The following is a 129356-nucleotide window of genomic DNA, read 5'->3' as shown; positions in this document are numbered from 1 at the left end:
TTTTATTTTCCTTCTTGATTCTGCTGCAAATTAGGTCCTCGAGGATTTTTTTTTTTCCTTTTTTATTTTTAAAATGTCGGTGCGTGTTTTTAATGCATTCGTATCGTTGTGTTTACAAAGCCTTATCTCAGAACTGGGCATCTCCTGGTTCTCCCCTCTCCTTTCTGAGCCTCTATTCGAGTTACTGACCCCCACTGATGTCACTGCCCCCCTTGGTACTTCAGGTGCTCCTAGGATGCATCGTTCCAGCCAATACTTTCCACTTAGCTGCAATAGGAGGTTGCAATGCAGGTTCATAAGCTATGATCTTCACCTCAGTATAGTAGGTCTTGAGCTGGTGCAGACAACAGGGCTGGACACCAGCCACAGATCTGGGCAGGGCCTCTTGAGGAGCTCTTAGCAGTTGGTTTGTCTTATTTCCCGCAGGTGGCAGTCAGTAAGCAGAGGGCCATAGGCAATGCTTTGCCTGAAAGATTTCTCTAGCAGCCACATCCCCTTTCCTGGCCATCAGTGAGTGGTTATTTAAAACTTGGAGAGCTTATCTTTAGCTCTCGTTGGAAGGCTGATCTGTTGGGTGTGTGCCTGAGCATCCGTGGCAATTCCAGTTCATGTCCAGATGCCCAGCTGTTGTAACTGGGAGCCTCCGAGCAGCTCGATGGGTCAGCAGCAGCTGAGAATCTCTCATACATGTGCAGATTTCACGGTCATTCATTCCTTCAGGGATCTGCCTTTGTGCAAATATTCTTGAGAAGGCCCTGCCCCTGCTCGGGTATCTGCCTCAGGTTTGAGAAACCAGAGGATGACAGTGGTCCTTGGGTGAACTCAGGATCTGGGCATTTAAACCCAGATCAGGAAGGTCTTTCAGCCCTAGAATTGGAGGCTCATGTTTTCAGGTTTTCAGGACATGGAGAATAAATCTGCACCATTAGAGTCCCACTTAGGCTTCGCTGGAGGGCTCAGTGATCCCGAGGGACCACCTCTTAGCACAGAGAGCTTTTCTACCCACAGTTAACACAGCATTACCTCCACTGTCTGTATGCCTGGCTCTTGGCTGTATCTTCTGCTTTCTCTTCTGTTTGTCCTTCACTGCTGACACCGACCTCGTTTTTCTGTGAGCGTTTTCTTAACTGCTGTTTACAGGTTCTTTCAATGAGAAACGATATATATGAAGGCTTTTAAGAAGCAGCTACCAAATCTGTTGTTACTCGGTATCAACGCTGGGATTGTCGGAGGATCCGGGAGCCATGTAGGCACCCAAACCCTCCCAGCACAATTCCCATAGGCCCCTTTGAACATCAAAGTTAACACATGGCCATACTCATCCATGCCTTTCGTATCTAGGTTTAACTCCTGGTGGATTAGTTTTGCATAAGAGTTTGCACTTTGTTTGTTAAGTAATCTGTGAGCGTTATTGCAGCTATTTTTCACTTGTATGTTAAAACCAATTTGAACGAGTTGGGGGAGAAAAAGAAAGAAATTCAGACCCGTTCCAATTCTCAGAAACACTCGTGGCTCTTCAGTATTCACTTAAGTCTTCCTTTTTCCTTCGCTGACTCATGATGACTTTTGGAGTTTTAATTTGTCCTTTGAAAGGGTAAAAGAAACAAAAAAAAATCAAAAAAAAAAAAGTTTTTTGCAGGCTGTGTAAGCATGTTTTATTCCTGTGAGAGCTCGTCCGCTTTGTGTCTGTTTACTGAATGTCATATGTAAATGCTTAAAGAAAAAAAAAAGAAAAAAAAAAGACGACTTAATTGATTAATTAACCGCAGTGACTTGAAGCTCTAAAAATAAAATAAATAATAATAATAATAATAATAATTAAAAAAAAAAGGTAGGATTTAATACTAGCTGGATTTAACCCTTGGATTTGTGATTGTGAACCATGAGTGGAGGAGCTGTAAGTGCTAAAGCTGAACATGTGTGTAGGCAAAAAGAAGTGCTGATATTTGACCATTGTCTCAATGGCAAAAAAAAAAAAAAGAACAAAAAAAACCACCCAACCCCAAGTCTTGTGTTTTATTCCTGAAGAACTCTGTGTTATATTACCATGGGAACTCGTAATAAAGACAAAATGTTGTTGTTTCACTAGGTGCATCTGTGTCTCGAGACAGTATGTGTTTGTGTAACTGCACACCTCGGCTGGTGCCTCTGACAGATAAGAAGTGCCTGGGCTCTCAGATCACTGTAATGTAGGCTGGTTGCAGTCCTGAGCAGGAGGGAGATACGGACTGCAGCAGAAGATAGGGTTCCTTGGAAGGTGATAGTAAAGAGGCCAGCAGTGTGATTTCCTGAGCTATTGCCACAGTCCTCAGCCCTCCAATGTGTTTCCATTTGAACCCTCATCATGATGGTGGATGAGAGAGAGCCTTCGGTGGAAGCCACACGCAGATGGCTGAATGGGGAGCGATGGGGCTGGCTGGAACAACACCAGGGAAGCTTCCACTGGTAGTGGTTGGGTTGTGGCCAAGAGATGCGATGGAGGTGGCACTCGTGGTGAAGGTCACCCATCCTCTGGTGTGGATCAGCTTTCAGGTTAGTGTTTCACAAGAACCACTAAGCAGCAGTTGCCTGCTAACGAATCACTTTGGTGTGGGGTTCATGGCTCTTACAGATGGGATGTGCTTATAGGGCTTAGATACATCAGCATGCATGCACTGAAATGGCACAGGTCAGGTTTGGTGTGTAGCTGTATGAGATACTACCTTACTGCAGGGAGAGATTCAGCCCAAATCACTGATGGTTGGTTAAGACACATCTGAGGAACTTCCATTTCTTTTTCTCCTATCGTTATTTCTTCCTGGAGACTCTGAATTGGAAGGAGGAGAAATGTCTCCTTCAGGAAATCAGTTCCAGGGACTCAGTGAACCCATGGGGGAAAAAAATCAACAGAAGCATATAGAGCCTGAGGTCGGGAAGAAGCAATCAACAGCCTGACCTTAAGGCACTGAGGATGTTCAGGTTGGTGGGGCTATGCTGCTGCAGAAGAGCACAGGAATAGCTGTGTTGTCAGCCCACTAATCCAGGTAATGCCTTACGTTGGAGCTGAGATCCAGCTCACAGCTCATTAGACATGCACTAATTTGGTTCCCTCCAAGCCTGCTGCTGACTGCTCTGTGGCCGTGCATAGAAAGCCAAACATAGGTCTAATCTGAGCTTAGAACTGATGCAGTGGCTAAAAGCAGAAGAAAGGAAGTAGAGGCAGCACAGGATTTTCAAAACCAAAGCTGTTGTGACCCAGTGCTATTTCATGTCTACGTCCCGAGTAGGTGTGTAGAAGAGTCTGTGTGATGTGCTCTGACCCAGCAAGTTTCACAGCAGGGAGGGTTAATTTGCACTGTTTTGCATTTTATGATGGATAAAAGCAGTGTTCCTGCAGTTTAAGACGTCCTGTAGGGTGTCATAGGGTGCACTGTGCAGGCCCTAGGGGCAGACTGGGAAGGTCCTACAGTACATTGAGCTCTGCGAGTACTCTTGGGCATCTAATAGCACACCAAAGTGCACTGTGAGGCCTCTGGGTCACCCTGGAGCACACATTTGAGCCCTGTGGGTACCCTTGGGCACCCAAGAGTACAGACTGGAGTCCAGGGAGGCTTCTGGGGTGCCCTGGAGCACAGCAGTGAGTCCTTTGAGTGCTCTAGGGCACCCAGGAATAGAATTGTGGACCCTAGGTGGCCTCGAGGGCACACAGGAGTGCCAGTATAGATTCCTCAGTGTGCTGCGGGGTGCCTGGAGATGCTTCCATGTGTGTCTGAATGGGGGGCCACTGGGAAAGCCCTAGGCTGTGATTGATGGCTTGTAGACAGGACTGGGGAGTATTGGGGATCTAGAAAGCCCTGATGGGGGATCTAGATCACGGTGGGAGATATTGGCTTTGTATTACAAGGTTCTAGATGGCCTTCAAGGATATCGGGAGGCATTGAGATGCTGTAGGTATTACTGGGGTTGCACTGGAAGTGTACTAGGATGTTCCAGATAGAGTTAGGGGACAGTGCAAGGGCAGTGAGGAGCTACTGACCACTGGGGGGTACTGGGATTGCACTGGGGCGCTCTAAGCAGTACTGGGAGCACTGGGGTTGTAGTAAGAGGTCCTAGACAGAACTGGGATGTTATTAAAGGGCTGTAGACAGCACTAGGGGGCAATGGAGAGCTTTGGACAGCATTCAGGACTCCGGGAGGGTTCCGCTGTGCTGGAAGACACAAGGAGGGGTGTCTAGGTAGCACTGCGGGACAGATTATTGAGGGGCTGCAAACGGCACTGGGTGGGGGGGTACTCCAAGCAATGCTCGGGGATAGTGTTTTTCTGCTGTGAGGTTCTGGGCAGTGCTGGGAAGCTCTGGGAGGTTATTGAGGGACCGCAGACAGCACCAGGGGGCACTGGAGAGCTTTGGACTGCGCTTTGGGGGGGGGGGGGGTTTGACAGCACGAGGGGGCACTGGTAAAGATTTGGGGGCTCTGTGAAGTTGTTGAGGGGCTGCAGACAGCGCTGAGGGGCTGTGGGCAGTATTGGGGGACACGGGATTGTACTGTGGGGTTGTAGACTGCCGTGGGGAGGGAGGGTAATTGAAGGGCTCTGGGCAGTACTGGGGGGCTCATGGGTGACTCAGGGATGGGAAATGATTTTTTTTTTTTTAAACAGGAAATCATTATGGTTACAGGAAAGTGTTGGTGGTGGGCTTCTGCCCTCTGTTCCTGGGCCATAGGCTCCAGCCCCAAACCCTCAGAGCCAAGGCACTGCAGGGCTGATACCTGGAGCAGGTTACCCACGGTGACCCTCGGTAGGCACGTGCTGGTGTCCATCCGGACCCCCATGCCCATCTCTGGGGCAGTATAATGCAACAAACGCATTGGTGTCCTGGAGGCTGCCACTGCCAGCCCCATGCCTTCCCCTCCAAAAACCACCTCACCCCCCAAAAATCCTTTGTTAAGGTGCAGAATTTTGGGATGGAAAATTAGGATGTGTTTAGGCAGTGGGTAGTCCCTGGGATAGGAAATCACTGTGATGGGATTATTATTATTTCTTTTTTTCTTATTTATTCTCATTTTTTTTCTGTACAGCTTCGTTTATTGGGGTTTAACACAGCCCACTCCTGCTTCCCATGCCTGTCCTGTGGAATAGGGGTGGGGATGGTCACCATGGGTGGGAGCAGATGGATGGAGGGGGAATCTGCTCCTGTCCTGCTGTGGGCACCCATGGGAGATGCAGGGAGCTCTGGGAGGAGCCGTTCCCACGGCTCAGGGAAGCGGGGGTGGCCAGGGCTGCTTTGCAGTCATATAGACATATATAGATGCCTTGCATGTAATTGCTCTCCCGACTCCATGCTTTTCTGGTCCTGGGAGTTTTGTCCCAGGAGAGGATTCAGCCAAGCCTGTAGGTCCAGGGCAGGATTTTCCAGTCTGGTGCATCTCATTCCCAGGAGGGTTATAAAGGGGGTCTGTAAGAAAGAATTTAGCAGTTGTCATAGGAGAAGGGGAAATGGTTTCTAATTCAAAGAGGAGAGATTTAAGCTGGATATAAGGAAGAAATTCTTTGCAATAAAGTTGGTGAGGACCTGAAACATGTTGCCCAGAGGGACGGTGGATGTCCCATCCCTGGGGACATCCAAGGTCTGACTGGATGGGGCTCTGAGCACCTGATTGAGCTGTGGGTGTCACTGTTCATTGCAGGGAGTTAGGCCAGATGGCCTTTAAGAGTCCTTTCCAACTCAAACCACTCAATGATTTTATGTGGAGCAGTGCTCTATACCATCTGCTCCAGAAAGTTGCTGTGACCATTCTCTACTGAGGGAAATGTACTTTTTTTTTTTTTTTGCAGGGGGGTCCACACTGCTTTGCACTCTGCCCCAAGGGGAAGCTCCCTTCCTTCCTGCCATCCTTGTCACTAGTGCTCAGCTCCTCTTATGGAGCAAGATGTGGCCGTGGGACAGCTGGGGACAAGCCCCATCCAAGCCCAGCCAAGGGGATGCTCTTTGCAGGGTGAGGAGGGATCTCTGCTGCCTGCAGGGCTGAGCATGGCGAGGGACAGGGACGCAGTGCTTGCAAAACAGCCTTGGGATGGCTTGGGAAGGTTTGGGCGGCTCATCACCCCGCCTTGCACAGCCCGGCCAAGCCCAGATGCCCCAGGGAGCCCGGGGGAGCAGCCACGCAGCGTCTGGGCTCGGCGGCAGCCAACCTGTCAGGCAGGTTTCCTTGGAGCAGCCAACGAAGCCACCGGGCCGGGCATGCCCCTCCGTGTGCTCGCAGGCTGACGGGGCCGCCCGGCTCTTTCCTCACCGCCGAAGCCATGCGGGCAGCCGGGCTGCTCCTCGCTTGGCTGCTGCTGCGTCCTGCTGGCTCCCAGCAGTGTCACCCCAGCAGCCCCACCGGTGTGCTCCGCTTCACCGATACCCACGCTGAAATCCGGGTGCCGGCGTTGCACCGCGTGCCCAGCTCGCTTGACCCCCTCTACGGCGTGGTCCGAAATTACCTGGATCTGATCCAGCAGAACCCCCTTCCCACAGGTGAGTCCCTGGATGGAACGGTGACATTACCACCACTAGTGTTGCCACACCTTTGGAGACCTCTGCAATACCTGGGAGCGGTTGGTGGGGTTGAAGCTGCTTTGTCCCATCACGGCTGGGGGGGGGGGAGGGTGGGGGGTGGGGAGAAAGCTGCCCACAGAGAGATAGGGGTGCACCAGGTGGGATGTGGGAGCTGCCCTTGAGGCGTTCACCATCGCCACGGTTTGTTTGCAGAGCTTCTCAGGGCAGCCCTGAACGACCCCAGCTCAGTGCGGACATCACAGGTGAGCAGAGACGTGGGCATACGGAAGCCACAGCGGTGGCACCCGACCAAGAATTAAGGAAACGTGAAAGCAAACAGATGGAGCACCCCCCCAAACCACTCCCTGCCGTCACACAGGTGGTGCAGTACGAGCTGGGCTATGTCATTTGTGCCGTGGTGGCTCTGCTCTTCACCGTGGCTGTGCCAGTGGCAGGGCTGTGCTTCTGTTACTGCCGGAGCCGGCGGCGGTGCGGGGGTCGCCTGCGTGCCCACCGGCGCTCCCTGGCCTGCCGACGCCGCTGCCTCCTCACCTGCCTCTCCATCACTTCCATCATCATTCTGTGAGTGTCCTAAAGTGCCTCACCCCGAGAGGAGCCATAGGGTTGAGGATGGAGGTGGGGTTGGGGATGCTCTGTGGGATTTTCCCATCTCCTCCTGCTTGTCCCTGACAGGACCAGTGCCATCTGTGCCTTGGTTACCAACCAGCGAGTGAAGGAGCAGATGGAGCCAGGGCTCGGTGCTGTGCCGGCCACGCTGCGAACACTGCGGCAGCACATTGCCAACGTCCCCCAGGTGGGTGCTGGAGTGACTCTGCTGTGCCAGGGCAAAGCAATTTGGGAAGCAAGGGAGATGGATGCGTTTTTAATACAACACAGGGCTTCCTCTGCTCCCTGAGGATGCCCCTGCACACCAGCCCCTCTCTCTTTGCAGGGCGTGCAAATGGTGGTGGACCAGTTTGAAGTGCCCCGACAGCAGATAATCTCTGACCTGGGGGGTAAGCACTGCTCAGGCCCCCCAGTGCACCCCATTCTGGGATGGAACGAGGGGCTGACGGTCTCACGGTGCCTTGCAGGGGTGAGCCGCAGCGTGGGGCTCTCTATCCACACACAGCTGAAGGCAATGACCTACGCAGCACTGGCAGACCTGCAGGACAGGGCAGGAGGTAATGCCGAGCACGGTTAACCCGGGGCTGCTCCCAAAGCCTTGCTTGCAGTCAGGTATCCGAGTGGAGCAGCGAGAACTAGCCCTGGGCTTTCTCTTTAAGACCTACAGACCTCGCTGCACCATTTACAGATTCTCAACAAGACGGTCCGAGTGCTGACAGCGGCGCGGGCCGAGATGGAGCCAGCGCTGCGGGAGCGACGGCAGCGTGTGGTCGCGCTCCTGGACGATCCACGCTGCACCTCCTGTGCCAGCGTGCTGGGCAGGGCGCAGAGCCTGCAGCTGGGAGCTGACTACAGCAAGGTGGGATGGGGTGCTGGGTCCCCCCAGCCCTCCGACAGTCCCAAGGCTCACGGGATCCTCTCCCCACCCTCAAGGTGCCCTCGGTGGAGAAGGTTTTGAAGACGTTGGCTGGTCTGCCCCGAAGTGACTTTGCGGAGATGATTCGGCAGGTGGGTGGAGCGAGGTGGCTCAGTGCCCGTTGTAAGCCCCAACTGTGCCACTCAAAGTGCCTCTTCTCCTCACAGGGCAATGGTACTTTCAATTCTATCCCGGAGCTGGCTGTGGAGAGGATGGCGCGAGTGATTCAGGGTGAGCAGAACCCCCACAAGGAGGAGAGATGCCCTCCGTGGGGCAAATCCTGATTCAGAGGTGGGGTGGGACACAGGGACCCCCTCCAATATAATCTTAGACTCATAGAATCATTAAGGTTGGAAAAGACCTCCAGGATCATCTTGTCCAACCTCAACCTACCCCACCATGCCCACTGATCATGTCCCTCGTGACCACACGTCTTCAACATCTCCTGAGACAGTGACTCCACCACCTCCCTGGGCAGCCTGTGCCAGTGTCCAGTCACTCTTTTTGAAATTAGATTCTTCTTAATATTCAACCTGAAAGTCTTTTAGTGCAAGCTGAGGCAATCATCTCTCATCCTATCACTGTTACCTGGGAGCAGAGACCAATCCCACCTCTCTACAACCTCCTTTCAGGGAGTTGTTGGGAGATGTAAAGTTTCCCCTAAGCCTCCTCTTCTGCAGACTGAACAGTCCCAGTTCTCTCAGCTGCTCCCCAAAAGATTTGTGCTTCAGACCCTTTGCAGCACTGTTGCCCTTTTCTGGACATGCTTCTGGGCCTCAGTATGTCTGTTCATCTTGCAGAGCTGCGGGAGGAGATGGCCCGAGTGTCAGAGAAGGTGCAAACCATAGCTGATGGCTTCCCCCTCCCTGACTACACCCGGCACGTCAACGAGGCCCTCCTGAAGGCAGAGGACAGGAGTCAGCCTTTCCTCCGGGAGGTGGAGCGCTTCGAGTGGTACAGGTGATCCAAATGGGCACAGAGGGTACAAAGGAGGTGGGGGTACTGATGCTCTCTGAGCCCCATCTGGGACCTCACCGAGGTTGGAACAGGCCACTAAGATCATCCAGTTCAACTGTCAACCTATCCGCACCACACCCATAAAATCACAGAACCATTAAGGGTTGGAAAAGGTCGCTAGGATCATCTAGTCCAACCATCAACCCGTTGCTTCCCCCAGGTGGGTTGCAGGCGCAGTGCTGTGCTCCATCGTCCTCCTCATCGTCGCCTGCAACGTGGCAGGGATGGCTCTGGGGGCATATGGACTCTCCAAGAGGGAGGACCCAAGCGACTATGAGTGCCGAGGAGAAGCCGGCGCCAAGTTTCTAATGACGTAAGCATTAATGCTCAGGGGATCCCAGGGGCCTGCGGCCATCTCATGCCACCCCCTAAAAAATAAAAATAAAAGCCCAACAAAACAGAGGGGCAAAAGCAAAGGAAACAGGAGCTAGCTGAACTGAAAGGCTTTTGTAGATACCACCTGCGCCGGAGGGTTTGGGAGAAGCTGCTCCTCCCTGGGAGCCAGCAGCTCCCGCGCCCAGCTGGCGTGCCCAGGCGCAGGAGGGAGCCGCGGGGCCAGGCAGGTCACCGCAAGCCCGCTCAGGTCTGCAAATCTGCCTTTGGCACCTCCTCTCCCTCTTTCAGTGGCGTGGGCCTGGGTTTCCTGTTCTCCTGGCTCCTCATCCTCATGGTTTTCACCACCTTCTTGGTCGGGGGCAATGTCCAGACGTTGGTTTGCAGGAATTGGGTCAACCAGGAGATTTACAAGGTGGGTGGACGTCTGTCTGTTGCTTCATACATCTCTGCGTGCATTCACCAAGATGCCTACGAATGCTCTGCCTCCTCCCTCTGAACCCTGCTCAGAATCATAGAATCATGATATCATTAAGGTTGGAGTAGATCATCTACTCCAACTGTCCACCAACCACCAATGTTGCCCACTAAACCATGTCCAGAGCTCTACCATTCTGGAACACCTCCAGGGACGGTGACTCCACCATCTGTCTCCCTGGGCAGCCTGTGCCAGTGCCTGACCACTCTTTTGGAGAAGTTTTTCCTGATATCCAACCTGGAAGCCCCATCCTACACCAGATTACAACTGGTTTGCTGGGTTTGCAGTGGGAAATTGGCTTTGCACTGGTTCGCTTTCTTCGTGTGATGATGTTCCCACCTGTACCCCTGTCCTCTGCATATTTGGGAGTGCTGGGGTAGCTCTGAAGTGCTCGTGATTGGCAATGTAATACATGCAAGATTGGCTCCAGATGGGATGGGGTACCCCAGAACACACCAGTGAGGGACAGATCACCCTCAAAATCACACCTGGGAATGTGTGTCTGACCCTGCCCCTCTCTTTCTGACTTGCTCAGTTTATTGACACCCCTGGGAACCTGCCTCCGTCCATGAACCTCACCCAACAGCTCAACCTCAGGAGGGACTCCAACCTCACTGCTACATACCGGTGAGTGCCCCGAATCGGTGGGAGGAGTGCTCACTGGGGGTGATACTGACTGCCCCTTCACCTTGCAGGGACTGCAAGAGCGGCGCGGGGCTGTGGGAGGTGCTGCAGCTGGAGAAGTCCTACGACCTGGATGAGCACCTCAGAAGCCCCAAGGTGAGGACGGCCTTCAAGCAGAGCTGGATACAGCACAGGAATGCAAGAGCTTTACTGGGATCACTGGGACGGAGGTTCCAGGTCCTGAGTTTGCAGCATCCCTATCTCATCCCTGCAGTACATGGCCAACTTCCAAAAACGACTGGGTGACTTCACGACACAGCTTGGGGATGTGCGGTTGCTCCGCAGCGAGGGCAGGAACGACCTGGAGACCTTTGCCCGCAGTGGTGTGGATGAGGTGGACTATGGGCGCTTCCAGGAGGAGGTGAGGGGATGCTGGCAGAGATCTGGTTTTTCCATGACAGTGGACTTTCCAGAGCTGGATTTCAAGCTGACGGTGACTGTTTTCCCCTAGATGAAGAACCCTGTGGTGCAGACCAGCCTCCCTGCTCTGGCTCGGAACCTGGAGGGGCTGCAGAAGATGCAGGTGAGTGGCATGTAAGACAGCAGCAGCTGCCTGGGTATCCACAGGACTGTCCTCACCCTGCTGTCCCCCTGCAGAGGAATGGCACGGTGGCAGGACGGCTGGCTGCCGAGGCCAAGGCTCTGTGGCAGATGCAGAACTCCACGGTGCAAACTCAGGAGGCTCTGGTGGTGAGTTCACATCTGTAAGGCAGCTCATGACCCTGGAGAGGAGAACGGGGATTTTACAGCTTTCTCACCTCCCTGTCCTGTAGGCGAAGCTGGGGGAAAGTGTCCGGTTCCTTTCACACTTGGCACCACACCTGCAGGTACTTCCTTCAGCTCCAAAAAACGTACACGGGGCCCTATGTGTACAGCATCCCTAAATGAGTTATAGGGTGATGGAGACCCAGGAATGATGCCAGCCCAAGAGCATCAGTCCCATTCCTGACAGAGGTGCTCCATTGTGTTTAATCAAGCCTGCACCCTACCAGGAGGTTTCTCCTTGCCCCATAGCAATCAAACCCTATTAGAGGCTTCACCCTGGGATGCCCACCCCACCAGGCCCAGTGTTGCTCAGAGCCATGAGGGTTCTCTGTCCTCCTTGCACCTCTTTAGGAGCGAGTGAAGACCACACTGGCCACCATTGCATCAGTGGAAGCCCGACTGCCCGTGCAAGCCCAGCAGATCCTCCGGCAGGTGAGCCAGGGGGGGAATAATACCCCACAGCCAGAGAAAAAAAGCAGTAAAACAGATCTGGAATCGAGGAAGGGGCAGCTGGAGCCTCAAACCCTCTTTCTAAGCCCAGCCTTCATGCCACCTTCCTTCTGCCCAGGAGATTGGCTGCTTCATGAGGAAGGAGCTGCGCTACTTTGCACAGTACCTGCACTGGGTCAGACAAACGGTGGGTGCTCACCTTTGTCAGAGTCAGGACAGCAAGCTACGTCCTCCCAGGCTGGGTGTGATCCTTCCAATCTGGGTGTGATTTTAAGCCTGGCCTCCCTCACCTCTTGTTCCAGTTGAAAGAAGATGTGGCTTCGTGTCAGCCTCTCGCCACAGCCCTTGACAATGGGAGGGTGATCCTCTGTGACCGCATTGCTGACCCCTGGGTGAGGACCCCACTTCTGCCCACCACACCGGGACCAGCAACCACAAGACTCCCCAAGCCCCTCTGGACCCTCAGTTCTGCCTCTCGCTGTGCAGCCCAGCAGGGACCCATGTGTTCTCTCCTTGCAGAACGCCTTCTGGTTCAGCCTGGGGTGCTGCACCTTCTTCCTCATCCCCAACATTATCTTTGCCATCAGGCTCACCAAGCATTTCCGCCCCATCCGCAACCGGCTCATGTAAGAAGCAAGCATGGGGCGGGCAAGTTCAGTGCAGAGTGGGTAGATCTGTGCTCCTCCTTGTCTATCTCGTGTTTTCTCCTTCTCTCTCCACAGCTCTACAGGGTCAGAGGAGACCTGTCCCTTCCACATCCCTCGTGTCACAGCACTGAAGCTCTAGGCCAGGCTCTGCAGGTATGGTGGAGGCTGAGACCTGGGCTGCTTGCTGCATGCCCTATGTTCCTGCCTATCAAACATATGTCCTTCCTCCTCCTCAGCATCCTTCCTGTGTGTGAGGCACATCCAAGTGCTGTAAGACTCCAAGTCCCTCCAGCAGTCCAACGTCCATGAGATCTACCTATCTTTCTTGACCACAGGGACACCCGTGTCCATACACTGAAGGGCTCCAGGTCCTTGCAGCATCTCTTCCTCAGTGTCTGAGCCCCATCAAGGACCTTCCTGGAGCCTGGCTGACTGGGGGCCTCAGGCAGCTCCCACTGACCGCTGGCTCACCCGCTGCACACGCAGACCCCGCTGCGACACATGCCTGGCTCCTTCTCGCTCACCACAGCCCTCCTGCAGCAGCACCCTGCAATGCTTCTCCACTCCCAGGATGGAGCACATTAAACCTTCCTGAGCCAAACCCAGCACTGCCTGTTTATTTTTGTGATTTTGCCAGGAAATGTTCAGGCCTGGGGGGCTTCAGCCCCTCGTGGGACCATATCCAGCTCTCAGTCCCCTCTGCTCCTGAGCCACGTTGGAGAAGGCCTCAAAGTCACAAGGATAAGGGCTGGGGGGGGCGGCAGGGCCTTTCTCATGCATTGAGGGCGAGACCACAGATATTGAGACCCTTAACACCTTGGGTCTTGGGATTCTGAACACCTTGGGCCTTAGTACTCTCAACACAGTGGGTGGGTCTTGGCATCTTGGACACCTTGGGTCTTGGGACCCTGAAAACTTTGGACCTTCGGACCTTCAACACCTTGAGTCTTGGGACCCTCCGGCCTGGGCCTTCAACACACTGGGAGTATTCATCATTTATGCCTATTAATTATTATTTCCTGGCCCTGGCTGGTGCTTCTGGCACTCGCCAAGGAGGCTGGTGAAAAAAAAAATGCCAGCAGGCTGAGGACCAGGAAACTCCCTTGCTCAAGGCTTGAAAAATGGGACCTAAGCAACCCCACCTCTTAAACGTAATTAGAAGTCAGTCCAGGAGGAAAAAAATGCAGGCTACATCTTTTTTTTTTTTTTAAAGGAAAGCAACTCTTTCCTAAGAGGAAATATTGTGTGCTTCAGGCTTGGTTCAGAAGATGCGTATCTGTAAAGCAATGCAGCTGGGGACTCCCATGTCCAGTTCATGGCACTGATGGCTTTGTGGTAGGAAGTGTCTGCATCGCTGCAGTACCTTTTATCATCTTCAAAGAACTTTATCCATAGCAGCGAGTTATTTTTTACAAAATCTATAAAGCAGTTGACAGATCTGTGCTTTCCAAATGGGGTTTCCCTGTGTTTCCCCTACTGAGATACTCTCTGTTTGGTAACCAACAGAGAAATGCCTCATTTTATGCATTATTAAAGGGCAATTGCTATCCAAAGCCAGCAACAGCACATAAAATGCCCACGTTATGCATTATTTAGGTTATTTCTGCCCAAAGGCAGCTGGTTCTATGCACCATTTACCTGCAGAGGTCAGCACTGGAAAGGGTTTTTTTGCAAAGAGCTTTGGTAACTGCAAGGTAACCACTGAGAAAATATTTGTTTAACTGACCAGTTGATTAAAAAATGATGCAGATGTGCCAACGAAGGAGCCTAATTCAATTAGCTCTTCTTCCCAAAGTTGTTTCTTAAAGCCTAATCACAATGCATGTAGTGGTGCACTCATGAGTAATGAATAAAAAAGAGTATAGTGCTGTAAATACGTGTGGTCAGTGCTACCATAGCTCTGCTCCCTGCCTGGGAGGTAGGTGGATTGAAAATGTGAGTGGATGCATCACTGGGTTAATAGTAAATTACCAGTGAATATTCCAGAAATTGCCCTAAACCAAGTGGGTTAGAGTTTTTCTTTATTTTTATGGGGGAAAAAAGGAAATGAGGACAAACTCGGTTAACAATTCCTCAGCTGAAGCAATGCCTTGGTTTATGAATAACCTCCAGCCCCTTCCTAAATGCCCCCTTGTGATGGTTTAACTATTAGTGTTCATCTAAGCACCAGCACTGCCTTTCAGAAGGAGAGGAAAAGAAGTTACAATGACAAGACAAAAAAATACTCGTGAATTAAGAATAATTTAATGGAGGAAAAAAAAAAAGAGAAAAGAAAGCAAAAGCTGTGCAGAAGCAGAAGGGGAAAACATTCTCTTCTTTCCATGACCAAGCAATACTTGGCCAATTCTTGGCAAGAAGAGCCTCAATACACATAGCAGTTCTTTGGAGGAGGGAAGATTTTATTACAAGAGATTCCCATCCTTGGGAGAAAGCGGCTTCCCCCACTTCTTCAGCTTTTATTGGGGATATCATAGAGTACGGAATGTCCATTTTGATTGGTTTAGGTCAGCTATCCCAGCAATAACCCCCACAAGCTCTTGCCAGTTCCCAGTCTATTGGAACCAAAGCTCTGGTGCCATGTCAAGGCTGGCTCGCCTCCTCTCCACTCAGTTATTTTGATTGATAACATAAAGACTGCAAATAGCACATTCCTGCTTCTGAATGCAGAGTTTTTTAATTAAAGTGAGTATCTCCTTCATCAGAGTTTTTGGGTTGCTTTTTTTTTTTTCCCTCCCGTCTGATTTTGTCTTGGCTCAGTGCTCTGCGCATTTACAGGACTTGAACCAAACCAGTGTTGATTGAACTGCTTGCCTTCTCACATCTTCTCTCTGGAAATTCAACTCCTGCGGTACCTCACCTAGCATACATACCTCCCTCATGCTCTAACAGTGACCTCAAGAAGTGTCTATAATTACTATAATCAATAATTCAATGGCCGGAGGGCAGCAGGAGCTCTGGCGCCAGCCCAGGTGTAGTCCCCTACCAGCAGCTATTTCCAGACACCAATTCCTCTTCTCTGCTCCCAGAACTAAGGAAAAAAATACAGGAAAAGTATTTGTACCCCCCTTCTAACACAATCAGCCTATTTCTGGAATTAAAATACCATGAGGGTATTTACTATTGTTGTTTCATTTCCCTTTGTTTCTCTCTTTTTCTCAGAAGACCAACCTGTTGTTCTCCAGAAAATGGCCCCATGACCTTTCCCATCTGCTTCCCTCATCATCCCTGAAAATAGCTCCAAAAGCTGAGACACAAAATTGCAGCACCCCCCTGCTGCCACAAAGAGCTCCAATCTCTGTTTTCATCCCAGACCCTAAAATGTTCATTTTTAAGATATTTGGTCAGAATAGTTACTGTGGTTAATGAGGGAACAATAAGACCCCAATGTGTAGTTTTATTTCATTTAATCCCAGCTGAGAGGTTGATGTAACTGCACTGAACTGAGCATCTTTCATTTATTTTGTGTAGTGGGTGACCCAAGGACTCCTTAGCAGAGTAACCCCAGCTCCCAAACATGCTGAGAACTCATGTCCCAGAGGCTTTGCTACAGCATAATTCATTTTTTACGTGACAAGATCCTTGCACCAGCATTACCACAAGGATATTTTGAACAGTGCAGATGTTTCTGGGCAGAATACAGCCACAAAAATGCTCTGGGAATTAGAAATCGTGTTGTATTGTTAGTACTGGCTATTGTTTGCTACTTCACAGCTGTGTGTGAGGCTTTCCCTGCAAGAAGCCTCACTGTGCTAAGTTTGACATGCACAAGTTACCTGGTTCTTGGCCAGGTTTATGTTCCTCCATCCTCCCTAGACAGCAGCCCCATGACAAGGTTACATGGTTCTTGTAATCCAGTCCATCACGGCTCTGCAGATTTAACATCAATTTTATTATCCCATTGGCATTAGCACTACGTCCAGGAGCTGGTATGAGTTTATTGAATCACATAATGAATAACACAGGCATTTTGTGTGCTGTTGCTGGCTTTGCGTAGCAATCATCCATCTAGAAGCAAGAATTGTATCCCTTATTTTTTAATCACAGATTGGCTACTAGGAACAATTTCTTCTCAGAAAGAGTGGTGAGTCACTGGCACAGGCTGCCTAGTGGGTGGTGGGGTCACCATCCCTCAAGATGTTCGAGAACCATGGAGATATGGCACTGAGGGACATGGTCAGTGGGCATGGTGGGGCAGGATTGGACTTGGTGGCTTAGTGGTCTTTCCAACCTTCATGATCCTGTGACTCTATGGCTCTTTGATGACACTGGATAAAGATGGTTAAAAAACTCTGAGCCTCGTCTGCACCCAGTGCACCCGCTGCAGAAAATTTGCATGAGAGGAGACTAAAAATCTCAGTTTTTCACTTGGGGAAAAAAAAAATAATAATAATAATTCCAGATCTCAGATGCCTTCAAACTCTGGCTGAAAAACAGCCACCGTCCCTAAGGACAAAGCTTTTGGATGATCCCAAGTGCTCCCAGATGGGAGGGGGCACGCAGCCTTTGAGCTATCTGTGCTTTCTGCATCACTTGCATCCCCACTGCTCAGTGCTGAGGTAGCCATGGAGATACCTATGGGGAGCACTGTGCCCATGACAACTCTGCGTGAGCATCTGGAGCATCTTCAGAGCAGCATTTCTCTCCCCAGTCCCTTCCCTGCATCAAAGCGTGGTTATTATCTCTGAGTCCCACCCAGGAGTGGTAGAGCTTTCCTCCAGCAGCAATCCCCCTGCCAAAATAAAAGGGCAGAGTATGAAATGTATGGAGCAGATTTGGCATCTAACATCTCTGAGTATTTGGTATGTAATATCCCTTTGGTATAGAGTGTCTCTCTGATACGTAGTGTCAGCACAAGCCTCACAAAGAGCCTTTCATTTTGTTGCTTTGGGGAAAAAGGAAAGCTTTGTAATAAATCTCAGGTCACCCTCCCAGCTGGAAGATGTGCCAAAATGTGCACATCACATGGGAAACTCAATGCATTAAGAACCCTAAGGCTGAAAACCTACAAAGTTTCCCATCCGAACGTGTGCATTGCCCAAGCTCTGCTTGTCTTTGCTTTATCTTATTGACACTCAACCGTGGGAAAGGTAGAAAGCAAGGTGATAGCCCTGGAAGGGTTTATCTGCAGGGAGAGGGGGGAAATGGGGTTAAGGGGATTTGCACACTAATTTGTGAGCGAAGTGAGTTTAATCATCTCATCCTCCCTGAGCTCTTGAATTAGAAACCACATCACAGGAAGCGAGAGCTGGATTCTGTCCCCAGTGAGTAAACAGAGCAAAGAGCTGGACCAAAGTTATGCGTGGAAAAGGAAGAAAATAACTAAAAGGAAGAGAGTAACTAAAAAAATACAGAAAATAAAATACAGATAATGAAAGTTTACACTTCTTTTTAACGTTTCTCCATCTCTGACATTTTGTCACATCCTGCCCCATTTCAGAGACAGCCCTGAGGAATGAGTTGGGGGGTTTAGAAGTCAGAACTAAGTGATCTTGAAGATCCCCTCCAACCTAAGCCATCCTTCTAATGAGCCTCTCTTTGCCCTTCCCACCATGGGATGCGACGCTGCCATACGTCAGCTTTGGGCAGGCTCCTGCAAGCACTCAGCACGCAGCTGACTCACATCTGGATAGGAACTGGAATGGTATCTGGATGACTGATGGGAACACGATGGCAATGAGAGCACCTTCGCCTGCTCGGGGTGTGCCCTGGATTATTTTTGAGGAGGTGACCTCAGTGCCACGCTACGTCAGCTGCTCGTGCTCCCATTGCTGAGTGCCTTCCAAGGGGATTGCAAGTTAAAAATAAATGGGAGAGGTGAAGGAAAGCCTCCTGGTGAGTCAGATACAACCAGTCCTGAATGAAAAGGAGAGACATTCAGTTTTTCCTGCAGGGGAGCCAGCGGGGCAGCCTCGCTCTGCTTGGGGAAGGGCTATGAATAAGGTTATGGGAAGTTGGATTAAAGCATTGCTGGCCAAGTGTTTGTTCCTGCAGCTTTACAGAGCTTTGAAAGAGCCCGAATGCTGGCTGCCCTCGTGTTTTTCAACAAACAAGCGTGTTATTGAGGAAAAAAGAAGGACATAATGTGCCCTTTCTGCTAAGATTTATGGCCCTTCCACTCCCTCATGCTTTGGGCACAGCAATGAATTGTTCACCCCAAAGACACTGATCCCACGTATCCATGGCAGCTATCCAGTGGATGCATTACTTTTAAACTGAAGCACAGAATCAAATGGCAAAATCCTGGAAGTAACACGACTTGCTCATCCCTGTAGACCAATTTCTCCATAAATTCACACATCTATTACATTCAGCAGTGCACCACTGCCGTCAGGGGTGGTCCCATCTGTAAGGAGCTTACACATGTCCCTGCTTGAAATAGTAGTGATACACTGAGCTTGTTACACCCCTAATCAGATTGGGTCAAGTCAATGAGCATTTATAGCTCTTTTAAGATGTCTAATAGTAAATAGAGGGTGAGTGTGTTCTCCATGTTTCACTCATTCAACGAACCCACTTACTGAAGGAAGGAGCTGCAGCTTGGAAACACAATAAGAACAATATCTGACTCATTTGCTGCAAAAGGCAGGAACGTTTTTCAGTGCTATGCCTCCAGCAGGAGCCTCTTGCCCACAGCATCACAATAAAACCTGAGTATCATGGAGAAATTTGCAAGGAGGCATTGCAGGGACCTGTAAAGCAAAGGAGATACAAACATGGGGACTGTGGCTCCTGGTATTGCCATCTCCTTGGGCAAGCAGTGATTGATTTTCTTTTTCCAGGCCTTGGCTTTATCTGTTTAAATAAAGAAGTCCTGGAAACAGCAAAAGAGGCTGCTTGAGAAGTTTGCTTTGCTTGCTTTTCCCTTATGTTTTTTTCCTCTCCTGATGTGTTGCTGGGTTGCTTGCATCATTACATTATGCCAGGTTTAGGCTCAAGGGATGCAAACCCCAGCACAGCTTTATCCAACATGAGCAACCAAGGCCTGTGCAACATCCCCAAACTGGTCTTAAACTACTTTTCATACCAGAGTGACATTGAAAATGAAGGCCAACCGAGTGGAATCTGTTTTACTGTGGTGCAGATGCCCTGGTGCTTTCCTTCTCTGTGCTAATGTTGCCCTGCTTATTCCCAAATTGCTTTTTCTCTGCTCTCATCAAGGCAGAAACCAGCCATCACTGAGATGTCTGTTTCACCAGAAAATCCCAGGGGAGAGCATTTTTAAAGGAAGAGACTGTTCAGCAGCACTACCAGAAAATAAACCAATTTGCAAATGCAAAAACACATTTCATTACTACTCCATGCACATTAAGGGTTTAATGTTTGCACACATTATTGCCGTTGGAGAGTTCAGAGTGTATCCTGGTGAGGAAATGCTTTCTTAGTCATTTCTTGACAAAGTGATTGGTGCCCCAAGCCTGTCAGCATTCAAGAGGCATTTGGATAATGCCCTCAATTATATGCTTTAATTTTTGGTTAGCCCTGAAGTGATCAGTTGGACTTGATGATCCTTGAAGGCCCACCTCAAATTAACTCTTCTCTTCTCTTCTCTTCTCTTCTCTTCTCTTCTCTTCTCTTCTCTTCTCTTCTCTTCTCTTCTCTTCTCTTCTCTTCTCTTCTCTTCTCTTCTCCTCTCTTCTCTTCTCTTCTCCTCTCTTCTCCTCTCTTCTCCTCTCTTCTCCTCTCTTCTCCTCTCCTCTTCCTCCTTCCCTTCTCTTCTCTTCTCCTTCCTTCCCCCTTCCCCCTTCCCTTTTATTCTCAGCTGATGAGTTAAGTTCCCAGCTCCAGCATGTGCCTGTAGGATGGTGATGGGCTGTGGGACTCAGTGCTCTTATCCAACATACCATATTGCCCTCAAAAACAAACCTAGTAAACCTCAACCATACCATTTTAGTGCCTTCCCGTGCATTCATGGCTTTCCCCAAAAGCAAGCCAAAATCGCCTGAGTGCATTATGTGAACTGTTGTGCATGAATTAAAGTGAAAAGAAAAAAATCAATGAGAAGCGATGAAGCAGGATTAGATGGACCCTGGGTCCTCTCCCAGCTGCTCTCATTATTAAAACAAAGGCAGTGCTATGCATCTGTTACAAGAAAAACAACCCATTAATGCTTTCTAACCTGGCACCGATTCCCCCCTCACTTAACATTGTTGCATCCACCTGAGCTGTGGCTGAGGCTGAAGACGAAGGGCAAAACTCCAGCAGGGATCGATACAGCTCTCAGGTTGCTGACAGGAGAAATTTCACCCTGAGGCACTTAAAACAAAGAGCACTGCAGAAATAGTCGGTGTGGTTCTGCTGGAGAGATGCTACAGGCACAGCACCTTAAAACAAACGCCATAGGCTGCTCCTGCTCCATTTGCAGCTGGGATCCCCTACAGGAATGACAAAGCAACAGAGCCACACTCCCGAGGTGACCTATTTTTCTCACAAACGGAACTTATTTTGATTGTGATTTTTTTATATTAACGTAATCTGGCCAGATGGATGGAGGAGAACTTAAAGCACAGAGCTGGGAATCCTCTTTATGGCCAGATGTGGCTGCGTAATCCAGTGGTGGGAGCACTGCTGGGGCAACTGTGCCGAGTCCAATCTGGGTGCAATTAGTTCCAAGCTGCAGTCACATCTCCTGGCCATCACGACACCATCCTCTGAGTGCTTCAGACTCAACCCTTTTACTGCAGCCTAACCTAAAGGATGAGCATGGTGGCTAAGGCAGGGTTTCTCTTGTCCTTTAGTGCACTACAGTCACGTATCCTCCCACAGTGGGGGCTGTAAAACCCTGCCCTGAGCATCACACATCATTTTTAATCCGTTTTTGTGATGCTTCTTGCCACTCACCACAAAATGTGCACCTGCCCAAACCACTCTGCCCAAGAGTTTCACTCATCCAGAGCACAACAAACTTTGCAGACAGATTTCTTGGGCACGGTGGGGGTGGGCTCTTGCTTGGGCTTGGTGAGCTTAGAGGTGTTTTCCAACCTTCATGGTGCTACGACTGTACGACTGAATAGGCTTTGTGAGGTGGGTTGGTGGTTGGAATTAATGATCTTAGGAGATCTTCTCCAATCTTAGAGATTCTAGGATCATTTGCACTGTCAGCCTGAGCTTATTTTATCCTCTGCCCATCAACCTACACTGCATCTCTCTCTGTATATTTCACAGGAGAGTGGATTCTTCTGGCAACCGCTCCCTTCCCTCCTCAAATATCTCTTGGATATCAATGAAGGCAAACTTCTCTTGAATAAACCAGTCTATCTTTCATGGTTTGGGGGAAGATGGGAAGAACCCGAACGCTGTGCTCTCAGTAGGAAGATTGCTGGCTGTGCTGTGTGGGGTTGGGCTGCTCAGCAGCCAGCTCCTCCCTCTTGCTATTTATTCCTTCCCCCCCCCTTACGCTGGATCTGGATCATCTCGAGCCGAGCGGTGGCGGTGAGTGCTGGGGAAGGGGCTCTGGTTGGGGGGGCACAAAGCCACTGGGGGCAGTGGGAGGCGATGGGGCACAGAGGAGTGATTTCTAACAGCGGGCACTGTACGGTGTTTGTGGCTGAATCGCTTCCAGGGCTGGGGGGCTGCCCTCCTTTCTGTGCCTAAAAATAGAGATTTCAGCTGCCTGCCTTAAGGCAGCTCTGCTCCTCGCCTCTGCTTGTCTGCTCTAGGCTGATTTCGAGCTGATCTCAGTGGGAAATTTTCCCCACCCCCACCCCTATGTCACCCCCGGGTTTTATTAACTCGGCATCGTGGGTCCCAGTGGCTCAGAATGGTGTGGTCCCTGTGCAGAAATGGGTGCAGAAAAAGGGGGGGATTTCTGAAAGCTGGGGGTTATCAGGGAGCGTCTGTGTGCCTTTGTGCATCTCCCTGGCCTTGATTTTGCAACCCAGAGCCTGAATTTCCCAGCACTGCTGGGCGAGATCGGCATCAAATTGAAACAGAGCATCTTCCTCTCACCCAGCACTTCTCCACCTCCCCCTTCCCCTTCCACTTCTCCTCTCTTTCCTCCTTTCTTTCCCAAATCTGCACTTCAGGCCCCAGCACGCCTTGATTTTGGCAGTGGTGCTGGATTTCCTCCGCAGAGCCAAAGCCCCACGCACATAATTGCTGCTCAGGATTCTTCATACATCCTCCATTTTCCTCTTCCCCTCTGCCACGCCGTCACTATGACACAGACATAAAACCCTCCTTACAGTGCCTGATGCCACGAACCTCCTGAATCAATCTATCATCTCCATTCAAGGCTTTTTGGATCTCTCATACATTAATATCTTTGAGTCAGAGGAAGCAACCGCCGACCCCAAGACCTCACCCCCAGGTAAGAACATCCCCATTCCCCATCGCTTGTAGGGCTTTAATTGCATCTATTAGGCCTCAGTAATTAGCAGTGCCAACACAACCCAACCCCAGCTGTGTTTATCAGTGCTTTAACACCATTGCATAAACAGGTCAGTGCTGCCAGGCAGGAACATCCCCAGGGCTTTGCCAAAACTTGTTTCCATCCGCGCTGCGTCTTGGGGTTATTTTTCCATCCCTTGCTACTGGAAATCATAAAGCGAGCTGCCAACTTTCTGCTTTATTTCTTACCTCTATTTCCTGAGTCCTTCTTTGGGATCACATGGCACCATTTGCCCATCTAAATTTTGATCATGTTTTCTAGTTAATTTTTAAAGTCATTGATCTTTTATCCTCAGGTGGGCACTGCAGGATGGGGAAAGCAGTAAAGAAGCAGCCAAGGCTGTGTCCCCTCTTCACACGGAGAGGGCAATGTGTCCCCCATGCTCTGATTCTTCTGAGTTGGAAAAAGGATGTCATTATCTGAATGAGGAGAGGGGTTGGTTTGTTTGCTCGTGGAGCGTGAAGCCATAGTTAAAACACAACTGGAAAAGGTTGTGTCTTAAAGAAGGAATTGTTGTGTTAGAGGCAGTGTCTCGTGAGGGGTGGTGAGTGCATCTCATAAAAGAGTCATCTGTTATCTGTATTTAAATCACCTTTGGGATGAATGGTGATCATTGATCCTGGGGTGGAGGGGAAAAAATGGAAAAAAAAAAGGAAATTGGGGAAAAAAATGAAGAAAGAAAGAAAGGGAGGAAAAGAGGGGAAAAAAGGAAAAGAAAGAAAAAGAAAAGAGAGCATACTCAAGGCTCAAACCATGGGCAGTAAGATTTCTCTGTGAGATGAGGCAGGTAGCACACCCAGCCCATTGCTCCGATGGACTCGAGAAACGTGGTGACCTTCACGTGGAAGAGTTTTCAGCTGAGAGATGTTTTTCAGAGCTGGTGTCCCTTACAGCTGTTCCATTTCCTGGGCAGATAACAGCTCATTACGGTGGCATTTTGCCCTCCCACCAGTCCCAGTGTCAGGGTAAGCCTGGCATGCCCCTTCAATGCCAGCAGCAGAGTGCTGAGTAAGAAGAGAGCTGCAAATGTGTTAACCAGAGTGGTGCTCTGCTAAGGGCAAGGGACTTGGGGGAAAGCATGCTGAGTTCCATCCTTTGGCAGGAAACCTCATGCTGAAGATGGCAGTTAGCAGTGGAGATGGAGTTTGAGATTTGTGGGAAGGCGTACAGCAGATTGCAAGCATGGGGAGGAGGGAGACACAAAGGGTTTTTTTTAGGGGGGGGAGTAAACATTTAAGCCCAAAGCTGTTCATTCCACAGCTGGGCTAAAGGGGGATGATGTGTGAGATGACGTCATATGGAAGATTCTGTGATGCTCACAATGGGGGTGAGATGACGTCCTATGGAAGATTCTGTGATGCTCACAAAGGGGGTGGGGTCTGTGCCCAGTGCCCTAACAGTGCGTGTCCTTGTGCCCGCAGCCATGGCCAGGCTCCTCACCACCTGCTGCCTGCTGGCCCTGCTGCTCGCTGCCTGCACCGACATCGCCCTCTCCAAGAAGGGCAAAGGCAAACCCAGCGGGGGCGGCTGGAGCGCCGGGAGCCATCGCCAGCCCAGCTACCCCCGCCAACCCGGCTACCCCCACAACCCGGGGTACCCCCACAACCCAGGGTACCCCCACAACCCTGGCTATCCCCATAACCCCGGCTACCCCCAGAACCCTGGCTACCCCCATAACCCAGGTTACCCAGGCTGGGGACAAGGCTACAACCCCAGTGGAGGAAGCTACCACAACCAGAAGCCATGGAAACCCCCCAAGACCAACTTCAAGCACGTGGCAGGGGCAGCGGCGGCCGGTGCTGTGGTGGGGGGCTTGGGGGGTTACGCCATGGGGCGCGTTATGTCAGGGATGAGCTACCGCTTCGATAGCCCCGATGAGTATCGGTGGTGGAATGAGAACGCGGCACGTTATCCCAACCGGGTTTACTACCGGGATTACAGCAGCCCCGTGTCACAGGATGTCTTTGTCGCCGATTGCTTTAACATCACGGTGACTGAGCACAGCATTGGCCCCGCTGCCAAGAAGAACACCTCTGAGGCTGTCCCGGGAGCAAACCAAACGGAGGTGGAGATGGAGACCAAAGTGGTGACGAAGGTGATCCGTGAGATGTGCGTGCAGCAGTACCGCGAGTACCTCCTGACCTCGGGCATCCAGCTGCACCCTGCTGACACCTGGCTTGCCGTCCTCCTCCTCCTCGCCACCCTCTTCGCCATGCACTGATGGGTTACTGCACCCCGGCCCCGTGGTGGTAAGATGACATCGTGTCCCCGTGCCCACCCATGGGGTGTCCCTTGTCCTCGCTTTTGTCCATCTTTGGTGAAGATGTACCCCCGCTGCCTCCCTGCAGATTCCCATTTGGGCAACTGGGAGGGAATTTTGTCCTGTCCTGGTCATGGCAGGACGGCTGCCAGTGGTGGAGTGGGATGCCCAAAAAAAGGCCTTCACCACTTCCTCCTCCACTTCCTTTCTGGGGCAGCGATATGGGCTCATCCAGCCCTCATTGTCCCTGCAAGAGCATATCTGAAAATCCTCTTTGCTAACAAGCAGGGTTTTACCTAATCTACTTAGCCCCAGTGACAGCAGAGCACCTTTCCCCAGGGCACACCAACACCCCAACCCCAGGTGCTTGGCACCCACAGGTCCCATGGAGGCTGATGGGTTTGGGGGCATCCCAAGCAACACCCTGGGCTACCGAGGTGCAAGTGTAGCTCTTTAATCTGCCAATCCCAATCGTACCATGTACATAGGAACCTGTCTGCTCTGCATTTTGCATGCTGCAAACACCTCCTGCAGCTGCACCCCAGACATAGAGTGATTTGGGAATAGTGAGGCTGAAGCCACAGCAGCTTGGGGCTGGGCTCAGCGTATCAGTCCACGCTGCTTTGCTTCCAGCTGAGCCTCGCTGCCCTTTGTAGCCTGCCCAGAGGAAGGGAGCACTGCTGAATGCCCCCAAAAGTAACACCGAGCAAAAGCTGCTGTCAACGTGTGATAGAAAATGAGAGTTCATCTCGCACAGATCAACCGTGGGAGCATCGTTTGCCATCAGCCCCATAACCCAAAGGATGTTAAAATGCAGCCAAAGGGGAATCAAGCACGCAGGGAGGGACTTAAATCAGCTCAACTGGACTGAAATGTCAAAAAGCATGAGTGGAACGAACGCCAAGGGGATGCTGGAGATCCACCTTCCGTGAGCAAATTGTTCGATGCAGCCAATGGAACTGTTGCTTCTTGTGCTTTGGTTGCTGCTGACGTGTATATAAGCTGTAGCATATGTAAAGTTACACGTGTCAAGCTGCTTGCCCCACGTAGAGCTAATATATATCATGTATGTGGGCACTGAATGCCACTGTTGGCGATATCCAACCGTCCTAAATGATTTTCACGTCACTGTAACTTAAGTGGAGATATACTTTCAGGATATTCAGCAAAAGAAAAAAAACCATAGAAAACATCAGGACTTTGGGGTAATGTGTGCTTTGTGAGACACGACTGTTTTGTACATTTGTAACGGCGCATGCACTACGTTTTATTTTCTGATATTTTTCTAAATGTTTGACGTCTGGTGCAAATTAAAACGGGTGAAGCGAAGGTGAGGGAGCCTCCTTCATGCACTTCTGGCTCGGGCCACCTTATGAGCATATGTCCCAGCCCTGGGTTTTGGTGACATCCTGGTCTTGTTCCTTTATTCCTGAATTTCTTCCCCTTCTCCCTCTTCTTGCCCTTCTATACCAAGCACTCCACAGGGATATGCTGCAGACAGCGGCTGCATTTTTTTGCCCTTTAGAATCGTGGAGTCATTAAGACTGGAAAAGACATCCAAGATGCCCAAGCCCAACCCACCCCACCGACCGTGTCCCTCAGTGCCACATCTCCACAGTCCTTGAACAGTGATGCTGACCCCATCACCTCACTGGGCTGCCTGTGCCAATGCCTCTCCATCTTTCTGAGAACAAGTTGTTCATAATATCCATCCTGAAACCTCTCTGACCCTTCCTCCCATCCCTTGGGCACATCAGTCCCCTTTAACATTGAATTTAGCCAAAAATCAAGATCTGATTAACCTCTCCCCAGCTCTTGCACGGATGGTTTCAGTGCCATCCAACAGCCATTTTCTACTAAAGCCAATACAGCAGTTGAGGATTTGAACTTCTCCCCGTTTAAACCTCGTGTTCTTCTCCCATAATGCAAAACCCAGCATGGATTACCTGGAATATTGCAAAACTTACAATGAAAGAGTGAAGAGTTTGGGACTTCGGCCAAATGGTGCTTTTGTTTGAAGTGATTTGGTTTGAGCAAGCTGGGAGTTGGACCCAATGATCCTTACAGGTCCCACTCCAAGGTGGGCAATTCTAGGAATCTGTGATTCTATCCTATTAATTGTGCTGCAGTAATCTTCTTCCTCAAGGACACTATAAGTGTTGGTCTAACAAGTGGTGTGTCAGAAAACCCCCAAAGTGACTCCTTTTTGTATTTTTGCCAGGAAAAATTAAAAAAAAAAAAAGAACAATTAGGCCCTAAACAGATAATTACTCCTGAGTGCAAACAGCTTGGAAACCACAAGAAGTCCATCGTGGGGATCTGGAGTTCCCATAGGTGTTTGGGAATAGGAAAATAAAAGCTTTTCTTCTTGAAGGCAGCTAATTAGAAATGGGCATCATCACATTATCTCTGATTATCGGTAAGAGGAGCAGTGGGTGGGGTGAATGTTCAGATGGCAGTCAGGAACTGAGCAGGGTTTGTTCTTTGAAGCTGGTTTCAAAAGTAAGGGGAAGAAAAGATCAAACCACGATCTCACACACTGCATCCTTCTTGTGCCAGAGCAGTGCAAAAAGCGGTGGTGAAGAGGTGGATTTGGGGTACAGAAACCCCTATGGATTTGTTGGCTCTGCCATTGGTGCTGACAATGTGAGCATGGCAATAGGGTGCACACCCATGCTCCTGTAGGGAAGGACTGAGCTCACAAAGTGCTCATTTCCACCCCAAAAAAACCCAAAATTCCTTCCTGTGCTTCACTCAAAGAACACAATGGCGTTTCAGCCCCACTGAGATAGATGGAAACAATGAGCAATGCTCGGAGGAGGCTCATAAAAAGCATACCCACCCTCCATGCCCACACAGAGCTCAGTTCATTGGTGAAATACTGCAAATTCTGCAGTGTGCATGGGGCTGTGCTGCCAGGCAAGCTGGAAACGTTCAGATCTACTGCCTGTTAGGAGGGAAATAAGGCCCGAAGTTCATAGAAGTTAAGGGCTGGGGTTATCTTCTGCTCTGAGCAATACCTCTTCATTAAGCTGAGTCCTTCATTTTGACAAATAAGCATGCAGGAAAGCACACAGCACGTTTTTCTGCCTTAAAAAACAAACATATCCTGCAAAAAGAGTATTTGGGGTGTGAGTTTCCACAGAGCTGGGCAGGGATGTGCTGGGGATGTGCCCTACCGAGTGGCCAACAGCTCCATCTCCTGTCTGAGCTGTGCCCCAGCTCCGAGCAGCAGCTCTGGAGATAGCTGTGCAATGCATGTGTTCCCAAATTGTCACCAAACACCCCAGGCAGCTTTCAAGTCTCACGTGTTGAAATTTCAGAGCAAAACTCATGCAAATGCCCTGACCTCTCGTGCAATTGCTTGTATTGAGTTGCAGGAGGTTTGAAGCATGTCCTCGTGTACTGCATGCTCCTGCAAAGGGAGGAAGCAAAGAAAAAAGGTGGGACTGGAGCTGCAGCATCTCTGAGTTCAGGCTGCAAATCAGAGAGGTGAGTGGAGGACGCTTTGCAGCGTGGTCTGTCTGCTCAACCATAGCATGGATGCAAAATATGAGCAGGAAGATGCAAAACTGGAGCTCATTGCTTATTTTATATAGGAACAATGGGGAAATAAAAACCAACACCTGCAGGAAAGTGACAATGGGGCAGCCCCCATGTTTTGCTCACTTCTGCTTTGCTATCAACTGCTGTGGCTCGACTGGGATTTTGGGGAAGTTTGACCATCCAAGAGAAGGAACAGAGAAAATGTAGGGCCCAGAGGTGAAAGACTCCCTCTTTCCTCTGTACATCTGAGAGGATTTGCAACAGTTTCCCTTCTGGGAAGAACTGAATGGAAAGAAAACCTGAAACATCTGCAGAGGGCAAACCTTGGAGTCCCAGAGCCCAGGGACATAGTGACAAACAGGTGCCTGTGTTTTGGGCAGCTGAAGGCTGGGACAGATTGGGTCCTACTTTGTCACTGCTGGAGTCACTCTCCCTGCAACATCACTTAGAACTGCAGGGCTACTCCCAGTGCTAAATACAATTGATATAGTGTAAAACCCCCCATAACGGGAAAATTTGCAGCCCAATACAAGATGCCCCTATACTTCAAACTGGAGCAAGAGGCTGTCTTCAAAGCAAACTTTATTGCAAGTTGGAGGGGTCCATTTTGGAGCCCTGTGTCCACAGCTGAGTCCCAGTGCTCTTCTTTGGGGAAAGAAACGCCTTTTCACAACATCTTTCCTGGTTTTGCCATGCCATGCAAAACCAGAACAAGCACCGAGGCCGGTGGGGTCGATCCAGCTGTGTCAGCCCCAAGTGTGGGTAGAAATACTGAAATTTCCTTGTGGGCTTGATTTCTTCATGTGCTTGATGGGTTTGCAGGATCCCAAGGTTGCCATAAGCATGGGGTTGGCTGCTGGCGGAGGGTCCCAAGGAATTGAGATGGCAGCAGAGCATCTCCCCCCTCCCCAATCCCCCTTCCACCTCCCAGCACAGCCACACACCACCAAACGCCCATGGTTTCATCTTGGAGGGTGCTGTGCCCCCTCCTCGTGTCAACTCTCAGTGTCACATCCCATAGTTGATCCAGCAGACGGCGTTTGCCAGCAGTAGAGCGGGGACAATGCCTTTGCATGGTCCCCTGGGGGCCCTGCTGGGGGGTCCCCGCTTGGCCCCCAGCTCTGGCCAAGCTGCAGCATGAAACCCCCCAGCTGGTGGGGGCTGTCGTTGGGCTGGGGGGCCATGACCAAGACGGGAGGGCCGTGGGCGCCCCAGGAGCCCCATGCCATACCCTGCAGCAGCACCGGCTGCGATGGCACTCGCCATCTTGGAGCCTCGCCCTGAGGTGCTGCCTCCACGGGATATGGACCGAAAGCCCCCACGTAGCCCTCCTCCTCCTCCACCAGTTCCTCCTCCTCCTCCTCCTCCTCGTCCCCCAGCTCTTCCTCCAGCTCCACGTCGGCCTCCAGCAGTGCTGCTGAACAGGGCGAGCAGCAGCATGGCCACCCAACACCAGGCATCACGGGGCCGCATCCTGTGTAACCTGCAAGGAAGGGTTATGGTGGCTTGAGAATGGGTGGAAAGAGTTCTTAAAGAACATCCCACTCCCTACCATGGCCTATCTGCCTCCCACCACCTCAGGCTGCCAAGGTCCCCATCCATGCCTTCAAGCATCTCCAGGGATGGGGCATCCACAGCTCCTCCAGGCAGCAGTGCCAGGGCACCACCCTCATGGTGAATTTTTCTTCCTAACATCCAACTAAATCATCTCCTCTTTTGGTTTAAAACCATTTCCCTTTGTCTTGTCTCAATCAGAACGTATATAAAGTTGGTTTCCATCTTGTTTATAAGCTTTCTTTAAGAACCTGAAGACTGCAGTGAGGTGTCCCCCAGAGACTTCTCTTACCCTGAATCACCCATGCCCCCTCACCCTATCTTCAGAGGAGAGACGCTATGTTTTATATACATTTAATGTTAATTGGCTCAACTGATGAGGTGCTGGAGCAGGTTGCCCAGAAAGGTTGTGGATGTCACATCCCTGGAGGTATTCATGACCAGGCAGGATGGGGCAGTGGGCAGCCTGATCTGGTGGTTGTTGGCAACCCTGACATAGCAAAGGGGCTGGAAATAGATGATCTTGGAGGTCCCTTCCAACCCAAGCCATTCTATGATTTCATGTATTTGATCCATTTAATATATCCAAAGATATCATAAACTGTTTTATGTTGGAATGGATCCTTAAAGATCATCTAGTCCAACTGCCCTGCCATGAACAAGAACATCCAATATATTTCTTTGAATCATAGAATGGCTTAAAGTCAAAAGGAACATGTAAGATCATTGAGTTCCAACCCCTCCTGCCATGGGCAGGGTTACCAGCCACTAAATCAGGCTGATCAGGACCCCATCCAACCTGGCCTTGGATGCCTCTATATGTTTGATACATTGAACCTATTCTTTACCTTGCTATTGAATCCACTTACCACATTCAATGTATTTGATGCACATAAGATCAGCGTTGGCATTGTGTTGCAAACTCCCATGGTGCTGACTTGTGATGCGAACGCTCCCAAGTGTCCCAGTGAGGTTGCAACTTGGTTTTTGCAGCCCAGTGAAAAGCAGCAGTGATGACTCCCCTCCCCCCTGGCCCCGTATCACTCCATCAGCCCTTGTGGCTGAGCAAATAGATTGATTGTGCCAAAGCTGCTGAGCCATCGCTGAGCTGTGTTGACAAAAGCCATTTGAAAAGGCAGAGGCCCATGGCCCTGATTGAGTGAAAGCCAATGGAGCATCCCTGCATCAGCATTTCCCCTGATAGAAGGTGCCAGAAATGACTCCCCCCGCCAAGGCTGACACATGAGAGGCAGTGCAAACACAGAGCTTTCAAAACAAAAAGGACTTAATTAATTAAATTATCCACCTTCGGCACTGTTAAGAGTTCCTCCAAATAGTGTAGCGTCAACTCTTCTTTTTGCTTTAAAGAAAGTTAGGTACAAGCTCCCATTCCAGATGTTTGCAGATATGGAAACAAAAAGAAAAAAGAGAAAACAGACAAGTGAAAGCTTCCTTTTTCCTTCTTTTTTTTTCCATCCTATTACTATTATCATCCCTGCAGCATCCACACTTACTTATCACATTGCAGGTAATACTGGGTTGCTCTTCCCACCCCAATCCCCAGTTCTGGTGCATGCTGCAAACCTGCAGATCCCCCAGCTCCATCCCCAAGATTTCTCACCCCTCTCTGCTGTGCCATCCAGCGATGCACTGCCCTTACCATGCAGCCACAGCCTCCTCCTGTCTGCACACACGGAGCTCAGCTCACACTGGGATTTTCCCAGCTGATAAAGCATTGCTGGTCAGAGCCAACGTCACACGATTCCCCTCCTGTACAGGGAGGGATAAATTGTTTTCAATGGGATGGGCAACACGGTGACGGTGGCTTTCAGAGAGCTCAGCCTCTGGGAGGCGAAAAAACAAGGTTGAAAATGTCAGTGGGTTGAAACAAGTCTGAGCAGGACATGAGCCTCGCTTCAGAGGTGAATTGTACATTCTGGAAGAGAATCAGAGAACCATTAAGGTTGGAAAAAGACATCTAAGATGGAAAAAGACCACCAAGACCATCAAGTCCAACCATAGACCCATCCCCACCATGCCCATAGAATCATTGAATATTAAGGTAAAGGTTGGGAAAGACCTCCAGGGTCACGATTGTCCAGCCATTGACCCATACCTACCATTCTTACAGAATCATCAAGGTTGGAAACGGCCTCCAAGGTCACCAGTTCCAACTGTTGACCCATCCCCACCATGCCCAATAAACCACATCCACAAAGTGCTTTGTTCTGAACAAAACTGGCTCTAACTTGTGTGTTTTCCTACTGTATTAAGTTGCTACACGTTTTGGTTTTCTTGTTAATAAACAAAGCAACGCCACAGTCGTCCTCCAAATACATAAAACACTTTTGACACCGGACAATAATTCCTGTAACGTGTGTTAAAAGTGTAAAAGGTACCATGAACATCATCAACAACAAAAAATGTTAACAAAGATACATTACAAAATGCTCAGGAGTGGGAGGAAGTCAGAGTTTTAGTTCACATCGAGGTATAAAATAGATATTGCTGGTTTAGCATGGACGGAGAGAGGATTAAGCCTGGCATAATAAACCTTTTTCTGTCTCAACCCCCTCCCACCATCCTCACACACAAGGAGGAACATGACCCAGACCCAGTTTCAATGCACAAACACGCTAAAATCCCCCTGAAAAAAATGAGATGAGTTCAGAGAGTCCCTGTGCTGCTCCAGTTTCCTTACAGCAGTCTCTCAGGGGCAGCTCAGCACCGCCGTTGCTCCGGTGAGCGCGATTTGGCACGGTACAGCTACCAGAGAGCTTTGACATCATGTGTGTGGTGGTTTCTTTTTTGAATCCCACAGTATAATTAGTGCAAATTAGAAACGGGGAGGAGGGTTAAACAACCAGATTGCAGGCTTAAGGGAGAAACGTGCTGGAAAACTCTTTCACTGTAAGTCCAACATTCAATCTCGTTTTGCTTTCCATGGCAAAAGTGGAAGAAAGCAGTTCTCAGAGGTCCTTTGGGGTTGTACAAAAGCTTCCCATCACCTGTGGATTATTGGAAGACAAATGTGCTTTTTTAAAATACATATATATTTTTTTCTTTCTCTAAGAGGAATCATTTGTGCTGTTTGGCTTCCTCCAGGCACTGCATGGGGGAACTGCAGCCAACTGAGCCTGGGTTATTGCTGCTGAGCACTTGCAGCCCCTCTCACGCCCTCGTGCAACAGCTTCGCCCTGCTCCCCAATCTTCTCTTTTTCTCTGTTTTTGCAAGGATCTGAGTTTTGTGCCACTGGGAGAGCCCTGCACATGGCTCTCTGCATCCAGCAAGGAGCAGAACAAGCATCTGCAGAAGAAGAGCCCTCCAAGGATGCTGCAAGGAAGCTGCCAAGTCCTGTGCATGGGACGGGGCTACCCTGAGTGTGCCGGCACTGCACGGGCTGGAAATTTTTGGGGTGACATCTGGGCATGGCATGGCAGCAGCTACATCCTGCCCGACTTAGAAGGATGGGACAGCTCCTGGTTGATGCTCCCCAAGTGGTGGGAATGTAGGGTTTGGTGCAGGATGGCCTTCATGCAGTCTTCTTGCAAAGAGAGCTGCGCTCACAGCCTCGCTGGGCCTTCAGAGATCTCCTCCAGCCTCTGCTCAATCATCAGCCGAAGGATGGAATACCTGGAAAGGAGAAGGGAAAAGCAAAGAGAGCTGAGCTGAGAAAGAGTGGCTTTGGGAAATCAGTGCTTGCTGCTTTATGGACAGTCACAGCATTATGTAGGACTGGCTTCCCAAAACAACCCATTTTTCTCAGTATAATGTCAAAAGTTCAGTTTCCCACCGGTAATATAGAACACTGATTTGTTTTTGAGCCTTATCCTTTTTAAACTGGAACAATAAAATCGCTTTTTAATTGTTTTTATATACAGAAAAACCCACGAATGTCAGGGTTTTGGAGCGATTGGCGTGCCTCCTTTCCTTTCTGAGTGCTCTTCAAAGCAAATGGAGCTGAGACTCCCAGTGCTTCCAAGCTCCCCACTGCATCTGCTCAAGCAGAGGTCAGAGATGCTGGGACTGGGATCATTTCATCGCTGCAAAGAAGCCCAGACCTCCTGATGGGACGTGCACAGACTGCAGCCAAGCTCTGCCCCGGGGGAGCACGCTGTGCTGGGAGCTGACACTGCACCAAAGCCCGGGGTTATTGCAGGGATTGGCTCCAGAGCAGCATTTTTGCAGCAGCAGCAAGCTGCTCTTTTCATCCAAACTGCTAAGAAAGCTCTGGATAATGCAAAAAGCAACAGCTTGTGCACGCATAAGGGATGCTTCCTGCCTTGCAAATGAGTTTTTGGCCCCCAGCTAAGCCCCTCAGCTGTGGCCTTTAAGCTCAGCACCTCTGTGCAGGGCACAGTGTGCATACTTGCGCATCAGCTTCTTCACTTCACGGTCCTCCTCCTCCTCCAGCTTCTGGATGAAGCTCCTGAGGACGGGCATTTCGAATTTGATGTACTGTGCCACCTGTGGAGCAGAGACACGCAGGGAAATCTCCACATCACTTCGTCATTCCGAACCCGGTTTCTTCACATCAAGGGAGAGACACACGCACTTCCCAACAGTGCTATTTCTACCCAAACGCCCAAAGTGCCTCATCTGCGCTCTGACATAGGAGCAAAGCCACACCAGGGGTGCGAGCGAGCCAGCAGATGGCACAGCAGAGCTGATTCCCACGAGCAGTGCTTTCCCCAGCTGGGAAAAAAGAAATCATTTGCACCAGAGGATGTGGAGCTGAGAGATCTGGGAGATGGGAGGCAGATGGAGCACAGCAGATGCAAAAAGAGGGGAGCTCTGTATCCCCCTGCATACAGGAACTGCCTTTCCCTGCTTGGCTTTTGTTTTCCTATCTCCTCTGCCCAGTAGGCTGCTCTCCATCCTTCTGCAAAGTCAAATGAAGGCAAGAAAAAGGAATTCTGCATGGCCACAAGTGCTACTTCTCCCACTGGCCTTAAGAAACCTCCACCATCACAGCAGGGTCCCTTTGCTCTCAGCTGCTCCTCAAGCAGAGAATGAGCTTTTAGAAAACTCTGAAAGTGGCACCAAACATTGCAAGATGGTGGGAGGATGTGGGAGGGCTCTCTCCTTCCTCCTGGAAATGAACAGGTCCATGCCAGCAGGAGGTTTTGCAAAGCTGAGAGTCTGCAGAAAGCAGCTCCTTGGTCACCTGCCATGCTTTGAAGCCTAGGAACGTGCACGTGGGAAGAAAAGCATTGTAAAACCCTTTGAGTTGGACAGGACCCTTAAAGGCCATCTGGTCCAGCTCCCCTGCAATGAACAGGGACACCCACAGCTCTATCAGGTGCTCAGAACCTGGCCCAGCCTGGATGCATGCCCAGGGACTGCAATTGCTGCAAAGTCCCTTTTCGGAGGTGCATTTTCAAGCCCATGCAACCCGTGGAGACACTCAAAGGCAAAAAAATTCCCCCAAGGCAAAACTCACATCATAGGTGACCTCCTCCACCTGATCCTTCTCCATGAGGAAGACCTTGGAGACCTGCTCACAAGGGCCCTGCAGGACGCGGGCGATGAGTGGGTAATCGGTGGCCCTCAGCTTCTGCTTTTCTGCAATACCAAAAGCACTGATTTTATGGCAGCAAGGCCACCAGTGGGCTCAGCTGCCCCAGAGCTGGGGCCCACCTGGAGCCTCACCTCCGCTGGTGTGCACGATGTAGAGCGCGAACTCCTCCGCCGAGTTCTCAATCTGAGCACAGACATCAAGTTGCAGTTGGATTCGGGATTTTTCAAACAAACAAACAGAAAATCCCATTGTTTTGCTCTCTCATGGGACTCAAACTCCCCACAATACCCAGCGCAGGGATCTCCCCCACTTGCCTTGAACTTGTTGAGCAGCAGCTTGAGCACCTGCGGGGTTGTCATTGTGCTGTTTATCCGCACATTGGTGATGGAGCCATACGCCGGCGTGAACACAGATGTCTGTAGGGCACAAGATGTGTGTCACCCCTATGAGTGAAAACCAAAATGCCATCCTCGGTGCCAGTGGATGGATCACTGGGTCTCACCTTGTGGTTGTAGAAGTGCCCGTTGATGGAGAAGCGGTGGCGACGGATGCGGCGTTGCTCGCTGGGGGTACGGGAGCTGCCCCGACGTCGCACACCCACGTCACTCCGTGTGCGCAGCAGCTGTGGTGGATCTTCTGGCTGTAGCCTTGTGGTGCCTGGAAAAGCCAGGATGGGGCTGAGGACAGACAGGCAGGCAGGCAGACAGAGAGACAATTCCCTGTACAAGTTGGGCAGAAATCACTTCTTTGCTCTGCTTTGGGTCAACCAATAACCAACAGGGTCAACTAATAATCAGTGGGGTCAACCAGTAATAATAAATGGGGTTAATCAACAACCAACAGGGTCAACTCACAACCAACAAGGTCAACCAATAACCAACAGGGTCAACTCACAACCAACAAGGTCAACCAATAACCAACAGGGTCAACTCACAACCAACAAGGTCAACCAATAACCGACAGGGTCAACTCACAACCAACAAGGTCAACCGACAACCAGTGGAGTCAACCAATAGCTGATAGGATCAACCAATAATCAAGTGATAAGCAGCGGGGACCCTGATGGAATTGTCATGATGCGAGTTGCGAGGCAAAACAGCCCCAAAAGATAGACAAATCTCCCAAAGGATTTACTCTCCCCCATCTCCATAAGGAAGCTGTTAATTCACAGTCACTGCATCCATCCACGCCACCACCTGGATAATGCCTCGCCTCCTGGGGACTCGAGCACCTTACTCACTTCTCCATCATTCAATTTTTTTTTTTTTTATTTTCCCTTGACGAGAGCAAGAAAACGAGGCCGAAGCCTCAGATCTCAGCATGAAGACTGGCCCGCATCCAGATTATTATAAACTCACCCTTCATCCATTTTTAATGAACCCCTCCAGCTCAAGCTGGTGTTTTAATTCAAAGCATGTCTGCGCCGAGACAATCTCCTGTGTGCGCCGTTTCGGATGCACACCAGTGACTAAGCACTCACGAGGAGCTGTGCATGCACATTAGGCACTGATTTTGCAGGATTTTGGAGATAAAGACAATGAAGGCTTCTTTCTGTGAGTCACATCTTATGCTGAAAGTAGCAGCAGGGTTATTTCTACAAGGCAATGCATTGCGGATATCAGCCAGCAATCTTTAACAGGTCTCCAGGGCAATAAAAAACAAAAGAGTTGTTCACAGGCAGAGCAAAATGAGGAAGGGGAAGCAGGACGAGGACTTTTGCAGATCTCAAAGCATTGCAAGGGCTCAGCTCCTCCCCGGCTCGGAAGCGGATGAGCAGCGAAGCCCAAAGCTGAAAGGATTATCTGACTCTTTTCTGTCTCTAGGGTATATTTCCATATCAGCTCAACAAAAAAAAATCCAGCAAGGAACACGTGCAAAATGCCTGGAGTGAATGGGAAAATTCATAAGGAGAGTTTTTCTGGTGTCCCATTTGTTGCTGTCCATTTCAAAACCAGAGAGCGAAGTTAGAGAGCGGATGGTAGGTCTCAGTCCTGGGGGGGGGGGGGGGGGGGATGAAGGGGAAGCAGGACGAGGACTTTTGCAGATCTCAAAGCATTGCAAGGGCTCAGCTCCTCCCCGGCTCGGAAGCGGATGAGCAGCGAAGCCCAAAGCTGAAAGGATTATCTGACTCTTTTCTGTCTCTAGGGTATATTTCCATATCAGCTCAACAAAAAAAAATCCAGCAAGGAACACGTGCAAAATGCCTGGAGTGAATGGGAAAATTCATAAGGAGATTTTTTCTGGTGTCCCATTTGTTGCTGTCCATTTCAAAACCAGAGAGCGAAGTTAGAGAGCGGATGGTAGGTCTCAGTCCTGGGGGGGGATTAAGGAAGCCCCAGGGCAGGGAGCACTCTGCAGGGAGGAAAAGCCCTCAAGTCTGACCTCAGTCCACGCAGCAACGCCGTGGGGAGGAAAAAAACTTTCCAGAAATGTTGACTTCCCCATGGTAACGGCACTTCACAACGGCGCTTATTATTCCTCCGTCAAAGAGGAGCTGCTGGGAAGGGGAAGCAGCAACATCCTTTGCCCTGTGCTCCCACGAGGCCTCGTGCTCCATCCCCCTATTGCTTTCCATCCTCCTCTCCCATACATCCACCAGTGGTATTTCCCCGAGGAAACTCTTTGGAAGGGTTTTGGGTCACTGCGATTCAATGGGAGCACTTTGGAAATGGTTTGAGAGAGGGGGGACGCTGGTTTATACCAAAAACAAAACGCCAGTTTTTGAGTTTTGCAAATAAAACTGGGTGATAAGGGAGGCAGCACAGACAAACCCAACTCATCCTCACCCGTGTTGCTGCTGGTACTCTCTGTGTTCACTGTGGCATCCACATCTGTCACCTGGATGTCTGGCAAGGTGCTGGGCTTCAGCACGGACCTTGTAAAATGAAGAATTGGAAATAACATAGTTTTGCCTCTGAGCCTCACATTGTGGTTTTGGGAAACAAAGGTATCCCACCCACTACTGGAGAGCAGCACTTCCCCCGTGGCTTGTGGTTTTTCAACCTGTCCATCTCACAGCTCTGCACCCCAACTTGCCCAAAGCTGAGTGCACCCAATTGCACGAGGCTGATGCTCTGAGCAGTACAACCACCCCCTTCACACGGATCCACACATGGCAAAGCACTCGGTAACCTCCTGTGTGGTCTCTGCACAGAGCATTAAGAACCCCCAGATCGTGCATTTGTTTTTTCTATTTGCAGATGTCTATGAGATGAGCAAAAAGCACAGCAGAGCGACCCATGGCAACGTTGCTCTTGGTCACTTCATAGGGTCCCACGGGTGCTCAAAAACCTGGAGAAAACTCTGAAACTGTCCTGGAGAAACTGCCTGCACTCAGATTAAAATTCAGTGTAAAATACGGTGTGCTTTCAAGTGGAAACTGAGACTTTTTGGAGGAGCGCCTTGGGGTCTTTGCAGAGTAAAACCATGGGACTCCACTTTGCAACAGCCCCTCTGCATATTGCATGCTGGGGGAAAAAACAAGATTTCCTGCACAAAGCAATGAGTGAATGCACCGTGGAATCACCGTTGAGTGCAGTCATTGTGTGCTGTGGAGGTGAAAAGCAAATATTTACTGCCCTGGGGCCTCACCTTCATTAGGAGAAACCATCTATTACAGTCGTTACTGCATGAGCAAACCTTGATGCAAATGATTTCATTGGGATTGCACCCAGGCAGTGGCTGCATGCTGTGGCTTGGGGCATCTCTATACTCACCCGTGAGCCCCCAGGTTGCACCCAGAGTGCCAGGAGGAGGAGGAGGGCGGCGGGCGGATGCGCTGGTTGTCATCTTGCATCTGCAGGCGGATGGGACGCCGCAGGCCCCACGAGATGTTCAGCAGCCCCTCAACAATCAGCTCACCTTCCTCCTGCAAAGAGCAGAGGGATGGGCATGGCCCACCCGAGTCCCAGGAAAACCCCAACTGTGGAGGAACAGCAGGAAAGTGGGTGGAAGGAGGGCTGGGAACTAGAGGGGTGAGGGGTGGTGGTTATGGTGTGAAGGATAGTGGTAGTCTGGATGCTAGCGGTGTATCCCAGGGGTCAATCATAGAATCATAACATCATTAAGGTTGGAAAAGACCTCCAAGATCATCAAGTTCAACCATCCACCCAGCTCCACCATGCCCACGTGGAGAATCAATAAGGTTGGAGAAGACCACTAACATCCCCAAGCCCAACCCATCCCACTTTGCCCACAGACCACGTCCCCAAGTGTCACATCTCTACAGTTCTGAAACACCCCCAGGGACAGTGACTCCACCACGTCCCTGGACATCCTGTGCCAGTGCATCACTACTCTTTCAGAGAACAGATGTTTCCTAACATCCAACCTGAACGTCCTCTGGTGCAACTTAAGGCCATCATCTCTCATCCTATTGCTGTTACTTGGGAACAAAGGCCAACCCCACCTCACCACAGCTTCCTGTGAGGGTGTTGTAGAGTGCAATAAGGCCTCCCCTGACCCTCCTTCTTCTCCAGACTGAACAATCCTGTAAAATTTGTACTTCAGACCCTTCACAACTCCACTGCCCTTCTCTGGACATGCTCCAGGGCCACAGAACTGAATGCAGTATTTCAGTATTTGAGGTGCAGCCTGACTAGTGCTGAGTACAGAGGGATGATCGATCACCTCCAGCTCCTGCTGACCCCACTAGTGGGTCCAGACCTTTAACAGCCTCGATAAGGATCTAGATGATGGGGCAGAACATACCCAGAGCAAAGCTGTTGAGAGCCCCAAGGTGAGAGCCCAGCAAAAGGCCATAAAGATGATCAAGGAACAGAAGCATCTCTGCTATTTAGAGGCTGCTATGAGAGAGCTGGGGAGGGGGATCCCACACACATAAATCCCTGCAGGGATGTGCAGAGATGACAGAGCTCCTTTCACTGCTTCCCAGAGCCAGGATCGGAGGCACTGGGCACAGACTGGAGCACAGGAGATTCCCCTGACCAACAGGAGCACTGCTGTGCTGTACAGTGCCAGAGGTTGAGGTGTCTCCTCCTTGGAGATCTCCAAACCCACTTGGATGCGGTCCTGGGCACCAGTTCTGGTGATCCTGTTGGATCAGGGTGGGACCAGAGGGACTCAGAGGTACCTTCCAATCTCAGCCATGCTACTGTGGGAGAGTTATGGGGTTTGTGGGTTTAGTTGTTTGGATGTACCCATATTCAATCGGCAAATATTGATGTACTTTGCCAACAGGCATTCTTAGGACCTTGTGAACCTGAATCAAATCAGATGTCATCGTTTCTCCACTGAGTCTCTCCTGCCAGAGAGGAGTCTGTCTGGTGCCCACCCTGGTTCCTCACCTCCCGGTGCCGCAGCTGCAAATTCTGCCCTTCGTAGTAGATATTGTATGTCTTCAAGTGCAGCAGCAGCTCATTTCTGCAAGAGAACAGAAGAGGAGTTGAGAAGAGGAGAGGAAAAGCAAGTATGAAGGCTTCATTTGGAAAAATGTGGGTCTTCTGTTGCCTCTCTCCATTATTTAGGGGCATTTGCTGTGGGTTCTACCAGGTGCCCCGCTGTCCATTGTTAACTGTGGTTTTGGGGGCAACAGTGCCCTTCTCCAGCCTTGCAAAAAGAAGTTAAGAAGACCCGTGGGCCCTTGGTGGAGTCAGTCACAAGGCTGAAAAAGAAAAATTTAGGAGCATTGAAGCCCTTGGGTCATGCTGGAGTCACAAGTTATCACAAGTTCATCCTTTTGGCTCATGGCTCCAGATCCTGACTTCATGTTCAAATTAAAAGTCTGAGCCCCACTCTGGCTGCAAATGTATAACAATGACAGTGAGCAATGATGATTTGAGCAATGATGGTTTGTTAAGAGGAAGTCGCCATTTTTTGCCCCAGAAGAGCAAAGAAATGGAGTTTCCAAAAGAAATTTCAAAGACATGGAGTTTTCAAATCGGTTGGTGAAGCCAACTCAAAGGAAACAACCCACCCAACTTGGGTTGCTCTCCCTCAAAGTCCAAAACCCCATTTTGCAAATAACAACAGTGCGCATCTTTGGGCGTTACAGCTCCGCTGTCACTCTTACTTGGAGATGAATTTGTCTTTCCCACAGGGGACCAGGTCCTCACAGCTGCTGTACTCCATCCTCACACTTCTCTTTCATGAGAACTGAATGGCAAAGAGACAAAAGGCGTTATCACCCCCACGTTATCACATCCCCAGTACGCGATGATGGCCAATGGGAAACAAAAACTGGGTTGGATTTAGGAGAGCCCTTGGGAAAAGGCTCTGGGGCAGCAGCTGCGGATGTGGGGAAAATTAAATGCTGCTCCTCCAGCTGAAGCAATGGGCGGGGGAAGCAGGAGGGGAAATCAGATAAGGGGAGAACTGTTGTAAACCCACTGAAAATTTAATACCGGCGGAGATACGCTTACTCCAACATTTGCATTTAGAGCAGCCTCCATCCATGGAGTGCACAGATGATCAGGTGGAAATAAGTGGGATTTGCTCCTTTTTTTTTTTTCCCATTTATTGTAAAGCTTTGTTAGGAAGCTCTGCTGCATCAGTTTCTTGCCTTTTTTTCCTCTTTTTTTTTTTTTTAATTAATACAACATCCATTGAATTACTGCATTCCCTCCAGTGCCAAAGTATCCCATCACTCTCATGCAAACCCTCAGGAACTGTGCCTGCAGCCCAACCTTTGAAGTGGTTTGGCCTTTAAAACACGAGGATGTTTTTCAGAAGCTTCAGACCGGAATCAAATGAGTTTTGGGGTGAAACCTCTGGGGTCACCCATTCACTCGGGGCACTCTGCAAAAACAGAACTTGAGAGAAGCTCAAGTGCAGCTTCAGGGCAGTTTTAGGCTATGAGAGGTGACTTTTCAGGTCTTGCTTTTTCCCATGTATCTGCACAAATCCTTTTTCTGAGGTCCTCTCCCCTTCCTCACACAGAAAGAGAAAATCATAGAATCGTAGGGGTTGGAAGGGGCCTCAAGAGATCATCGAGTCCAACCCCCTGCCAAAGCAGGTTCCCTACACCAGGCCAGCAAAAGCACTCGATGCATGAATTGCCATTTTCTCCACTTCCCCCATTGCCCAGAGCTTCACAATCCCTTCACACTCCCAAAGCCCCAAGAAAAAAAACTTCTACTGCAAAAACAAAACCCCGAACCCACAGCGATGCGCAGAGGGATGAGTGATTCAACCAAGGCCATAGGACAAAACTTGTGTCAGAGGAAACCAAAAACCTGAGCACAGCAGCACTCCCCGCTCCTCATCCTGAGCTTACAGCAAACAAACCATGCGACAGAAAACATTTGTGCTTCGATGCAGGGAAACGTTTGCAAAAGCAAAGCAGAAAGCAGAAGAGAAACCCGCCCTTGAGGAGTTTGCATCTTGCAGTGGAAAAGCTGACGAAGCTGAGCGCTTCCGGAAGAGCTGCGTTGCAGCCCCACATCAGTGCAAGGCCTTCACCCCATCCACGTGGTTCATCACAGTGGGAAAAAGGGGGAAAAAACATTAACAGTCCTCTGTGTGCGTGGAGAATTACATAGGGAAGGGGAACGCTGGTGGCACCAGAATTTGGGATGAGCCAAAGCATCGGCAGCTGCGGTGCGTGGAGCGGAGTCGGTCCTTTGCTCATCCATTCCAGATGACAGAAGTAACATTAAAGGGGGGTAACATCGCTTGGGTCCCACAAAAACATCACCAAAAATACCAAAGTGGACAAAGAAAAACCCCCAATGAGTGTAGAGCGATACAGAGGGCCAAAGCCCGACCCCTCGCTTCCTTGAATGGGGGAAAATCTGGGCTAAATAAATAAGTAAAACCCACCCATTTTGAGGTGGAAGGGGTGCCCCCAAAAGCAGTTTTGGGTTTTTTTTCCCCCCCGAACACTTGCAGGGTGGAGCTGGGTTTCCTGTTTACCGCCCCGCAGCGCTGCCACCTTTGCTTCCGTCATCACATCCCCTTCCGAGCTGCCAGGAACGGGGCACTTTCTTCCTTTTTTGGGTCTCGAGGGCATCGGGCTGAGGGCAGAGGAGTGGGCAGCTGACAGAGATCCCCCCAAAAACGTTCAGCCTATGGATTTTCTGCTACAGCTTTGGCAAACCTGAAGCGCTGCGAAGGAGCCAAACAGAGCGGCTGGAAACGCACACGTTGCCCAATCCTTTGCCCAAACCTCTGCAGTTGGCGTGGATGGATTTTCCAGACATCCCCGTGCTTCAGTTTCCCCATTTTTGATGTGTTTCCTTCACCTCTGCCACGGACTGAGAACTCAGGGCAGCCCGAGGGCTGTACTGATGCTCTGTATTAATCAAACCAGCGCCCCTGCACCAGCGTTGTCTGCCTACAATTAAAACCCATCAGCCACTGCCACCATTCCTTCTGACCCCCTCCTACATATCCCCTTCCTGACCCTCAGAGCCCCTTCTACTCCCCCATGGAGGGCAACCGAGCTGCTGCTTCTGCAGAGCTGCTGGGGAGCTCATTAAAAGAAAAAAAAGAGGGAAAAAACAGCAAAATATCCCAATACGATATTTTCAGCAGGAGAGAAGCAGTGCAGCCCTGCTCCTGCAAAGAGAAGTGAGTTTTAGGGGACGTTTTCTCGCTGATTTCAGGGCTGAGCGTTTTCCCGTCTCACAGTGAGGGATTGTGGGAATATCCCAACCCCGTGCTGCTCCTCCTGCCCTGACCCTGCCCGGGGCAGCGCAGCATCAGAGCATCCATCGATCCCGATGCAGAAGCAGAGCAACATCCGCAGGCGACAATTATCCCCTTTTAGGCACTGGGAGAGGCACCGCACGGCGATGGGCTCCGGCTGCACATCCTCACCCACTCCAGGCAGATCCCAGCAGCGCTCCGATGATGGTTCCCACCAGCTCCGACCCAAATGTTGGTTTCAAGCCGGGATTTCTCCCGAGCTAAGCGTGACGGTGCGGCGGTCCCATTGTTTTCCAGCTCTGCTATTGTTCAGCTCCGTCCTGCCAAGGGGAGAGGGGGGAGCGGGTGGTGATGGTTGGGCTGATGGCATAGGGATGAGAGAGCGGACCCTTTGCTTGGGCTCATTCCCCCCCTGTGCAGAGCCATTGGTCGGCAGCAGCTCCACTGGGGCTGCAGGGAAATGGGCTGGGGGGCAGGGGGGCTTCAGCCATGGGGACAGGGGAACCAGCGGGGAATTGTTAGGGTTAGGGATCGCGTGCAGGGCTGGGACCACGCAGATGGGTGCTCGCTGCTAATGCAGCCAGCTCCACGAGTGAGAGAGCGAAGGCAGCGATGTGGAGATGACACCGACGGAAGGGTGGGGGATGTAGAGCCACCCTCCTCCTCGGGGATGAGGATGAGGACAGGGATGGGGAAAGGCAGAGGGATGGGGATAAGAACGCGGCCGCCCCGTTCCTCCAGCACTCACCGGCCCCGCACCGCGCTGCTCCGCGCTGCTCCGCGCCCGCTGTCCGCGTGGGGCCGCCCCCAGTGGGGCGGAGAGGGGCGGAACGGGGCGGGGAGCGCGGCCGGGGCTGCGGGGAGGGGGGGTGGGAGGGAGCCCGAGCATTATCATGCCTAATGTCCCCGCTTGGCGAGCCCACAGCTTCCCTCGTTTAAGGGTGCGCACTGTGATGCCCGGCTCCGGGAGATGGGCGGTGCGCAGGAGGGGGAACTCAGAGGATGCCCCATCTGTGGGAGTATGGACGCAAATGAAGTGTGGCTTGGGCACCTGGGAGCAGCCTGGGACTGCATTCCCAAAGGAGCCCCATCACAAGCACCCACCAGGGCTGCAATCCCAAGTTACCCCATCCCACGTATCAAGACTGGGTTTCCAATCCCGGGTACCTGGATGGCAATCCCAGAGAATGCCCCATCCCCAGCACCAGGACTGAGTTTTCCATCCAGGGCTGAACTCCCAAAACACACCCTAAGCCAAGGACTGCGATTCCAAAGGATATCCCATCCCAGGTACCAGCACTACATTCCCCAGACAAGTCCTATCCCACGTCCCACGAGTGACTCTCAAAGGGATACCCCATCCCAGCTCCCAGGAGCAGTTCCCAAAGGATGCCCCATTATTGCAGGTGCCAGGACTGGGTGTCCCCTCCTGCACGCTCTACCCCAACCACCAGACCTCTAATCCCAAAGGATGCCCCATCCCAGGCATCCGGGTTGGAAACGCTCTCACATTCAGCTCCAGCTTTGTGCACAACACTCCCGGGGAGGGGGATAGGGGGGGGGGCTTCGTGAGCACTTTCTGCCTTCAAATGCCCCAAACCCTGTGATATTCAGGGATATGGTCATGGGGGGAGGGCTGAGGGGGGGGCACGGAGGCACTCGGTATTCTGTGGGAGCAGCCTGGCCTTTGTCTGCTCCTGACCTTTCCCACTGCTTTGTGGCTTTCCCTGGGCTTTTCTTCCCCCCTCCTTTCCCCTCTTCTTTTTAAGGAATTTTGAGTAGAAACAGCCCACACCGGGGTAAAAAAGGGAGAAACAAAGAAATCATCTAAACAGCTGGTTTTAGCAAAACAAGCAGCTCTTCACAACCACAGATTGTAATCAGCCTTTTTTTTTGTGTGTGTGTTATGTGTGTATAAAATATGAGAAGTTCAGGAGGAGCCATCTGGCGTGGGGAAACACTGACATGGCAAAAGCAGCCAGGAAGGGGGGGGGCATGGGGGGATTATTGGTATTCCAGCAGCATCTCTGGGGCTGACAGAGCTGAGAGGCCCTTTGTGGCTGTGTTGCAGAGGTGCCTGAAATAGGGGTTTATTCCTGAAGCAAGCAGAGCAAAATATAGATGGAATAAAATACAATCAGTGAGCGACCCTGCAGCAGTGAGAGTTAACACGATGGGAACCGAACTCGTGTGGGAAAAATATTAAGGCCCCAAATTCTGCCCCCACTGTGCTGAAGTTTCCCCTGTGCTGCACTGAGTGCTCTATCAGCTTTTCTGTGCTGAACACTGTGCAGTGAATGTGGTTGGAGCCCTCTGCACCTTTGGGTTTGGGGGATTTGTTTGTGCATTCAAACCAGAGTACGAATTCCCCTATTTCCTCCCAGGCCCAGCCCGCGTCCAAACTCACTTTCACACCCTGGCTGCTCTCCAGTGTTTTCTGCTTGAAGACCCCCGAGCTAATTGTCTGTAAATACCAAACGTTGACCCAGGAGCATCTGCTGGCTGTCCCACAGCCTCCAGGAACCATCTGGAAGGGGATGTTCTTGTTTCAAGGTTCCTGCTCACGGCCAACGGGGATTTCTTTGCGCTGTGGTTGCTGCCCCCATTTCAGGATGGGCCCGATGTCTCCCTCTGAAAACACTCCTGAGAGCTGGCCCAGCATAAATCTGCCCATTCTGAATGGACTGATGCTGAATGTGTTTGCACTCAGGCAGTGCACGTGGAGGAAACCCAATGATTTCCAGAGCTCTGACCCAGTCAGATGAAGGATTAATTGGGATTAAGAGTGGTTTTCATTGCTGCTTGTGGGCACAAACCCACCCAGCTCCTGTGGCTGATTCAGGTGGCTTTTTGCCACTGCTCTTCCCATCTGTCACTCGCTGCCTGTGATGCTCTCAGGTTGGTCTAAAGCCTAAAATTAACTCAAAATCAACAGCAGCTCAGGCACCCGAGCACTGTGAGCACCCCTGCAGATCATTCCAGTCAACAGCAGCCCTCACGTGGGGCACAAGGCCACAGAGGGCAATTCAGGCTAACACCCAACCCTAAAGGCTTCACAGCCTGGACACTGCCCAGGAAAACATCAGTGCTGAGCACACAAATGCCTTTACACAGTTTTGCTGCCCAAATGGTTAAGACATACATCCAACAAACCAAGATCCTGACCGCTTTGCAATCAAGTCTTCGTGGTAAGAGCTCTGGGTCAGGAGGGCAGCTGCAGCTGTACTTGCTCTGATGAGACAGAGGACTTGGCATCCCCTGGATTCCCCACTGAGTCTCCTCTGGGGACATGTCAGAAGCAATGAACACCATGCTGCCAAGCTGCATCTATGCCCGTGTTTATTTATACCGAACAGCTTTAAAAATACAGAATAAAATAGCTTTATCTACTATTATTCACAACATCTGGTCCAAATATTACAATTTTTTAAATATTTAATTGTTGAACAAAGCGATGTTAGGAAAAATAATAAAAAAAACAGCTCCATAAAAGAATTACACATCTCAGAACAACAAAGGAGAAAAAAAAAAAGGAAATAAAAGGAAATAAAAAACCCCTCTCGCTGTTAAACAATGTTTTACAGCCAAAGTCAGTCACAAAAAGTCATGAAAAAGAAAGAAATATTTATCCCCACTGCCTAAGAACAGTCAATAGTTTGTTACGCCCAAGGTTGTTATAAGGAGATGAAGTACAATAATTTGGACTGGCAGCAAGAATGATTGACCTGGAAAGATGTAATAAACGCCAGAGAGTACACAAGGCAATTCTAAATACCTCTCTCATATTGATGGGTATGGATGACAACGCACAGTCACAGCTGAATTAGAACAAGACAGGAATAGTTGGGATGTTTCTAAACACAGATCCCCCATACTTAAAAGCAGCCCAGCACTCAGCTGTGTGTACTCGTGGGCAGAAGCAAAACACCTGCAAACTTGTGGCCTCCTCCAACACTGGAATGACCTATTGTAGTGACAGAAACGTGAGAGCATTGGGTGTCTGCCATCCCATGCCCCAAAAGGCTGTCAGCCTCGGCAAGGAAGAGTAAGACCCATGCACCAAGTGGGGCATTTGGGGGGAAAAAAAGGGAACGTGACCCACTCACTCTCCCCCATAATGATTAAAAAAGCAGATTTTGGTTTCAGAAGGCCACATAAAAGAAACACTGTAGGTTGTGCTGGTCTGTCACATGCGTTTTCTACACAAATCACGTTAAGCACAGGTTGTATTAGATCGTGTGAACATCCAATGGCCAACCCCAACCATTAGAAGCTGGCTGTTATAAACCACATGGGCCTGCAGTGCTGCTGATACCACAAAGCAATGCCTCTGACCACTGACTGTGGTCCCGTGGTATAAACAGCACTGAGGATTTCAGTTTGTGAGAGCCAACTCTGCACTGGGAGTACAGAGATCTCAGTAGGGAGATGAACAACAAAGAAACCCTTTAGTTTAGTTTTTTCTTTTTTTTTTGGTAGGAACATAAACATGGGTAAATAAAGTATACACAACTACTATAGATTCGTCAATGAAGAAATTCTACCATCACATGACATTGTCATGACAATCATACCACTCCCTCCCAGGAAAACTGCAGTCATTATCCTGAGTGGAAATGTTATTCTTAATATATGGAAATAAAATACTGCAATATTCATGTACAAACCAAGTTGTCATATTTAAAGTCAGTATTAAAAGGCGTAAAGCAAAATTCTGGGTTTAAGGTTGAACTTTCTGAGTGAGGTAACTGATCGTGTTCCTCCACCAACACATTCTAATATGACAACATTAATCAATCATAGCTGAGCTCGCTATGAAACCCAAATTTCTGTAGGTATCACTTGCACACATCTGCTTTAGAAAGCGTGTTTCAACATGTTAGCAACAGTTCTTAATTTAACCTAAAAAAAAATAAAATAATCAAACAACAGAATATCAGTTACAACAGTCCAACGTTGTGTCCTTTTGCACACATTTTAAACCATCTTCGATATGACAAAATGATATTTCTACCATGAATATTTGCCCTCCCACCTCCAAGTTTGGTCAAAACATCTCGTTGCCTCTTCACTCATCCATCAGGAGTCGGCTGCTGTAAGGCAGCTCTGCTCAGCATCGCTGTTTGAGAGGCAGGCAATCACACCCACGGGACGAATACAACACTGCGTTTACAGCCCCATGGGTAAGCCATGCCCAGCTGCCCTCACACACCGAAGCCCAGATGGGAACAGCTGACACAAAGGATTTAAGTGCTTTTCAAACCAGCAGCAACCGCTGCACCGCAGCTCATCCCACAACCCGTGCTCCTCCGGGAAAGGGCATTTCACACCAACCACGCTAAGACTCAAATGTAGAAAGAAGTGGATGTGGGAGTAATATCTAGGGTCCACGGCTGCCTGCCACTTGTACAAAAATGGGGGCAATTTCAGTGCTTTCCTTCACAAAGGAAAGTAAGCATTGCATTGCATTGCGCCGTCTCTGAGTGGTAGCTCTGGGACTGTTCCAGATGCATCAGAAAGAGAAAGGGGAGCTTCTCTTTCCAAGGCAAACTGCCTCTCAGCTCTGTTCTCTGCCTCAAAGCTCTAGAGAGATGCATGCTTCAGGATGAATACTTCAGGGTGCAGCAGCTGCGTCCCCTGCACCTTCAGGGGACCATCACCAACTTCATTACAACCCTCTGCTATACTTCTGCTACACATTACACGTGCTTCAGATCTCCACTGCAAAACTGAGGCTCATCTCTGATCATTCATGTTTGTAGTAGGACTGACAGTGTCTTTACACGAGATACAAATCTGGTTACAAAAATGACTGCTAACTACAACTACTTAGCTTAGTGTTACTGAGTTAAGTGGCTAGAAAAGCAAAGCATGCCAGCTAAATGCTACTGCACTTCTCAGCCAGTCCACAGAATCAGTATGGTAGAACCAAAAGCTGAGAAAGGATCCAAAATCCAAGTCTGACAGTCATCTAGTTTCACCTATTTGGACAAGTCTGCCCCATGACACTGCAGAGGGGTGGTGCTCTGCTCCAGGAAGAGGGAAAAAACCCTTGGATTCGCAGCCCTAATTTAACCCAAGAGCCACAAATCATCTTGGCAGCTCTTTCTGACGTGCTCAAGCAAAGACAGTGCAGAACACTGAAAGCTTCACTCCATCCAAAGTGACAGAAAGATCACTATTTGTTTCTCATTGCCTTGTCTCTTCAATGTGTAAGCGTTCATATGTGGGGGGAAAGGTCAGAAAAGCCCCAGGACACAGCTACCACTGCTGTGCTCAGCTCCCAGGAGCACTGCTGGAAGTGATACACTTCAGCATTTAAGAGGTGGCACTGCTCTAAAGTACCAAAACTTTGCCTCTCTCAACATTTGTATGACAATCAACTTTGGCATTTTACATGATGATAACCACCACACATGGGTGGACTTTCTTTTTTTTCCTCGCCCATTTAACTCCCCCACCTCTCTCACATGTCTTTGGTTGCACATAAAGTTGGGAGATTTGGAAGCTTTATGCCACTAATTAGAAGTCTCCATGCTCAAACCTATTTGTAAGTGGATGTGAAAAATCTAACACCCCGCTACCTGTAGAGAAGAATTTCATGACTCAGTTTTAAAGGCAAACCAACCTTGTCTATGACACAGTTAACTCTTCTGACCAGCTTTTAAGATAGTCCAACTGACACGAAGACTGCAAACTACTGAAAGTTCCCTGAAGCAGGAACAAACACAAGCTTTGTTATGGAAAAAAAAACACAACAGTATTATTTTATGTTTCTGGAAACAGCCATGACATGCTGAAAAAGGATATCAATGGAATCATTCCAATCCTACACTACTCAGTATTGATCCATAAAGCTTCTTCCTTGCCCTCCCCACCCCAACCCATCCATGCTTCAATAACCAATAACAAATTCACATGGAAGTAGACTCAGAAAACAGAGTTCCTGTGCTCCCATCCAGTAGTCAAACCTTGATAAATATATTAGTGAGTTACAGGATCTACTGTTATGTTTCTCCAGGAATACAAAACGCAAGCACCGTAGAGCATACTGGCCTTGAAATTACATTACACTACATTTCCCTGATGATCTCCACAGCTTAAAAATGCTTTTGGGGCCACACCGAAGTCTAAAACTAACTTGCAATAGTTAAGAACATTAAACATGAATGAAACTTTTAATTATGAATGCATGATGAGCATGAACACTCACATAACAGCAGAGCTGAGACTATTCCAGGAGAAAAAAAAATATCTGAATGGTGCCCTGATTGGACCCAATACCCGTTAAACCATCCAGTGGATGAGGACATCAAATGTAGTGTCTCTGCCTTTCAAGATCAGCTCTGTCGAAGTAGAGAGCTTTAACAGTAATCCCATGAAGAGGGGAAAAAATAAAGAGGCAATGCAACAGAAGCCATTCACAGGCAGCACTGGATCTCAACATCCAAACAAGAAAATTTTGCACGGATCTACATCAGTGAATGCTGGTTGCATTCTGATCTTGTGTGTAGAGGTGTTAATCCCTCAGAACCACTTTTTTGGAGCTCTTGATCAGGAAACATCTAGATGCATACATTCATTTCACTGTCAGAATGGTTATCAGGTCTCACCTGGAAGTTAAGTCTCTCATCTCTATAAAACTCAAGCCACGTACGTCCCTCTAAAGAAAACCAACACCTGGACAGTAGTTATGGGGTTAAAAGCCAAGCAGAAAAAAGTTTAAAAATGCATAATTGATATGACATGAGTGACTCTTTCTGAAGCAAGAAGCCAACAGAAGTCATTTAGAGTTTTCACAGGCAAAGAGCTTATGGAAACTTCTGTCTTGACACTGGACATCTGACTGAACTATCAAATGATCTGAAAATTACTCTCAGGATTTGCCAGTATAAACTAAGTCTGGTTTCCAGGGACCTGAAACTATGGAATGTGCAAAATCAGTGGTCAGAAACAGTATATAATATGCAATTAGGCATAATTAGAACTGTTATTTTTTCCTTTTCACAGGATTCAAATCTTCTGGCATGACCAACATTGCCAGCAACGAGTGAGCCAAAAATGCCAGCATCAATGACTTAAATAAAATCACCATAAAAAGGAACATTCTCAGCAGCACCTGCAAACTTCAGGAACCTAAGTCCCATTTAAAGTAAGCAGACTTGAGCATGCAGGTATCTATTTTGACAAAAAAAAAAAAAGAAATCCAACAGAGACACTAAATCTGGCTACCACCACCCACAACAGGAAAGCTTTTTTTTTTTTCCTCTTTTTTTTTGTTTGTTTGTTTTAAATCTGTCTCAGCTCTGGTTCCAGAATTTAACTGCAGATATACAAAACATATATTTTAATGCTTCTTAATCAGCAAGAAACTGCAAATACATCTTTTACTACAACTAGATAATATAGTTTCAACTAAGGCTATACTGTAGCTTCTGAGTCTTCATCTGAACTCCTGCAGTTACTGCTTTTCCTGAAGCCTTTCCACGTGTAACCCATGAACGTAGGGCTGATGGGCAGGAAGCTGAAACACCTGTATTTTTTGATGAAGTTCATGCCAAAAGGCAAATCATATGTTTCCATGCCTTCCAGTGACTTGCTTCCTTTACCAACCCCTTTCTTCCATTTCCGTATTCCCCTTTCTTCAGGGCTTCCTAGAAGTACAAACATTAAAATAAATAGGTACACACACATACTAGGAGTAAGAACAGAGAGAAAGCTAGCCTTAAGTCTCAAGCACCACGTTCAGTAAAGCACTGAAAGAATCTTCTAGGAACAAGAAATAGAAACACTGGAAAACAAAATTATGCTGCTGGAATTTGAGGCAAATTTTTGCTCTCAAAGTGAAATATTTTGAATCTCCAAATATTTTTACTTTATCTTCTTAAAGAAGCCTAAACCAGGCTCTGTGGACATCCCTGCTTCATTGCAGGGGAGTTGGACCAGACGACCTTTAAAGGTCCCCTTCCAACTCTAAGGATTCTATGATTTGTAGTGTCTTCTGGCTTGATTCTTTCTTGTCTATTTTCTATTTCTAAAGAAAACAGAGACCTTATCTTGAAAAATGTTCAAAGCATTATCAAAAAATCTGAGGCATACAGGAATGAAGTAGCCTGCTATAGAAAAAACAACAAAAGCAGCAGCATTCACTTCCTCATCTCCTGTCTCTCTCCTTGAAGTGCTGTGCTATCATCATTCAGATTGCAATAAAATGGCAAGTTCACACTGACCTGGAATGGTATTATCCAAAATAAATGCAACACAGCCACCAACAAACATGGCTGTAGTGAGAAGAACATTTAATACTTGATCGATGCCTGCTATTCCTAGAACAGAAAAGAAAAATAATTTATATTGTGCTTGAACTTTAATCACACATACACACATTCTATTGATTTACAAGGGAAAACTGCTATTAAATTCAGTGAGGAATTTGCTCAATCAAGATTTTTCCACTGGAAAGCACTGTATTAATATCATAATCTAACTCTTTGCTTGAATGACCTACTTTTCTATACATGCTAAAGAAGGTTAGCTATGCTCTTACATCTAATTCTGAACTGACAGCTATAAAAAAAAGAGGTTTTCTTTTCAAAATCAATTACAGTGCCCCTCCACAGCATCTTCCTTTGATGATGTACACTGTCATAAGCAACAGTCAGAAACTGAGTTTTTTAAAATTCAGATTCAACACGTGTCCAGAGTGACAAGAAAAGCTGAAAAATGAAAACAAACTCCTAGTTTTCAAGTCCACCTCAATACTTCCACTTATTCTTTCAACACTGTTTACAACTCAGGTTCACCTTTGCAGTCACTCTTCCAGTCCAGCTGGCAACTGTGCCCTGGTGTTGCTCTTACCCAGAAAAACAGGACAACTTGAGATGTACCCCACTGAAACGCTCAACCCCAATCTCAACATCCAAATTAATTTTTCTCTGAATGCACCTGTCTTCTTACCTATAGTTTTTAATGCCCCCAAAACAAGTTGGATTTCTTCTTATTTACCTGATATTGGCTTCATGTATATGAACAAGAACACATACCTGTCACCAATGGGTTCTGTTTGAGATAACTTGGAAGGACAAGTCCAAAGAAAATAGAAAATCCAAGTACAAACAGGTTGCGAGAAGAATTTAAATCTATGAACTGGAGGTTAGAGAGACCCACAGCTGTAATCATCCCTAAATAAAAACAGAACAAGTGTCAGTTTTCAATCTTTTTGTCTTAAAATGATAAAAATATAGTAACACATAAATGCAGCACTGGAGTAAAAAAGGTATTGCCACAGAATACGCAGAGGAACAGAAAACATACGTTACCAAAGAGAGTGCAGAAGAGGGCACCAAGCACGGGGTCAGGCAGTGATGCAAACAGAGCACTGAACTTGCCAACCATCCCAAGCAAGAGCATGAAGGCTGCTCCATACTGAATAACCCTGCGGCTTCCAACCTGTGGGAGAACAAAAAGGAAAGCACGCTGGAAGAAAAAAGTCTGCACTTCATCCACTTTTGTGCCTTCCATTTTGTTATTCTTTTTCACATTCCAACTTCCACATTTATTTTTTGCAGGCTACAGAGCCTTTACAAGCACACTGGACTGTAACATGGCTGTAGTCCAGTGCTAACTTAATTTTGTTTTTATGAATGTTAACAAATCCATCCATAACTGCTGCAGTCACTACAACCACGTGGCATGGTCCCATCCACAATACAGAAAATAAACAGACCCTAACTAGGAGAGATTAGAAACAGACCAGCTGTAATGCAAAAAGAAAGAAGTCATGTACTGCCAACCCTTTTACACAGCAATACATATATTAATAATCTTTCATGCGTTTCACTTGAAAGAGATGCAGCCTTTCTAGACAGATTATCAAGAGATTTTATAACATCTTTTTGAGATCAAAACTGAATGCATTTCACATGCAAATCATGGCTGTGCTAATGCTGAAACCAAATGTCTGCACTTCCTTCCCTTTTCTATTTTAAGCATCCAGACATCAGGGCAGTTGCTCTCTGGTGTTATGTTGTAATTGCAATTGATAAACCTGAATGTTCAACATCTCAATAGTGTTAAACTGCTTAAGAGGCCCACTAGGAACAAAAAATAAAAATAAAAAAGCTACACTGGTACAGTAGTTTCCAGCAAAGCTCTCTGCAGGCCTTCTATTAGAGTACTATGTCTCTAAGTGAACTCAAAATTTATTTGTTAATCACGTGAATGAACTAAATGAGTTAAATCAATAACAGTTACCCTGCAACTTTCCCTATTTATGTGCAAATAAAGATATTCCTTTCCTTAAGAGCACCAATGCTTTAGTCTTGTACCGTGCTGTATGAAATAGCCAGATGCTTTAAAGAAAGAAAAATCCCCATGATAGTGATGCTGATCAGCCTCTACAAGCCAAATAAATTAAGCTTCAACGGGGATTTGAAAGCTACTTGGTCAGCACCTAGCTTAAACTATGTAATTACTCCAAGGCACTTGTACACATACTAAAAGATTACATTGGAAAGTATGAGTAAGGATATGGGACCTTAAAGATGTACTCGTATCATAGAATCACAGAATTGTTTCAGTTGGAAGGGACCTTCAAAGGTCAGCCAGACCAACTTCTCAGTGATGAATGGGGCTGACATTACAGCATAAGCTGTCTATAATTTTGGCCTAACAAACGAGTTTTAGTCAATCACCTCTCATCTAGTATACCTCAAACACTTTGCAGTATTTCCATCCAGTTGAAGCCTCAAATTTAAAATTCTAAATGCAACCAATACTAATCCCAAGGCAGGTATATACCTTTTCAAGGGTTGCAGTGGTATAATGGGCTCACTAGAATTATTTAGTCTTTGCTCATGAGCACTGCCTTTTCCAAGTAACAGCAGAATATCTGAGTAGTACAAATCAATTCTAATATAAATTGAAGTTGCAAAGCTGTTAAGATTTTCTTAGGGACAAATATTCAGAGAGCAAAACAGGACAAAACACTGGAGCACAGCCATCCAGCTGTGCCACTCTGGATAAGGCACATTCAACTCTTCCATCACGCTCTCTGAACAAATCCAACTGTGCTTAACTCTGTTCTCTGTTTCAAGACAAAATACATGCTCATTCCTGCAGACTCTTCATAAAAAACATACTTGTTAATTCATGGTACTATGAAGCGAACAAATGAACGAGCAGAACAGAATAAACCTTTCTTTCAGGATTTTTCTAGCAAATTTCTTCTAGGAAATTTCCACCAACTGAAAGGAGCACTTATACAGACAGCAGATGGTGCTATTAGTATGTATATTCCACTGCAGAAGCAAACAGAGCCATCCTTTGTGTAGAAGAAAAAAATATGGCTGAAGATAAATTCATCATCTATATTGGATTAAGTCAGGGGGATGAGTTATTTCAAAAGGAGCACATACATTCCATATCTTGCTTGCATGAAGTAGATTTATAGCTCCCAAGCCAAGTACACAACAGGATGTACGCAGTTACAACGTAAACTGCTCTTACTGATTTTGCTGATATTTCTTAACAAGGTTAAATTAACAACATCAAGCAAATCCATCTGCAGCCCAAGGTCTCCCAGTTCAGCAGAGCACTCAACCAATCATCCAGTTCAGTACATAAACAAAGGAATTCCTCAATCACTTACACAGTGACACTGAGTGACACTCCCCAAAAACGTAATCCCTTAACTGTGCACAGTGGTTTATAAACCTATCACAATGGAGGCATTTAGGGTACAGTTAACAGTTTCCATTAGACAACAGCTGACACTTAAATTTAGAATACTGTATCAAGTTTGTCTGCACAAAGTGTAGATACAAAATGTGAAAATGGCATCAAAGCAAAGAACATACCTTTGTGATTCCCAAGACACCAATGTTAGGGCTGGAAGAAGTGGATCCGTTCCCTGTCCCAAATACTCCATCCAAAACACAGGAGAGACCCTCAATAAAAATTCCTCTGTAATTCACAAACAGAAAATTGTCAAACTTGCATTACTGTAGACTCACTCAGATAGTGTGTTATGTCTGCAGTGCCTGTTAAGGCATTTGTCCCACACAAATTACTGTAATTAATGTGTCAAGTCCCAATACAACTGGAAAATCAACATGTTCTGATTTTCTGTGTCTCAGATAACTACGTTCCTAAAATGAGTAAATTCAAATCATAGAATCATCCCAGCAATGAATGGGGACACCCACAGCTTGATCACAGCCCAGAGCCCTGTCCAGCCTGACTCTGAACAAATCCTTCCAGGGATGGGACATCCATCACCTCTCTGGGCAACTCATGCCAGTGACTTAATAATAAGAAAAAAAACCTTTTCCCCTATATCCAATCCAAATACCTCCACTTCTAGTTTGAAACCATTTCCCCTTTTCCTATCACAACAGACCCTGCTAAACAGCCTGTCCTCTTCCTTCTTATAGCCTCCCTTTAGATACTGAAATGCTGCTCGTTCTGAGGCCTCTCCACAGCCTTCTCTCAAAGTTCAACTTAGCTCTTCCACCTTTCATTTCACATCCCTGGCCCTCGTGTAACACTTACAACACAACACTGTCTTGTCCCAATGAAAAAAAAGGGATATATATAAAACAGAACTAGATATTCTTTTCTATCCTTTTTCTTTTTTTGACATACCTGTTTATCGCATGAATAGGAGGAGGAGGAGCACAAGACAACCTGGCACAGGCATAGTAATCTCCTATTGATTCAATAATGCTAGCAACAACGGCACTAAGCATTCCTATAACTCCAGCAGCTGAAATTGTTGGCAGTCCCCACTGAACTGTGAAGGAAAGAAAACTGAAATCTCTCATGCCACATAAAACAATTTACATACCAAAATGTACAGCAATTTATTATTCTTTAATGGAATCAACAAATTCCCTTCACAGTCACACAGCGTGGCAAGTTCAATTAGAATAAAGGAGTACCACCTAACCAACTGCTTTGATAATTTCTGGGGGTTTTCCTCCTGCTCAGAAAGAAAGAATCTGAACCACTGCTAGGAGAAAAAAAAAACAATTCACATCAGTGAGGCAAATGCCTCTTTATTATTATTATTATTCCCCTGAAAAATCATTCTTTGGTTACAAGTTCAAGTGAAGACAACGTCCAACAGCCAGCTATGATCACTGCACAAAACTTCCAATTCTAACTTCTTGTAAAAGGGAAAGTAAGATTAATTTAAGCCTGCAGAAAAGCTTGGCAGCTTTTCCCCAGCAATTGTCTTGATGCTTTTATCTCATTGAAATAGAAGAGTCTCTCGCAACAAAAGGAACTTTAAGTTACAAAAACATGAAAGAACAAGGCTTCACAAATAAGGAAGGTCTAATCAGGGTGGAAAATTTTTCTGCCTCCTCTTTCCCCAAAATCTTCTATTATACATCTTGCAAGTAATGCTTTAGATCAGTTTTTTCCCTACAAATTAGGTTAGAAACAAAGCACACAGAAAAGTGAAGACACTTCATTCCAATTTAGTGGCATTTGTTAACAATCTCTATTACTCTATTCTGGAAGAATATTTTTCTGTTATGATTATTGATGTCTGAGCAGCACAAGCCAGTTGTACAATTCTATCTCACATCATAGGGAAAAGCCTTTAACAGTGTTAGAGATTGCTGGCAAAAGAATAAGAACACCCAAGATGCCATGTAAATAATTTTATGTTGTCTTCTATGTGCTCATCTGCACTTTGATAAGCATTGACTGGCATCCACCAGTTTGCCCATAAGCCCAATTCTGTAAGTCAGAACATCTGAACAGCTGTCTAACAGTTCTGCTAATTCAACAACAGTTGCCTTCAGGGGCAGGGAAGTACAGTAAGATGGAAAAACTCCATGCACTAGTTATTCCTTTGACAATGAGAATGAATAACTCCTGTAGAGTGCTACTGAAGTCATAACAATCTATCCTTGCATCAACTGCAGCTGGTCACAGTACTGACAAGTAGAGATAAATCAACCATTTACTTGAAGCCCCACGTTAAATATACAATCACATCCACGTTATTAGGAGTCAAGAGTTACCTATATAAAATCTAGCTAAAATGATATTGACAGGCTATTGAAACAGCCCTTACAACCAAACATACTTACAGGGATAAGGAACCTTGAACCATGGAGCTACCAAGAGCACTCCTCGTCGGGCATCCGTGCGAGCATAGAAGCCATACTTTGAACTGTCAGGGGGAAAGACATCTGTCACGGTGAAGATGAAGCAAAGCAACCACGACACCAAAATAGCTAAAATGATCTGCGAAAGAAGATAAAGAAGCTGTTGAAAAATCAACTATCATCGGCAATATTCATCACCAGTTTCTGCACAGAGCATTTACTGCACACACATCTGAGTGCAATCTTCAGTGTATTTTAAATCTGAAGAAGCAGTAAATCCTGCAATAGATCTGTTGAGGATCTTTTTTCTCTAATGAAAGTGCTGTTACAGAAGCTTTAGAATAAGACTGCTCTCTCTGCTAACAAATGGAAAAGTCTCCAAATGGGCACTTACATGAGCTGGCGAATTAGTCTCTACGTTAACAGAAATAAAGGAAGCCTTTCACGTGGGGAAACAGAGCACTGCTTTCATAAAACCAAAAGATAATGATCTTGTCATCCCTTTTTTTTTTTTTGAAGGGCTCAGTTTAGGCTTTCACTACATGCATAAACATACGTCTTTCTCTACCCCTTCCCTCCATCACCTTCATTGCTCCAGCAGCTCCGAGGACATGGATGCCAGGATGGGATCTGGCAAGACTACAATGAGACTATTTCCTATGGTAAATGAGCCATTTACTTAAGCTTCTCATAAGCACATTCAAGATTTTATCTCAGCTTTGCAATCTACTGCACTACTATGAAAAAACAAAATCAAGCAAGAAAGCCCCCAAACATAAAATCAGGTTCACTTCTGCCCAATGAAGAATAAATTCAGCTACTTACAGGGAACATCTTAAAAAGCTGCAGCCTATATGCTGTCCATCCTTTTTTGGATTTGTAAATGGGTAAAGGAAATTTGACATTTCTGGCATACTGAGAAAACAACAATACGAGGAAAATGGTCCTGAGAAGGAAAAAAGAAAAGGAGGAGGGTGGGACAAAAAAGACATGTCATTAGCACCAGTACATTAAAAATCCTTCTCAGCACAAACCTGGCAACCTTTCAGATTAATTTAAGTGCACGTTTTAAATTAGACAAAACAAAGAGAGAGAATTTTAAGTAATTACTGCATAATCCAAAACAACATCATTCGTATTCTGAAGTTAACAGCAGCCAGCAGCAAACAGGTAAATGAAAACAAGAAAAAAATAGATCAGATAGGTTACAGTAAGATTTGCAGAGGTAAGAAAACCATTAGCAAAGAGATATGCTGCACTGCAATTTTCTTTTTGACTCAAACTCTATCTGTCAGTGGGTCCAGCTCTGCGTTGCACCTGCAGCACAAAGCTTACTGCTGGCAAATAGGAAGGACAAGGAAATCTGGAGGCCATTCTCAGGCTAAAGAAAGTACATAGTATTTTTTGCATCTTAAAATTGGCATAGAACTACTGTTCCAGGGAAGAATCTGCCCTCAATTCTTAAGAGCCCCAACATCTACTGGATATGACTTTTACTAGAGTAGCTGTACTAACAGAACAGGGCCCAAAAAACAAGATCCTGGACAACTGCAGGTCAGCAGTAACCCAGCTCATTAATATTTTTACATGTTAAGTATTATGCATTTCCTCCATGTCAAACCTGCTAAGCTTCCCCATATGTTAGAAATAATTTAAGACTATGGCTAAATTAAGTACTCAATTGCAATATAAAATAAAAAGCCAAGATGAGTTGTTCAATTCTGAAGTAACCAAGAAGCACTTTGCTGTAAAAAGGCTACAGAAAGAGTCAAGCTGTCTGAAGGAGCAAAGCTTTTCTGCAATATGAGCTTATGTTCTCACCAGATTTATTAAGGAGAAAAAGATGGAATTTAAGCATCCCTCCCTTTCCTATCCAAGCTCAGTTTCAGCTCAAATGAAACAGAACAGAGCTTCATTCTCCCTCCACCTCCATGAACAAAGAGCTCTGCACCAGAAGGGCGTCACTTACAGCCTTTAGCCTTGACTAAAGTCCAATGATAAAGACACCTTTTCCCTTACGTTCAGGAAATGCTTTGGCATCTCTCCAGAAATCCATTACAGAAAGATGATGGACTCCACTCCCTAAAGAGCACGCCAGCCCTCAGGACAGACACTTACCAGGAATTCTTCTTTTCTTTTAAAAGAAGGGCTGCATTATTTAAGACAGCGAGGAGGATACATGCATAGCATGAATGAAACTGAACTTCTCTTCACCAGACACACAATTATCTGATAAATCAGACAAATTCAAGAATGCTTTTCCTTTTTAGAGACTGGTTGTGTTTTATTGTTTAATTGTTTCAGACTGTCACCTACAGAACAAGCAAGGTCAGAAAGTCGTTCTGGAGGCTGAAAATCTTGTCAAGTAACATCTGCAGCTAAGAAATGCAAACAGCCCTTACACAAATATTACCCCATTGTGCTAGATAGCGATGCGGTCATTTTATCCCTCTGCAATAGGCAAGACCATTTCAAGCACCGTATCTTGTAGAAATCAAGTTACTTTTGAGTGGCACTAGATGACTATGGAGTTATTTCCAGCTCCCTAGCACACGTTTTGAATGGCTGAAGCCAGAAACACTTATTGACTGAGCAGTATTTAGACTTGTTCCTACATTGATCTGTATTTTTCCATCTGCAAAATGTCAACTGTCATTACAGGTTTCCACGTCCAACTCAAAGGTCCACATGATTGATAAAGCATCAGTCCCAACTTGCACAGAATTTGCTTTGCACAAAAATAAATGTTTCTTTGGGTCAGCTGCTTAACATAATAGAACTGCAAAAAATATCCACAATGCTAACATGTGACATAATGATTTTAACAGCCCCTTTAATCACAAGCTGCACTTACAGAATACTTTACATGGTCAAAGTACTGTGCTAACAGATGTGTCAGCTCAGAGCTCTGATCACATCAAGTCATTCCTTCCACTTCCATAGCCAGTACAAAGTTGGTTGCTATACATCGGATATTTCAAACGCTTCAGCCAATTTCACGCTCCCTAAAGTGTGGTTTCCATCCCAATTTGGCTGGTTATCAACAGCATCTCACAGGAAATTTTTGTCTTTGCTTCATCTCATTTTTCTCAGCTATTCCCTTTTGTACTTCTAATCACATTTTGTTTGTTTCCTTGGCATCTATACCTCCAGAAATATGCACAGCATGGCCTGAAACTCACTCTCCAAGTATTTTTGCCTGCTGAACAGCAATCAGTCTACTTATGCTTCAGTTACTGAAAGAATTCTTATAATTTAGAAAGGAATAATACAAGACACGCTCAAGCTACCACAGCTGCCCTCCAATACTGTCACATCCCTGTTTAATTTTAGCTCTGAAATGCATAAGTTCCAAATTCACCGTGAGATTGGAACAGCACTCACAGAATCAACTTCAGAGTTTCCACGGAATGAAAATGAAGATGGAAAAGTAGAGGTAGGATATAATAGCAAGAGAAAAAAGAACAGCTGTAGAGAAAAAGAAATCACATGCATCCTAAAAGTCCAATCTGTTTCCTCAGCAACTGGCGTTGTATAATCATATAATTTTTTTAGGGGGGCATACAGAAATAAAATAGCAAAAATCAGAAGTGGACAACTACTATCAAAGCTATTTGCTTGTTCTTGCCAAATAAGACACGTGCAAAAGCGTCATTAAAAAAGAACTACAAGTTGTCCACCAGTGTCTCTGGTTTTTTTGCAGAGCTGCTTTTAATTTTGCACTGAATTAACAGACTCCATCCATAGCTCCCAGATAAACTACCATTTCATAACATTCTCTGTTCTTTACTCCTCACTGTCAGATAGTCCTCCTTCCTCTTCTCCCTGAGTCACTGTGGTTTTCATTCTCTAATTGATCCAACCCAGACTCCTGCATGTTCTACTTCTCCAAGCTGGGAGCACTGCAGTGCTACCTTTGGCAGCCAAGCAGACTCAGGCTTTTCACTGCACTCCAGAACATCTCCGTGATAACTTACCAACTGGGACTCAATGGTCTACAAGAACACTCTGAGTACTTACAACATAGCAATACCCCAGTGTTTGCCTGCTCTTTCTCCAGCTGCTTGAAATCCAGAGAGGCCAATGAGAGCAACAGTTGGAGTGATGGTCAGAGGTCCAATGTATCGCAGCAGGGCACCAGGAAGGCCAAGCAAACCAATCACCACTTCTATCAGAGAGGACATGATAATAGCACCTTGGATCTGAACACACAAGAATGGGAAAGAGACAGTTCAGTTGCATCCTAAAGCAAAACCAAAACATTTCTTTTTCTGCTCTGGATTACAAACTGCAGTTCAAAGAATTCAGTGACACAGAAGAACTCAGCAATTTTTTTTTTTTTTGGTCATAAAACAGCTCATTAGGTTTAAGTGACTTATTGCTTAAGCATAACACTTATGGTTTTTCTCCACAAAACTATTACACAACAGACCAGTGGGCCAGTCTGGTAGCTGTGTGGATAGCACATCACACTGTCAGACAGGAGACCTGGGTTCCAGGCTAACCTTTAAGCTCTCAGATCGAGCCGGCAAGGGTTGGTGGCGCCACGGAGGTGATGCTCCTAGCTCCTAGGGGCAGTGTATGCTGCATTGTTCACAAGTGCTCCTTAGAAGCTGGTATAGAGCAGCGTTGTGGTCTCAGGAGACTGTCAGCCCTCTTGGCTGCAGGGCTCTTGGCAGGATGTAGCTATGGTTTGAACATGGGGAAGAGAGAGGGGTTGTTTTTAATTAAGAAAAAGTTTGCAGCCCAAAGCAACGGGATGGGAGATAAATTCCATGACACACGCCTTGATTTGGACTACGCTATCTATCACTCTAGTGGGATGCCTGGGCACAACCCTCACTGTGGGCTCTGCAGAAAATGATGCAGTTCAGATTGCAATGCTGCAAGTGGAGAAGGAGTCTGATATATTTCAGCAAGCCTTTTGGGAGGATCAAGGTCTTATCAGAAGTCTCCAACTTCAAACACCTGGGGATGAACACATTTGCAAACTGCATTTTACCTTCCATGGTACTGCCTACTGACCAGAGTGACAGCAGGCAAGTGGTCTGCTAGCAGCTGATGGTATGTTGAGCTGCTGATGGTGAGCACAAATTGCAAGTGTTACAAGAACAGTATTCATCTCATTTGTGCATTTTACTGCATATCTTTTGGAACGTGGCAACTAACTCATTGTATTTGCTGTTCAGCAGTGAATAAGTTGAAAAAAAATAATTAAGACTTCCATAGAATGAGTAAAGGGATATATTCAAATGAAACTGCAGTGAAAGAAGAGATCAGCAACTTAAAAGATGAGAACACACAGATGGTTAAATGAGAAACTTAACTGAAATCAGACAGATAAACAGCAAAAGGTTACTCCTACATTACCTCTCGTATTCTGGGATACCAGATGTGCTCAGTATGAAGCAGTTCTGTTGTTCCATTTGTAACTGTTATATCTTACCAAAAGAAGGAAAGAAAACACAGGTATTACTCCTCAGTCAGTCTGCCATCGTTTAATAAAAAAACTTCTCCTTAGACACAGCTTAACAAAAGGACTTTGATTTACATAGAAAAACCTTCTGCAGTGCTACAAATCTTGTTAACATTTCCCAAGAGCTAACCCACTAATTTTACCCAGTGTACTGAAGTAGAAAAAAAACTGTGACTTTCAGAAGTAAAGGCCTTTTAAAGATCTTTTCCCACTCAAACAAATGAATGGACAATTACTCAGTTGCACACTGGGAATCAAGGAAGCGCTCCAATGTTTGTTGTTTGCCAATTTAAGACACTAGATGAATGAACTGACCCGTGGTAACAGCCCCATCTGACAATATCTGGAGGCTAAAAGGTTCAAGAGCAAGATGCAGCAAAGGTCCTTTCTGAAAAGCTCAAGTAGTGGAAAAATTGCTTTTGCAATCAAATGTTATCAGACAGTATTTTCTTTCAGCAAGGTATATATCAGGATAGTGGCACATTTTGACATATGAAAGTATCTGACACAGCTGTGAGAAGTGAAGTATACTATAGTATGCCTTTACATGGTGGGCACTGAAGTCCATGTGCTCTTTTCCAGTAGCTTAATCTTCTCAGTATTGAAGGATTTAAATACTTCTCAAAGCAGAAGTTATAACTGGATGTTAACCCTAACAAACACACGTTTACAAGGCCTTCAGTTTCCCCCCTAATGGCTCTCTTACATTTTGCATCTTCTATTTAACTCACCTATAAAACAAGTAGATCAGACATGGACATAAAGGAATGAAAACTAAAAATCCACGGGGGAACTTTTAGTAATCTTTCAAAGTGAGGTTTTAACCTTGTAAAAGGAGTTCATTCTCTATATTCCCTGCTCATTACTTGCAGTTTCCGTATCAAAAGGTTCAGCAGTTGCTCTATATGACATCTGGGTCGTTTGTCACATAAATGGGAACAAGCATAAATGACAGTTACCTGTATTATTACATTTCCACTTCTCCAGGGAGAGTATTGCTCTAGCAGGTGCTAAGAATGCAAAAGCACTCGCCTGGAACAGGGGTAACCTGGTGGAAAGTGAAAGAAGAGACACTGATGTTATTCCACATCATGGCACTTTGTCAAGCTATCAGTTGCAGTTAGGTGCTTACTCATCCTGAAAACCATCCTTCATCAGACCCTTACTACAAACGTGAAACGTAAGAACTTCTTGAAAAGAACAAACATAGAAATACTAAGATATCACAAAACAAAGATCTATCAGAAGATGCTATGTGTGTGAAGCCAACGTGATGCCTGTAACAGATAATCACTGGATGCCAGCCACAGGTACCAGACACTGCTTTAAGCTTTTGACTCAGTATCAAAACAAGGCTAAGGATGCAAGCTCTGATTTAAGCAGCAGTCAGGGTGCTGAACACGCAGCTCTCACAGTCTCACAACATTAAAAAGCCTCCTGATGGAGGTAAGCAGCCTGCACACACAGTACCATCCCACTGCATGACTTGAAATGCAGTCATTTACAGATTCATCTTTAAGTGTATGTGTAAACACCAATTAGGTTGCTAAGTGTTGATTAGATGTACCTGGTGGCTAACTGACAACAAATACAAATGTTGCAAGAATTTCAAGACTACATTCTTAGTCGTCGTGTTTACACTTCCCAAAAGGTTTAATATCTGAAGAGCATCCACCAGCACCAACTATGTGTTTACTGAATGTACTGTAGCATGCACAGCATTACAAATATCCAGACATTACTTCACTACAAAGAAGATGCACTTTGAACTATCCTATAAATACCAATGGATTGTAACTCTTTAATAGCAGATCTCAAATATAACACGTGAAACAGTTGCTCATGCAGCTCTAGTTACCGAACTGCATTTATGGCTGTTTTACAGACAGTCAAGTTAATCCAGTACAAGTATTGGTAAAGGAACAAAAACTGACTGCAGCAGATTCAGATTAAGATCAAAAAGGTACAAGGGAAAATAACCCAACAACATGCTTAACAGTGGAAAGATCGAAACAGAAGCATGCTACTAACAGCAACCGTAGAAGTTCACAGGCAGGAAGTCAGACCAGATGAACTATTTATTACAGACTGCTCATGGCTCAAACTCCTTTCTAACAAGTCGACCTATCTGCTGCAAACTTTGAGAGCTGCATTAGAAAGTCAATCATGATGAAATACATGAGCCACTGGAGGACAACTGACCTTCACACAATTTCATTTTACGTTACCCTAGCAAAAATCAAAGCTTTGGGGGAAGAAACAGTGGTAGCTATGAGTGAATGATTCACCTCATTTTTCAAGGTTCACTGGGCAAACTGAGCAAGCTGGTGCCCATGGCCTAACATGTAATACCTCTTAACAAGCTGTTACTGCTCTGTCCCACCTACACAGTGCTCTGTCCCTGCATAATGATTTTGTAAACGCACATTGCAAGAACATTCTCCAGTGATGAAGTCAGTCACACTGAGACAAGTCTGGATTGTGAGTTTTCTATGACATAAAATACCCTTCGGAAACCTTGCACAACCTTCACCACTGGCATACTTAGCACACACAAATTGCTGTGGGCATTCAGACTCAAAATTATCCTTTTAAAGATAATGAAACCACACAATAATAAAATAATTTAGGTTGCAACAGACCTTCAAGATCATCAAGTCCAATCCTCAACTTGACCTAATGAGCCCCACCACTAAATCACGCTTCTTAATGCCACGTCCACACGTCTCCAATACCCACAGGGATGGCAACTCCACCACTTCCCTCAGCAGTCTGCTCTGATGCCTTAACCACTCTTTTTGTTAAGAAATTCTTCCTGATATCCAGTCTAAACCTCTTCTGACACAAACTGAGTCAATTTCTTTGTGTCCTACGACTCGTCACCTGAGAAATTAGACCAACACCCATCCTTCTACAGCCTTCTTTTCCAGATAGCTGTAGAGAGCCTGGCCCCATCCTCTTGCTATCCCCACTCTAATATTTGTAGATGTTGACAGGATTCCCTCTCAGTCTTGTTCAAGATACACGGTCCCAGGTCTCTCAGTCTTTCCTTGTAACAGAAGTGCTCCATGCCCTTAATTACCTTTAGAGCCCTCTGCTGGATTCTTGCAGTAGTTTCCTGTCTCTCTCAAACAGGGGAGCCCAGAACTGGGCTTCACTGAATGTCATACAACTGGACACAGCCCAGCGACCCGGCCCATTGGGAACCCTCTGCAGATTCTTCCTGTTTTAAAGCAGATCAAAAGTCTCACCCTGCTTGCTATGGTCCACAGACTTAAGAGAGGATGGTCTTGATGATCCCTTAATCCAGATCACAGATTAAAAACATTAATTAGACTAAACCCCAGAAACAAGCCATGGGGAACATCACAGGTGACCAAACTCCAACTGGACTGAACTCCATTATGACTCTGAGCCTGGCCAGCCAGCCCATTCTTCACCCAGATATTCATGCTGTGGAGTTTCTTCCCTCATCTTTTGCCAGACTATTCATAACTTCAGCTGTTTTGTCAAAACTGGGGCCGTTTGCTGCTTTTCAAAACATGTTGGTATTTTTACTCTACCCAATTAATCTCTGTAGACCTAGACTATTCACCTGGATAACGTTACATATTGCATAATACAGTCTTAGCACATCTTGCTTTGCTATCTGCTAAATCATCATATGAGATGGTTAATTCAAAATATGTACCAGAAGGACTAGTGAGCTCAAAATGCTGTGCTTTTTTCTAAGCAGAAAATAACAGTCTCTATATTCCTCTACCATTTTTTAAAACATTACCCCAAATCAACCAACCACAATTAGCATCTTCTAGAGAGACAGTGGTAGTTTGGAACGTGTTTTATGGAAGTTTTCCCACTGCTAATCCAGGCATTCATTAATAGCTAAGTACCACCAGACTGGTATTGGAATATCATGGTTATATGGTTAAGTAGCTCAGCTCTGGCACCAGCCCTTGTGAAGATGGAGCTATTTATGAAGTCATTTGGGAGCTTCTTCATTAAATCAACATTTCACACAGATGTAGGAATGTTTAGACAATGTAGTGATGGGCACAGCAATAACCCTAGAATGCTTAGGTATATTAAAGCTGTATGTGACTGTCTCAGTCATATTAGCTGCTCTGAATCCTTGCCAAATCTTTTGACGTATTAGGAAATCTAATAAATAGCTAGAATTCCTAAAAATTAGTATGGGTACCCGACTGACCACAACTCTTACTCATAATGGAGCCAAATGAACCTTCAAACCATGGAATTTGTCCTTCTGAAACCATGCTAGCTTTATTTGCTGAAATACTTTACAATTGTCAGGCTTGCCAATAAATACTTGAAAATCTCATTTAGTGAACGTTGCTGCTTTATCTCAGCCCCACCCTTCTATAAAACCAGAATCACATGTTAAATCATTACAAAACATTCAGCCACTGGAATTTTCTTCTTAAAGAGAAGACCCAAGCACAATTACCTCTTCTGTTTATAAATATGTCTTTTGCAGGGCAAGTGAAAAGGGCACTGAAAAGGAAAACCACAGAGGGAAAACTACATTATAAGGGAGAAACAGAGCATTTCGAACTGATGGGACCACACCTGTTTTTGAAAGAGCCACAAATCACTCTACAGCAAGTAATAAGGACAGGAAGCCCAAGATTAGTTAGGGGAAAAAAAGAAAGATGACAAGCTTGAGATCTGTGAAGACATACCAGTCTCAGGATATATAAAAAAGTAAGCTTCTTCTGATAAATCTGAGGCAGAAGAAGAAAGCAGCTCGGTGCACAGGAAAACCAAGATCCCTTTTGCATTAATATCCATTCATAACTCTGCACTTGTCTAGAAAATATGGAGATTTTCAACTTCAATAAACCCAGGCAGCGGACACTCAAAGATGAAAAACAAAAGACCTTACATTCTAATTAGGTCAACAATCTCTGCATTTCCTACACAAAGCACAAATCGGAGTGGGGAAAATAAAATCCCTAACATAAGTGAGGTCAATCAGGTTCAGAATACCAAAAGGCACAGAACACTGCTCCTCTGCTTCCTTTCATACGTGGTACTTGAGAATATGATTACAGCTAAAGTGAGCTAACTTATAAGCACAAAGAGCCAACCAGGAAGAAAATATGATTAGTCTTGACCAAAAAATTAAAAAAAAATACACTGGGGAAAGAAATTGTTCTCTTTCAACAGTTTCAATTATTCTGCTTTGTCATCAGAATGAGCTTTCCATTAAAAAAATACAAAATGATTTTCTGCATTTAACAAAATGTAATAAAAATAAAGCAACGATTCCTTTTCAAAGACAAAGGACAAGAAAGTATGCAAGCAATGTATCTTTTCTAACTAAAACCTCAACTAAAGATTACATTGGAAAAGCTGAAATACTTGAGAAAGCGTTGGACAGAAACTGATCTAAATATACAACGGGCTTTATTTCTACACCCTACTGAGGTGACTTTTCCACCCAAAGATTCTGTTTCTTAGATAAATCTTTTCAAACGTGAGAAGCTTTGTCCATCCTCTATGGAATGTAGGATTTCAACTTTGCATTGTTCTTAAACTGAACTAAATGACCCATGAATCACTCATGTAACCATACGAGAGCATACTCATGCAGTATGCACTTTTCTTCTGCTTTCACTTACCCTTCTTGGTTTATTCAAGAAGATGCAGAAATAACTTTGTAGAAATAACACCTCTCTCTGCAGGGTTTACTGTAGAACAGGCATTTGAAAAACTTTCAGCTTTATGTTATTAAAACATGCTGTTCTAACCAAGGTGAGATTTTCCCACATATTTACTAGCACCTGAATTGGTCTCTTGCATTCTCCTAGAGGGGGAGTTCAGGCATACCCACAAGGCTACACTAATGAGCACATTCCCAACTCAATGAAGGATCATTACTCGCAACTCAAAGTGACTTACAAAAGTAATTTGCTTATTGTAAGTCTGGTTGTTACCAGAGGTACTCAGTTCAAAGAGTGAAAAGTCACACACGCCCTTTTTCCAGCACTGATTGTTGTAACTTTCATTTCTGGAGGAAAACAAGATCTGAAATCTTGAATCAACTTCAGGAATAAGTTACACTTGTTGTTGCTTTACTCAAAGTCAACTACATGCTAAGATACCAGAGCTGGATGTTGACACATTAGCTTTGACTATGATTAGCCTGTGGCACAACTCCAAAAACTCTACTCTTTTAATCTGGCAAGCACTTCATGGGAACAGACGATTTGCTCTAGGACTAACCCTAACTCAGATGTTGGTAAAACAAAACATCATTAAAACAAACTAAGGAAAATATCAGAATTAATTCCTCTTTACAAAGGCATATGAATTTTTACTCCTCATCAGAAACACTTCTACCTTCTGTTCTCACAGATTTCTCTCTTATTTTTTTTGTTCCTTTTCTATATGCTAAATTTTCTAACCCATGAAATATCTTCTCTGATTCCAGATCTAACTTCTATTAGGATAAGTTTTCCAAAGCTTTTAATATATGTCCTATATGTGAACTGCTGTCTTGTGTTTAGTGTTTTTCCTCTGGAAAAAAGACTGTTTCTTGTATCTCTACCTACCTCCTGGAAAGTCTTACAATCACCATCTTCACAACTGGAAACAAGTCCCATATCTCACCTGCACCCAAAAGTTGTTTGTAACAATGTAGTGATGCCCACACAGAAGAAAATGGTCCCAATCAACTGGCTGGTGGCCCACTGGTCAAATCCAACACACATGGCATCAGCTAGCAAAAAGGGAACTGCTATAGTTCCACTGAAACACGTTAAATAGTGCTGTGAACAACAACAACAAAAAACAAATGTGTCAATTCAGCAGACTTAAACTTAAATATATAAAAATTAATGACCTTTTTTTTTCTTTTCTTTCCACTGGATATTTTTTTTGCATTATCTATCAAAACACTCATTTCTTGGTTCTAAAGCATTTCTTCAAGTATTTACTTCTGTATTAAGCTACCACTAAACTACTGCTAATAATCACTGTTATTTACATAGCTGCATGGCTACTGTTCTTGATGAGGAGGTATTTAGGTAACTGCTGAAAACAGCTTTCAAATCAGAAAAGCAGAGAAACAACTCCATTCATTTTCAACCACGTGTAAAACCATTAGCTTACAAATGAATTTAAAACACATACACTAGGATGCAGATAAGCTCCCAAGTAGCAGAACCTAGGTACACATTAATTCCCAATCTAAATATGTAAAGCAAAGAAATAGGTGTCACTGTATTCCCTACAGAACTGCCTGCCCTTGAAGAAAAGGCAGAAGTATAAAAGATGTTTTCGAATATTATTTGTTTGGAGATCTCAACATACTTTACAGATATTAACAAATTCTCAGCATTCCTGTGGGATAGATTTTATTACCATTCAAGAAGAAAGCAAGATGAAAAGAGGTGTTCTTCACATAAGTGAGTGGCTGGGCAAGCAGTATGGTCCAGCTCACCACTACAGTCCTATCTGCAAGATGCACACACACTCGATCCAAGAGCAGTGACAGAATTTCCCCACCCTGCTCATTACTAGGTCTGCAGGTAATTACTGCAGGATGGTTCTATCAAGTTTGCAGAACAGAAACCACTACAGTATCAAGTTAATATTCAACATTTCAGCAGTAAACAATTACCTCCCCTTATCATTAATTCTAGAGGTATCAAGTATCAGTTTCTGAAGCCTCGCACTGTCTTTGCTCACTTATTTCCTACCTAACAACAGCTTAGAATAATAAATATTTAAGTGAATCTCACAAATAAATAAGCCAGCAGTAATATAGGTCATTATTAACATAGTGAACTTACTGTGTGATCAACTTCAGAAGAAAATATCTTAACAGCTTTTCAAACGTGTGAGAATGTGGGAAGAATCAAATTATCACATACACAGAAAGTGCTAAAAATGCTTTAAAAAAATCCAGAGGAAAAAAAATAGCTGCTTTGAAACATACCTGTAACCCCAAAAATATGCAGAGATACCAAGGAGGAACATCTTCAATAGTGTAAATCATATCAGTTCTCTGAGCATCTAAACTGCCAGTGCTGTCCAGAGTCTCTGCCAAAGAACTCTATCAAATGGGGGAGGGTAGAAAGGTGGAGGAGGACATAAAACACAACACAGGTTAATATGACATAGGAATAATCTGAGTTTGAACTATCAGGCAATTCCCAAACACTAGGATACACTTTTGATATAATAATCCCTAAGCAACATCTGTATGTCGTGTTTACAGAAACCTTCTACCTTTGGCAATGAGCTCATCTTCAACTGTGGCTACAGAAACTGTACGGAACAAATCACATTTAAAAACCATTTCCTGTTTAGTTCATTTCCAGTGCAACCAATCTGGCAGTCAAATGGTGCCCCAAAATACAATATATAAAAAGAAAGAAAGAAAAAATGAAGATTTGGAACTAAGTAAAAGAGCACTATCTGCAAAGTAAAATAGCTACCTTTGCTAAGAGACCTAAATCACAGGCAAGGAAGTTCCTCATTACGGCAGCATGGAAGCTGCTTCCCAGTTTAATTCTTAACTAATTTGAGTCTGGGTTAACCATTTTTTAGATATACCTTTTTTTCCCCACTCCACTTTCAAGAATACATGAAAAAAGTCCTGATTGTTGTAATTGAATATGTACAAGGTCAATTTGTATTAGCCAAACTGCAAACCTACAGGAATTTAAGTGACATCACACTCAGGCCTTGTGCAGGCCCTCATTCACAGACAGCTAACAGAACACTGATCACATCTACCCAGGCTTTAAAATACCCACATATATTCTATTAAAACAAGATTCAGCACAACCATTTCTTCTTTACAAGTAGGTGGAATATCTCTGTTTTTCAGTTCCTGAGAATCAAAATGCAAACAATTCAGAGCTTAAGTATCAACAACAAAAGAAGGAGGAAATATCAGACTTCATCGTTTCAGATCAGCTATCCACAAACTACATTATATAACTACTGTTGTGACCTAATCCATACTTGAACTCGATCTCACGTGAAGCAGCCTTACAAAACAGGCCAGCAGGTTTGCCAGACTTGTGACTTCACTTCATATGGTCTTTACTTCTTCAAAAATAACAACACATACATAGATAATTCTTAGATAATCTCCACTTTGTTTACCATCTACAAGGTCAGGGAAGCGAAATGGACCTAAAGTGTTTCCCTTTTATCTAGCACTGGGTAATTAACATCAATTTAAATTCAGAGAGTGTGAATGATCATACTGCTAAGGAAGGACTAAGGTTATTACAGTAGAATATGAAATACAGAAGAAAATGATTTCAGGAGATGCTTAAATAGCATTGAGCACTAAGCACTCTGCACACCAGGATTAAAGGTGCAGGTCCTGAACAGCTCAGTAAGTACAACTGTTAATTTACCAGCCTGCAGCATCCACGTCATTTTTTCAATGACCAAAAAGTGAAAGACTGCTCCCTTCACTGAGTTCTCTAAAACTGTAATAAAGAAGTTATGAAGTTGAGTTTCAAAGCTTCACCTCAACCTTAAGGGAGAGAGCGGAGCAGCTGTACACCTGTGTATGTCTCTTCTCTTCCGGGAACTTTGGAAAAAAAACGTGTATATCCCCATGTCACCCTAAGTATGCATAAAACCAAGGTATGGCACAAAGTGGCTGAGCCACAAAGACAAGCAGAAAGATTTGGAAGCTGATAAAAGTCACTGAAAAACGCCTGATTCACCCTGAGAAGATCCTGTGATACATTTCTATAATTATAAAGCAGCACAGCGAAGCTTTCCCTAATAAATACACATACATGTGAGCAAGCATGTATTTTTATATAATATATAATTATATAATTGCCTCCCCTCCCTTCTGCTTCACTGAAATATATGCACCACCTGAGAACTTTGCTCACCAGAGGTACTGTTACTTATTCAACAAGAGGACTGTCACACACACTTTCAAAGAGGCACAGGTCACGAGGGAAGAGTAAGAACAGTTATAAAATCCACCCATGAGGTAGGAATAGAGAAGGATCAGCAGAAAACATCTGCTTGTTTCATGAATCACATCAGCACCAGCTCGCTGAAGCCACCCAAAGAGGCATTCATTTTTGCTCAAATGGCTGATGAGGTTCTATCAGGTACTACTGCCACCTGCCCACCTAACCAACTGGATATTCCCGTTCCTCTTAGGGCAATTGAAATCAGAAACTATGACCTGTTTCTACCTGTGTATCCTGAAAGTTCACTAGTCTTTCTAGAGCTTTTCATTTCTTATTACACATGTGCCTACATTTGACTGCAAAGAAGAAAAAGACCAGCAGGCAATTGGCTTAGAAACAAGCCAACTGCTTTACATAAAACTCTTCAGACATACTGATTACTGGCAACAACTTTCAGCTTCCAAGAGCAAACTCTCTAGCTCTTCTAACAAAAGCATTTTAACACAGTATCCTGGGAATCTGTGAGAGCTGGTTGATTTTCAATAACTGCATTTGTAAGCCCAGGAGCAGGCAATCCCATTGTGCTCCAAGTTATGCAAGCAGGGCGTAAGATCAGTCTGCTTGAACAGGGAACTCCTCCTGGAACAAGGGCAAAAAAATATATGATCTCTGGAAACAAGGTCAGGTTTCAAGGGGTGATTACAGAGCTGCAGTCTGCACCTGCAGGAAGAAAACGAGAAAAGCTGAAGTTCAGCTGAAGTTGACAGTGGCCATTGTGCTGTCAGGCAACAAAAAAGGCTTTAAGTATGTCGACAGCAAGAGGAGGTCTATGGAAAAACACTGGACTCGTACTGGTGAAGCCATTCACCCAACAAGCGAAGATGTGGAAAAGGCAGAAGAAAGTAATATCTGTTTTTTTTTAATATTAAAGACAGAGACTGAAGTCCATGGGGTATAACAGGACTCACTCCAGAGTGCTGAAGGAATTGAATTAGTGAACGTTACACCTAATAACCAACAACTAACCAAAGCTGCTGGAAGCCTGGGAAGATCCTTGCTGACTGAGGTAGCCAACTTTACAATCATCAACAGAGTATTAAACACAGCATGGCCAACTGGTCAAAGGAGATGATTTTTCTGCTATATACAGCACAGGTGCAGTCGCGCCTTGAGTACTGTCAGTTCCACAATATAGAAAGGATGTTAATTCCTAGAACGTGTCTAGAGGAGATCAATGAACTAATAAAAAGACCAGAGGGCACGCTCTGTGATGAGACACTGTCTAGTTTGAAGAAGTCTCAGAGGTGATCTCATTGCTCTCTGCAACTTCCCAAGGAAGGGAAATGAGCAGGGGCCAGGCTCTTCTCCCTCGTAATAAGCAAGGCACATGGGAACAGCACAGATCTGCACTAGGGGAGGCTCAGACTAGGTCTAAGGAAAAGTTCCCTAACTGTGAGGGTGGTCCAAACACTGGAACAGGGTTCTTAGAGAGGTGGCTGACTCCCATGCCTGTGTTCAAGAGGCATTTGGACAATGATCTCAGTTCACTTTAACTTCTGGTTGGCCCTGAAACACTCAGGCAGTCAGACATAATAATTTCATAGGTCCCTTACAACAAAACTTTTCTAACTTGACACCAGAAATGTCACAGCAGTGTCCATCCCAAACAGCAAAGCAATGGGACAGAAAGCACTCTGGAAACTCCTCCACACTTCAAAAATCCAGATTTACTCTGCTTTGAACAAGGAAACTTTTAACTTTATCAGAACTTTAGTGGTAATAGCTAAAGGGAGTGGACATAAGAGACATCAAGACCTAACAACTAAGGCGAGGAGTGGCTAACCAGGTGATAAGTCACTGGGTAGTCACTGGCTATTTCATTTATCAAGCATGTGCCTACTGGTTTCATACACTGACTACACGCCAATGCTTGCCACATGTGCCATACTATTATGCTTTAGGGAACTGCCAGGAATAAGCTGCACCTTTTTGTATGAGATATTCATCAGAAATTAATTCATTTTCTGAATTTTTAACTGGACACAGGTGGGACAACATAACTGAAAAAAAATAGAGTAAGTATGAGCTGGAAAAAGAACAAGACAGATAAAAGCAGAGTAAAAATGTTGGGTAATAACACACAACAAACTAAAAAAAAATCAAGGAAAAACAATACTCCAAGATGAAGACACAAAGACTTCATTATGAAGTATAATTGGGAAGGACCATGAGAAAGGTGAGAACTGCAAGGAAGAGAAGATGTGAACACTGTAACATCAGCCGGACCAAGATAGTAATAAGAATTTATGAGAGACAAATTTCTGAGTAGAGAACATGTGTATGACAGCACATCCAATGCATGCTGCAGCATCCATATATTCTTCTGAAACATAACATGGTGAGACTGACATCATAATTACCTGCTTGGGGTACATTTTAAAGTGAATTTTGATGTCTGAGTTCAAAGACTAACTACGCTATTTAAGATCATCCTCGTCCTAGAATAAGCTACAGAATCAGATAAACAAATGTTCAGAAGCTCTCTTATGAGGACCTAAGGAAGTTTTTCCTCTTCTTTCAGTTCAGACATAAAAAAAAAAAACCTGCCAAATTGAGGCTTCTCTGAAATAATGCTTAACCACAGAGACAATTAGAAAATAAACACTTAAGAAAAAAGTGCTTTTCATATTTCCTGTCATCATCTTCCTCTAAATAGAGGTCCAGTCGATTCATACTGTCTCTGTTTGCAAGACTGTTATTAAACAGGATTGACAAGAGATAGAAGAAGAAAGCTGAAAAGTCACAACCAAACTGGTCTCCAAATAGACAACTACTGCTGTCCTAAGGAAAAATCTGCAAGGGTCCTCATGAATTACTTCATCTTCACTCATAAAGGCTGTTACGAAATAATAATCAGCAGTTTCCCAACCTGTGAGAAAATTAAGTTTGAGGTTGGTGCTTGGAAGAGACTGGGAAAGATATCACCCCCAAAGGTGCTCAACCCCACTAGTTTATCTGACTAAGTACTGGAAAAATTAAGAATTTAAGAACAAAAGAAAAGGATCTTAGCAGGGAAATCATGTAAAAAGGCCAATGGAAATGAAGACATGCAAAAACTGCCTATGATGAAATTAGGCAGCAGGTCATAGTGTATTAACCGCTTCTAACATATGCTGAGTCATTCTCCAACTTCTGCAATCGAAATGTGTGACCAGAAGAATCACAAGGACAAAACTCCTCCAGACCCGACCTGGATCTGCAAATCAGCACATTAAAGAAAGAAAATCTCACAGCTAAGGGAAACTAATGTGAACAAATAACAGCACTAAAAAAAGCAAGAATGAGTTCTTGTACAAAAGGAAACAACTAAATACCTTTTCTGCTATGCCATTTTCTGTAGTATAGATGGCCATCAGCTCTGTGTCTTCTGTATCCTGATCACCACTCGATGTTGCTCCACCATTAATCACAACCTTAAAAATAAAGCAAAGCACAAAAAGGTGCTAAAATAAACATTTCTTTCCTCTGCATCAACAGTTCACGTCAGCCATTTCCCTCCCCTGGCTTGCACTTAACAAGTGCCTTTGACATTTTGTCAGAAAAGGTAACACACATGAGAAGAGATCATTTCTCTAACAGCATGTCTAGAAACACACCAATTTGAAAGGCATCTCATACAGCTCTTTGAAGTCTAGACAGGAAAAACGTAATGAAAATCTAATTAAGTAAAAGGTGATCGACAGCTGTTTCCTTACTGCTGCCTGCTGCTCTCAGGCAAGGAACATAGGGTATGCTCCTCATGGGGGCTGGTGTGCTCTGCAGTATTACCACCAATTGTTCTAATCACAAACTGCCTGGGGAATTGCACGTCTTGCTTTGGAGCACACATGGGAAATAACTATAGACAACATAATTGGCCATGTTTATATATAAACAGTAACAAGTGGCAAAAGAGGTCTTACTAACTACTTACGGATGGACAGGTTCTGTGTGACACAATTACAACAAAGCACTATTCACCGATTCACACTGAGCTCGAGTACAGAGTTCTGAACATACTACTTACAGGCAGAGTGAAAAAGGTGGGATGTTTGGATTCATCCTCATATTTGCCTTCTGTTGAGCCTCCTGCCTCCACTGACTTCGAAGTGGTATTCTTACCAATCCCCATCGTTTCCAGTACGTCATGGACTTGCATACAGGATCCAAGAGAATACTTCTGGGTTGAAGGTCAGGTACTACCAGGACAGGTTCTTATTTAAACAGCAGCAGCTCCAGGAATCACAGAAGTCTTCAGCAATCCAGGTGGAATATTCAGGTCGTTTTTTCTAAATACTGTTAGCACCTAGAATTAGAGAGAAGATTTATTTTTTTCCTCAATTATCTAAGTTATATGCACAAACACAATCCCTGCAGACATGGTTCCTTTTCATGCTTGTGACTCATCAACACTCAGCATTCCTTCTCTTGATCTGATAATGAGTAGGTATCACTTAAAAATAAGGCTGATAGTATTTTAAGTACTTTCCAGGATGGGACTACTGTGATTATTCTCTCACCCTTTACTTGGGGTCTTCAATTATTAGTAGCATATTTAAATTCTGGCTTTGTTTCTGTTTCACAGTAATTTCTAAATAGGTTTTTGGGAAACAAAGCAAGCCTGTACTTCAGCTATGCAGAGATGCCAAACAGCTTGCTGTTCTACACCCATTGCAAACAATACTTGTGCTCCTTCAAAGGATTTCAGACCTAATCATGACTTCACTTCTGAATAGCTAAATTCTCCTTTTTAGAATGACATCTTTAAATACAGAGCACCCAGGAAGCTTAGATTAGAAGGACAGTGAAGCACTGAGCCTATTTCTGCCTATTACCCCAAATTATCCCCGTTTCTTGAGGGACTTTCAAAGCAAACTGCCTGATGATGTCAAAGCAACTGCTCCAGGGCAAAACTGAGCCTGCATTTTAATTGGCATCACTACTGTTTTGGCACAAAAACAGGAAAGATCATACACCTCACCAATTCTTTTGTTTTACCAGATGGGTCACTACAGTATAGTTTTCCCACATTTGCTCCTTAAAAGGAACATGCCAGTCCTTGGCTATTTACACTTCTGCCTTTTCCAAGACTAAGGAGCACAAATCAACCAATGTGAACCTAAAAACTTTCTGTGGGAAAGCATCAAACATTTCTGCAGCAAAACAAATTCTGCAAACTGTGGTTACTGGGACTACAAACAAATTAAGCATAGTTGCAGGCAGCTGTGGATGAAACAAGCTACACTACAGACAAAAGTACATGACAGAACCTGAAAAATACTCTTCAAAACCTTAATGAGTGAAATTTTCTGCAAAAACAGGAATGCATTCAGGCAGCAAAACCCCACTGCACATTGGCATTTCTTTAAAAGCAAGTTAATGACATTTTCAACCTAATTGCTGGAGATGGAAATGCAGCTAATGGACATTCAAAAAGCTCAGTTATGTGTACGTAAGAAAGCCAAAAAGTAGAGTTTGGTGTTTTTACTTAAACCTCCCTTTCAAAATATTGCTCAGGAAAATGCCAGCAGCTCAGATATCTACTGTAGCTGCAAGAATGAAACCTGACAAAGACCCTTCTGATGGAAGCAACTGACTGCTCAAAAAATTATAGTGTGTTAATATTTTAAGAACTCCTAACAGCTCTTAGCTGTCCATTTGCCAGAAAATTCTGGTTACTTGAAGTGAAGTAGATATTCATCTTTCAAAGTGATGTAGTTTTTCAAGACACAAAATATACGGGCAAAAGAAACCCTTGCTTGGGTGTTGAAATGCCCTTAAAGCATCCCTAATTAAATCAAAATGGAACAGAGAGAACATTCTTCAAATAAGGGCTTAATTAAGATTTGCTTCTCCAAGAAAATAGTAGCATAGCATAACTAATTATTTCTCGCTTGCAATTAAGACTAGAGGAGAGGATTAGTTCAAATATTCACCGGTCTTGACTTCTATAGAAAGCTTTTCCAGGTGAAGTATGGGGACAGGTGAGGTTTTGTTTGTTTTAATGGCAGAAGCACGTGGGATTTATTTTTCAAGCACAAAAAGTGTTAAAAGAAAAAAGGAATTTGTCTTTTTCTTTCAACACAGACATAAGTTATTCTCCAAGAAAACCAGTGATGGAGACAGGCTCAGTTTGCTCTGGCAGCTTACATATCTCAGGTTTGGAAAGGAAAAGGGAAAGGACAGAATTACACCTCCCTAACAAACACAGCCATGCCAACAAAGCACCACTGTAAGGGCTGGACCAGCAGGACAGTGCAGTTCAGGAGATCTGGTACAGTAAGCTTCTTAATTGGCATTGCCAGCATATGCATTGATGCCAAAGAAAAGACCGTATAATCTTACTTTATTTTGCACTGCACAACAGTAAGACTGTTATCTCCTCCACGATGATGTGATCGTTCCTTGGGAACTGTTCTTAAGAATTACATCAGGAGATCACACAAGCATGCTATGCCTTGTATTAATTCTTTAGAGCTGAAACAGAATAGTTAGAAAGGTACTTGGCTTGGAAGAGGGCTCCAAGATTACAGCAAAGTAATGACTCCAAACTAACAGACAAAAATAGCCCCATCTGCTATTTCCCTGGAGGAAGGTTGTGTTTGCATACACAACAGTGTCTGTACACACACCCAGGCATGTGCACACAGACACCACACATATGTATGTCAGGGGACAGTCCAAGCCAATGAGAACAAATCTCTTAAGTTTTACTAGCTCCTACTGAGTGATTAAACAGGCACTTACTGGCACAGATGATAGCCACGCACCTTCAGAATGCTTTTATTCTGCAGTGAGAAGTGTCAAACCAAAAGAGAAACCTCTTGGAGGCAGCAGCAGCACTATTTCCTGTGCATCCTACTGCAGGGAACCTGCTCTGGCAGTGGGTTGGACTAGGACATCTCCAAAGGTCCCTTCCAGCCCCTATGATCCAGAGATTATCAGAGCTCTTACCCAGATCGACCACAGCTAAACCAGCTGACTCAGACATTTTATAGCTCTCCACAATAAACCCAGCTGATCAGAAGCTGAAAATCTATGCAACTGGAAATGAAACTCATTTGAAAGCAGCTAAGTACACACAAGTTATCTGCTGCCTTGGCTCAAATACGACGGCTAGAAGTGAAATCACTGAAGAGCATTTATCTCTTTGAATACCAGGTTATCTTCAGCACTTTTCATGACTAACCCAGATAAGCCAGAAAGCAGGTGAAGGCCACATGCATCCTTTGACATGCTTCTCTATTGTTCTTTTTAAGATCTGGTACCACTACAGCAGTGTCTGGACAGAATGGCAGTCCTAAAGCTCTGCATTTCCACGGCACCTAATGCAACATTTTCAATGTTACCAAGGGAGCTCCTACTTCATTTGAAACAAGCTCAGGGAAAGAAAAAGCATTAAGAACCATTAGAGACTGGGATGCAAAATAGAAAACTAATCAAACTTAGCTACACATTTGCTCTTGCAGCTGATTCCCACCTTAAATAAAAACGTCCACTGAAGTATACAACGAAGGTTTTCCTACAGAGAAATCTGCCCCATCCATCAGGACAAGGTGAATCAGAAGTTACTATTTCACAAGCTACTGAACTGCATGCATGTCTGTCTTAAAGCTGATTTGAAAATCCATCCCTTGCTAGTTTCAACAGTTACGCTGGGCAGGACAGAAGATACATAAAGAGAACATAAAGAGCAATACAGAAAGAAAAAACAGACCACAAACCTCTTAAAAGAAGCACAAAACTGTCACACACACATCTTCTTCCTTATTTGCTTACATGCTTTGCTTTCTTTAAAGCAGCATCATTTTTTATCCACTTTTTGGCTGAATCACTTTAAAATTGTTCTCTGCTTCTTTTTTTCTGAGAGGACAAAAAGCATAAAACTTGCTTTTGTGGCATGCCATTTCATGGCATTCAAAACAAAAGCTCAAGGGTCTTCCCATATTTCAGCTGGATCATGCATCTCTCTAGCAGCTGAGTCAGGCTTGTCCTACAGAGACATTACTCAAAATACTTCAGAATTCTCACACCGATTTTCACAGCTGCTGAACCAGTGTAAAGCACAGCAGATAAATGCAATGGCAATGGAGTTTGAACACAACTCAAGTGTTGCACGCTGCATGGTGGTACAAACACAGTGTTCAACCCATGGAGGTCCAAAAGACAAGGAAGCCAGCTGCTGAAAGAGATAAAGGAGAATCCTAGCTAGCCTGAGACATGAGCACATCCCTCCTACCTCTTAGCATAACTGAAGTCACAAGTGGAATTAGCAAGTTAATCAGCAGCTGTGGTCATCTCCTGATTTCTACTGCAGGAGCTGACCTACATTTGGTGGCCTTTCACTGCCATGCAAGGGAAATATTTGGAAAATAAGCACCAAAGGCCTGGTTATAAAACAAGCTGGCGTTGAAAGCACATTCTTTAGCATGTACTGATGGAAAAGCTCCCAGAAGCAGGAGGTGTAGGTATGCCACCTGGTATGCACAAGTCACGTGCCCAGAGGAAGGAGCGACGCCGGAGCCAACGCAGGATCTTTTTGGCTTTTACAGATGGCTGAAGAGCCAAGATAGCTCAGCCTATTCCATCCACTAAGGAGATTAGAAGCAAATTAAGGTGACAGCTTAATTACAAACTTCAATTTATTAATTGTAATCTGTTGTCAGACTCGTGCAGGTATCAGCATCTTTCTTCCACAAGCAGAGATGATGCTCAGCCAGAAGCTGTCCAATCTTACAAACAAGGTTAGCTTCACCTAAATTTTATATAGAATCAGGGCACTTATTTATGGAATAGCCTGAATTGGAAGGGACCTTAAAGACCATCTAGCTCCAATGCCCTGTTGTTGTAAGGCAAGTAACCTGAACTTTGGCAGGATCTCTGATGTTCCATCATGTCCACTTCCAGGTATTTGGCACCTTTGAAAATCAAGGACATATTGTGTCTAAATATAAATCAAGACATCCTTTATGTCTGAGCCCGTACTTGGCAGTAGATGCACAACAGAGCTGTAGAAAGGAACCTGCACTCCCTACTTTGGGATGTTTTATTGTTAGATTACACCAAGTCTGTTAAGCCAAATTGAAAATCCCCTTCACTAACCCAGCAATAAGCACTGCAGAGCTGACCCTGGAGACTGCAACTAAAGATAAACAGCCTGTTCCAGCAGCGTCACACAATCATGCAAACTTGATTTACTTTGTTCAGTTAACAACAACAACAACAAAAAAGTGCATTTACACCAAAGTAGTTACTACTACTCTACAGCACTGAGGATGCTGCAGGACAGGGTTGCTTACGGTTTGGCTGCCAGATGACGTGGACTGATGGAGCCAGAGGAGGAGATGGTCACACAGCTGGGATCAGCACGAGAGCTTTCTGTGGAAGGCAGCGGGATGGATGCCAAGAGATCAGGGAAGTTTGGAAAGAAATCCTTCACTGAAGCACAGCGTCGAAGCGGTTAGGGAAACAGGAGCGCTTCTGCGTTTTCAGGACTGAAAAGCAGACAATCAAGGAATTTTGCAGAGGCTCCAATTAGATAAGTTTACTTACAGAGTACAGCCACCCTTGGCCAGACATGCAACTTGACAAAAAAAGAGAGGCAATTCCCAGTTAATTACAGAACAGCAGCTTTCTCCGTTTTGCCCTCAGCTTTGGTTACGCCAGTCAAACAAAATTTCTGTGCTGATTTTATGTCATTACAGTATTTAAAATAAACCAAAAACACCAAGAATTCTCTTTCTGTGATTAGACACACTTGGTCTTCCATGCATTAAAAGGGAGGCAGAGCAAATGGCATTTATATGAGTGCTCACTTTGCAGAGTCCTGAGCTGAGCTCTTCTTAACACCTGAAGATCCTCAGAGCAAGGTCTCCCCCTTTATTTTCCAGCCTGCTCACCTCAGCCATTCCCACCTGCTATTCAGCAGCATGAAGCCTGAGATACCACCTCTGAGAGGCTGTTCAAACTGAGCAGCACTTTGATAAAGCATCAAAGGACTTAAAACTAATGACCAAATTACAGGTAATCAAAAGAGCAGCAACATTCCAACTCCAAATTGTCTGTAAAGTTACTTGATGTTGGACTCTATGACCTTTAGGGGTTCCTTCCAACTCGGGGTATTCCATGATTCTGTGTTTTCCTACATAGGAAAAAGATCCCCCCCCTTTCCAAAGGGCTCATCAACAATCTCTCATCAGGAAGGCTAATAACGCCCAGCAATCTCTTTGCATTAAGCAACACGAGTCCCATCTGCAACCCCACAACCACAACTGCCTCAGCACTGGCCATCACTATTACATCTCAAGATCAGTGCTAAGATATCGTGTCTGTGAAGTCTCTACCTCAAAAACCAGATACATAGGTGTGCCCAGAAGGCATTTTTTCAGCCTTGCAGGGGATTTTGACCATCTAACAGACAAGGAAAAAGTTGCGTAGCTCCCACACCTAATCTTCTGTTGCTACATGTAAAAACTATCTCCTTGGTTTAGTCTTCGCTAGAGATTTCCTCAGGCTCTTTTGAAACACAGCCTCTTTGGTCTGGAAAATCCTTGGATTTGTCTCAACCACACGCCTGTTGCCCTTCCCATTGAATGAAATGGCACTAAACTGCTGCAGATAAGATTTTCTCCCTCCAATTAAGAGCAAGCTACATCCACACTCAAATAAACACGCTTTACATTCCCAAAGCACTTCCCCAAAAGACATCTCTTCCCCAAAAGTACTGACTATGCCCGCCCTTTCTAACACTTAACTTACAAAAAAAAACCAAGATTTAAGGAGCACTTCAAGAAGCTTTGGTCCCGAGCTCATTTCTCACTCCACTTCAAAGAACACCGTCAAAGCACCGATGTATTCCTCCTTTGTAGGCACTAATGAATTTTTAAGTAGTTGGTATTTTGACTACAGTCCAAACAGTATGTCTGAGCTGACCAACGTTATTAGCACATGCCTACACAACACCAAGCAGGAAAGTTATGCCCAGCTCAAACCTGCTGCTGATTTAAAGCACATTAGGTAAATCTCATTAACTTCCTATGTGAATCAGCTTGCTGAGAAGAGGACTCAAATCCGAGTGAATGAGATATTTAACAAAGGACCTTAAAGCTTTCAAAAACTATGCTTGGTTACTCTGATTATTGTAGAGTTAACATAGCTGTGATTCTAAATGAAAATACCTGAAATATTTACACTTCTGAAGCACACTGGTGAATGTGAAGGTGTGCCTTTGGTCAGAAATTCATCAAGCTTGCCCATTCCTCACAGCATTTCTCTCATTTTATTGTTCTAATCAGCAATGGCTTTGCCAAATTTTGTTGTAGTGGATGAGTCATTCTCCATAGGAGACCTATTTGATGCCCACAATGGTGTGCATTAAGAGTCCAATGGATTGGGCACAAAAGGAGCACCCTGAAGGAGCCGTAACACATTCTGAAGAAGTGAAAGCAAAATACAGGGAACAGTTTTGCAGCTTGATCCTACACAACTGATAGCAAGTGACACTTGCAATGCTTTCTAGCTAGTGACAGAATAAATAAAAATGAAATACTGTATTGCTGTTCTTTATGAAACACATTTCTACTTTACGGCTTTATTTTTAGCCAAGTACACCTCCATCTCTGTTTATGGTACACATTAACTTGATTTACAATAGCACACAGCCCTTACAGTCTCCCTGTGAAGCATTAATAATTGAAGAATTCAGATACCTCTGCATTATTACAGATGTTAATACATAGTTCATTAAGCTCCTTTACAGCACTCAGGCAGCAACCTGAGCACACGCTGGCTCTTTTCTCAGCTTCCTTTGTACTTTCACTTGGCACTTTGATAAAGCTATTTTTCTCCAAGACCTTAATCACATTTATAAGAAAAGATGAAGTTAGAGACTCGTCAAGGAAAAAATCCATTTATTAAGTGAACTGGGGTAATGTGCCAGCTTTCTCCTCTCTGCCTATGAAGCTCCTTTCCAAAGGCTCCACCACTCCTGAGTCTACTTTTGAAACAGATATTCCGTGCTGGAAGAAAACAACTTAAGTCCAGTAAATAATGTAAAACCAGTAATTGATTACACATGACATACAATGTACACACACACACACACACAGATAAACAGTTGCTTGTTAGCTTTACTTGAAATAACGGAGTATTTCCCCTCTATTTAAGATAAATTTATAATAAAAGATCTGGAATTCAAGAGACTTTAAAAACTAATCTAGATTACATACTTCTGGGGTCAAGTATTAAAACCTCTCCTTTAGGACACATCTCATTTCTTTTCCACCCATTTAGATATAAAAGGACTCCAAAGTTTACAGGTAAACAAGAAAAAAAAGTGAACACTCTTGAATCTCTCTTCACAACAACAATGATCATTTTAAAAGTCCCCAAAATTTTGAGTATATTGAAACCTAAGCTATGGAAAGTTTGAGGTGGTCAGGTTTAAGTTACCTCATTTAATAATGCCCTCATCACAGCACTGAGCTTTCACAGCTGTCCCTATGAACATGTGGACTTGGAGAAGCCCTTACCACCAGACTCACTTCTGGAGATCGTCTCAGGCAGTTCCTCCACGGCGTCTCTTCCAGTCCGTGCTCAGAGCAACAGTCCAAGCTGCAAGCCACAGCCTGAAAGGATGCAGGCATCAGACTTTTATAATCTGGTTGGGCTCACGACATTGTATAACTGTACTTTGCCCAATCAACATCTCTGCACATTACACAACGTTAAATGCAGGAAGACACCACATGGCCATAAATTGTTACTACATGCCTCCGCCACAGTTACAAAAGTGAGGGAAGGGACAGTATCCCCAAGTCACAGCAGAGAGCACATATAAGAACTGTGTATGGAGGTTTAAGAGCTTTGCATAACCCTGCCAGGGCCCTCAAAATCAAGCTGCATAAATATTTACATGCCAGACTCCCGCAGCTGTAATCGGGATGGGGAATTTTCTCCTCCCATCTCAGGGATGAACAAATTTGCATTTCCATAACCCTCAGTTGTGCAACTTGCAAGGAAATATCTTTATTAGCAATTAGCCACCAGATCCAAAAGCTCTGCTCCATAAGACAAGGTCTAGCAATCCACAAGAGCAGCAAGAACACAGAATGTGCCCCATGCTGGACCCCTTCACTTCACTAATGGAACAGCTGTATCACAGAGATGCTCAGAGCCTGAGATGGAAAAAGAGACCGGAATAGGAGAGACTTAAAACTACAAAAATCCTGTGAATTAATAATGTGTGGTATGTCCTCATCTCCCTGACCTACCTTTATTTCTGGATGAGGATGGCACTGCCTTAAGGGGATGTGGCTGCAGAAGAAGGACCCTTTGCTTGCTCTAAACACCATTCCTCACTCCCTGAAGTTTCTCATGTAGATGCACAGCATTATCATCCCTCCAGGAAGCACTTTAGATTTGCCAAACCCTGCCCCCCCCAGTATGAGGGAAAAGCAGCAACCTTTCCACAAGATTGTGGTGTTAATGAGCCACCACTGCTGCTTTTACAGCCAGCGTCACAGTCGTTTAAACAGGCCCATGCAAAGCAGCACTCAGCAGTGGGATGCTGCCCACATTTTACCCGAAACACACCTTTTGAACCCAAAATTGAGGAGGCAAAGGCAAGCCGAGGGCGCCACCTAGCTCCATTTCCTATGGAGCAGAGTGCAATTTGCAAAGTTCATCACAGACTGCCACAGCTTGCTTCACTGGGGCATGGGCACAGACAATGGCTCATGTTTGTTCTTCCATCTAAGTATGAACCACTGAATAGGGCATGTTTCATTGTTATTACACGTTACTTTTTAGTCATCATTCATTAAGAACTCACAATATAAAGTCAATAATATCCAATGATAATTCTGTGTAATGTGTGCATATATAAAAACATTTTCCAGCATTCAGTCTCCACTTCAAAGAGATGTTGAAAAGTTCCCTCCTCCATTTGCTCATTTTCCGATTCTTAACTTCTTTCCTTGGCTCTTGGCTTCCAATTCCCAATGTTTGTGCTGAATCTGACCCACAAAACCCAAAACATTTGTTAAATCTGGTGAAGAGAAAGCTTATAGCCTCTAATACAAGCATCACCGTACCTGATGTTTTAAGGCCACAAAGCAACAGCTGTACAACAGCTTCACAGACAGCCCATGAGGTTGTTCATACTACAGAGGAGTATGCTGGAAATCATTTCAGGTTCAAGACAAGTTGTGCTCCCTGTAAGCACATCTAACATCTGTGAACCTTACAGGTTCCTCCTCTTGACTCGGGATAATCTATGATTCTGTAAGTATGCAATTAATGGCAAAAAAAAAAGTCAGTGCTGGAAAAAACAAACAAGACACCAGCTTTTTCAATAGGAGTCTAATGACTCCTCATCTCCAATGTCTAGATTTCTTTTAAATAGTCATTAAAAAAAAGAGAAAAAAATAAGAACCAGGAACTGGATGTCAAAGTTCAAAGTATTAATTAAGTTCAACGCCAGCAACGTTGCTTAAGTATTCCGTTAACCAGGACTTGTATATTAACCTTCCCATTAAGGCTAATGGGTTCAAAGTTCATCATCAGGTAGTGGACAATTTCATCATTACAAAGATTTGTTTCTGGTTACTTAGTATTTATACTCAATCATTGAGTTCAAACAAACCACCTGCTAACCTGGAGGCCTTCACTCAAAGCCCAGCTTCCACCATCGGCCGGACAGAACTAATTGCTGGTTGTTTGCACGAAATTGCTTGCAGTGAATAGGTACTTAATCACTGCTCCGCTCAAAATGAATGCTAATTCAAGATGTTAATCTTACAACTACCGTTTCAAGACAGCACAGTATTATACACTACATTTTCAGTCTGTAACAACACAAAGAACAGGAGGGAATGTAGTGAGAACACAAAAGGGGGATTTTATGCTGTAGCACAGCAGTCTTCATCTTCTGGATCAGCCTGGAACAGGAGGAATCTCCAAGATCAGCTTGCTCTCTTTTCAGCTGACCCACTAAGCCTGTTTTACGCAAGCGAGCAGTGTCAGCGGTGTGTTTTACTTACTGTAATTCAAACCTTCTGGGAAGGTTTATGCATTGCTGCATTTTATTGATGGAAGCGAAATCACAGCCGACAATTTATCTTCCACTTCTCTACGCAGGAAGCAGACTGTCGTAACGATCCTGCATAACCAGTCATCATTTTTATGCCCCGCTTAATATTTGAAGCTTGAGCTGACAGAAGTACCTCTCGTGGTTGAGGATGTTACTCCTCGGAGTTCACTTCTGATTACTGTAATAAAATCCAATTTTGTGCCTCCTTCCCAGTTATACAGTGCTCAGTTTAAGCATGAAACAAATACTTCAGAGAGTCATAGCTGAGTGCTTGCTGCAGACACACACTGGTGAACCGACAGTTTACAGGCAACATTTTGAGCATGCAGTATTTATTCTGAGGACAGTTTAGCAGCACTCAGATTTAGGACAACACTCTTCTTTGAAGGCTCTTGTTTTTTCCTATTGAAAAGCATCTCTGTGTACATGGATGGAGCACAGTGGTGAACTCCTACGACTGAACCTGATAATAACATGATCCAGAGACCACAAGCACCTGGTAACTAAATCATTACTTTGGACCTTCAGATGTTGCCAGGTAATAACAAGAAAAACAAACACCACAAAAGGCAAATCTGATGCAATCACTGCAAAACTGTTAAGAAGAGGTCCTCTGTTCCACAACTTACTGAAACAAGGAATAAAGAAAGCCCATTCCAGCAGAGCAGGTGGCACACAGTACTCAGCTGTCGGAATGCACCCTTTGCAGAGCAAGAGTCAGAAAGAGACATCGCCTTTGCAAGAAAATCCTGTTGAAAAAGGAGTGGGTGAGGTGAAGGATGCCATCATAATGGTGGCCAAATGATGGCTCAGTGAGTATTCTTCCTACCGAAGTCCTAACAAATTTGCAATCTTTAACACCAGAGAACTAGAAGATGCACACACAAGACAACAGCATGACATATTAGTAAACACATGCACTTCAATCCTTTTTTTTTTCCTTTTTGAGCCCTGAATTCAGGCCGTGTTACCACTTTTCTCACAACTTCTGCAATCACAATATTTTTTAAATTCTAGGGTTTGAGAAGTAATTCAAAGTTAGAACACAAAAAGTAATTGCTAGATGGAAGTGCCTTTAAAAATACCTAGGGTTGATTTCTGTTCAAGAAATACAAAATCACTGTCAAGAAAGAACAGGAGTGAAGCCAAAGCCATATACTCCAAATGTGCTCCAAAAATTATTAATGATGAAGGAATGTGCTTTCTGTGACCTTCTATTCTATCCACGTGCTCATAAACTAAACCACCCACCTATGTCTCTTCTGGACCCCCAGGTATGTTCGCAATTAGCAGCCCAAGCTCACATCACTATACCCTGAGGGCTGACAAAGGCAAAAGCAGTTCGTAGGTCAATACAGCACTAATGGAGCCTGCTGGATGCCACCCTCACAGCATCATTACTTTCAACATCCCCATGTGCCCAGGGAAGCACTGTCAACATCACCACATGCTTAGAAGACAGCATTCAGCCCAACTCAATGCTCAGCAGCTCAGCCAAGAGAACAGCACACACCTAACCCAACAAGGCCACATACCCAACAAGCCAAAACTTAACCCATGAACTGCAAAAATCAGTGATGTAATCAGCAACCTGTAGACCACAAAAAGCAGTGGATATGCAAATCTATACATTAAGTCTGGACCTGCAACATCTGTTGGCATTATTTTGCTGCTACCATTTAGGCAGCACACACACATTTTAGCTTATCTACCTTATTTTTTGACTGCAAATGGTTTCAAAAGTACAGGTTATTTATCAGTTTAGAGAAAGAAAACAGCTGATCTGGTAACAGGCTATGCAAAGAACATGGAAAGTTCCATCCCTCAGCTGAAGTTGCTGTTATTTTCATTTTCTAAAGGCAAAACATGTTTATACAAAAACCAACCTTACAGCTTCGACTTCAATACGCTGTTTGCTTGGAGATCCACCTGCACTAAAGAGTGTCCAGGCAGGCTGAAATCTCCAGCTGCAAAATTAAACATTGTAAAAGAGGGAGGGAAAGCAGATAGCCACACTTCTGTTTGGCAATCCTGGTCTCCCATTCACAGTTCAATAAGCAAATGGCAAATGCAGCTTCACAGCACTGCCCAAACTGCCCCCTCACACCAGTCCCAAACTCCTCCGTCTGAAATGAAAAAGCCCTTTTAATCTTCAAAGCATGGCCACAAGTCAATCTCAAACTTAGCACACTTTTTAATTTTCTTTTTAATTATCCAGCTGGGAGAGCTATGCCCTCTTTGCTCAGTGACCTTTCATTCCTTCAGGATTATTTCAAGAAATCTTTCCTGGGAATGATCAGCAAATTTATACCACTTGCAGAGGAAATGCTTCCAAGCATCCAAGCACTGAGAGAGAGAGAGAACACAATTGTGTGCCTTTGTACAGGAAGCTATTCCGGGGGCAACCCAGTAACTGGGGTAACCCAGCAGAGCACTCTGCTCTGCAGGGCAACTATCTTCTGGCTTCAAACCAGTGACTGCTGCAGGCACAATTCTGACATCTATCCCAATACGTTTCCAGAAAGCAGTTGTTGCTGTACTGAGATTCAGAGTTCTTGGCTCCAGAAGAGCAGAATTTCTTTCTGCTGGATCTGGTTGAAGGCAAGAGTGAAGCTGACAGCTACTGGTATGGAGATTTTTGTACCAGCTGCTGCTGACCAAACGTCGGTCCTGTGAGCTCAGGTCTCAGAGCATAGTTTGGTTTGCCACAGCCAGAGCCACAGGGATAAATCAAGTCATTACAGCCATTAACGATTTTTAAGTTAACACCAGCACTTACTCCCTGCCCACACACTAAACAACTGCATGCAACCCTGCACTTGATTCCCACACCAATTACTAATTTATTAATTTCACAACAAGCCTGGAAGTGTTTATACAGACAGGCTCGTGTTTAACCAGACCTGCTGGTTAACTTCCCCTACTCATCTTTCAGGCAGACGGGGGTGAAAGTGCCTACATGGTCAGCAGTCACAACCTAACTCCTCCTCAGTGTGCATGTGCTGACCATGCTTGCTGCTTGAGACGTCAGTGTGCATCACCACCGCAGTCCTCCAGCCCTGCAGGGACAAGCAGCAGAGACCAGAGGTAACAGGACCTGTTGGAACATCTAACCTGCATGTCACTGGGCACATTAACACAGAGAGACACAGGGTGGAACCTACCCAAGAGCTCTGAATGTTACTCTCCATACGTAAGCAGGTGATTAACAATACAATTAACCATATTTGCAGGGTATTAAGTGTCCCCACAAATTCTTCTCTAGTGGAAGGGGTAGGAGTTGGACGGCCCATTTAATACTGAACTGATCATTCAGAATAAGAGCAAAAAAGATGCATGATTCCAACAGGGTTCGCATAACTTATAATAGTGCTCATGCCAATTATAGCTTATTGAAAGATTTCTTTTTTCCCAGCATGACATGCCTGTTAAGAAAAGTATTTTGGCAATGTTTAATGGAATATTTCTTTAGGGTTGTTTTGCTGGAAAAACCCACTTTTTTAGCAAGTATACTGTGATTTCAATATTTCATCCTCCTGCTTTCTGCATTTTCAGGGCTTCTTTGCAGATGTCTATTTAGCACCACTTGAGAAAAAAAATCACAATTACTCTTAGTTAACTGGCATTACTTAGAGAACTGCTATTTGGAGTAATATCATTTAGTCATACATTTTGCCCTCGAACAACATTTTCCATTTGAATAATTAAGAGGAGAAAAGACCAATACAGATAGAGTCCCCTTTGAAGATACTCACACGCTGTGCTCTCTCCATAATAAACCTATTACCTGCCATTCAGCAACACATTATCTGTTACAACAGCCTCCAGAACAATAACACCAATTAGTCTCGGATCCTTAATGCTCCTTGCTCCAGTGGTGGTTCTGAAGGTTTAGGAAGCAAGCAGCGTTACACCTGGGCAAGATTCAAACCTGGGCTACCACGGACCATGACATCCTCACCAAAACAGAACAGCCAAGGGGCAAGGCCTGATAATCTGTGGGGTTTAAGCTCGTTTATACCAAGAAACTCAACAGGAAGCTTAACCGACTCAATTCGATCGTGCCTTATTAGACACCTTCAGGAAAAGCACCAAACATTTTCAATCCCTTCTAAAAAGGAAGGCTCATTAGCAATGGATATTTACAAGAGCTCAAAATTACAGGAGCTCCTTTCCTTCTGCTGAAGGATCTCTTCAGATCGGTGTCTTTATGAGAAGGGCTTACACAGCACAGCAGCAATAACTTGGGTCCATCTTCTGTTATCTACAAACAAGAGAGGCAGGCAATGACAACACCAGCTCACTGGAAAGCCTGACTCAGAGTTCATACCTCACTGCGTGGCTAGTGGTCCAGGGGAGAGCAAGCAGTATGGCCACGCAGCACCAGAGATGCTATCTTATGTCAAGACAGATTTTCTGTGCTCTTAGGTCAATACACCACAAACTGAGCAGCTCTCATTCATATTTCTCTTTCCATCTAGAATCTGCTCTCATTCATTCTTCACTTTCCAGCTAGAACAAATAAATAGAGCAAGTAAACAGATCCACTATCTTAATTACTATAATAAAAAGAGAACACTTCTTATTTTCTATTCTTTCTAAATAACCATCTCCCCCTCCCCCTCACCCCCCCCCTTTCTTTTGGGTTTTAAAAGCAACTACAAGCCAAAATATGCCACATATAAGCAACAAATGCCTAACAGCCTGAATACAACAGCACAGCCCTATAAAATTACACTGTTAATAACTATCACGATGATAATAGCTGTTATGCTCAGCATAGACTGAGCATTTCACACACAAAACTGAATGATACCAACACAAATATCCACTTCCAGCACCAGCAAACAACCAATACCTGTTGCTGTTCCTCTTCATGAAGGACACAGAACAGCATGAGAATAACACAGCTATGCCTTACTGTTCTGCACAGCAGGGAGCTCCATTTTAATCTTTTTTCTTTTTATCAGCCTGGAGCCCAATTGGTCCTTGGGTTTGGCACATTCACAGTGAAACACTTGACAGAAACGAGAGCTGTTTAAACCTTTATCAGAAGCTCTGATCTATTGAAGTACACTCAAGGAAACGTTTCTGGAATCAGGAACATCCATGCCAGCTTGGAGAAACAATTCATTTTGCAGCTGGTGCTTCCACGAGCAGTAATTTTCATAAACATATGCAAAAGAAAGGATATGTTTTCTTTGCTCAGGTACGGTAAGACTCTGAATACAGAGACCTACAGTGATACATGGAGTAAAAATTGCAGAACTCAGGGTTTTTCCTGCCACATATTTAGACATAGTCTAACTTTATCACAAGGCAGGCAAATAAACAAGATTTTATTTTCCTTAAGTAATCAATACAACCTTGAGTACTGATGAGAATATATATACATAAGCACTTTCTTCCCACAAGCACAACAAAACACTAACCCCATATACTGAAATGCAAGGCAAGAGACCAGAAAATAGAAGCCCTGAAAATCATTACACTTTGTACAAGAAAACCACAAGTACCAAGTACAAATGTAACTAAGAGCAAAAGCAAGAAGTCAGATTTGCATTAGGGAGCACCTTCTTCTCATGGATTTGCAGAGCACTGAAAGCTGGGTGCAAACGACCAGCACATGAACCACCCCATCACATAAACAAATAAGACCGACTGGTTTGGGTACCTTCTTCTTCAATCTCCCTAACTGCCCCTTATTCTCTTCACTTCTATAACTTTCCAAGCAGAGTAACAGCCAGCATGCCACTAAAGCATTGCCTCAGGCTGCGATTTCATGGCCATGCAACAATTAAGGGTAAACCCAACTAAAATGTGTTACTACTTTTATAGCCTGAACTTACTCAAGGAATCTACACACAAGGCTAATGCCTAGGAATTTAAGTGCACAGAAATCCCTTAAATATCCTTTTTTACTTGCCTGCTACGACAGCATTCCTGTCTACAGTGCAGTCTCAAAATGCTTCAGCCAACTGTTCATATGACAGGCACAGCAATAATTTGATGTGAAAAGAAATTCAGACAAGAACTTTGGGGGTCATGCAGCCATTTGATATCTGTCCCATGAGTCATCCCATTTCAAAACCATCACCATGGTGAGTCAACCTCATATTTATACTCATATTTCAAGCAACTTCAGCCTAAAGGAAACAGTACAAAGTTAACAATGTCTCTAGTCATAAGGGGCACAGCAAGCTAACACTGGTTAAATCCACACGTGATTACTGTATAGATGTATGCATGTGCATAAATGAATGCTGGTCTTGCTGCCACAGACCCTAAAAGCTCAACACACTTACAGGTACCTCATTGCTACTTTCAGCTCCTCAACACAATGGCAAATGGACAAATCTGCTCCTTAAAAAAATACAACCATCAGACAAAGCTCAAAAATAAAACCCTCAGACAGAGCTCATCTCCTCTGGCATTTTGCTGACGCAAGTACAAGATCAAAGCATCACTCATTCAAAGGAGGAAGATACACTGGTCTCCATAGTGTACATTCAACCATGCCATCACGCATGGTGCGCATGACATTGATTTGGTACTGGACTGATGTTAACATCCAGCACTGAAAAACTGTTTGTCAATATCTAATCTCCTAAAGCACATTGGGAGAGCAGAAGACAGGATGTGCACAGCACGTTACTATGCACAGGGTACTTCTGATGCTATATACATTCTTCTTGTTATGTTTGGAAAGGGAAGTTGCAAACTTTTTACATCGAGTGCAAGGTATAAAGCTAAAGCAGGAGACTTCACAGGGACTCCTCTCCCCTCTTCCTTCCTTTCCCCACCACTGCCAGCAATGTGTCAACAGCCCAACCCTTTCCTAAGGAGGTACCACTTCTCCTTTCATGGCCAAATTACCAAAACAAGAAATTCCCAATGAAGATCCTTCCCTAACTGAAGAACACGTGGATAGTAGACATTTCCTTCCCATAACCTACCATCAGACTTTTCTCTCTTTAACCAAACTGTCATAAGACCACTTCTACCAGTTAGAAACATTTAACCATAACACGTTTGTAAGAAACATGCTCCCCAGATCTGACAGAAGCACGACACAGCATCACAAAGTTAGCACAATGTTTTAATGCAATCCATCCCTGGGAACAGCTCAGAAACATGGCAAATAGCTTTCATTTTAAATGATTTACTTTAATGCTGCCTTAGGCTCCATCATGCTGCACATCTCTTTACTCATCCTGACTGCCAATATTCTCTTCCTGCAGCTTTCAAGTCAAATAAACCACACTGTAACTGCAGTCAGGCCGTTTCATGACCACTAAGGCTCCATAAATAAGAGCACTTGATACAAATAAATTTTTTGGTAATACATGAACCATCATCGTCAATGCAGAGAAACTGCTTCCTGCAGCCATCTGCATTTTCTCTTCCTACCATAAACGTCTCAAGGAGTGTTTGAAAGTAAGATAAATCTACAGAGAAAATGGCTCCAGAAGAATCTTTTTGGTCTTGGGTTTTCTTCCTAATTTTTGTACGTGGTTCACACAAAGATATCGAAAGGAATAAACCCTTCCAAAAGCACCTTGCAAAGGACACTGCACTTAACTGAAACAGCTCACAAGGGCGTGCTGCTTTCCTTCCCTTTGACCACAGATCAGAAGAGTTCAACAGCAGCAGGTCAGACTGGGCCATTAGGGCAGTTTAGCAGCCACTTCCTCAGGAATCCATACTAAAGACGAGCAAAGCTGCAGTCGGGTAGTTCTGAACAGCATACAGAGCACTCCACTAAGCCCCACTCAGCGCTGTAAGAAAGCCCAGGCTACAGAGGATGTTAATTTAACACTTTGGGACATAATCGGAGAAAAAAAAAAAAACGCAGACAGGCTCAAAGAATGAAAACCCAACCTGTCTTATTTTCAAACTGAGAAGTAGTACTGCACACAAATGCACCATCCTCTTACTAAGCCCCTGAAACAAACATGAGGAAAACCCACCGTCATACCACGTCCTGTTTGGATTGGTTTCCCCACCTCCCCAAATACCATCAGTATCCTGAACTCCTCCCGAAGAAAACAGTCTCCAGACCAGCAACACCAAAAAAAAAAAAGCCAACAAACAACCCCACGACTCTTATTTCTCTAGTGGAATTCAGCTCCCTGTTAGCATCTAGTACAGAAGATGTAAATTCTCCTATTAGCAGTCTAAATAATAATAAAAATGAGATCTACATGCCTGTGGCTTAAGGTACCAACAGAGCAGATTAAAATTCCCCACGTAACTTTGGTTGCAACACAAAATGTAAGCTTTCATGGTCTAACCCCAAGAAGCTCCGTGACATCTTTGAGCACCAGCAGCACCTCTTTACATCTACTCAATGTGAGGGCCGATGCCTTTGAGAAAACATGCATCAAACCTCACCCTAGCTGAGTGCAGAGTTTAAGACACGTGACAGACTGGGATGGATTTTAAACCCCAAAAACTTGGCTTGTTAAGGAACAGGCAGGACCCAACCCACCCCAGCTCCTTCCCTTATCCCCAGGGCTCCGACAAGACATTCTCAACTCCAATTTGCATCTTTCCCAAAGCCGAAGGCTAGTTTAAATCCACGATAAAAATCTCAGGGGTTGTTCAACCTCACTGCTAACCCAAGGCTGAATCTGTTCCAGCGCAACTCCTGGTTAACACTGCTACAATTTCAGGCTACGTGGATCACGACTTAAACCTGGGAGCGCAGTTACAAAAGCTCATCAACTACAAATCCAATTGTTCTACGTATCTCCAGGATTATTTTACACTTTACTAATCTGAGTTCCTTGCTGTGATAATCCCTTACCTCTAATGAAATCTTTCAGTAGATCAAGGTGTGCAGTGCTGGCGTCTTGCTCTGGAAGGGTGCAGCACTCCCAACAGACTGCTCCAGCGTTTGTTCTGCTTCTCCACTTGGTTTTCCAGCCTGCATCAAACTCTGGGTGCCAGCAGAACCCACTATCCACTACCAGCTCCTATTTTAAGCTTAAACTGGGGAATTTAAAGCTCACTCAAGTAAGGAAACAACATGATGCAGGGGGGATATACAGATGTCTTAAGCTCCCCATGAGAACAGAGCATTACTTCAGTGGTCAAGTTCAACAGCAAGCCTCGCATTTACTTGGCACTGAACTCTGATACAGAGAGTTATGAACAGGCAATAAGATGGCCAAATTGATATCACAGAAGATTTACACTTTGTCTTAAAGACATTTGGGGATTTTTCTCTTTCCTGCCAGAATTTTCTATGGGCTCCAGTGGCAGCTGGCTCCGTATTGGGTTCAGCCCCACAAACCCATCTGCAGAGGGGATATGCGAAGAGCAAACTCCCAAAGCTCAGCGCCCGTGCTCTGAGCCCACAAAATGACAATGATGCTTCAAAATGAAGGGACAGAAATCTCTCTGCCTACACGCTCATCCTTTACGACAAACCCACTAAGGGCAGAAAGGCACAATGCAGGTACTGAGGCATTACTCGTTAGGTAATGAAACCCAACCAAAGGTGCTTGACGAGGTTTTTGTTAGGGCATTCCGTATTGCCCGCATCACCGGGCTCCACCAAAACACACCTTAAAACAAAAGGGAACTGTGCACGACGCCGAGCGGGGCTCACAGACAGAAATAGGAACGGATAACAGACATGCCTCGAGCTGCACAGCCCACAAGCCCCAACCATTTTAAATAATAATAAAACAAAACCCTCAAAGCGCATCATGAGAATGGGATCAGACAGATAGGAGCGAAGGATGGAGATTGGGGGGGGGGGATAACCTGCATTGATTTCCAACCCCCCATTCTCAAGCCGACGGCTCTGCCACCCATTTTGTTTGCGATAATAAAATATATTACACATAAATAGATAAAAAAGACGCGTGACACACGAAGATATCCGTGGAAATAGCATCCACGCCCACAGCCGTACCCGCACCCACGGGCAGGTGGCTGCGGCCGCAGGTGCCCACCTCACGGAGGATACCCCCTTCCCCCCCACCCCGAGGACGATAACATGGAGAGGTTTATAAGGGAAAATAATAATAATAATAATGAGAAAAAGGAAATGCGGATGGCACAGCAGCCACCAGGCCAAGGTGAAGCGCAGCCCCGCAACATGGTGGAGGCGGCGGGAGGAGAGGGTACGGCTGAGGGGGAGACGGAGGGCAGCGGGTGGAGGTGACAGCGGGCGGCGGCGCGTGGCTGAGGGGACGGCGCCATGGGGGAGGCGCCCGCCGGGCTGCTGCCTCAGCGCGGCAGGAGGAGGAGGACGGGCTCACCTGCCATAGCGGAAGGCAATGGCGCTGGAAGCTGTGTCGGCAGCAACAGCAGACACTCGTCCGCAGCACACTCCACACCCCTCGGCTCGGCAGCGGGGAGTACAGCAGGGCCGGGGCCGCCCCGACAGGCAGAGCACGGGGCGGGACGGGCCGCGCTCCGCCCCCCGGCAAGATGGCGCCCGGCGCCTTCAGCCCTTCAGTGCCCGCCCGCCATGGTAGTCCCGCGGTGGCCGGGAGATGGCTGCGGGGGCCGTGCCATGGGGCGGACCGAGTCCTCCCGAGGTGCATCGCTATGGTGTGCGAGTGTGGGGTTTACTCTCCTGCCCCCCCACCCCCAACAATCAAAATGAAAATGGTATTGGTACCGGCTGCACTCAGCCCGTGCCTCTTTTTTTTCTTTCTATTTTTCTTCCGCAGGGAGGAGTTCATTCGATTTAAATGGGAAATATAAATAAACAAATAGACCCCCAGCTTTTCTAATAGAAGTGAATGGGAATATTTATTCGCTCTCCCCTCTGAGGAAGTGGGGACCCTCAGTATAAGATCCCCTACCACCGCCACATACTCTAGAATTGCTGGTTAAGAGTCTCACTAAAATCTCAGTTTTCCTCAGATTTTCAGAGTTTTCTGCTAGAGGAGAGATGGACACATCAGCCCCTGGAGCACAGACCCATGGCAGACTGCTGCTGCTCCAATAACCCACATTGGAAGAGGTGTATGCTTTCTCCCTGAGCCTGCTGGCAAAAAGAATTTGACATTCCTAATTGATTTTGATACTGGTAATTTGCTTTTGTTTTGCCCAGAGGGGTTGTGGATGCCCCATCTCTACAGGTGCTGGATGGGGCTCTGGGCAGCCTGATCATGGTAGCAGTTGGCCCATGGTAAGTAGTGGGCTGAAGCTAATGATCTTTAAGGTCCCCTCCAACCTAAGCTGTAATGCAATTCTATAGTTCTCTGATTAATTTGTCTTCTGCCCTTTTCAAGTACATACACTTCTCAGATGTGTTGGGATCCATTGGCTCACTCGATCTTTAATATCTCACTGTGCTTCTGGGAAGCCACATGCTACTGCTATCTCCAGTAATTTCTACTTTTTCTCCCACACCAAAGCTCTGCTTCAAGCAGCAGTGTGCTAATTTACAGTAGGTGTCCTTGAGATAATATTGACTGATGCTGAGCCTTCTCCCCAAACCAGCCCACTTTGTTATTTGATTAAGGTGCCTTGTAGCTGTAACAGGAAACCAAGTCGATAGGAAAACCTCTGCTCCCCAGACCAATGACACTAAGTATAATCCATTGCATCATTTCACCCAGACCTGCAATTCTTTGTTGATCTTCCAGGTCTTTGCCTTAATAGTCGCTGTTTGCAGAGTTCAGCTGCTCAGAGTGTTTACTGAGTATTTGCTCACCAGCTGTCTGACCCCTTCCATCCACTGCCCGTGTAAAGAGGGTTTCATCGGATCCCACTAAAACCCAGGAGCTTATTTTAAGACTGTAGACTCTATGAGGCCCCTGGAGCATTTGTGTTTCTTATCCTTGTGCATCGTTTAGTTCCACGTTCACTGAGGTACTCTCCTTGTTAAGCTTCTAAAAGGCTTTAAAATGAAACATATGGAGAACTGTATAGGACACAGATAAGGCAAAACACATTTTTTCTGCTTTATATGCTCTTGACTATGGGTATCGATCCCTTAGCATTACTCAGTGCTTGGCTTTAACCCAAACATATACATATATTTAATTGCAGCTTTTAAACATTAATAGACTTCGTTTGTTAGGGCAGAGGAGTGTGCAGCCACGACAAAAGAGACATCTGAGTATTGCAAGATTGATTGAGACTGCAGCAGTTTCACCACTGACAGGAGTTTGTATAGGAAGATGGATTGTATGTACCTGTGATTCAGTCTCCTTATGAGGACTTGTGTTCAGAAATCATTCGCAAAGCCACAGCTCTATAATTTTATTATTTTTTAATCCAGATTCACAAATAAATATTCTAATTTTGCCAATGTGGCATCCCTCAGTTGAAGACTGCAGATTGAAATTCAGGCAAGCCAAAAAGAAATCTGCAAGTGGGAAGCTCACAAGTCAGCCTGAAATGTAACAGATAGAGACCTCAAGGTCAAAATAATTCCAAGGATGAGCAAAGGAAGGATGATAAATGTTAATTTAGCGCTCTAAAAATTGAGTTGGACACAATTAGATCCCCTAGAACCGTGAGCCCACATGGTGTGGTCCTGCTGCCCTAATGCTGAAGTGTAAGTTATTTTGCTGGGATTATTGGCATGTATGTTCTTCATTATTAAAATGAGGTCTTTTATAAACACTTTCAGTCGCTTTCAGCCCGAATGATTCATGGGTTCATAAACAAGTTGGAGAGATCAGAGATACGGGATGTGCATTTGCGTGTCCTTCATAACAACAGCAGGTATAAAGGCTATCAAGGGAAATTAGCAGCCATTAATCATGTAGTGTGCAAATCTTGGAGATTTCAAAGGAATGACCTTCCTCTTGTTGTTTTCCTTTATATGTAATCTAGGAGATTATCAGAAGGGGAGAGATGTGAGGTCCTCAGAGCTCACCTGGATTTGCCTGAACAGGTGAAGTGTTGCTGCATCCAGACACCAAGTCTCCACAGAAGGCTTATGTCCCTTGTCCCAGTTAAACCAGTGTGAAATACCTGTCCATCTAAAATACATCTCCCGAATCCCTCCTGTAATTGCCCTACCAATTCCTTTAAGTACTCCTAAAATGCTGAGTTCCTCAGCTGAGACAAACAGTCCTGTAATCCTGATTCCTCCCTCTGTGGTTTGTGCTAATCGGTCATTATGCTTGCTTTCATAATGCAGGATACATATTATAGTATTAATGTAATCGCTGTAGTAACAATTAGTGAATACATGAGCAAATAGTGTTTTGTGATTTTGAATCACTGGATCATCTCAACAACAGCATGCAAGCAGGGACTTGATTTTGTGGTGAGGTTGTGCCCCTGTGAAACTAGAAGTCTGCTGAGCTGGGTGTCCAGTTAGGTGTCTCTGCAGCTGGAGAACACAATATTACTGTGATAGTCTGGGTAACTAATGAGTATGTTCTCCACTCATGCCAGTTTTATTTTGTTTTTTTCTTCATGGCTCTGTAAAAATAAAGTGGTAAGGACAGGACTACAGAAGGTCAGGGCTTTCTTGAGATGCAGTGCGTAGGTTACTGGCATAAATTTAAATGCTGAAGTCTTTTTGGCTGGCATCTCCTCTGTTTACTCAAAATTCCCAGTTTAAACAGAAACGTCACCTCCATTTGGACATGAGTCATTGATCTGAGTACAGGATCTCCAGAAGAGTAAATTACAACTTCAGATCCAGTTATATCCAGAGATGGTTGTTTTGGGTCTGGGGATCCGTAGGAATTTTCCAATTGCCTATCTTACTTTGTCAAAAAAGCAAGAAAATAATATATATATCTCTATCTATCTATCTAATAACAGAAGTCTGCCTCAATCACACTGACAGTATTTTCTATGAATCCCAGAGGTGGTGTTCAGGAGTTTAGAACAGCACAGCACGGAACATATATATGGATAATAAATAGAAGTACCTCTGCTGGATTACACAAAATAAAAACAAAATCCACAGCTGCCTAAGAGCAGAAAGGAGCCTGAGAAAAGGCAGTTTGTAGGTCCCCAGCTGGGACAGTTTTTCTTCTTCCTCTGGAGTATGGAGTAAGTGAAGACAACACTGAACTGAGCAGACCCTGGGTGCCGATTCTATAAGGAGAGTGAATAATCCTTCTTAAGAAATGCTGTCTACCACCACCTAGTGGAAAATACCACTCCAGTTTTCCTTGACCTACATAGATTTTTAGTTGATCTTGTGGACAGTCGTGACTTGATTGCTGTGTTTTCCTTCCCCCACAGTGCTATATGGAACTAGAGTTAGCAAAAATAATAATAATAATAATTCTAAGGGGTATTTAAAAAACTTAACAACATACTTCCTGATCTGAGCTAAATCCTCAATTTTGTCATCTGCAGAATGGAGATTCTGAGACCCAGGAAGAGTTTTTATGAGGTTTAATTAGTGCTAAGTGCTCCTAATAGCAATAGGTCTTTTGGTCCAAGGATCTCAGTCTGCTTTGGTCCAAGTACTCAAATTACTGAGGCTTCAGCCAGAGATCTGAGAGGGAGATGTACTGCTGTGCTTGCTATATAGAAAGATAAATAGCAGGGGCTGCAAAGTTACAGTTGCCAGAATTCATGGAATAAATCAATAAGCAAAGAAAAATTCTGCATAGCTGCAAAATTGCTGGATCCCTACTGTTCTCATCAAGATGGTTTTCCCTCTGATAGCTTTCAGAGAAAGGAGACCCTCCTTTGCTTTTGTGTATGCAAACACTCTGCAAATGGAGTCCAGATTCTGGCAGAACAACCCAGAAGAGCTTCCTGTGCTTCTCACAGTAGGGCTGTTCAGATCACGTTGCTGCATGGGCCACACAATATTCATCAAAATGTTGCTGGCAAGTGTGGGGAAGTGCAAGTAATAGTGAACGCTTACAGTAACACTAACTCAATTGGACAGCTCATGCTCTGGATGAGAAGCTAATTTCCTTGATGCTGTTGTGTCTGGTACCTCAGGGGCTGTACCAAAGAGATGAGACTGAACTTGCTGATTCAAGTTTAAGGCCTGCATACGGCAGAGGATGGAGAAGACAGACTTAGGTATAAATCTCAGAACTCATTCCTCGTCCTCTTTTCACAAACAATAGGGAGTCCTCGCACACTGGGAAGAACAGAAGCAGGAAAACAGCATGCATTTATCCTCCTTGTTCCCTTTTTCTGTCAGCTTCCAGCTGCCAATACTGCTGAACTGCTGGAGCCACGTCTCCTGACCCTGAGACACTGTGGCAGCAGAAAAGGAACTGCAAGAAGCACGTGGCTAACACCACTTGACATTTTTGCTTTGCTCATCCACATTCACGGTAGCATCTTGCTTGCAGCCACCCATCAGATGAAGCCTGTGTCACTGGAAGCAATGGTGTCCAGGCAGCAGACAAGCTGAGTTTTGCCATCTTACATCAAGTTCATGAGTGGCTGCTGTTCAAAGCTGTGGCAACAAACAGAGCTTCCGTTGACAAATGTGTATGGACAGAGCCAGGCCAGAAAGTGACTTATTTCCACTTAACTCACTTCCAAAAGGGTGTGGACATCGTGCTGTGTGAAAATCATTTGGAAGTCCATTAGAGGACTTCTGCAGCACAGTGTAAAATAGGTTAGGTTAAGTCACCTCCACTGGGAATCAAATAAAGATCCTTTGCCTTGTAAAGGGCAGCAGCACTTCTGTGGTTGTTTGCTCGTATCTCAGCAGAGAAGCGATAGCAGACAATCCCTGTCTTAAACTTTTAATTACGTGAACCCACTTGCAAGCAATTTTGAAAGGACATCTACAGTCTGTTCAGAGAGGAAGGATGGTCTTGGATGTTGTCATCGCTTTTATCTGCGATCTGCCCGTGACTCATTTGGTTCATCCCATGAATGTACGGTAACAAAAACACGCAGTGATGTCAGGAATGATAGAAAAGTGATTGTTGCAGAATCAGCCCCCTCTAGCAAGGAACAGGAGACAAAATAATTGAGTGTAGTGCTGAGGCATGAGTCAAAGTTGGAAACGGCACCACAACAAGCCCTGTAAAAGCTTCTTCTGAAATTGAACTGTGCGAATCACACTGGGTGGATGCTTTATGGGAATCGTAACTCACTTGGCTGGAAAAAGAAGAACTCCCTGAGGCAGAAGGGAGAGCTGGGCCCAAACCAGAGCTCGGTGGGTAAATCGAGAGCTGGAAACTGTCTGAGGCAATATTTTTCAGTTCCTTCTTTCCCTGACAGCTGAACTAACGCTTGTCACAGGAGTGCAAACTAGGCAATGAGAGCAAGCGTGGATGCCACAGGGCTGGATGGGCTTGCTATTTATAGTTCCCTACTGAGGGAGCTTTCCCACTGTACCACTGCACAGAGGTTAAGGTACAGTCCATGCCTTGAAGGGCTCACAGTCCAGACAGAAATAGAGAAAGGAAAGAGAAGCAGCCTCTTGTGACGAGAGCCAAAACACGAGGAGATGAAAGGACAAAAAGGAAATCCACAGCAGAGCCCGGAACAATGAACTCCAACTTCTCCCCAGCAAACTGCCCTTCCTCAGGTTAACTCCTTCCCTGCCTGAAGTCTGACCTCTCCACTACTCATAATTTGTGCCAGTTTGATATGTAAGGAAGAGGAGTTTTTGCAAGCTCTGGACTGTCTTCCCACTGCTAGATTATTTTCCCTCCAGCAGATGTGGGAGAAAGGACATGCACCCAGCCTGGATTCCCTCCTGGTTCAATGAGAAAGGAAGGATGGGAAGTGTCCTGATGCACTGACCCTCCTAAAGGGATGATAAACTCCCTGGAGAGGAGCAGGCTATCAGCTTCAAGCATTCAGTGCCTCATACAGCTGTGGATGTGAGTCAAAGATAGACATTCTCCTTTGTTTCATGTGAGGATTAAAACAGGAGCTGTTTGCATGTTGAACTCTGAAATATCTTCTCAGCAACTGAAAATGTGGTCACACAACAAAGAGGAACGTTTGCAAATCTAGTACTTGAGGTTAGAGACCATCCACTGGCCTATTTTTAGCCAAGCATTTGAAATGCTGCATTGCAATCCTGCCCCTGTTCTCATGCAGTAAAATTCAGAGAAGAGTCACTTGACTTACAGTACAGAGAAAATGAGATACCTGTCTGGAGAAAAACCACTTAACATTGTGATGAAGACGTCCTGCTTCTATTCGCACTGTTAGTGGTGAGAGGCAAGAAAAAATTATATTGTAGAAACTGGTAGACTTTTAATAGCGATTTTAATGGACATAACTTATAGAAAAATGGTATAATGATGCTAATAAGTATTCACTCGTTTAAGGACCTGCTATTTTTTGCTTTCATACTGCATACACTTATGTGTGTAAGCATAAGAAGTGATCCCTGCTGAGGTGAGATTGCAATATAAGGTACTGAGCAGGCTAGAAATCTCTTCTCCAAACCCCTTTTGCAGATGGTCTGTTATCAAATGGACCCCTCTAACTGAAGTTAGTTACTGTCAGCAAAGAATTTGTCCCAGCACTTATGTCAGCTTTCTGCAAGAAGTTTTTCCAAATCCACCTGACCTCCTTTGCTGGATATAGTTTTCAGCTCAGAGTCTGATGTTCTCGCATGAGTGAACTCTTCACTGGTAGCTTTTGGTCAAGTGGACCACTTGCATTAAACACAATGCACAATATATGACAAATGCAACAAAATGATGGGATGCAGTGCAATGAAAACACTGCACCTGACTTGATGGGTCAACAAGAGATTGAGGAGTTATTTGCCCTTGGTAAGAGCACATTGAAAAGCACAGAGATGAATGTTGAGCTCCAGGACTCTCTGCCTTCCCTCTTGAGAGTCGTGCTCCATGTCCATGATTGTGTTTGTGCCTTCTGCTGGGCTCCCTCAAGAAGTTCCCTATCACATCAGCACGACTTCGTGTACCACGCATTTCTCACCAACAAGGAAAGGAAGGTTAAATCCTTGGTTGACAGGTTAACAGCATGATTTGCAGCAACAGCTTAAATAAATGGTTGCAGGCACAAACGAGTAGCAGACAGTTAATCCTTTAAAGGCTTAAGTGCAGCTACTACTGCAGTCCAAGTAAATATTTCAAAATAAAATTAATTAGTGGTGACTGGTGGATTTTCTTCTCTGTTTTGCAAGCCCAGGCTTAAATGGTGATTCCTCCACAGAATTTATGCTTTCTGTGCCAAAACTTCCATTTTGCAGGAGCAGAAGGTGCCTTCTCAAAGACAACTAATGGCAGTGTTGTTCCTTACTGTAATCGCAGCAGGACAGGAAAAGTTACAGATGAATCTTGTAGGTCCACGTTACCATCAGTGGCTCAGTGTCCAACACAAGTACAATGTAGAGGAAATGTTGGCTTCCTGATTCTTGTCGTAAGTAAGCTCTGCCTGTGGCCACAGAAATAATGGCCTTAATAATGGCCTTACTTCCAATTAAAAGCTTTTTCTCAACACCTTCACAGACAGAGGTCAAAGCAGGAAGGCAAAAACCTCCACGTAACCCATACCCAACCAGCACAAAACAAAGCCTGAGACTGGTGAAGAAAAACAGTCAAATGAAAGCAGCAAAAGGTCAATAAAATTATTTGAAAACAATCACTTCTAATCCACAATCAACCCTTTTTTTTATTTCCACAGGTTTTTTTTTCCCTTTTCCCTTGACCCCTGGCTCCTTTTCAGAACAAAGCCAGTTTTCTTGCGAGGGAGGAATCTCTCATGGTTCACTGAACTGTCTGGACTATTTTTAGTTAAACACAGCATTCCTAAAAATCTCAAGCTGTTTGTGTAGCAAGGAAGGAGCAAGGAAGCCCTGTGACCACGCACATCAACGTTTCATACTGCAAGCACAGAGCACAGCATGCCAGACAGGGCTGAATGCAGAGCTCTAGGAAAAAGAAGCTAGTTTGCCTGCAGTTTTCACTAGATAAAGACAGGGGAAAATGGACAACTTGCACTTACCCACTAAAACGATGAGCTGCAGCTCCAGAGCACAGCAATGGGAAACATGCCCAGTGGAAAGGCAGAAGTCAAGGGGATTTGGAGGTGCTTTGCTGGTGGAGATCTTGCTGGAAAGGGCAGGACAGATGCCCAAAGGGAAGGGTGAGGAGAAAGCTTAAGGTAGCAGCTTAGGGAGAGGCAGAAGATGTGAGGAGTGGTTGTATGAATGAGCTGATGTCGGGGACTTTTAAGGACTAAGCACAAGGGGGAGGAGTGTGGAGAAACTCGTTTAGACCTCAGCGTAAGTGGAGTGTAGCACAAATCTGATTAGATGGGACAGAACTGTTGCGCCAAGTCATTTCTTCCTGCCCTGCGGGGCTTTTATGTCTTCTTTTATGCTAAGCAAAATCCATATTGCTATAAAAGTGGCATGATAGCACTGAGCTTCTCAGTGGCAAATGTTGCTGAATTTCACTAACTGCAGTTGACAGAAAGAAAGCAGACCCCAACCATAGGGTCTAATCTAAGTGATGGGCACCAGAAAAGCACTAGAGACGTCACTGCTGATTGTGATGTTTGAACAAACAAAACACTCATTTTCGGGCTGTATTTAGAGCACATTGGTTGTATCTAACATGCTCCAAGTGAGTCATCACATTCTCTCTTCCTCATCTCCACAGATGTTTCACACAATTTCTGCTAATACATGCTTAGGACTAAAATCAGTTACAACCACTCCGCTCTGCAGATAGTCCTCAGTCCTCAACCAGCACAGCATCCAGCCTCAAGGATCAGCCTATCAACAAGGACATAAAATCACTGCTGAGAGAAGGGAATCAAGGTGAACCCAGCAAGAAGAACCAAGAAACAAGCTCCCACTTGCTCCATCACCGCAGTACCAGCGGTGAGCCCTGCTCTTCCCATCCCACAGACCTCCTCCATCAGAACAAACACACGGAGATGCTCAGAGAGAATGATCAGCAACGATGCCAAGAAACAAATATAGTGCAAGGAAAATTGCTGTAATACCCCCCTCATTTCCCAGGATATTTCTTGTAGAGCTGTCCCAGGTGAGCTGCTGCTGAAAGTTGGTGGGTAAAGGCCTGGGTGAATCAGTAGTTTGCCATTCATTTGGAGTCTTTATAGGGAAAGTGTGGGAGAAGAGGAATTAGCAGTCACCTCCTCAATAATAACCTTCAGATTGACCTAAAAGGAGTCTTTGCTTTTATAAAGCAAATTCCATTTGGTGCAATTTCTTTGGGACTTCTTTGAGGACTCTGGAGTCAAACAATCATATAAATGCACCACACCACAGCAACAGAACATCACTGAGGATATAAATGCAGGTGCTCATAAAATAGAGAAAAGCCTTAACTCTGGGTGCCTGTTCTTGCTGCAGAGCTTCTGTGTATAACAATACCCCATCAAGCCATATAAATGCCAACTATTTTTATCTAAGACAGCTGCCTCGCCCAGAATGGATGATGCTCAATATAGGAGACAGCTATTTGGTATTACCCTAATCCATCAGTGCTCAGCCTGGGCCTTGCTCACCAGTCAAGCTTCGCTCTAGAACCAGAAATTTCTTCACAGGCACGAGGCTGTGGTCATGACCCAGCACTCAAGCACCAGAACAACACTGTATGGGCATCAGCCTCATTTAGATGGAAAACGATGATGCCTTCATGAAATGCTTGAACAAAAATATGAGCTGACAGCACTGATTAGCCTCAAACCTACACCAAAGGAGCATCAGTGCTATATGAAAGGACCGTGCTCGTCATGGAAACGAATGCTTGCAATAAACTCTGTTTTCTAAGGAAAAATAAAGGAACAGCAGGTATTATCTGCACTGCAGTCAGTGCACAGAATTTTGAACATAAGGAAGTTTATACTCTGGAGGAAAGCCATGCTTAAAATACAATATATGAACACACAGAATGAAGTAATCAGGACCTACATTTTTTGAGTAGTAAATTTTCCCCAGAAATAGGTATAAAATATCCCCGTGCAGAGGAAATTTTCCATGTGTCCCTCTCTCATACAGACAGCCCTGAAAGAGACAAACTGCCATCCTTCCAGAAACATCAGCACATTCTTCTCCTGCCTCCTGCATTCCCTCATCCCTCTGCAGTTGCCCCAGGCCTCCCAACTTTCTGCATCCTCTCAGCTCCCCTCTGCTCCTTGTTTTCTATCTAAACTTCCCTTCCACTTCCTCTCCCTCTTCCCCAAACCAAACAAACTCACATTCTTATCCCCTTATAAAGGCTGATTCATGATTTTGCGTCAGCAGCAGCTCTTCTGGCCAGACCCAGCTTTAATTGAGGGATTTCAGCTGCTGCTAAGTGGTGGTGACATCTGGGAAGCTGGGCTGCCATCAGGAACACGAGACCAGTGATGGCCAAGGCCAGTGTGACGCAGCAGAGCAGGGAACGTGCGTAGCTGTTGCCTTGGGAGGTGGGAAGGGAAAAGGGAGATCCTGAATTCAATTGGTTATTCCTCAGAGAGTACCACTAGGGCACACACAGGCCAATGAATCAAGTCAACCCAGGGAACAGATAGAGTTTAAAATAAAGAAGACCTTGGCTCAAGCTCTGGGTTTGATCTAGAGCACTGGAAGAAGAACAGCAAAGTGAGGAAAGAAAAAGCAAATCCTGGCCTTCCAAATCACAGAATGGCCTGGGTTGGAAGTGACCTGAAAGACCAGCTAGTTCCAATCCCTCTGCCAAAGTTGCAGCCCACCAGATCAGGCTGCTAAGCACACATTCACCCCACACCTAGGGCACTGCATTGCTGCTCTGCAGAGGGTAATGACCTATTCAAGTGAGCCAGGGGTCCTGCAGAGTAGTTGGAGCTGTTGTGAAGATGCTGGCTCAGCAAAGCTTATTCCTGATTGTAGCAACTGCATCAGAAACTGGAAGCAGCTTGCATATTCAGCTCATCGCCCAAAACCTACACTGAAATGTGTGCGTGAAGGTGAAAAAGATGAACTTATGATTTGTTCACAGAAGATAGAGAAGTTTATTTGTGTTAAACACATACACTTGCATCTTGCATTTCTACATCTTGTCACACAGCCATTCTTCGGGACAAGTGGTCAAGTCCCACCTCAGAGACAGCGAGCTCTGACTTTGCATCAAGTACAGAGCAACCAATCTATCTCCCCTGATTAACAATACAAACAGGATTTATCCAGTACGAACTATACAGACTTGCTTTTTACTCTCTAGGGAGTTATTCACAATATATCATCCAGATGAGGACAATAATCCCATATATACATACACTTAGAACTGAAGCATCTCCAATTCCCACACACCAATCAAAATGAAGGTTTAGGTACTGAGACTCTTCAGCTCTGGACCAGATCTCAATTCTCCCTCTTTCTATCTGCTTTAAAATAAGTCAAATCCAGCCATCATAAGTCCTTTTAGAGGATAACAAGCTGATTTTGCCAAAAGTAAGAGTGGCATGGGAGGCAGCCTGCTTCTGAAGAACGTATGCTGAACAAATAGTTGGGCAGTGCAACAGTGAGTTGTGTAGCAAATGCAATATGTGCAAGTTACCTCATACAAGTGCAGTTTGCATTTGACTTCCATTACTCCAGATGAGCACAAGTCAATTGGAAGAATTTTGGATGGGCAGAGAGCAAAAAAAGAAAAATGAAGTTATGTGCAGTGTATGCAACACTAAACCCAAGGAGAGCCACAACCTCACCAAAACAAACAATAAAACTCACTGAAACAATCAGAAAAACAAATATCTTTACGATGGATCTGTCTGGCTTATCTACTATGGATCTGTCTAGCTAAAATTGTCCTTCCCAGGAACTTCTTACTAGCAACTGGCATCCTACACCCAAGAGGAGAAATACAGCGAACCACGCGTTCTTCCCACCTAACATTGCAATCCTTTTGGTCACTCCCATATTTAACCCCTTATCCCCACCCCAGCTGAAAGCTTTCAACTCCTCCCCAAAGCATTTTCAAAACCAGGAAGGTGCACCTTGTGAATGACATGCTCCATTTACAATCCCACAGGCTCCCTCCAATATTTAGGGTCACTAGCAGCACTTAACACTAACCTAATGGTAACGCTGTCCAGAACTTTATTCAGTCATCAAAATCTGGGATATCATCGTAGGAGTAGCCCCGGTAGCCTTTGGAAGCATAGTATGCAATGCGCAGGTGGTAGAAGCCTGGGAGGAATACGAGGATCCCAATGATGAGCACTGGGATGGCACGGTCCGTTCCCTGCAGCAGAGAGAAGAGCAATGTAAGTGCCACGAGGAGAGATCTGTAGCGAGGTGTTTTTCTTATTCATCCTTACAGGGCTGGCCTGAAAAATTCTTCTCGGATCAGAAATCTCTCCAGTTTTATCACGCTAAGCTCTGATAGCCTTCCTGGTCTGCTCCTTGCTACAGGAAACCTCAACTGAACTTTTCCTTTGGGTAGGAGGGGCGGCTGCTGCCGACACTATCGCATTACAAAATTGCCAACCACAGGCCGGGTGCTACGTGCTTGGCTGAGATCAGCTCTCCTATCAGCTCCTGGACTGCTTCCTATACAGCCAAAATGCGGCTGCTTCCACGCTGATAAGCAGCAGCTGCCAACTGTAAAGCAATTCCATCCTGCACGAGGCAGAAGGTGAAGTATGCCAAGCACTGCGTCAATGGGAAGTATCAGATCCACTTTCAATGGACCATAAAGGTACAGAGGAGATAAATGGTGCTGCGTGCTATACGGTGATCAAGTATCCCCTACAGAAAGCAGATCTTTATTAGCAGTGTGACAATCCCAGCATGATTTCCACCAAGACAGCAGTGTGACATTAAAATGAAACCACACTACCAAGTGGGACACGGAAACTCAGCCCGTCCTGGCAGATATCCCATCCAGCCTGGAGCTCCAACTAACTAGAGACCTCAAGGGTTGGATATTAGGAACAATTTCTTCTCAGAGCGTGGGCAGGCACTGGCACAGGGAGTGGTGGGGTCCTTGGAGGTGTTCAAGAACTGTGGAGATGAGGCAGTGAGAGACGTGGTCACTGGCATGGTGGAATGGTTTTGGGGTTGGACTTGACGACCTTAGGGGTCTTTTCCAACCTGAATAATTCTATGATTCTGAACAGGGCTATCAGCAAACACTGCTGCAGCAGTAGAGCAAATTACTTTCTTGCTTACAGACTTCTGCACTGAAAGTAAAAATTTGTGGCTGGCTTTGGGAGGGGCAAACAATACAGAACTCGATGAGAGATGTAATTAATCCACTTACGCCTTTGCTAATGTATCCAGCCAAGAGGAGGGCTCCAATGATAATGAGAAAAGTTCCAATCATGAAGAGCACGACAGCCAGCGCAATCGCCTTGTAGGGGATTTTTGGTGGGCTCTTCTTGAACTGGATGGAAAAAAAGAACCAAAAGTTAAGCAGCTTAACTCAGTGTTGTTCCCCTATAACCACATCAGGGATGTGAATACCACAGCTGGCAGAGGGCAAGAGATGAGATTCTGTGATCAGAACACGGTGAGGTTGGACTTGATATCTTGGATACCTTTTCCAACCTTTACGATCCTACGAGTGGACACGGCGACAATGAGTTGACAGTAGGAATTTAGTAGCAGAACAAAGCAGTTTTCTTCTCCACATTTTACCTGAAGGTCAATATATCCATCATCAGTGCTGGCGAGCTTGGAATATTTCACTTTGCTACTGGGAATCCCAGCAGAGAGATTCGTTCTTGATGGCATCATTACAATGAGGCCCGGGCATCAGCTAGAACCTGGAAAACAGAAAGGGACAAAAAATAACAGGGCAAACTGGATGATAGGGCAAGATGTGGACTGCACTTCTTACAGCAAGCACAAAGAGCACCAAGGTGACACCAGCCTAAAGAAACTCACTTACACAAATTATTTTAAATGAAGCTTTATATCTAAGCCTAAAACGTAAAGGCACGGACGTAGCTGCAGTAGATGAATTTGGCTTTGTCAAGATTTGAAAGCAAAATGAAGTGAATGTGGGATGTGTTTGAAACCTCAAACAGGTTCCAGAATAATATCACGTGTCCGTTGGCTCTCACCACGCGAGGTCACGCTTCCTGCTGCAGGATGGCTGAGGTCTAATTCTAAACAGGGCCGTTACCAAATAAACCCAAACCAGAACTAAACAAAGCAGCTTTTCAAGCGGACGGATATTTTGCAATAGACCTATTTTGGGGAAAAAAAATAGTTAAAAAAAAAAATACCAACGTGAAATGAAGATATTCACCCCTGGGATAGCTTGAGGTTTGAGTCAGAGAGAGCTCGAGGGGGTGGGCAGGGGATGAAGCAACCAAAGAGCAGTAAGGGGCTACGAACCATGGGTCATTCCTCTATCCAGCTGCAAAGGAGGAAGCATTGAGTGCTGCACTTCATGGAGCTGCAGCAGAGCTGCACCCTGTAATCTCTGTGCACAGCCAGGCCCTGTGGTTTTGCTGCCAGCAGTGACAGCAATGGTGGTTGGAGCAGGGAGCTGGGCAGAGTCAGCTCTCCTCTTCTGGGCACTGAATGTGGGTCTGACCTCACACAGCCCTGACTGTGCTCACCCCGAACCCACTGCCTTCCCAAAATGAGGGACAATTTCACTCCCTGCACCAACTCAACAACTTCTAATCTCTGGAAAAGCATGAAATAATAAAGAAATGACAACTCCCAACCCCATGAGCACATTATCCCCAACGATAAAGGTGCTCCTTCTGCAGCAGTATTTGGCATCTCATGGCATAGCACCTCCTCAAAGTACTCTTTCCAATAGAACTGAAATAAATCCTTCGTGTCCCTCAGTACTAACAATAATTCTTTCTGCAATCCTCCCTGCTCACCACGTATTGGTAAATCCCTCTCTTTAAAGTGGCTTTTATTTAAAATAACTGAAGAAATATTAACAAAAGCCCAACTCTCTCTGATCTTAAACCCTCCCAACCTCTTCAATATGGACTTTTTCACTTTTTATGGAGGAGAAAAATATATAACATGCATCCCCACCGAGAGCAGAAGCATCGCCCACCTATGGGGCAGGAACAACCCTCCTCAGCCCCTTACCCACCCTTTTTTTTTTCCTATTTGTGCCCATATTTGTGCTCGGAGACTCCCATGTGCCTATGGGGTGGAAGTGCAGAAGGGGAAGAAGACAGAAGAAAACAGTGCATCCAAAACATAACAAATATGCCCACTCGGCCCCATTTTACCCCGTTTATATTCCCTGTCCCACTGCTCTCGGGTGATTCCCAGTGCCCTCCCAGCTCCTACTGCTGATTTGCACAGCTCATCCCTGAGCTTGCCCTCCCTAACGCTATGAAGGATGACCACACAGTGCTCTCTCAGATATCACAGTAGGGGTTCCAAGCCCAAGCAAACGTGGCACTTCAGGCCAAAGTCCTATTTCTCCCCCGAAGCTCTGCAAGACACATTTCTACCCTCAACGCCAGGAGCGGGGAGGGGAGCGGGATGTCATTTCCTGCCCTGCTCAGAGCTCAGTGCCGACGCAGTGCACCCAACAGCCCCGAAATGGATCCCCTGCTGCTAAATCTGCATCGCATCCATCAACCCCCCCCCCCAAAAAAAAACCACAGAGGTCCGCGAGGTTACGGCGAGCACACAGTTACCTACGGCTCACGCAGCCGCTCAGAGCCATCGCTGCCAGCCCCGCTTCCCGGCCACGCCAACCCAGGAAGTTTATTGCGCTGACGGCTGTGTTTCCTTCCAGGTCACGGCAGCAGCTTTGCTGGCTCAGCTCCGCGGGGTTATTTTGAGCCTGGTGCCGGTGGGTGGCAGCTGGAGGGCTCACGGAGCCGTGGGACGGCGCGGGCAAAGCTCTGTGCTGCAGAAATGGAGGGCTGGATGTCTCGCACAAAGGAAGCTGTGCAGGGGTTGCGTGGTTCCAGCTCCTTTAGGTCAACAAAACGTGCACTGATCTGCCATCTGAAAACGGAGATCTGAACACGGCAACCGGAGATCTGAACACGGCAACGGGTCCTGATCCGTATCCCACCTCCTCTTCCCAAATCAGACATCTCCACAAAGGCAGAAGCCTCAAAAGTCTCCCTCCTCCAACAGAGAGAAACAGCATTTCACTACATCTCCCCTCTTAAGAGGGAACAGCTGATGGTTTTTTCCAGCATATGCTTATGGCAAAGTGAATTTTCAGTGAGCTGATGCAGGGGTTTACCCAGAGGGCACAGTCCCAAAGCAAACAGCTCACACACATTGATGCTCAAAGGTGTTTCCTACTCAACCTCATTGTTAAATCAGTGTGTGATGAAATGGTCTGTAACCCCACCACAGCACGACATGGCACAAAAAGCTGCTTGCTGCTAACACAGCACATCAGTGAGATGAAACCCTCCTCCTTTCCATCATTGTGGATGTTTAATTCCCCACTGGGGAGCACAGCAACCCAACGTGAGCAGCACTGCACTCAGGGTTAAATAAAAAGCAATAAACAGGATATGAGGAAGCTCAACATGAGATGTGAAAACCAAACAGGGATCTATCTGCAGAAGGAAACTGCAAACATTTGCTGCTGAAAAAGATGCAGTGCTGTTGGTGTAGCACGAAGGACAAGGGGTGTGGAGCTCCCACCACGACCTCGAGCAGGGGCAGCTTTCAGTGGGGGCAGCCCTGTCATTCTGACACAGCAGAATCGGTTGCCTGATCAGTACTGCCACCTTGTGAAGGTTTTCTGCTCCACCACTGGGTTACACAGCTGCTGGGTCAGGGCATTTTGTGCACAGGATCTCCGTGGGGACAAGCAGTGGGAAATAGATTGCCTGGAAGAACAACCAACACGGCTGCAGTACTCTGCAGGTACTTAATAAACCCATCAAGCCAACACAACTGCTTCTGTGCTTCTCCACCCTCATTTTGAGTGCATGAAACCACACATCAAACCACACAGCATGCTTAAAGCTGAGGTCTCCATGCGTGGTGCTAAATCCATTATTCTCAGTGCAGTGACTGCAGCACGTGGAGCAAAGACACCACAGCACCAGGACACACACAGAGCTGCTGAGGAATGGCTCAGCACTGAAACACCAGCAGCAGCACAGCTTTCCAGCCCAAGTTTCAGACCCTATGGCACCACAGCATCTGTCTACACAGTGACTTCATTCAGAGCACAGGTGGCAGCTCCAGGATCAGTCCGTGCTGGAACTCTGCAAAGCCAATGCGCTTTAAGGAAAACCCATTTCACAAACCTCACTGCCTCAAAGAAGCAATACCAACCCCCTTCACTTCAGTGTTTGCTCACAGGTGCTGCCATCCATCAGCACCCCTGGACAAAGCAGTGATTGGCCAGCTCACTTTCAGGAGGATAAAACCATGAAGTTATTTTTTATTTCCATGTTTCAGTCAACATACCAGCTTCAAAAATAAATGAAGAGGAAAATAAATGTGTGACATAATTAAACAGCAACACTAGCCAACTACAGCTCCACGGGTGAAACCCCAGGAGCCATCTTTACTGAAATTAAATACTGCACTCCTCTAACACACCTCAAGAGGAGCATTTCACCTAAAGACAGAATCTAAAAGATCACTGCAAGTACAGGAATAGGCCAGAAAAAATATTCCTATTTCCAACGGCATCAGGGTAGAGAAATAGCAAGTTGAAAAATATTTACAGAGATATCTACAGAACATTCTGAGCAGTGCTTATTTCACACACTGACATCTCGAGTAATGTGGAGGACCAACAGATCTCCTTCTCCAAGCTGGTTGTGCCCCCAAGAGCTGAGCAGATCTCCCCCTCAGTCCCAGTGCAGTTAAGAACCCTCTTGCTGGTCTTCAATCTTTGGAGCCAGGTAGTATTTTAAGTGTCCCATATCAGCAATCTTGTACTCCACAACTGGTAAAGCAAACAGTAAAGAACATTCAGGAAGTTCTTCATAAAAACCATTAAATACACTCCTTGTAGAGGTAAGGCAGGTTGTTCTACAAGGTCTTCAAGGAGAGGTGCTTCTACTTACCCAGAGGAACATCTGCAGACATGCTGAGTGTTACTGTAGGTGACAGGGGGGTGGCTTTGGTGAAAAAGTTCAAATACCTCAGAGCAAAAGTGAGCTGGACTGGCTCATTCATTTCTATTGTAACCTGCAACAACATCAGCCAGCTCAATGTTTGGGAAAGGCAAGCTGCAACAAGTTCCCCCAAAAGCTTCTTAAATAATTCAGCTTCACAGACCCAGAAAGCCCACGCACAGCCAGCACTAATCCCTACTCCGTTCTGTGCAGGGCTGCTTCCAAACCCCACAGCTAAGAGAGTGCCAGCAAAGATTTGCTGACTTGGCTCTATAAATCAGAGACATACTGGATCCAGTGATCTCCTTTAGCCCTCAACAGTCACATTAGTAGAAACCTCAACACTGAAGACACCACAGTAACCATTAACCTCCAACTTACAGCTTCTTCCTCTTTGTCCACATTACTGGTCTGTGACAGCTTGATGTTTCCATTTCCTAACTCTCCGTTAGCTGAAAATTTCACACCATCTTTTGCACAGGAGATGACAACAGCATCACCAATATGGCTGAGATCTCTACAGATGCGTGCAAATTCAGCAGAAGGCATTTTCACTACACAACTGTACTCTTGTTCCTGGAAAGGAAACAATAAACTTATACCAAGGAGCTGTAAGACTTTAGATTTGCTGTAAGTTCAAACTCCAGGTTTGTATGTGAGAAAACACGCTGTCCTAAGAGGGCATGCAGTCATTCAAGCAACTACTTACTGGAATTCCAAGCTGCTCCACATCAAGGTCCATTAGCTTCATCTCGTAATCAGAAACCTTTTCCTGATCTGAAGAAATAAAACATAATTTGACCAAGTGTCCCAGAGTTATCATCCTGAGTTCAAATTCTCACCCCATAAAGAATAACAGCTTAACTGTGACAAGATTCACCTGACTTGGTGACCTAAAGGGCTTTATGGAGGCTGTTAGAGGAAATCAAGCTGCCAAAGATGAACCTGTGAACATCATATAGCTCAGAAGGGTTTTCTTACAAGGAATAAGAGTGGGCCAGATTAAATCTACACCTCCAAAGCATTTTGTGTTTAAGTATCACACAGTTCCTCCTGTTTCTGACCACACTTCACAACCAGCATGCAATGCTTGAGCTACGAAGGCTGCCTATGTTTTCTGGCAGCAAACAATCACAATTACCACTCACTTGGTGCTTCAAACACCAGAGCCAACGTATCTGCATTGTCTTCTGCTCTGAGGGTAATGATGTCTTCATTTCCAGCACATTTCAGTATTTTAGACATGCTAGGGGAAAAAAGGCAGACCAGTATGGGTTACAAACAGCGTGAACACCCTCCTCATTAGCTATACCAGTATTAAAACACACCTAACGAGTTGTTAGAAACCACAAATGCTGCGTGTTTCGCATCATTTCCACGCGATGCCACCCCTCTACGTGTACAAACCCTCCAGCTCGCTGCCGGCCAGCGCACGAAGCGGCAACGAGGCGATGCCACCGCCAAATATAAGAGGAGCGGGGACGGGTTGTGCAGCGAGCACCGGGGGTGGGAGGGGCGGCAGCGCCATGGCTTTTACCCGCCAAGCTTTCCCGCCACAGCGTGGCGCGCGCTCAGCGCCGGCAGTGACGTCACAGCTGCCGGCGGGCCCCGCGCGGGCCGCGAAAAACGGCGCGAGAGCCGCAAGGAGAAAGGGGGAGGGGGCGAGGGGGGGGTAGGGCCAGAAGCGGGCCCGAGTCTAAAAAGCCCCGCGAGGCTCACACGGCGCATTTCCCCCTCATATCCCCCCGCCCCAGTAGGGCTCGCTCCCCCTCAGCGGCCCCACTGCCGTTACCTGTTGAGGTTGACGCCCATGGCGATGTTGCGGTCGCAGCGATAGGTGTCGAAGCCCTCAGAGCGCAGCGTGAGCTGCACCAGGGAGACGTGTGAGGAGTCCATGCTCTGCAGGCTGATGCCGCCCGAACCCAGGTCCCAGCACGCCTCGGTGATGAGGTCCTTCAGGGCCTCCAGCACCCGCTTGAGCACCGAGCCCTGCACCAGCCGCGCCTCGAACATCCTGGCGGCAGCAGCAGCAGCGAGCAGCAGACCCAGCACAGCCCACACCAAGGCCGCCGACTGTTGCAGCCCGCCAAAGTCATTCTTATATGTCCTCTTACGTCCCGCCCACCGCGGCGCCGCAGCCAATCGCAACGCTCCCCTCCCGCTTTGCGACGCCCTGCCCGCGCTCACATGACAGACGCTCTCCTCTTCAGCCAATTGCGGCGCCGCTTCTCCACCTTAATCCCGCCCCCTCATCCTATGGGAGCCAATCACCATATGGGTTATACAGCACCGGCCCGCCTCGCCGTGAAACGATGGCGGCTGGGCCTGTGAGGCCTGATAGAAACGCCTGAACCAACGCCGACGGGAATCCCCTCTCTGAGACAAAATCGCTACGGTTCAGGCAGTGCCCGTGCACGGCGCTCTCCGACCCGCTCCTTCCACCCCGCGCTCAGAGCCGTTTTCCCTCCCCCACCGCCAACTGCGCACCGGCGCCCACCCCTCATAGCGGCGGCCGCCTCACATCCGGGTACACATGGGCGTGGCCATGGCCGCGTTAGCCCCGCCCACCGCGGCCATTCCGCGGCTGTGATTGGCGGGCGGCTCGCGGGCCTCTCCCTCTCCCTGGCGGCCGAGGGCGCGCAGCGGCGGCGGTGCGGGGAGCGGAGTAGCGGCTGTGGGTCGGTATGAGCGAGCTGCGGCAGAGGCTGTGCGGGGAGCGGGAGCCTGAGCCTGACGACAAGGTGCGTGCGGCAGCGGGGCGAAGCCTCCTGCTGAGGGATAGGGGGGTGCGGCAGGGCTGGGCCTCGGCTCTGGGGGCTGAGGGGGCGTCCCCGAGGCGGCTGATGGAGAGCAGAGGCCCAGGCCGGGTGGAGGTCCTCATGTGCGCTGCCTCGCTCGGTGGGGACGCGGCGTTTCGTAGAGCATCCCGGGTTGGATGTGCCCACGGTGCTCTTCCTTCAGCAGAACTGGCAGGGGTTTAACGGTGGTGGTTTGTTGAGGAACGGCCATGAAAGGGAAATCTCTTCTGCTTCGATCCTAAACACGGTGCTCGGAAGTCGGCATCGCCCTCAGGAGCTGTGCTGTCCCATCCGGGAGGTGCCCGAGGCCGTGGATGAGGCCCTGGGCAGCCCGAGCTGGTGGGGGGCACCCAGTCCGTTGTGGGGGGTGGGGCTTTCAGGTCCTTTCCGGCCCAGCTGTGCTGTGATTTCATGGTTCTGTGATCTTTAAGGACCCTTCCAATTCAAACTTGCATCATTCCACGGCTCTGTGATCTTCCAGGACCCTTGCTGCCCATTCCACGTTCCTCTGATCTTTAAAGTGCCTTTCCAAGCCAAACGCACGGTCCTCTGATCTTTAAGGCAAGATCCAAACCATTTCACAGTTTCATGACCATTAAGGTCCCTTCCAACCCTAGCCATGCTGTGATCCTGTGCTTTCCTCACCTGCCTTACCCAAGTGTAAAGGATCAAGAAGAGTAAGCAGTCATAAAACGTTTCTCCATGCAGATTATAACCACATCTGGAGGGAAAAGTAGTTCTTTGCTGCCTTCCTGCTCAGTACAGGTGTTTTGGGGCAGCCTGACCCTTGCCTTTAGCAGCACCGTATCGATGTGTTTCCTCTGCTGATGCATGAAGTATTTGGAGAAGCATGAAATCATCGTGCAAAACACTCTAGTTCAGTCAAAATATTTCATTTAACGCTGTCTTGAATGTCAGGTTAACACCTGTTAGCTGCTGTGCCATCAGGTTTGAGTGAGCTTGCTTGTTCCAATGTGCTTAAGGTGGGTATTGGAACAGACAGCACCAAGAATGGGTTTTCTTCATTTAGATCTGAGGTTTTGCTTTTTTTTGTCTCTTATATGCAGCTGTCCAACGTTCACATCTCCATAAGACCACTCTTATTTTGTTGCTGTGCCCAGAGCAAAACTTAACCTCTGTGGCAGAAAATCTTCAGGGACTTTTCTATTCCAGAACTTCTGTGGGAGTTGGAAGGTGTCCCTCAGAAGCCTGCAAGTACCAGTGCTGCCTCACTGGTATGCAAACAAACTCCCTCAGCCAAGCTGCGATCTTACTTTAGCTGCTTGTGATGCCTTCCTAAGGAAGGTCAGAGGGCTGCTATTTTGAGTGCAATCCTGTTATCTTCAGGCAAGTACACTTTTTAAACACATTGAGCCTCCTAAAGGGCTTCTGTAATATTACCTTGGACTTGATAACTCAAAGTGTCCTTAGGAGAGGGTAATATTTGTGTCATACTACTCAGCTTAAATGAGTTGCAAGGAGGAAAAAAGAAGGTGTTTTCAACTAGTGAAGAGCAGCTCCTCCGAGGTGCTGAGTGTGACATCTCTTAACAATAGCAAGCAGCTACAGGAGGCAGAGAATTTCCTAAAACTGCTAAAGCAAGCCTAGTAGGAGGTTACCTGGTAACAGCAAGATTGCTATTAGAGAAACTGCAGCATTGCACTTCGTGTGGCAGTATGCTTCTGTGGCAAGCTTGTCTTCGATGACATCAAACTGTTGTGTTTTAGAGCTCGGTAATCCCTGGCAGAGTCTGGGATATAACAGATATAAAGCCAACACAGCAGAATTTCACATGCTGTTTATTGGTGGGCTTTGTGTGCACAGTGCTGGTATCGCTGTCAGGAGAGGAGATTCCCTTTTCTGCTTTGTCATTCAGTTGGCATTGCCAGAGAAAATAATTCAGCAATGCATATTGTATTCTACAGAAACGTGTCTGCTGAAAAGAGCTCTCAGCTGATCGATGGAAACAAGTTAAAAAGGAGCTGTCAGTGTCCAGGCTGGTTTTAAGAGCAGGCTGGGAAAGTTGTGTTTTCTACTTGTTTTCACTTTGCTTCATTTTGATAACGGAAAGGAGGGTGGTGGTTTCACTTTCTGGTCCCATAACCCTTGTGCAGTGTCACAGCTTTTATGTTGTCTTCCCCTTTGACACAGAGCAATGCATGTGGCTGAAACCGTGTTGCTTCAGTTGAAAATCAGTTATGTAAAGCTGTTGGGCAGCAGGCAGCCTTCGTCTCAAAAGGAACAAGGCAATGTGTGTTTGATCAGTGAACTCACATCTGATTTCTCTAGTTAAAAAAGCAGAGAAACTTGTGCTTGGTGCCCATTCTTCTTGCCCAAACAAATGCTGTTCACCGTTGCCATTAATGTTGTTGGGAGATGATTAGTAAGAAGAAATAGCACTTGTTTCAGACAAAGCCCATTCACTTTGTAGATTCGTTCCTTTGCCCTATAGACCCATTTTTTATGTAAAACTGGAAGTCAGGGCCTTCTCTCCTGTGTTGTGCACATCTCATGAAATCACATTTTTATCTTCCAATTTCCAGACTGAATAGCAGAGGTTTAAAAGAAGATTGTTTTGTGGTGTGTGAATGGAGCCCCAAACACTTCTGCTTTACTAATGGGATTTTAAGATCACTCTTCAGCAGCAGCTTGAGAACAGCTTTTCCCATTTCTAGGCTTTTCCCATTTCTTTTTTTCCCCTTCTTTTGCTGGGATGTTGCAATGGTGGCTGCCTGCAGTCCAGAGAAGAAGATCTTGGACATCTGTCCCAGAGGGCAGGGCTATTTAGAGGAGGCTTATCTGGGCTGCAGCTCACACCCTTACGTCACTTGTGGTTTTGTTTACTCACCTCTTTGTCACAGGCAGTCAGTGTCTTGCTGGAAAATGCTGTCTCTTTTCAGAGGGTGGCAGCTGCAAGAGCAAGAGGCTCTCTGTGCAGAAGCATTTTTCCATGCAGGTGCATTTCCTGGGTAGTGTTTGGACACCATGTTCCACCCACAACTGAAAGAGATGCTCATTTCTTGTAGCAGTGGTGACTGCAGGGAGTGTTGTGTCGCTGGCGTGAGGCCTCAAGGAACAAGGGCAAAAGGTTTGATACTTAGGAAAAGGTTTGATGAAGAGGACTTTTTTTTTGTCATAGCTCAACTCAGCAGTGGACCTTTGAGATGACTTCATATCTGGCTGCATCCCTATCATATTATAAAAGGCTCTGCTGTCCAAATCTCACGATTCTTGCACTTCCAGGTGTTTTGCAAGCTATCCCTTGTGATCAAAAGTGTTTTGAAGTGCTGAGGGTGAAGGGCTGAGTGCTGGGAGTGCTGGAGGAGCTCCGGGTTTGGTGTTTGGCTGAGGATGGGGTGCAGGATGTAGAGAAACAGTGGTGCAGGAGCCATGAAGGTTCAGACAGTTTCAAATCCCTTTATTTCTCAGGTCACAGCAGTGCCCAAATTGTTGGGAGTTTGTGACAACAACGATGGTATTCTCAAAGAACTGAAGGTAAAAAATCACTGCTCTAACACTTCTCTTTGTCACCATTCCTGCCTATGGGATGTAGAAGTACAAGGTATAAAAAAGACCCACCTCAAAGGCTTGATTTTGGGCTTGATACTGAGCTTCTCTTTGCTTGGCTTCTGCAGAAGCATGAGCCTCATTTATTCTTTGTAGATGGGAGCAATCTCAGGTCTGATGTGAGAACATATTTCAGTCTTCCTCGCTGTTTGATGCTCAGTTTTATGTGTGGCTGCCAAAAGGAGTGCTTTGTTATCTCTTAGTGAGAAATTGGACTGATTGCATTTTTAATAGAGCTCGTTATTCCTGGCTGTTAATTGTGATACCTCTGCCAGCTTCTGGCCTGCCCTGGAACCGATGGAAACACTCCAGGCTGCCTTTGATTTCCTTCAGGTGCCGTTTCTCTGTTTCTTTTTGCTCTCCTCCAAGCAGCCCTCTTCCTAGCACGTTTGGTGATGCCAGAGAAGTTGAGCCCTCCCCAGGGACGACGTTCACTGTTTGAAGGATTGGATGAGTCCTTCCCATCTGCAAGGAGCTGTGTGTGTGACTGAGTGAGCGTGGACACTCTCAGCTGATTTGGGAGTTTCTTCCCAAGCTCCCTCTCGCTGCCCCAGCAGTCTGCCCTCATTCCCTGCTGTTCCTTGGTGTGGTGGAGGGAGCCTATGGCACATCCGTGGCTTTGCATGGATTTTTGTGCTGTCTTTGGCTCTCAGCTTGAGCTCAGAGCTCAGCACTTGGTCAAAGAGGGAAGCTGTGATGAGGTGCTTGTGTTTCCCCTCCTGGAGGGGCCGTGTGCTTCCCTAAACAGATCAACTTCCCTATCTACCAGCTGCATACTGCACTTTTTGTGGTGAGAAAACTGCTCTATCCTCCTGCTGGTTTTTAATGAGCATTGCTGACAACACAAGCAGACTAATCCCTCAGGAAATCACCTTTTGCAAAGGTGTAGGATTTCCATGCAAACCGTGACGCAAATACACGTTTCCTTCCTTCACAGGAAGGATGCTGCCACTTCCCTTTGTATTGACGAGGACACTTCTGCAGAAATTTGGGGTGAAAAATGATAATCCTACCTACCGGTATTGTTTTTTGCCCTACATGCAGTCTGTGTTAGTCTGTGTCCCCCTTGGTGATCTCCTTCATGTGAATTTTCTCCAATTTGTGTTTTCCAGGATTAGAAAGACCGTAATTTCCCTTTAGGACAAGTAGTGTTGCAGGCCTGAAGCATTATGCTAGCTGTGTCTTCAGAAGTCTATTAATTTAAGGTTGTTGAAATTACATCTGAACACGCTGGGCTGAGTCTTGTATGTGTCCTTTCTTTGATTACCTCAAAGAAATCCAGCAGGAGTGATGGATAGAGGAATGTGAGCAGGAGGATGGTGTCACCTTATAGTCAAATTAACTGGACTGGTAAGAAGTTTTTCTGGTTGAGTCTTGGAAAAACATATCTAACTCCAGAGGAATTGAGGGTCAGAAGCCATCAGCCATTGCAAGCTCTCATTTCAGAGGCCAAAAATAGACTTTTCCTGTATTAACCTTCTGATGCAAATAGGGCACGTGTTGCTGCAGAGCTGTTTGTTCTCTCTCTCTCATTTGCAGCTCTTCCAAATAACAACACATCAAAATGTTTGTGTGCAGACGTGGCTCTGAGGTGGGGTAGCTGCTTTCAGACACCGGATCCCAGGGGCACTTGGGGGATTTGTTTCTGTACTCCTGTTTCTGTCTCTGCAGAGATGGTGAAGGCTGCTGGCCCAGGGAATGCTGTGACAGGAGAGGGGTGCCAATTAGAGCCAGGAGAACCCAGCACTGAAGCCTCCAAAACATCTCTTCAAGTGTTTTAAGGGAGGAGGCAGGTTGTGTTCCTAACAGTAGGAAGTTCTGGGGGAATGCCAGAACTAGCAACCTATTTTTATGCTCTTTTGTGTACAGTAGCTTCTCTAAAGGACACAAAACTCACTGCATTTACCTTTCTTGATTTCCTGGAATGTACAGAGCCCAAAGTGTGTGCTGAGCTGGGGACCAGGCAGAGGATTAACCAGATGAGTCACAGGGATGTGCAACTTTGCATCAATCATATTTGCTGACATTTAGCTCGGGTTCTCCTATCAGACAGTTGTTCTGCTAAATGCAAGCTATGCATACCTCTGGTCACATCCCACTGGCGAGCTGAGCTTGCTTGAGTTCAAAACAAAGTGAGTGGCTTTGGGAATATGAGATGGCAGTGGGTGTTTTCAGTTTTTTCAGCCCCTGTACAAACATTTACCCTTTTTGTGATGTTATCTGCTACTGATCTCAGTGTATAAGCATGCCCTAATTTCTGTGCTTTCCACTAGAGAGTGTTTTATTTTTTTGAGGGGATGGGGAAAGGAGTCCCATATCAACACAGATATCAGCTGACCTTCATCACTGAGTTTTGTTTCATTTCTGGGATGAGACCAGCAGGCACCAAGGGGAGGCTTTGCCTTGGTGTCACCTCGAGGCTGGAAATCTTTGGCATCTGCTGTTGGAGATGGGCACTGCTGTGTAGGTAAAACAGTGAGAAAGAGGAGACTGGGGGCAGAGCAGGTGCTTTTCTGGACATGAGACATTAAACCACTTCTGAAAAACACTGAGATTTTCATATCTGAGGCTGTTAGGTTTGCATCCATCAGACTAATTACGTTGGCCTTGATCTTGCAAATGTGGATGAGAATAGCAGAGGCTTTAATAAAGCTGGTCCCTGTAGTTCTAGCTGTCAATTTTAATGCCTCAAAAAGCAACTTTATTATTTTCTTTAGTGGTGTATTGGCACTTTCCATCACTGTGTTTTGTTAGCCTGGCAGAAAGTCTAAATAAAGCAATGCTTTGCTTCAAGGAAGGTGCACAAAGAATGGAATTTCTTGAACTAATTTAATCTACCAGTGCTGAATACTGAACTGTATCTCAGTTCTGGGCAGAAAATGTTTGGCAGGGAGATAGCTCACTTGTTTCTATGGCAACTGAGATCATGTCACGGATACTTGGGGGGGAGGAAGGAGGGAGCACTCACAGCTTCTGCAGTGAGAAAGCCCTTTGGAAACAGGAGCATACATTTCATATCACTTGCTTACAGAAGTTAAGTTGTTAAAGAGAAGCTAAGAATGCATTTCTCCATGAGTTCTTAGGGTAGTAAAATATTTGTCCACAAACGTTTTATTCCTGCGTTGCTTTTTCTCCTGTTTCTTAAGGAACCTTTCAGCACCTTGAGTTGATGAGCTGAATGAGTGCTGGGCTTGCTTGGCCAAGCAAATCTGCACCAGAGAGGTATGCTGAAGAGTCAAGGAGAGAGCACAGTCCAGTGGTTATGGAAGGAGATGTGAGGACTCACTACAAGTCTGTAAGCTTTTGTTTCAGCTGCAGAAATAGGAGAAAACAGCACGAAGGTGGCATCAGGAACATGGCAGAAAACCATCTATCAGACCCAGCTGCCCTGAAGTGCTGGCTGTACTGGCATTACTGCACATCGTGTTTGAAATCTGTGGCTTAACACAGCCCAGAGTTGCTCCTCACAGTCACAAAGCCTTCGTGGAAGCATCAACTCTGTAACAAGGTTAAGTTTTCACCAGCAAATCCCTGCAAGGTTGCATTCCTGCTTGCTTTGTGGGTGTATTGCTGTCCAGTGGTTACCCCTCGTTTTGAGGGTGAGAAAGATGGTGGTGGGTGGTAGCAGGGCAATGTCACGGCTGGATTAAGTAGCCCAGGGCATGGTGCATCACTCTCAGCCTTAAACAAGTTATTTAGCACCTCACTCAGCTGCTTATGTTGGTGGTTGGTAGGCTAATGGTTAAAATTTGCATAAAAGGCACAAAAATAGTGTCAGTTACTGAGTCCTTTCCGTAGCCTGTATCTGCCACAATGTCCTATATAATAATCTCAGCACCCCATTAAGAGAGATCTGAGGAGAGAGAGGAGCTGATTTCCAACCCTGCTTCGTTGTTTTCAGAATGATGGTGCTGAAATGCATGTTAGCCATCCATCGCTTTGGTGATTGTTTCCACCAGGAGGAATGTTTCCTTCTAGCTCCATCAGGCTTGCATTGAGTAAGACAGGCACCAAGGATGAGTCCTACAGGTAATGTTGCATCCCATTCCTCTGTCCCTTGAGCTATGCAATTGCTTTTATCTTTCCTGTTCTTGGCCAGGCCTGGAAGAGAGGAAGGCATCCAT

At 45.7% G+C, this 129356-nt stretch overlaps 7 protein-coding genes and 1 long non-coding RNA gene across 14 annotated transcripts in view; 3 read left to right on the top strand and 5 right to left on the bottom strand.

Annotated features, from left to right (window-relative positions):
• Window positions 1–6123: 6123 nt before the first annotated feature.
• PROM2 (prominin 2) lies at window positions 6124–13036 on the top strand. Its single transcript, XM_065745066.1, has 24 exons — window positions 6124–6497; window positions 6732–6781; window positions 6898–7100; window positions 7212–7332; window positions 7471–7534; window positions 7613–7702; window positions 7805–8004; window positions 8079–8153; window positions 8229–8292; window positions 8862–9021; window positions 9239–9391; window positions 9703–9826; window positions 10425–10516; window positions 10585–10669; window positions 10788–10934; window positions 11025–11096; window positions 11171–11263; window positions 11347–11400; window positions 11690–11770; window positions 11907–11975; window positions 12091–12180; window positions 12308–12414; window positions 12511–12588; window positions 12771–13036. Exons 1-23 carry the CDS (start codon window positions 6281–6283, stop codon window positions 12572–12574), a joined length of 2475 nt encoding a protein of 824 aa, XP_065601138.1. The 5' UTR covers window positions 6124–6280; the 3' UTR covers window positions 12575–12588; window positions 12771–13036.
• Window positions 13037–21834: 8798 nt separating this feature from the next.
• Window positions 21835–26416, top strand: PRNP (prion protein (Kanno blood group)). Of its 2 annotated transcripts, XM_065745107.1 has the most exons (3): window positions 21835–21864; window positions 22667–22741; window positions 24244–26416. In XM_065745107.1, the coding sequence occupies exon 3, from the start codon at window positions 24246–24248 to the stop codon at window positions 25041–25043; it is 798 nt and encodes a 265-aa protein (XP_065601179.1). In that variant the 5' UTR covers window positions 21835–21864; window positions 22667–22741; window positions 24244–24245; the 3' UTR covers window positions 25044–26416. The 2 variants fall into 2 exon arrangements, with proteins under 2 accessions (XP_065601179.1, XP_065601180.1); XM_065745108.1 differs by lacking the exon at window positions 22667–22741.
• A 2783-nt stretch (window positions 26417–29199) lies between these two features.
• LOC136054100 (uncharacterized) lies at window positions 29200–33381 on the bottom strand. Its single transcript, XR_010622710.1, has 3 exons — window positions 31834–33381; window positions 31489–31565; window positions 29200–30111 (listed from the first exon to the last, which is right to left on the bottom strand). It is a non-coding gene; the product is annotated as an uncharacterized LOC136054100 (long non-coding RNA).
• Window positions 33382–33407: 26 nt separating this feature from the next.
• RASSF2 (Ras association domain family member 2) lies at window positions 33408–45134 on the bottom strand. 2 transcript variants are annotated; one of them, XM_065745161.1, is made up of 12 exons: window positions 45060–45134; window positions 44483–44631; window positions 41736–41818; window positions 41011–41086; window positions 39421–39572; window positions 38491–38579; window positions 36207–36361; window positions 36019–36120; window positions 35836–35887; window positions 35627–35748; window positions 34553–34650; window positions 33408–33816 (listed from the first exon to the last, which is right to left on the bottom strand). In XM_065745161.1, the coding sequence occupies exons 3-12, from the start codon at window positions 41792–41794 to the stop codon at window positions 33747–33749; spliced, it is 975 nt and encodes a 324-aa protein (XP_065601233.1). In that variant the 5' UTR covers window positions 41795–41818; window positions 44483–44631; window positions 45060–45134; the 3' UTR covers window positions 33408–33746. The 2 variants fall into 2 exon arrangements, with proteins under 2 accessions (XP_065601233.1, XP_065601234.1); XM_065745162.1 differs by lacking the exons at window positions 44483–44631; window positions 45060–45134 and having other exon boundaries at window positions 41736–42121.
• A 6134-nt stretch (window positions 45135–51268) lies between these two features.
• SLC23A2 (solute carrier family 23 member 2) lies at window positions 51269–100329 on the bottom strand. 3 transcript variants are annotated; one of them, XM_065745143.1, is made up of 18 exons: window positions 100243–100329; window positions 87408–87503; window positions 84177–84371; window positions 78905–79183; window positions 78213–78311; window positions 72876–72992; window positions 71546–71703; window positions 65869–65957; window positions 64804–64874; window positions 63454–63635; window positions 60259–60379; window positions 59416–59572; window positions 57956–58103; window positions 57169–57274; window positions 54631–54760; window positions 54355–54492; window positions 53542–53637; window positions 51269–52965 (listed from the first exon to the last, which is right to left on the bottom strand). In XM_065745143.1, the coding sequence occupies exons 4-18, from the start codon at window positions 79034–79036 to the stop codon at window positions 52733–52735; spliced, it is 1977 nt and encodes a 658-aa protein (XP_065601215.1). In that variant the 5' UTR covers window positions 79037–79183; window positions 84177–84371; window positions 87408–87503; window positions 100243–100329; the 3' UTR covers window positions 51269–52732. The 3 variants fall into 3 exon arrangements, with proteins under 3 accessions (XP_065601215.1, XP_065601216.1, XP_065601217.1); XM_065745144.1 differs by lacking the exon at window positions 87408–87503; XM_065745145.1 differs by lacking the exons at window positions 87408–87503; window positions 100243–100329 and adding an exon at window positions 98778–98793.
• A 7320-nt stretch (window positions 100330–107649) lies between these two features.
• Window positions 107650–114607, bottom strand: TMEM230 (transmembrane protein 230). Of its 3 annotated transcripts, XR_010622709.1 has the most exons (5): window positions 114465–114607; window positions 114088–114210; window positions 112899–113067; window positions 108836–108942; window positions 107650–108759 (listed from the first exon to the last, which is right to left on the bottom strand). XR_010622709.1 is itself a non-coding variant. In XM_065745173.1 (4 exons), the coding sequence occupies exons 1-3, from the start codon at window positions 114561–114563 to the stop codon at window positions 112927–112929; spliced, it is 363 nt and encodes a 120-aa protein (XP_065601245.1). In that variant the 5' UTR covers window positions 114564–114607; the 3' UTR covers window positions 108773–108942; window positions 112899–112926. The 3 variants fall into 3 exon arrangements, 2 of the variants coding, with proteins under 2 accessions (XP_065601245.1, XP_065601244.1); XM_065745173.1 differs by lacking the exon at window positions 107650–108759 and having other exon boundaries at window positions 108773–108942; XM_065745172.1 differs by lacking the exons at window positions 107650–108759; window positions 108836–108942 and having other exon boundaries at window positions 111814–113067; window positions 114465–114606.
• A 3944-nt stretch (window positions 114608–118551) lies between these two features.
• Window positions 118552–120893, bottom strand: PCNA (proliferating cell nuclear antigen). The gene is made up of 6 exons (XM_065745166.1): window positions 120660–120893; window positions 120016–120113; window positions 119577–119644; window positions 119249–119443; window positions 118817–118940; window positions 118552–118695 (listed from the first exon to the last, which is right to left on the bottom strand). Exons 1-6 carry the CDS (start codon window positions 120878–120880, stop codon window positions 118613–118615), a joined length of 789 nt encoding a protein of 262 aa, XP_065601238.1. The 5' UTR covers window positions 120881–120893; the 3' UTR covers window positions 118552–118612.
• A 648-nt stretch (window positions 120894–121541) lies between these two features.
• The window catches only part of CDS2 (CDP-diacylglycerol synthase 2), a 19450-nt gene continuing 11635 nt past the window's right edge, over window positions 121542–129356 (top strand). Inside the window, exon 1 of the mRNA XM_065745153.1 lies at window positions 121542–121608. Within this exon, the coding sequence (XP_065601225.1) occupies window positions 121552–121608 (57 nt within the window). The 5' untranslated portion in view covers window positions 121542–121551. The remainder of the gene's footprint in view (window positions 121609–129356) is intronic.

This window comes from Cyrtonyx montezumae, unplaced genomic scaffold (assembly GCF_038088225.1).
Source record: "Cyrtonyx montezumae isolate F1298 unplaced genomic scaffold, pur_monq_1.0 scaffold_33, whole genome shotgun sequence".
Classification (NCBI taxonomy): Eukaryota; Metazoa; Chordata; class Aves; order Galliformes; family Odontophoridae; genus Cyrtonyx; species Cyrtonyx montezumae.
This window is presented reverse-complemented; position numbering and strand designations above follow the sequence as displayed.

Bases quoted from the DNA above. Each gene is read 5' to 3' on its own strand.
- TMEM230 (XM_065745173.1), bottom strand. From the start codon at position 114,563: ATGATGCCATCAAGAACGAATCTCTCTGCTGGGATTCCCAGTAGCAAA. The intron at 114,211-114,464 runs GTAAAATGTGGA...TTTTCCATCCAG, and splicing joins ATGGATATATTGACCTTCAG to TTCAAGAAGAGCCCACCAAA. The intron at 113,068-114,087 runs GTAAGTGGATTA...TCTCTGCTGCAG, and splicing joins CTGGATACATTAGCAAAGGC to GGAACGGACCGTGCCATCCC.
- RASSF2 (XM_065745161.1), bottom strand. From the start codon at position 41,794: ATGGAGTACAGCAGCTGTGAGGACCTGGTCCCCTGTGGGAAAGACAAA. The intron at 39,573-41,010 runs GTGAGGAACCAG...TGCTCTTTGCAG, and splicing joins TGCAGCTGCGGCACCGGGAG to GAGGAAGGTGAGCTGATTGT. The intron at 35,888-36,018 runs GCAAGTGGGGGA...GTCTGTGCTCAG, and splicing joins TGCTGCTCAACAAGTTCAAG to ATTGAGAACTCGGCGGAGGA.
- SLC23A2 (XM_065745143.1), bottom strand. From the start codon at position 79,036: ATGCAAGTCCATGACGTACTGGAAACGATGGGGATTGGTAAGAATACC. The intron at 54,761-57,168 runs GTATGTTCTTTG...GTTCTCCCACAG, and splicing joins GTGTCTTGGGAATCACAAAG to GTTGGAAGCCGCAGGGTTAT. The intron at 52,966-53,541 runs GTCAGTGTGAAC...TTGTACTTCTAG, and splicing joins TTTGGATAATACCATTCCAG to GAAGCCCTGAAGAAAGGGGA.
- PRNP (XM_065745108.1), top strand. From the start codon at position 24,246: ATGGCCAGGCTCCTCACCACCTGCTGCCTGCTGGCCCTGCTGCTCGCT.
- PROM2 (XM_065745066.1), top strand. From the start codon at position 6,281: ATGCGGGCAGCCGGGCTGCTCCTCGCTTGGCTGCTGCTGCGTCCTGCT. The intron at 6,498-6,731 runs GTGAGTCCCTGG...GTTTGTTTGCAG, and splicing joins GCAGAACCCCCTTCCCACAG to AGCTTCTCAGGGCAGCCCTG. The intron at 8,293-8,861 runs GTGAGCAGAACC...TTCATCTTGCAG, and splicing joins GATGGCGCGAGTGATTCAGG to AGCTGCGGGAGGAGATGGCC.
- PCNA (XM_065745166.1), bottom strand. From the start codon at position 120,880: ATGTTCGAGGCGCGGCTGGTGCAGGGCTCGGTGCTCAAGCGGGTGCTG. The intron at 119,645-120,015 runs GTGAGTGGTAAT...TTATTTCTTCAG, and splicing joins TCTGGTGTTTGAAGCACCAA to ATCAGGAAAAGGTTTCTGAT. The intron at 118,941-119,248 runs GTAAGTTGGAGG...ATGTTGTTGCAG, and splicing joins TGGACAAAGAGGAAGAAGCT to GTTACAATAGAAATGAATGA.